Source organism: Mustela nivalis (assembly GCF_964662115.1).
Source record: "Mustela nivalis genome assembly, chromosome: 16".
Taxonomy (NCBI): domain Eukaryota; kingdom Metazoa; phylum Chordata; class Mammalia; order Carnivora; family Mustelidae; genus Mustela; species Mustela nivalis.
Window position 1 is genome coordinate 43,535,830 of NC_139035.1, and position 137,607 is coordinate 43,673,436.

Sequence of the window (137,607 nt, forward strand, 5' to 3'; positions counted from 1 at the left end):
CGTTTTTAAGGGCTCACGTAATTGGGTCAGGCCCATCGCGAATAAATTCCACTCCAATTAACTCAAGGTCAGCTGGGGCACCTGGGTGGCTCAGTCGGTTCAGCACCTGCCTCTGGCTCAGGGCATGATCCCAGGGTCCTGGGTTGGAGTCCCGCTTTGGGCTCTCTGAGCAGCAGGGAGCCTGCTTCTCCCTCTCCCTCTGCCTGCCGCTTCCCCTGTTTGTGCACCTGTACTCTTTCTGTCAAATAAATACATAAAATCTTACAAACAAAACAAAACAAACAAACAAACAAAAACAGAGGCACCTGGGTGGCTCAGCCATTAAGCTTCTGCCTTAGGCTCAGGTCGTGACCCCCAGGTCCTGAGATCAGGCCCTGAATCAGGCTCCCTGCTCAGCAGGAAGCCTGCTTCTCCCTCTCCCCCCTGCCCTGGCTTGTGTTCCCTCTCTGTCTCTTCTCTCTCTGTAAAATAAATAAATAAAATCTTTAAAAAAAAAAAAAAGATTTTATTTATTTATTTGGCAGAGATGACAAGTAGGCAGAGGGAGAGGGAGAAGCGGGCTCACCGCTGAGCAGGGAGACTGATATGGGGCTCGATCCCAGGACCCTGGGACCATGACCAGAGCCCAAGGCAGAGGTTTTAACCCATTGAGCCACCCAGGTGCCCCAATAAATAAAATCTTAAAAAAAAAAAAATTAAAAACAAAACCAAAAACCCAAAAACTCAGAGTTAACTGATCTGGAATCTTTTTTTTTTTCTTTAGATTTTATTTATTTATTTGACAGAGAGAGAAAGAGCACAAGCCGGCGGAGCAGCAGGGAGAGCAAGAGGGAGAAGCAGGTTCTCCGCCGAGCTGAGATCCCAACGGGGCTCGATGCCAGGACCCTGGGGTCATGACCTGAGCCGAAGGCAGACACTTAACCGACTGAGCCACCCAGGCATCCTCTAATTCTGGAACCTTAAATACATCTGCAGAATCCCTTCACATTGTCAGATAAATAATAACCTCATCTGGGGAGTGAAATCCATCCAACGCACAATCCCACCGCACTCACGCACAGGGGACTGATTACAGGGTTCCATATTCTGGGGATGGGACTCTCAGGGGCCATCACAACTTGATCTTGTGGGGAACTTCTGGATGGTGGGTCTTCTGTATTAATCAGGTTAAAGTTGTTGGAGTCAGGAAGGGATGTGGTATTCTTAAAGGGAGCTGGGGAAGTAAAGGAGAGGGAAGAACCCTCCAGCTTCCTTAGTTCGCTTCTGGTGTGGGTCTCGTAGAGCGCGGCTCACCCTAGCACTGTGCTTATGACTCCCAGTCAGTAAGCTAACAGAAAAGAAGTTATTTTTTAAAAAGCAATTAATAAAAAGATAAAGAAAAAAAATCAAAATAAATGGAAAATTGAAACTGTAAAAAAACACGATAAAAAAGGCAACTATAAAGTTAAAAGTGCTAAAGAGAAATGAAAAATATGATTGAGAACAAGCACTTTATTTATTTATTTATTTGACAGAGAGAGAGAGAGAGAGGGAGAGAGAGGCAGCGAGAGAGTGAACACAAGCAGGGGGAGTGGGAGAGGTTGAACAGGCTTCCCAGGGAGCAGGGAGCCTGACGTGGGGCTCGTGGGACTGTGACCCGAAGCACCCCAAGAATGAGCACTTTATTTTTTTTTTTTTAAGATTTTATTTATTTATTTGACAGAGCTAGACACAGTGAGAGAGGAACACAGCAGAGGGAGTGGGAGAGGGAGAAGCAGGCTCCCTACAGGATCCCGGCATTACTACCCTAGCCGAAGGCAGACACTGAGCCACTCAGTGAGACCACTGAGCCACCCAGGCATCCCAAGAACAAGCACTTTATTTTTTTTTAAAGATTTTATTTATTTATTTGACAGAGATCACAAGTAGGCAGAGAGGCAGGCAGAGAGAGAGAGAGAGAGGAGGAAGCAGGCTCCCTGCTGAGCAGAGAGCCCGATACAGGACTCGATCCCAGGACCCCGAGATCATGACCCGAGCCGAAGGCAGTGGCTTAACCCACTGAGCCACCCAGGCGCCCAGAACAAGCACTTTATTATTATTTTTTTTAAGATTTTATTTATTTATTTGAGAGAGAGAGAGACAGTGAGAGAGAGAATGAGCGAGGAGAAGGTCAGAGGGAGAAGCAGACTCCCCATGGAGCTGGGAGCCCGATGCGGGACTCGATCCAGGGACTCCTGGATCATGACCTGAGCGGAAGGCAGTCGTCCAACCAACTGAGCCACCCAGGCGTCCCCAGAACAAGCACTTTAAATGGAATAAAGGAAAGAGGTATAAAATAGCAAGAAAGACAAAGCATACTAAGAACAATTAAACTGGGGATGCCTGGGTGGCTCAGTCATTTAAATGCCTGCCTCTGGCTGAGGTGTGGTCTCAGGGTCCCGGGATCAAGCCCCGCATTGAGCTCCCTGCTCAGCACCAAGTCTGCTTCTCCACCTGTGATCGCTCTCGCTTTCACGGTCTCTCAAATAAATAAATAAAATCTTTTTCCTTTCTTAAAGAACAATTAAACTGTGCCAATGATTAAAAGGACCCAATCACTTTTAAAAGCTAAAATAATAAAAGTAGATGAAACGTAAGAACCAAGGAGGTAAGGAGCCATAGTAAATGTGTCTAAAGACGGAGCAACAAATTCAAAAGCCTAGCGACTTCATGCTAAGCTAGCCAGAATTCGTCGAGCAGAAGCAACCTTAAAATCCAACACTCGTATGTAATTCTCAACCAGGGCTCCTGATCCAAACCACAGAACACAGGCAAATTACTGGAGTGACTGTTTTCTCCATGCTTCCCCCAAATGGTACATAGTGCACAGAAAAGAAGTTAATTCCTGTACACAGTGGATGCCTGGAGAATTAGGCTTCATTCTCTCACCAAACTAGCTGATCTATGTCCAAAAGTATGCAGCCGAGACAGGATTGGTCAATCTGGCACACAGTTCTGTGATGTTTCTGAGAGACAAGTTGTAGGTGAGATGTGGAAACTGAAGTCAGACTCCTGGGACGTTTTCTTCCTCAAGAGTTGCACAGTCACGTGGTAACTGAATGAAGCACAGAAGTCACTCTGGGTCATTTACTGAAAATAATAAGGCCATCAACAGATGTCTTGACTTCACCCAGAGGAATTCAGAGAGGTAGCAGAGGACATTCGTTTATTTGCTTCTACTCCATAAGCCTCCTGGCCAAAGGCCCAGGGAGGACTTGTGATTGGTACCTTTTTTTTGGGGGGGGGGGGTACCTTTAAAAAAAAATAAAATAAATAAGACTTTTCCAAATTCACATTGGGAAGGGCCAAAACTATCTTGTAAGGGAGGACTAATGCCAGGGCAGCTCCCAGATGCTTCTTTCTTTTCTTCCCCTCCAGCATTGTATAAGTGATAAAACAAAAGGCTTGCCTGTTTCACCCAGTTGTCCTCATCCTGGCCAAGGGACTCCTACAGTCCCACAGGCAGGACACCCCAGAAGGTAACTAGGGGCACAGCCTGCTAAGTTCTGCTTGACTTCTAAGCTGAATGGACATTGATAGTGCTTTCCTTAAAACACTTATTTTTCCTTGTGTATTAGTTACCTGTACTGTAACAAATTATACCAAAACGTTAGTCACCTAAAACAAGAAGTAGTTATCAGCTCAAGCTTTCTGACCTTCGGCTCAGGTCATGATCCCAGAGTCCTGGGATCGGGTCCTGCATCGGGCTCCCTGCTCAACAGTGTCTGTTTCTCCCTCTTCCTCTGCTGTTCTTTGTCAAGTAAATAAATACAATCTTAAAAATATACATATTCCAGAGCATCTGAGCTGAGTAGGTTTAGTTCAGAATCTCCCATGAAGCTGTAGTCAGAATGTTGGTCAAGGCCACCGTCATCTGAAGGGTTGCATTGTGCTGGGGATTTACCGAGTGGCTCATTCACATTCATACGGTGTTTGGCAGGTGGCCACAGCTGGAAGCCTCAGGCACTCATCATGTGGATATCTCCATAGGCTGTTTGTGTCCCCGTGATCTGGCATAACTTCCAGGGGAGGAACGGGGAGTCCTTTTATGACCTAGTCTCCAAATTTACACATTACCATTTTTGCTCAATTTTATTTCCGATAAGTGAATCATTATATCTAGCCAACCACGAAGAGTGGGAGAACCAGACTCCATCTTTTATTTTTATTACTTTTTTTTTTTTTTTAAAGATTTACTTATTTTAGAGAAAGCACACTTAACAGAAGGAGAGGAGCAGGGAGAGAATCTCAAGCAGACTCCCTGCTGAGCACAGGTCTCCTTGCGGGGCTCCTTGGTGCTCCACGGTGCGGGGCTCCGTGGGGGGGCTCCCTCTCACTATCCTGAGATCATGACCAGAGCCAAAATCAAGAGTCCCACACCCAGCTGGCTGAGCCACCTAGATGCCTCTAGACTCCATCTTTTCAAGGAAGAAGTATTGTAGAGGAGGGGGAAACAAACAAACCCCTTTCCCTCTACCCTCTTAGGTTCATTACAGGGGCCCTGCAAATTAGACTGACAAAAGACAGATTAACAAGAGAAAAACAGCTTATTAACCCGTGTAGAGCTCATACATGAGGGAGAAACAGTGAACAGTGATGAATTCAGGCTTCTAGCATCTTAACAAAGACCAGTAAATTTATAGAGAAATGGGAAGCCAAAGGAAAAGGGTTTTAGGCTTCCAAGAGCGGCAGACTGCGGGAAGGAACATATACCGGGACAGCGCCTGGAAGATAAGGGTTATTTCAGTGCGGGTTTGTTATGTAGATTCCTCTCTGGGCTGTCTCTGGGCTGATAAGAGTCTCTGGTGATTAGGAGCCTAAGCCTGCTTCTAGGCAAATAGTGGGGGAGGGCAGGGAGCTTTTTTTTTTTTTTTTTTTTTTCCCCTGGTGTTTGCTGTTTCTCAGTTGTCTTCTGCTCAAAATATTCCTTATGCCAAAACGGCATATTTGGGGATGGCATATTCTGATCCCCTACAGTATCAAAGAACCTGTGGACGTATTTTAAAGTGCTTGTCTTCTGCTGCAAGAAGAACAGGCCGGCTCTGGTTTTCTCTCTCTGCCTCTAACCACCCACCCTCAATGTGCGTCTATGGCTCTTTGTATTATTCCTGTTTTTTGAATACTGGGTTTCCCGGGCCTTTCTGTTCTTCTCCCTCCGCGTGTTTGATCTGGGCCACTCGATGCTCACATGCACCACCTTCCGGGCGGGTGATTCTCCAACCCGGGGTTGCCATGCGTTTCATGGGAGGGCCCTATGGTTTAGTGGTAAATGTTCTCTATTGCAAGTCTGCAGCTGTGTAGCTATCATGCAAAAAGCAACTGGGGACAATGTGTAAATGAATGGGCCTGACTGTGTTCCAATAATACTTTATTTGTACAGCTGGCTGTCAGTCTGCGGGCCATAATTTGCTGACCCTTTTTCTAACTTCTCTTGCCCTCGAAGACTCTTCTCCTGGGCTCCAGATAGATGCCCGCCTGGCCTTGCGGTGTTTCTTCTTGGATGCCTCTGAGGTAGCTCAGACCCCTCTCTTCCTGTACTGTACCCTCCATATGGAACCCTGTTTTCTCTTGTGTTCTCTATCTTGAAAGTGACCTTGCCATTTGGTCAGTTGCTGGAGTCTGAGAGTAGAGGGGATTCCGGCTCATCCTTCTCCCTCATCTCCCACAGCCTGTCAGTCAACTTTTAGTCCCCTTCCTAAAGTTAGCCCTTGGCTCCTCCTGCACTGCTCCCACTCACTTCAAGTTCTCATTGTGTCCTTCCCGAAGTACCACAAGAGCTTCCGTGAACCATGGCCTGCAAAGATGTCCACATCCTAATCCCCAGAGCCTGTGAATATGTCGCCTTGCATGGCATAAGGGACTTTGCAGAAGTGAGTCAGTTAGGGCTCTTGAGATGGGAAGATTATCCCGGATTATCCAAGTTGACCTGATAGACTGACGAGGTTCCTTATAAGAGGAAGGCAAGAAGGTCAGACATGGACAGAATGTGCCGATGGAAGCAGACATTGGCAAGGTGCCCTTTGAAGGAGGGGGAAGGGGCTACGACCCCAAGGATGCAGGTGGCTTCTGGAAGCTGGAAAAGACAAGGAAATGGATTTTGCACTCCAGCCTCCAGAAGGTACCAGCCCTGCCAGCGTCTTAGCTTCAGCCCGCAAGCCTGACTTTGGTCTTCCGGTCTCCAGAACTGTAGGATGATGCAGCTGTGTTGTTTTAGGCACCAGATGTGTGGTCACTTGTTACGGCAGCAATAGGAAATGAAGACACCTCTTCACCCTTCCTCCAATCTTGCTCTACTCTCCACCCCGCCCCAAACACAAAATCTCATCTGACAGGTCCCTGTTCAAAACACTTCCTGCATCCTTAGGATAAATTCCCAGCTCCTTGCTGGACTCCTGCACGGGGTCCACAGCAGTTTCTGCCCCATAAATTCATATAATGAACTTCCGATCATGTTGTCCCTCCATTGGACAAAATGTTTTGTCTGTTTAGGACCTGTGTATCTTCCCTCTCCCCCCTGACTAAGGTCATCACTGAGTTCAGGTCCTCCGTTAGAGACGTGAAAGTCATTTTCCGATCACACTCCTCCCTGACCCACTTGATTGCTATGACTTGTGAACTCAGAGACCGCACATCTGTCTTGTTCAGCACTCTGCGCCCAGCACCTTCCAGGACGGCCGGCTTACATCAGTGGACAGTGATGACATCCGTGGATGAGTGGTGGGTCTAGGGAGACTTGCTGGAGGCGGTGGTGAGGGGCTCCAGCACTGTGTCGTCTCCCCTTGAGAACAATGGAGAAGAAGAGCCCACTTTTCTTCTGCACCGCAGAGAGACCCAGAGCCGGAGCCGACTCAGGAGCAGGTGGGAGTCTCAATTGCCCTCATTTCGCTTCCTGCTCGGCCTGGTGGGGAAGACGCCGGGAAGGGGAATGGGGCGTCACTGCCCTCCCGCTACAATTAGCTGAGGCTTTCATTCTTCTTCTACAAAGAGGAGAGCGCAAATCAAAGGGAGATAAAAGTGCAGGTCCCACAAAGGACATCGAGATGAGGGGGAAGGAAGGGAGGGTGGTGGGACAGAGAGGCAGAGGCAGAGAGAAAGCCCTGCGGCCCAAACAAAAGCCCAAAGCCCGCTGATCCCAAGGATCAGACAGTGGAGACGCAGGGACAGGAAGAGAGCAGACCGCGTGGGGATCAGCAGCCCCGTCAGCCAAGGAGGAGAGGGAGCGAAGGAAGATGAAACACCGGTGTGAATGGCCAGGGAAGAGGGTGGAGAGGGACCCCAAATGGAGTTGGGACAAAAGCATGAAAAGACAAAATTGCCACCATCCCACGGGCACTCCCCCCAGGGAAAGCAAAGAGGGGCTGGAGACAAAGGCAGGGAGAGGAAGGCAGAAAGGGAGGGGACCCAGCCAACGGGCCTGTGCTGGGGACAGGGCCATGAGCTTGGGCCACTCAGCGGTGCGTTCTCCATGGGGCCAGCCGAGGCTCCGAGGGGGAAGCGGGAATCGGGGACTGGCCTATATTTGATGAGAGAATCCTACCTGAGCAGCTTCCTTGTATTTGAACTTCCTACAAATAGAATTGAAGAGATGAAGACACAAGAATCCTGTGGTCAGTGAGCCTTCCAACACGCATGCTCTTGTGTCTGGCTTCCTTCTCTCAACATCGTGCTGCCTGTGGTGTAGATGTCATTGTCGTTGCTGTATACTATTCCACGGTGTGAATAATATATGTATGTATACATAGCCATTCTTGTGCCTAGTGGAGGCTTTTCATCAGGTCTACAATCTCTTATCTGAACCCTTAGGACCAGATGTGTTTCAGAATTTTGGAAAGATGGTAAACAAAGATGTGAGGCACAAATACTGTGTTACACAACTCCATGTGCCGGGTGTGCAGAAGTCCCCTCTGATCAGATGCACGAATGTTTCTACAAGGAAATGTATGAAGGCTCATCTTAGAAATAGCTTCATGTTAGGGTGGGTTTTGCCACCCTGATGAGTTCTGGCCAGATTGGGTTATGCCTCCAAATAAAAGATGGCATTTTTGGTTTTCAGGGCTTTTGTTGTTTCAGAATTCAGAACATGGTGTGGCAGACCCATCGGGTACTCATTCCCAATAAAATTAGCTTTAGGAAACCCTGGCAGAACGAGGGGTTCAATACCATGATATGGGGATCAGCGAAAATCAGAAACAAAGGTCCAACAGTGTGTAAGCCATGAGACGCTATCCAGAAGGATGTTGAAGTCGGCTGAATTCAGGCTCAAACCCTGCTGTGTGAGAAAGGGGAGACTCCTGTGTACTTCTGGAAGATTTACTCCCTGATTGCCCCGTCCCATCCGAACACTGTAAACCTTTTTTGTTTTTATAACCTCAGCTCCTAATCTTAAAATTGTTGATTATATTTTTTGTATCATTTTAAAGCTCATTTATTTCTTTCATCCTTTTCATCCGTGGGTCCTCTAGTTCTGTTTTAGTTATCTTGATTATTCCTTATCTCTCTTTTGTCCTTTATAATTTTATATTGCATTCTTTTAGCTCATCTTATCTTCCTGTTTTTATTGTTATTGTGCAGTTTTGTAGTGACTGACAAAAGACCGGGTAGTTTGGAGGAAGAAGCGGTCTTCGGTTCCTCCACCTCGCCCCCCCCCCCCCCCAGGCCATCCCTCCCTCCAAGCCTGACTGCTCAGTGCTCCGGAGAGTTTCTTTCCCTGAGGAGATTTCTGGGTGGGTGGGGAGCCCCCAAATTTAAGCTCAAGCCTTAACCAAGAATTGGTCCTGGGGCTCTTAAAGCCTTGGAAAACACTGAGTCTCAAAGCAGCAGGCTCTTCTAAGTGGTGGGGATTTATTACTGGTTAAATATTCCTTTGTTCAGGGAGACCAGACCCTCAGCATCCTTAACCTGCCCAGAGCCCTTCCCTGATCCCACCTGCGGGTAGGTTCCCCTCATTCTTTTACAGCCTCAAGAATGCTCCGTGCTGAGGATGTCGGGAGGTGTTTAAGCTTTCCACCAGCTGCAGAGATCTCTCTTCTAAAGGGATGGAGAAGGCATTGTTCCCAGAGACGAGTGAGGACGTGGCCCTGTGCTGGCTGTGGCTGCGTGGGGACGCAGAGAGCAAGCAGGCCTTCTACACCCCTCCCACCCAACCCACCCCCAGCGAGAAGCCTCTAACAGCCACGCTGACATCACCTTAGACCCAGCTGGGGGGAAAGTTGATGTCTCCTCATAGGATTTGGCCAGATAGAAGAACCCCAACTTTGGGAGATTCACTGAACGGGGAGAGTGGCTGGTTACAGCCCCCCACTCAGAGCCAGGCTGAGTCCTAGACTCGCCCTTTTGTTTTAAAGGGGTGCACATTTGGTCAGTTGCCCTAGGAAGGGGCAGACTCCCAGGGGAAACGGAGACCTGGGAGTAGTAGGCTTAAGAGTGTTTCGGGGCTCTCAGGATCCCCTGGAAGAAGACTTGGGTACCCCCTTCTTTGAGGAAGAGAGAGGCAGGCAGGCCTGGGAAGCAGGAAGCAGGCAAGAATGGAGCTTTGGGGGACTCAGAGGTTGGAGCTCATTTCAAGTCCTGTTTTTCCACATCCCAGTGTTCCCTCCCCAACACCAAGGGTCCCAAGCCTTTCCATAGGTTCTGTCTGAACAGTGCCAGCCTGGCCCAGCCCCCCACACTGTAGCACAGAGGAACAGATAGGGGGGCTGCCCACTCCTGCTGCCCTCCCAGCTCGGTGAAGTTGGGACACCGCAGCCCCCGTCCCAGGGGACCAGGACGCCACAACCTCAGAGCTGTTCAGCTGCCAGAGAGCCGTGGGCTGAGCTGGGGCTTATTTTAGTCCCTTTCATCAGTTAGCTGCGCACTGCTTTTTATATCATTTTAATTATCTTTTTATTTCTTTTAATTTACTTTATCTTTTTTTATGGGTGGCTATATATATATATTTTCTCTTCCCACTTGCTATTTCTTTACCTTAATAAACTGGGTGCTGGGGGGCCTGGGCTCAGGGGAGAGCCCGGAGGCAGCCCAAGCAGAAAAGGCTGGACACTACCCTTTCTGTCTGATTCCCCAAGTCCCCTTGCCAGTCGCATCTTGTCCTCAGGGGCCCTCAGGATTCTGAGAAACTCCTACCTGTGGAACTCAGGAGCCCCCAGGCCAGAATTCTCTCCCAGGGTCATGATGTGTTTACCTATCCTGATAACACATTTGAACTAGGGAGAGGGTGGTAACGCTATTTCCATAATTAGAAAGGTGACACCTGCTTGGCAGCAAGAAGCGCAAACACAGAGGGGCATGATATAAAAAGTGTTTGTCCCTTGGGGTGCCTGGGTGGCTCAGTGGGTTAAAGCATCTACCTTTGGCTCAGGTCATGATCTCAGGGTCCTAGGATGGAGCCCCGCATCAGGCTCTCTGCTCAGCGGGGAGCCTGCTTCCCTTCCTTTCTCTGCCTGTCTCTCTGCCTACTTGTGATCTCTGTCTGTCAAATAAATAAATAAATCTTTAAAAGAAAAAAAAAAGAGTGTTTCCCAACTCCCCCAAATCCTGCTCTGGACTCAGAGTAGCCTTGTTACCATGATATGTCTGTGGAAATATTATCTGTAGCCTGCATATCACACAGGCACATTTAACATTTGGTAGGTGAGGCCAAACTGTCCACCAAAAACACTAGGCCCATGTTCATCCCTGCTACCCGCTCAGAAAAGGGCCCCTTCTCCCCTTTTGACTACACCCTCACTGCACGGCAGAGGGTCTAAAGCAGACCTTCCAAAATTCTTCCTGTATCAGCCAGCCTTGCCCTACACCCCCTCTCCACTCCCCATTCTGTGGCTGTTTGGATTCAGGAAATGGTGCTGATGTGAGTGACCTTTGTCCATTAATCACTAGGAGATGCAACGTCCTTGCGGGCAAAGCTCCCGCTCCGGCCCCACTTCCCGCCCGGCTGGATGCTGTCACTGCCGAGGTCCGGCTTCTGAAGCCTGTACCCAGGAGACCCCAGGCATGCTTGGCAATGGGCAGGTGCCTGTCTTTCTAGTCATGTGGGCAGACACCCACTGAGCACTGAGTGTGAGTCATGCCTGAAGGTCCCTCTGGATTTTTCCCAAATCCTCTCCCGGAGGGAGTGGGCCGAGATCCCTCCCCTCCCCACCCTCCCACCACATCTGACAGCTGCCTTTGCTCCCGGGAGGCTTCCCAGGATCCCGTGTGCGCCCGGCGAGGGGCTGTGGTCAGGAAGGTGGGTCTCCCTGCCAGCCCGCTGCAGTGGGGGTGGGCAGTGTGTGGGTGGGCGGGCCAGAGGTGGGTGTCAACAGAACTTCTGAGATAGTCCTTCTGCAGGTGAGAGAGACAAAGGGGAGAGCGGCCCAAACTCAGGGTAAACAGCTGAGACCTGGTGTAAACAAGGTCGGGGTGAAGGAAGCAGGCAGGAGGCCGACCTGGCTGCCAGGTGTGGACCCCCTCCTGTCTCTCCCCGCCCTGTCTCACCAAGGCCTAGCAGCTGGTCGGAAGGTGAGAGTTAGTCACCATCCAAGACAATTGCTCTGACTGCTTCCTCTTTGAGTTAACAGAACAGGTATCTTTGACCTCAAAAATAACAGCCCTAAGTGTTTCATGACTTGGAAGTGAAGACAGACACCAACCTCCTTCTCTTTCAGTGGTGGTTGTAGAATAGGACACCCCATCCGCACCCCGAGAAAGAGGGGTGCATGGACTGCAGCCTATGGAGACCAATGCCCGGCTGCCTGGGGTCTGCCTGGTGGCGGCGGGTATGGGGTCCCTTATACTCCAGCTACCCTCAAATGGAAAAAAAAATAAACCCCAACATCTCCTTTAAGCAGGGGCAACTGGAGTCCATGAGCACCCCGTTCTTTCAGAACAGTTTGCCCCACACCCACTCCCAACCCCCCTTCCCTTAGCAGTCTCCACTCTAGAGCCCGGCAACACGAAAACCATCCATCTTCTGCAGCTGGAGGTGACTTTTGACAATGTCCTAACCAGATAGACATAAGCAAAATCCTGTTTGGCTTTTGGGAAACCCTTCATTTCTTTTAATAACTGGAACAGATGTATCTGGCACCGTCCCTTCCTCCTGTTGCCCACCTGGAATGGGGATGTGATACCTGGGGCGGCGGCATCCATAGTGTGACTCTGGGAGAAAGGCCAAGGTAAATACAAGATGTTATCGCTACTATTACAGTGCCCTAAGCCATCCAGCTACTGACAGCCTCCAGACTTCTTGTTATGGAAAGAAAATAAATCCCAACTCATGTAAGTCCTTGTTAGTTGGCTTTTCTGTTTCTTGTCATTGAAAAGCATTCCTTAGTGATAAACTTGTTTATGGATGTCTTCAAAGCAAGAAGGCTTAAAGGGGCCCCTTGGCCTTTCCAGTTGAACAGGGGAGCTGCGTCACCAAGGCCCTCCGTTTAGGAACGGAACGGAAGTTCCCGGGAGGACCTCTCTCCTTCCCCAGCATGACCTGGGCCTCCCTGCTTTGCGCACATTGCCCCCCACGGTGGCCTCATCTGGCCTCCACACAAAGTGTCCCGTATTGTTCCCTCAGTTCAGGATAAATCTAGGCCCCTGGGCTGAGTGCCAAGCAAGTCAAAAAGACGGCTTTGCTCTGATGGTCCCCGCTGCCCCTCTATTCCCTGACGACCCCGAAACGTGCTCCCGAGACACAAGCCAGGCCTTGGGCCTCGCTCCCAGGACGACGGTACAGCAGCTGCCAGAGAGGGCGTTCGCCTGCGCTCCCCCCATCCTTCCTCCCTGGGATCCTGGGAGCCAAGAGACCCCATCTCATGAGGTTTTCCAGACATACTCGGCTGATTCAGACAACACAGAAAATAAAGAGCTGACCCCAGGGAAAAAGCAGAAAGAAACTCGAGCCTTCTCTAGTTATCCCTTGACCACCTTGTCAGGGGATGCTAATCCCCTTGCTAATCCTTGCTAAGTGCTCCTTCTCTTTCTCCTTCAAGGGCTCCCCCACCCCTTGGCCTGCCCTCCAGGCATCCTCTGTCCTCCGCCTCTTCCCCTCATCCTTCATTCATTTTGATGGCTTCCATATCTCCTGAAACCTCAAATACCAGCCTCTCTCCAGCCTCAAATACCCCAGCTGTTCCTTGCCCATCTGCTCCTGGGCTCTAACAGCTCAACATGTCCCTAACTTAAATCTTTCGCCCCAATCTGTCCCCACCCCTTCATACCTGCACGGCGCCATTGCCCCCTCTGTGAGTTGCCCGCTGCTGCCGAAACAAATTACCGCCCCGTGGCTTCTAACATCCCAAATTTATTGTGTTACAATTCTGGAGACCGGAAATCCAAAACAGCTCTTCCTAGGCTAACATCAAGATGTTGGCAGGGCTGCATTCCTTCTGGAAGCTCTAGGGAAAATCCATTTCCTTGTCTTTTCCCACCTCCCAGGGGCACCTACGTTCCTTGGCTTATGGCCCCTCGTGGGGAGCTAGCAGTCCCATCGCTCAAGCTCTGCAGGGGCCTCGCATCTCCTTCTCTAAACATCCTGCCTTCTTCTTTCTTTTTCTTTTTTACAATTATTTCTTTACTGAAGGAATCTCTATGCCCCATGTGGGAATTGGACTCATGATCCAGAGATCAAGAGTCACATGCTTTTCTGACTGAGCCAGCCAGGTGCCCCCTCCTCCTTTCACTTATAAGAATTCCTTTTTTTTTTTTTAAAGATTTTATTTATTTATTTGACAGAGAGAGACACAGTGAGAGAGGGAACACAAGCAGGGGCAGTGGGAGAGGGAGAAGCAGGCTCCCTGCCAAGCAGGGGGCCCAACATGGGCCTCGATCCCAGGACTCTGGGATCATGACCTGAGTCGAAGGCAGATGCTTAACCACTGAGCCACCCAGGCGCCCCCACTCACAAGAATTCCTGTGATTACATTGGGCCCACATGGATAATCCAAGATTCTCTCCCCATCCCAAGATCCTTACTTCAGTCACATCTGCAAAGTCCCTTTGGCCATGTAGGAAACCTATTCAGAGTTTCCAGAGCTTAGGACACGGCATCCTTAGGGACCATTGTTCTGTGTACCATACCTCCCGTTAGTAATAATTGCTGCTGTTACTGAACATGTTTTGTAGTCTAGGCTCTGGGCTGATGTTTTTTCCTAAGTGTTCTCATGCACTTTTGAGACAATGCAAAATTAAAAGAGCCTTCTGGAGTCTCAAAATTCTATTGGTAGGAGGCAAGCTGAGAAAACACAGGCTAACTTTCATGAAGAGGAAGAACACAGAGGTCAGAAGCAAGAGCTCAGAGGGGAGAGCCAAGAAGAGCCTTGGAGAATTATTCCATCTGCTGGGCTGGATTTCAGAATTGTTATGGACCACGTTCCCCCTTTAGAACAGGAATGAATTCAGTGGCTATCTTGTGCCTTCCCTACATTGACGACAGAGTGTAGTGGGAGCAAGTAACTCATCTCGGTTTAGCTGATCAAGAGGAACTTTTCGTGGGAGTCTACTTAAGAGACAACGCCTGGGGGCACCTGAGTGGCTCAGTGGGTTACAACCTCTGCCTTCGGCTCAGGTCATGATCCCAGGGTCCTAGGATCAAGCCCCACATCAGGCTCTCTGCTCCATGGGGAGCCTGCTTCCTCTTCTCTCTCTGCCTGCCTCTCTGCCTACTTGTGATCTCTGTCAAATAGATAAATAAAATATTAAAAAAAAAAAAAAGAGAGAGAGAGAGACTACTACACCTGTGGGCACATGCGTGGCTTCAGCCATTAAGAATCTGACCATTGGGGGGTGCCTGGGTGGCTCAGTGGGTTAAAGCCTCTGCCTTCAGCTCAGGTCATGATCCCAGGGTCCCGGGATCGAGCCCCGCATCGGGCTCTCTGCTCCGCAGACAGCCTGCTTCCTCCACTCTCTCTCTCTCTGCCTGCTTCTCTGCCTGCTTGTGATCTCTGTCTTTCAAATAAATAAATAAAATTTTAAAAAAATAAATAAATAAAAGAATCTGACCATTGGTTTCTGCTCGGGTTGTGATCTCAGGGTCGGGGGATTGAGCCCCAAGTTGGGCTCCTGGCTTGGTGCATAGTCTGCTTGAGATTCTCTCTCTGCTCCTCCTGTTTGTGTAATCTCTTTCTAAAATAAATAAGTTAAAAAGAAAGAAAGAAAGAAACTACCCCTGAGAAGCCTTCTCTACACTTGTACTTGATTTAGATGATGAGATACAGCTGGTGCTGCCATGAGGCGAGACTTCTGGGTCTTGCGGGCTGGGGGCAGGAGAATATTTTGCCTGCCAGCCAGAGGGACGTAAACCTCAGGGGCCGTAGGGCAGAGATGGCCAGCTTCCAAAATGGTCCCCGCAGCTCCCGACTTCTGAGAATCACACCTCTGCATGGTCCCTTGCACATCGCTCCGGGAGCGCCCAGCCAAGGTAGATCCCACACCACTGTGGGGCTTCTCATCGAAGACCATGGCCACTGTCTGGGGTATGTTATCTCCTGGCTCTCTCTGGGGGGAAGCAAGCTGCTGTGTCGTGAGTAACCCTATGGAGAAGCTCACGTGGGGACGGGAGACCCAGAGCCAGAAACACCCCGAGACACCACCTCCAGAATCTTGACCCTCAGAAACTTACGAGATATGTTCGTTGTTGGATTTGACTGTTTGGGGTAATTTGTTCGGCCACAGTAGCTATCTCAAGAGGCTGGAGAGGCATGGCCAAGGGCATTTCTTAAAGCAATCTCAGTGTTCAAATGTCCTCAAACAGCTCTGCTGACCGGAGCGGTTTTTTATAGCCATTCCCTCTGCCCTGGATGTCTGATTTTCTCACATGGCCAACTTCCTTATCCACCTCCCGCCAAAAAGTTTCTTCTGGCCGCCGAGCCCGAAGCAGTGCCTCTGTGACTCATTTTTCATGCCTTCCTGCGGTAGTTCTCTGCTTAGCATTTCTCACTCTGATATGTTTGTTTGGGTTTTGTTATCTGTCTCCCGCCTAGAACAGAAGCTCCGAGAGCTTGTCTCTTGCTCGGCACCTAAAACCCATGCTTGGCAGAAATGCACGAACCCAAAGAGCTCTCATTTCCTACCAGCGCATCTCAGCAGCTGTCCCCCCTATCTTACCCAGCTACTTGAAGTTTCTTTCCAGTCCCCCTGTTTCACACGTTGTTCCTTCCTAGAATGCTTTTTTTTCCCCCCTTCTTCCCCTTTCGGTGAAGACCTATACCTTCGTTGTTATTGTTGTTAAGATGTATTTCTTTATTTGAGAGAGAGTGTGCGTGAGTGCGTGAGGGGGTGCAAAGCAAGAGAGAGACTCTTAAGCAGACTCCGCACTGAGCCTGGACTCTGACTTGGGGCCCCCTCTCACGACCCTGAGATCATGACCTGAGCTGATGTCAAGAGTCGAGTGCTCGACTGACTCAGCCATTCTAGGGCCCCGAAACCTACTCATCTTGTAAGCATCCAGAGCTGCTCCCATCGTGACATTTGCCATCCACTGGCGTGACTGATCGTCTGAGTGTCTGTTCCCTGTTAGATATTGGACTCTGGAGGTCTTGGACTATGTTTCCTTCACTGTTGCATCCCCAGAACAACTCTGTTCATCTCAAGGTGGGATGCTGGAATGGATGAGTTCTCTGGAGCTTCCAGGGGTACTGGGACCTCTGCCCTCCTTTATTGGTCTATAATGCAGACTGAGGAACTACGTGACCGTCTGCCTTGCTCTCCTACCATATAGTGGCTGGAAGGCCAAGTCGTGGGGATAGGGGGTGGCATTGATGAGAAGAGGGAATATATGAATTAGGAGGCAGAAACAAAGTGGAGGAGAAGAGAAAGCAGAGGTGCTACCACGTGCTTGTATGATTTAAGACTCTCCTACTTTGAAATTCCCAACACAGCTCCCTGGGTATGCAACAGCCCCCTACCCCCAGCATAAAAAGCCCTTTCTCAGAACAAAAGCCCTGTCACCGAAAGCACTTATTTAACAACAATGACAGCAAAATACACTAGGTACAAAAACATTTTTCTCAAAAATTTTTCTACTTCAATTCAACAAATATTTATTTTCCTGAAAAAGCGGAGATATATAAAGAAATAGAAACATGTGGCTTTTTTTTGTTTGTTTTTGATTGAAAAAACTATCGGCACAACCAGGAGAACGGCATTGCCCCAGTGAGCCAACGCACAATGGGAAAGCATTTTTAAAATAGAAAAGAACACTAATATATAAATATACCAAGGTGATTTTAAAACACAGTAGCGCCTCAGCGCTGGAGTGGGGGATGGGCCTCATGCTCACAGGCAACTTGTGTTCTGTCTTTCCTGCCCAGGTGGCTGCTTAGGTGCACAGGTTAACCCAGGCTGAGCCTTCATCATCATGTTAATAAACCAGAGGACTTGGGTGCACATGTAAAACTATCATTAATAAAGATATGCCCAACTAACAAAAAAACAGCGTGAAAAGTCGTTTAGAAAGCAAATGGGAGTCTGGAGAGCCCGCTTTGGATGGGGAAAGAAAACTCACTTTCCCCATCTGTAAAATGGGTTTGATGGCTTCTACTGTTCTTTCAGTTGCTAATAGACTGTGTTTCCAAAGAAGTTGCTCAGGAATCCAGGGCAAACATACTGGAAGAGATATGTGGGTCGCCTGTGGGACCTTATGGGTACCTCTGTTAGAAACAAAGAGCCAGGCCAAAAGAATCCCAACCCGAAAACTCCTCTAGGGAAAACCGGTAGGCCTGTCCCAAGTCCCTGCAGGAGCATGTAACCTGTCTACCATGATTGCTTCCCCGGTTTCCATCATGTGTGAAATTGATCCTTGCCCCCCACCCTCCACTGCTGTGTCTATGTACATTTCAGTGATATGTGTCTGGCGGAATGTGGAGCTGGGCATGTGTGTGAGATGGCTCCAAGCAGGGGACAACTCTGTCGCCAGGTAGAACTTGGCCCGGCTGGTGTCAGATAGAGATAACCGTACTTTAAGGGTGACAAATCAGGGCAAGTGGGACGCGAAGACAGGTGCTTTCTGGTCTCTGCGCCTGTGTGCTGCAGTGGCCAATGTAGCCGGTAATCACTCTGGTTTGCTTAGTGCTGTTCGGAATTCTTTTGGTCCCTCCCAAGATACTGCCAATCTTTCCAGTGTTTGCAAAGGTGTCACAAACACGGAAGGGAACTCCTGGGTGAGAATGGTCCTCAGGTGGCAGCTTCCCCATGTGTCTGCCTTCCCCGAGCAGAGGATGGCTCTTGGGGCTCACTCCGGTATCCTTCCTGACCACAGAGTTCTTGTACACCTCAGCTGTCTCCCTTCCTCTGCTCCTGTCCTCTGTCCCCGCCCAGCCCACACAGATGCACCAAGGGGGGACCTGTCACAGCCTCTGCCCCCTGCCCCACGCCTACAGATACTTCTTTGGTGAAGGCCATTCCCTGGCTTAATTATTTCCCTTTTGGGTCTCCCAAAGTCCAAAGACTCTTCAGATGATTAAACCTGGAGGGACGGGCAGAAAGACCCAACCCCTGGGCCTTTGGAATCAGGCTGGGCGATTAGGTCATAATTGATCTTTATTGTTGCAGCTGAAGATTATTTATCCCACTCCCAGCAGAGCCTGTGTCACCTGCCTGCCCCACCCCCAGCTCGACGAAACAGAAGCTGACAGGCCCTGGAACCTGGGGCCCTGGAGCCCCGAGCCCTTCAGCCCCATCCAAGGTGTACCTGGGGATGGACGGTGGCTGGGCTGTTTACTCTCTTTTTCGTTTGGGGGCCTCAACAGTTGTGTCCCTCCCTCCCCATCCAAGCGATGACTTAATTCCATTTCTTACCCTCCTGGTCACTGCCACACCTTTCTTCTCTCTGGGCCATCTCAGCCCCTGGGCCTCCCCACTGCCATCAGTCCTCCTGGGGACCAGAGCCCAGGGTCAGAGAGGAAGGCTCAGGCACATCCTTACTGCAGCCTTCGGTCCCAAGTTCTGAGAGCTTTCCCAGGCATGCCCTGGAAAGGAAACCGGGGTGGGAGGAATGAGGTTCCCTAAAAATATATTTAGATTTCCCAGTGGAGGGACGAGTGGGAGGGTGGAAGACAGGACTGTGAGCTACACTGGACATTCAGCCCCACTCTGTCCCCAAGGCACAGAGGCTTTTGCTGGGGGAAAGAAAAAAACAAACAAACAAAAAACCCCTCCCTGGAAAAGAATGGGAAAAAGAAAATTCTTCTACCCACAAAGAAATCCCTCAGGGCTGTCCAGGGCCATGGAGATTAATTATATTATTATTTGCAATAATAATACATTTTATGGCAATAATACATTTTATGGCAAAAAATTTTATGGCTAAAACATTTTTACTGATTTCATTTTGCTCATCAGCATGACCTCATTTGTACGAAGCGATGAGGGAGACCAGAGATAAGCAACATGTCATTAACAAGGGAGCTGAGGACAAGTCAAAACCAGAAACCTGCCCCTCCACCTCCGATCAGTCATGCTTGTGACAATACGGGGGTCTCCTCTGGGAGCTTGTGACTTTCACTTGCTGACTTGAGATACCCTAGTAAGATTGTAGGGCACTACCCAGGTACCCCAACAGGGGATTCAAGGTCTTCTACCTCTTTTAAGTGGCAGGTCCCTCCCAGGCCCACCAGGGTCCTGCTCCAGAGGGCAATACCCCCTCCGAGGAAAGGGCCGACCTCAGCTACCATTCTTCCATGCATGCTGTGTCCCAGGGTCTGTACCAAGAGTTTACATGCAGGGGTGCCTGGGTGGCTCAGAGGGTTAAAGCCTCTGCCTTCAGCTCAGGTCATGATCCCAGGGTGCTGGGATCAAGTCCCTCATCGGGCTCTCTGCTCAGCGGGGAGCCTGCTTCCTCCTCTCTCTCTGCCTGCCTCTCTGCCTACTTGTGATCTCTGTCAAATAAATAAATAAAATCTTAAAAAAAAAAAAAGAGTTTACACGCATCACCCCATTTAATTCCGCCAGTAAGTCTGAATAGAGGGTTCTCTGATCAGTCTTACCTCTTGGAAGAGGTGGTAGGATCAGAGGAGAGCCCTGAGGTCACACAGCCAGTGAGAGGTGAGAGCCAAGATTTCAGCCCAGAACTGGGATGGAGTCTGGAGCAAATACCTAACACTGTAATAGTCGTGTGATGGCACAAGGAGCTCTTCACTGAATGGGAGCACATCTAGAGGTTACTTGCCACCCGTTTACAGACACTGGTAAGAGAAACTGAAGGGCCGCAGAGAAGAATTGAGGTCAGAGGATGTGAGTGCCACCAGGGCCCCTCCAGATGGCCTGCAGGCGAGGAAAGGGTGGCCCCCAGGGACCGGGTGCTGTGCCCCAGACCGAATGGCAGAGCCAGAACTGGAGCCCAGGTATTGTGGCCTTCAGGCCCTGAGCTGTGCCCTTGACCCTTCCCAGGTCACTAGCTGCTTCCTTCCCCCGCTTCATAGCTTTTTTTTTTTTTTTTTAAAGATTTTATTTATTTATTTGACAGAGAGAGATCAGAAGCAGGCAGAGAGGCAGGCAGAGAGAGAGAGGAGGAAGCAGGCTCCCGGCTGAGCAGAGAGCCCGATGCGGGGCTTGATCCCAGGACCCTGCGATCATGACCTGAGCCGAAGGCAGCGGCTTAACCCACTGAGCCACCCAGGCGTCCCCCGCTTCATAGCTTTACTCCCCACTGCCTGCCATGACCAAGGCCATTGAGGAATCCATGGCCATCGCCCCCTTTCAGCCTCTAAAGAAACTTCTTGGATTAAAATAAGGTCCCAAAGCACAAGCCAGAAAGCAAACAACTCTTCAAATAATTAATGAGGTTCACTTTTGCTCCCCTGCGTGTCCTCATAAATGTCCGAGATGTAAGGCTCATGTGGTCTCCACCCCACCCCTGCCCCCGTCGTGTTTGAACAAGGGCAAGGGATCCTGCTAGAGCTTCGGTGTGGCTCCCAGACCCTGAGATCTCAGGATGGGACAGGAGAGACGACGGTCCTAGCTGTAGCACCAGAGTCCAGACCCCTCTGTCTCACTGGTCACCCGTGCCCCACTGCTGCCTGGCCCGGGGCCATTTTTGTACCTGCTTAGGCCTCCAGTGCCTGATTGTGGGGGGGAAGGGGGTCTGTGTCTCCAGAGCAAATGAGCTGCACCTGCTTGGTGAGACCAGGGTAGGAGTTTAGTGGGGTCACGGCAGCCCCGAGCAGGCCTTTTGCAGACTCTAGCTGGAAAACTAGCTCTTAAGAGAAAAAAAAAAAAGGCCCTGATTCTAGAGACCACTAATTTTGATGGGGTAAAAACTCCTACAGTGGCCGATCACAAGCTACCAACAGATTTAACATTCCCGAACATTTAGTGCTTGGCTCTTGCGAGCCAGTCCAGGCTGGCCCCAGCACAGCGTCGCCCCTTCCTATGCTGCCTACCTGTGGCTCCCAGATGTCCTTGATCCAGGGGCAGGTTTTAATTTTGTCTCAGTCCCTGGCAGGTGTCTGAAAAACAGTCTAGGAAAACCAAGTCCCAGACAGTACATCTCCCCAAGCTCCCAGGTTCCAGCCACAGGGGAAAGAAGCAAACAGTGTAAAGCCTTGATGTCTAAAAGGGTTTTTCTTCCAAGAAGTTCAAAGCAGTTGCTGTGTCTGATCTTACCTTATCCTCCCAACACCCTGGGAAAGTGGGGAGACAGCAGGCATGATCTGGGTATCCTTTCCTGAAAGATGGGAACACTGAGGCCCAGGAAGCTTGGACAGTTTGGTCAAGGTCACCAGCAGTTTGGAGCGGAGGCTGGAATGGAAAGCTCCATCAAGCCTTCCATTCTCAAGCCCATGGCTCCTTCCCCCACTCTGCCTTCTCATGACCCCGCGGAGGAGGCCGATGGGGATGGAGAAGCAGAAGATCTCGCTGTGGTTTTCCCAGACAGATCCCAGGCCTCCCTTCCCAGCTCTCCCAGTCTCAGACCACACACCCTTAGCGCCTCCAGGGGAGCTGGCCCGACAGGCTTCCCTTGGGGCTGTGCCAGCTCCGTCTCCGCTCATTAGCAGGTCTGTTTCCAGGTGGATCCACCATGGGGTCATTAAAGCAATAAACAAGTTCCCGATTGTCGGTGGGCTGGACCTGGCACCCACCGCTCCTTGCATTGTGCGGAGTTCCAGCGGGCCCACACAACCCCTGAAACAATGCCTCACTTCCTCCCAGGAAGCCGCAGACCCGAGCCAGTCTCCTGGGCTCGCCCACGTGCTCTAGCCAAGCCATTGTGTCCAAGACGGCCGGGTCTAGCCATTCCCATGACCAGGGAAACAGCATCCTCTCCGCCGTCTAAGAGTAGGAGGGCAAGGGACCAGGGGCCAAAGAGCCACAGTTCCCAGTTGCTCCCAATCCCCCTAGTCCCTGGCCAGGAGGCCTATGGTCCCCAAGGACCACTTGGATCCCATACCCCAACCTCTCCCTAGATCAGGAGTACAGAGACGATTCTAGAAACAAATGCAGGCTGGAACCCTAACCGAGCTTCTCGGGCTTCCTGGCACCCTTTTCTCTCTCTGGTACGCTTGCTCCCTGTGTCCCCAAAGTGTTCTTGTGTGTATCCCCAGGAGGGGCTGAGCGGTGGCACAAAATAGGGCCCATCGAGGCGAGCAACAAGGTCCTCTAGCCTTGCAGAGAGTCACTGGCCTGGTGGAGAGGAGCCCCGGCCAGCTCAGGGTGCCCTTTCCCCAGGGGCCCCCATGGGTCCTCAGTGGGTCCTAGGCTCTAATTCCGGTGTCTTTCTTTTAAACGGCTTTGCTGGGGAATGATATCTTAGGGACAGGAAAGGACCTGGGCCAGAGGGAACTAGGATCTGAAAGAAAGATGAGACTCAGGGTGGGGACACCATCAAGAAGCCTAGGATGGGTCTGTGAAACCTCACGCAGCAGACCAGACAGCCTGGCCCTGGGGTTCCACAGGATAAGAAGCGTGGAGGTCTGATGGCAAAGGTGCCAGAGATTCTGCGTGCAGTCTCGGGCCTTCGCCAAGACCCAGCAGGAGCTGGTGAGGCTGATGTGTTTAGTCGAGGGCCAACTCGGCATCTGCGGAACACAGTCTGCTCCTGCGGCTCGGCTTTGGCCTGGGGCCCTTACCTGGGATGGCACGGACAGCCCATCCGCAGGACCGGCTGGTGGCGGGTTCAATGGGGCTCTGGCTGCTGGAGGCTGATGGACCAAAGTCCTGGCTGGGGGTAGCAGGGGGGAAGGACATGCTGGGCAAGAGACTTGTCGCAGAGAAAGGAGGCCCTGCTGGAGGATGGCTTTGGGGTAGAGATGTTGGGAATACACTGAGGGCAGTGGAAAGGTGGAGATTGAGCCCAGCTTTCAGTGGAGCACAGAGCAATATAGCCATTTTGGTTTCTTCTTCTTCTTCTTCTTCTTTTTTTTTTTTTTTGAAGTTAACTTTATTGAGATATAACTTACTTAAACTATTTCTAAGGGTACAGTTCAGTAATGTTTGACAAATATTTAAACCCATGTAACCACCACCACAATCCAAGAGAGAGAACATTTTCATCCCTCCCCAAAAGTTCCCCTGGGCCCTTGCAGCCAGTCCCCCTCCAGCACCTGGCCCCAGGCAGCCAATGCTCTGGTTTCTGTCACTGTAGAAGAGTTTTGCAAGTTCAAGGTGTTCATAGAAACAAAACTGTAGACTTGGACCCTTCCGCAGGTGTTCTAAGCGTAAGGAGTTTGTTTCTTGTCTTTGCTGAGTACTACTCCATTGGCGGGGGGCTTCCCCACACTGTGTTGGTCCATTCATTTATTGATGGACGTATGGAATATTTCCAGCTTGGGGCTGTGATAAGTGAGACTTCCATTAACGTGAATGTAAAAGTCTTTATGGATCTATTTTTCATTTCTCTTGGGTATTTTACTTAGTAGGGGAATTGTTGGGTTATAGGCGGGTGTATGTTAGCCCTGTAAGAACTTGCCAAACTATCTTCCAAAGGGGTTGTAACATTTTACACACCCACCCGTGATACAGGGGCGTTCTGTGCTCACACTGTCCATCTTTGCCCCTTTTAGCCACTGGGAGAGGAGCGTGGTAACCACTCCTTGTGGTTCTACTTTGCATTTCCCTGGTAACGAATGATGTTGAACGTGCTTATTAGCCATTTATATGTTGTCTGGGTGAAGAAATCGTTCAAATCTTTTGTCCATTTAAAAAAATATATTGGGTTGGGGTGCCTGGGTGGCTCAGTGGGCTAAGCCTCTGCCTTTGCCTCAGGTCATGGTCTCACGGTTCTGGGATCAAGCTCCACATCGGGCTCTCTGCTCGGTGGGAAGCCTGCTTTCCCCTCTCTCTGCCTACTTGTGATCTCTCTCTGTCAAATAAATAAAATCTTTGAAAAAAATATATTGGTTTTTTTGTCTTATTATTGAATTGCAAGAAAAATATATATATGCTATACCTTAATTTTTTAAAAAATTTTATTTATCTATTTGACAGAGAGAGACAGTGAGAGAGGGAACACAAGCAGGGGGAGTGGGAAAGGGAGAAGCAGGCTTCCTGCTGAGCAGGGAGCCAGATGCAGGGCTCAATCCCAGGACCCTGGGATCATGACCTGAGCTGAAGACAGATGTTTAACCAACTAAGCCCCCCAGGTGCCCCTATTAATTATATATTCTGGGGGTGCCTGACTGGCTCAGTCAGTGAAGCATGCGACTCAATCTCGGGTTGTGGGTTCAAGCCCCATGCTGGGTATGGAGATTACTTAGAAATAAAATCTTTAAAAAACTGTATCTTCTGAATGTATCTATATATATTCTGAATATATTTTTATATGTTCTGGATACAAGTCCTTCGTCAGGTACATGTTTGTAAGTACTTCCTTCCAGGCTATGACCAGTGACTTCTTTTTTCATTTTCCAAAAGGGTCCTTTGAAGAGCAGAGGTTTCTAATTTCAGTGGAGTAAAAGTCATTGTTTCTTTTTTGGTGTCTTTAGAAATCTTTCTTATCCCAAGGGCACGAGGACTTTTCTCCTATGTTTTCTTTTAGAATTTTATCATTTTAGTTGTTATGTTCAGGTCTATGATCCATTTCTAGTTTATTTTGGTTTGTATTATGAGGTTGGGGTCAAGATGTATTTTTTTTTTTCTGTAAGACTGTACAGTTGTTCTAGCACCATCTGTTGCAAAGATATCCTTTCCTCTTTAAATTACTGTGGCACCCTTGTCAACAATCAATTGACAAGGCGTGTGTAGGTCTATTTCTGGGTTTGCTATTTTGTTTCACTGATGTATATGTCCATCCTTACACTGATGGCACACTGACTTGCTTACTACAGCTTTATAATAGCAGGACTTGAAGTCAAATAATATAAATCTTCCCTTGTTCTTCTTTCTCAAGATGGCTATTCTAGGTCCTTCGAATTTCCATATAAATTTTAGAACAGGTTTGTCAATTTCTGCAAAAATTACTGGATGATTGTCTTAATCTGTTTGGGCTGCTGGAAGAGAATTCCATAGACTTACCATTGGCTTAAACAACAGAAATTTATTTCTCACAGTTCTGGAGGCTGGGAAATCCAAGATTAGGGGACTGGCAGATTTGGTGTGTGGTAGGAACCTACATCCTGGTTCACAGATGGCTGTCTTCTTGCTGTGTCTTCACATGGTGGAAAGTATAAGAGGTCTTTCTGGGGACTTTGGGGGCACCTGGGTGGCTCAGTGGGTTAAAGCCTCTGCCTTCAGCTCAGGTCGTGATCTCAGGGTCCTGGGATTGAGGCCCGCATTGGGCTCTCTGCTCAGCGGGGAGCCTGCTTCCTCCTTTCTCTCTGCCTGCCTCTCTGCCTGCTTGTGATCTCTGTCTGTCAAATAAATCAATAAAATCTTAAAAAAAAAAAAAGATTTTATTGATTTATTTGAGAGAGAGAGAGAGAAAGCACACAAGTGTGGGCAGGGGGCGGGCAGAGAGAGAGGGAGAAGCAGACTCCCTGCCAAGCAGGGAGCCCAACTTGGGGATGGATCCCAGGACCCCAGGATCATGACCTGAGCTGAAGGCAGATGCTTAACGAACTGGTCCCAGGCACCCATGGGACTTTTTATAAGGGTAATAATCCTACTTGTGACGGCTCTGTCTCCATGACCTAATCACCCTCCAAAAGTCCCATTTCTTTATCCTTTTTCTTCTTCTTTTTTTTTTTTTAAGAGACAGAGAGACAGCATGTAAGCAGAGGTAGGAGGCTGGGAGGGGAGAGGGAGAGAGAATCTCAAGCAGGCTCACAGCACAGAGCCTGATGTAGGGCTCCATGCAGAGCTCAATCTCAGAACCCGGAGGTCATGACCTAAGCCAAAATCAAGAGTCTGGTGCTTAACTGACTGAGCTCCCCAGATGCCCCAAAGGCCCCATCTCCTAATATAATCACACTGGAATTAGGGTTTCAGCATATGAATTTGGATGTGGGGGGGTGAGGCACAATCATTCAGTCTATAGCCGTGATTTAAAAAAAAAAAACAAAACTTTATTTATTTATTTGAGAGAGAGACAGTGAGAGAGAGCATGAGAGGGGAGAAGGTCAGAGGGAGAAGCAGACTCCCCGTGGATCTGGGAGCCCAATGCGGGACTCGATGCCAGGACTCCGGGGGTCATAACCTTAGCTAAAGCCAGTTGCTTAACCAACTGAGCCACCAGTCACCCTATAGCAGTGATTATGACTGGGATTGCATTAAATCTGTAGATCCGTTTGAGGAAAACTAACCTTTTAACAATATTGAGTCTCCTCATCCATGAACATGGCATATCTCCTTATTCATTTAGCTTTTTAATTTCTCTTAGCAACGTTTTGAAGTTTTCCATGTAAATGTCTCACATATCTTTCATTGAATTGATCACTAAATATTTCATGTTTGTTGATGCTACTGTAAAGACACCTTTTCATTCCATTTTCCAATAGTTTATTACAAGTACATACAAATACATGTGATTTTTTTTTTTTTTTGGATTTTGATCTTGTATTCTACAACCTTGCTCAATTGATTTATTAGTTATCGTAGTTTTTTGGTAAATTGGTTAGAGACTTCTGCATACATATCATTATAGCCACAAATAAAGACAGTTTAGTTTCTTCCTTTGCTTTCCGTATGCCCTGCATTCCTGAATTATCCTACTTTGTATATTTTTGGGTTCTATTTGTAAAGATTTTGTTAAGGCTTCGTGTCTATTGTTCAGGAGGGATAAGAATCTGTAGGTTTTTTTCCCTTGGAACATCTTTGACTGTGGCATGCGGGTAATGCTGGATTCATAAAATGAGTTGGGAAATCTTCCTTCTTCTTCTGTGTTCTGAAACAATTAATGTAAATAATGGTTAGTATTATTTCATCCTTAAACAACTGATAGGATTTTGCCAGTTTTTAAAAAATTATGAATTCGTGTCTTTAATAGATAGAGAGCTTTTCAGATTCTCTATTTCTTCTTGGGCCAGTTTTTCTAATATGTGTCTTCAAGTAATTTGTCCATTTCATGTAAGTTGCCAAATGTATTCTATTAAGTTGTTAATGATACTCCCTTCTTCTCCTTTTAATGTCTGTAGGATCTGAAGTGATGCTCCCTCCCTTTCATTCTTGATATTGGTAATTTGTATCTGCTCTCTTTGGTTGTTGATCAATCTAGCTAGAGGTTTATCAGTTGTATTGATCTTTTCAAAGAACCAGTCTTTGCTTTCATTGATTTTCTTCATTGTTATTCTGTTTCCTATTTCATTGATTTCTAGTCTTACCTTTATTATGTTCTTCCTAACATTGTCTTTTGAAGGTTGTAGAAGGGCATGGGTTCCCACTCCCACCTTCAATCATAAATCTTGGAAGTTCTAAATGGAAGGGGGTCTTAGAAGAAATCTTGCCAACCCCTTCATTTTATAGGTGAACAGAAATCCAAGGGGGAAAATCTTTTCCTCAGGCCACTTAGTTTTCTTTCAAAGCCAACCCATTTATTAATTTATTTATTCCTTCCTTCATTAATATAGCTTATTAATTATTAATATAGTTTATATTCATTATAAAAATTATATATAGTTTATAAACTATGTAATAACTTAGTTTATAAATTACATTTATGTAAGGCATATGTGTTGAACTTATATTACGGGCCAGAGCCTGTGCTCTGTTCTAAGAACAAAGATGAATAAATCATAGTCTCCCCCTTCAAAAATCTCCCAGCTGAATGAGGGAGATAGCGAGTCATCAGTGCCAAGTGCCATCACAGAAGTGTTCTCAAAGTGCCATGAGTGCACGGAGGAAAGAATGACCAATTTGAATCACTGGTGTGAGGATGGAGATGGAGGTTGGTCATGGAAGCCTCCAGAAAAAACTTTTACAATGGATTTTTCAGGCAAAATAACTCTTCTACACTCCAGAAGGAGCTCTGTGAATCTACTATTTGTTTATTAATTATTTAGTTATTAAATATTAAAAATATTAATTAAAAATAAAAATAAATTAAATATTTAAAATTATTTAATTATAAAATATTTAATTTAAAAATTAAATATTTATTAATTATAAGGCAAATAGAAAGCAATGCAAGTTTCAGTAAGAAGTCCTCAATTAATCCATTAGCTAATTTTGTGTCCAGGATCATGCTAAGAGGTTTGGGAGAATACAGATTATGCAGATGATTCACTCATGCTTTCTAGAGAAGAAATGCTCTCTCAGATTCCCACTTACTAATCTTCTTTTTTGCAGGTGGCCGAGCCCAACCATAGAAGGCAAATGCATTTAGAAGTTGTGGAATTATCTTATTCATCTTGACATCCCAATCTATTATCTGCTTACCTATTGCTGCAAAACAAATTACCCCCAAACTTGGCAACTTAAACAATAAGCATTTCTCATCTCACACAGTTTCTGAGGGTTGGCGGTCCAGGAGTAGATTATCTGAGTACTTCTGGCTCAGGGTCTCTTAGAAGGACTTCTCTCTAACTAACTACCTCTCTAGAGGAAGTTAGCTGCTGGGCTGCAGTGTTCGAAGCCTGGGGCTGGAGACTGTGCTTCCAAGCTCGCTCACCCAGCTGTGGGCAGGAGGCGTCAGCACGTGGACCCTCACACAAACACCACTTGACATCCAGGCGTCTTCCCCCGGAGCAAATAATCCAGATGCCGCTCTGCCTTTTATGAGCCGGTTTCCAAATCACACACTGTCTGCTACCTTTGCCTCCAATTCACACAGTGTTACTAGGGGCCCCTGGCTGGCTCAGTCAGTAGAGCATGCAACGCTTGATCTAGGGGTCATAAGTTCGAGCCCCATCTTGAGTGTGGAGATGACTTAAAAATAAAATCTTTTTAAAAAGGTGTCACTAAGTTTGGGAATGCCTGACTCACTTAGTCAGAAGAACACGCAACCCTTGATCTTGGGGTCAGGAATTCAAGCCCCACATTGGGTGTAGAGATTACTTAAAAAAAAAAAAAGTATCACTAAGTCTAGCCCATACTCAGGGCAAGGGCATGTGCACCAAAAAGTGGGGATCGTGGGGGGCCATCTTGGAAACTTACTACCACAGATACCCTTACGCACTGACTATGATATTAACAATCTGAAAGCTGAGTGGCACTGAGACTGAAATGGCCAATTCACCTTTGCCTCATATGTCACATGGAATTTCAAAGATTTATTTATTATTTGAGAAAGAGAGCTTATGTGCACGTGCAGAGAGGGGTAGAGGAAGAGAATCTCAAATAGACTCGATCGCTGGGCTCGATCACACGACCCTGAGATCATGACCTGAGCCGAAACCAAGAGTTGGGTGCTTAACTGACTGAGCTATCCAGGTGCCCTCCCCATGGAACTTTAAAGAAAAGGACCTAATTCTTAGACATGAAATTATTTAAAGATTTTATTTATTTACTCGACAGACAGAGATCACAAGCAGGCAGAGAGACAGGCAGAGAGAGACAAGGGAGCAGACTCCCTGCTGAGCAGAGAGCCCGATGTGGGGCTCCATCCCAGGACCCTGGGATCATGACCTGAGCCAAAGGCAGAGGCTTAACCCAATGAGCCAACCAGGTGCCCCTAGACATGAAATTATTATGTAGAATCTAGTCCTCTTTATGATTATTATACTATGACATCCCAAAATAAAATGTTATAGTATTACTGTGAACTGCATTCAGCTCCATACTGGGAGAAATGCCTTAGATATCAGGAGGTAACTTCTGTGAATCTCCTAGGATGTCATCATTATCCTTCAGCAGTTTAGAATTATGCAGGATTCTGACTATTTATCCTAGGGACTGAGGATACAGCAGTTAATAAGAGAGGGGAGTGGGGATGATGTTACAGATTGAATGTGTACCCCCCAAATTCATGTGTTGAAGCCTGAATCCCCAACCTGATGTGTTTGGAGATAGAGCCATTGGTAGTTGATCGGATAAAGTCTTGAGTATGGAAACCCCACGATTAGGATTAGTTTCTTACAAGAAGGGGAAGAGAAATGAGAGCACTCTCTCTTCACCAAGTGAGGATACAGGGAGATGGTGGCCATCTATAAGCTAGGAAGAGAGTTGTCATCAGGCACCCAGATGGCTGGCACCTTGATCTTAGACTTCCACTCTCTAGAACTGTGGGAAATGAATTTCTGTTGTGCAAGACACCCAGTCTGTAGTATCCTGTCACAGCAGCTTGAGCAGACTAACATTAGGGGCTATTGTTCCCTGAGTAGAAGCAGGACTAAACTCACAGTGTGAGGGTTCTACAGGGTGGTCAGGGCTAGAGGAATCTGCAGGTTTCATACCAGTGTCTCTCTGCAGAGGAGCAGGGCTCATAAACGGGAACTCCCTGCAGCTGAAGAAGTTACTGAAAATGTGACCAGGGAGCACGGAAGTAAACATTTAGAGGGCCAGAGTACTAAGCCAATAGTATAATATTTAGAGAGGAATCACACTGTTGACAGAGGGGTAGGGTCACTCTGGTCATTGGTAGAGATTGCGCTGATGAAATATTGTTTTTAACAGAATATTCTTCCGTTTGCATATGGTTTGTCATGAAAAAGATATTTAAAGTGGGCATGAGTGCTAAGACCTAGTTTACTTTTCTGAGACTCAAGAGAGAGCCTTACATAGAAGCTTGTATAGAATCAGAGTCGAGCCACAAAATGCGACAGGTTGGCAACCCTCATGCATCCTGGTGACAAGAAAGGTCTCTTTCTTGCATACAGGAGTGACCTCGCTGAGATAGATCTAATTTTCCTCTAAGAGTGCTTGGAAACAGATGATTCTAGGCTTGAGTCAAAATCAGGGAAAGTTTTAGGGGAGACCTACATGCTAAAGAGAACTGATTCCGCTACCATGACGAAGGTCTATGTCACCGTGGCTTATACCAGACACGGATTTATTAGTCTCCCCTATAATTGTCCAAGAAGAGGCAGAACAGATCTTTATGGGGCCTCCGTGGTATCAGACATCCATACTCCTTTTTCAATGTCCTTCGTTCATCTTAATGGCTTTCCAGACTCTTCCATAACTAGAGGAGGTACTGCTACCCTACCCACATTCCAGCCAACAGAGGGAAAAAGAATGGAAAGATAACCACTCTTTATTGATAGGGAGATGACCAGGAAGTTGCCTGTATCTCTCCGTGTCCGTCCTGTGGGGTAGAACCAGGAAGGTGTATATTTCACTTCTGCTGAGGTTCTATCCAGCAGAACCTAGGAACCTGGTTAGATTTCACTGCAAAGGAGCCTGGGACTGGCATTTATTTTCTCAGCTAAAACTTGTATTTCTCTAGAAAGGGAGAAATATACTGGGGAAACAATGAGCACTCTCAGACATTCCAACCTCCTGTAATCTTGTCTGCAAGGAAGGCAAATCAGATCAGTCATCGCCAGGAAAATATCATATCTTTTCGTAAGACTATAAACTGTACGACAGCAAGGACCCAACTCCTTTTGCTCTTCAATTTATCCTCATTTCTTAACCTAATTCCTGGTACATAGTAGCTTCTTGATACAAGTTTATGAAATAAATAGATGTAGGAGGCAGCTAGATGTCAAAATTCTCAATGATCTTTCATTGTGCTTTTTCCCAAAAACTTTTTGCAAGGATCATGACCACTTGGTTTCTTATTAAAATTAAACCTGAGGTTGGGGCATCTGGGTGGCTCAGTGGGTTAAGCCTCTGCCTTTGGCTCAGGTCATGGTCTCGGGGTCCTGGGATAGAGCCCCGCATTGGATTCTCTGCTCAGCAGGGAGCCTGCTTCCCCCTTTCTCTCTGCCTGCCTCTCTGCCTACTTGTGATCTCTCTCTCAGTCAAATAAATAAATAAAATCTTAAAAAAAAAATTAAACGTGAGGTAGTCTGTTGAGAGTTTTTCACAAAGTGAAATTTCCTGCCTTCTATACCCACCTTGCCGGGTGATGTAGTTTCTTTATACCCTTGGTCCGATGTCTGCTGATGGTGCACTTGAGATGATGTCGTGCTCCGAGAGCCGTTGGATGGCATGTGGTATGAGAAAGCTGGGCTCCTCCACAGCTCTCATGTGTTATTACTGTAGGCAAATCGGGTATCTTCCTGAGAGAATTTTATCCTAAGGTCTCCTCTCTTACACAGATTAATTCTTACAGATGGGGGGGGCCACTTTGGAGCAAAGGGGGGGCATTTGCTGGGGGCTGTTGAGTGGACCCGCTCCCTGCCGCAGAACATCCAGCCTCCTCGGCTTGAGGCCTGGGTTAGCCTGGCAGCTCTCCCCTGAGGGCTGTGTTTCCAGCCCCCGCATTTAATAAGCGGGGAGAATTGAAAACAGTAAAATATGGAAGATAATACACCAGTCAATAAAGAGATAAAGTAAACTAAGAAGAAATAAAAAGATGGTAAAAACAGTAAAAAAAAAAAAAAAAAAGAAGGCGGCAGTGGGCAAAGTGATAATATGAACTAAAAATAAACCAAATAAACTAAAAAGAAATGAAAAGCTAGAACAAAGACATGATAAGGCAAAGGTTAGAAATAAAAAATGGAGAATAAAAAGATAATACAATAACAATAAATCGAGAAGATAAGATGAGATAAAAGCAAGTAGTATGAAATAGCTAGAACAAAGACGAAACAGAGATTAAAAATGACAGAGATAAGTAAAATCATTAAAACCAGAAAAATAAAAGACTAAAGGGATTAAAACAATAAAATGTGTTAAACCAATACCAGAAGAAATAAAAAATTTAAAAGACTAGCTATGGGGGAAGAGAGTAATAGATCAATTTTGTTTCAAATTAAAATAATACAGCAGTGCTAGTACAAAAGCCTACCCCCTTATGCAGACACATTCTCGGCGTCTGGGCAGCCCCAAGCTTGGGCAGACCTCCCAACCTCTAAGCCTCTCTATTCCATTTGCTAGAGCTTCCCTTAAAAAGCACCATGGATGGGGGGCTTAGACAGCAGAACCGTAGCTTCTCGCGTGTCTGGAGGCTACAAGTCCACGAAGGGAGGCTTCTTCCGAGGGCTCTGAGGGAAGGATAGGCCCAAGGCCTCTCTCTCTCTCCTTGGCTTGCCGACGGCCATCTTCTCTCCCCGTGTGTCTTCGCTCTGTCTTTCCCCTCTGTGTCTATATCAGATTTTCTTTTTTTTTTTTTTTAAGATTTTATTTATTTATTTGACAGACAGAGATCACAAGTAGGGGGAGCAGCAGGCAGAGAGAGAGTGGGAGAAGCAGGCTCCCTGCTGAGCAGAGAGCCCGATGCGGGGCTTGATCCCAGGACCCCAAGATCATGACCTGAGCCGAAGGCAGAGGCTTTAACCCACTGAGCCACCCAGGAGCCCCTCAGATTTTCTTTTTCTTATAAGGATGCCAGTCATGTTGGATTATGGCCCACCCTAATGACTTCTTTTTAACAAGATGACCTCTTAAAGACCCTGTTTCCAAGTACAGTCACCCTGTGACGCACTGGGGGTTAGAACATATGAATTTGGAGACACAGTTTGGCCTATAATAGCATCCCTGCAAGGACTCCCTGGCAGGAGACCCTCCCGGCAGAGAGATGAAGGCAGAGAGCAGATGTAGTTTCTTTATTCCCTTTGACCCTTGACCTTTTGACCTCTTGTCTGGTTTAGGGCCTCTGACAGAGCTGATTTTTCTTTTCTCTTTGATTTTCGTTTCTGATTAATATTCTTCATTTCCCTTGGACCCACAGCACAATGAGGCTGAGTCCTAGAAGGATAATATTCTGGAGTCCCTAATCCATACTCTCTCACAATGTTAAGGCCGCTGAGAGCAAGACATGTCCTGACAGACAGTCTCCTACGGCTAATGCAGAGGCCCCTATGGAAGGCGGGTCTGGGGCTCCTGGCCTCTTATGCCAAGAAACTTCTGCTCTGGCTGGAAGCATCTGCGAGATGGCAGGTGCCTTCCAGTTCCCCCCGCAACCAACAGCATGGTCTCTAGCAGGGTTTAGAGTCTGTATTTCATTGTCTTCTGCCTTTTCCAAACAGGGAAGCCTGGGAGAGCTGGACCAGAACACTTGGGAATGAGTTCTCCATATTTGGTTTCTGCTCTGCTCCTCGCGGTGGAGTTCAGAACTGTGTGCAGTAGAGAAAAGCCTGGAAAATCCTCCTCTCGTCCTGGAGAAGAGGAAATGCAGACCCATAGGAGAGGCAAGCCAAAGATCACCAGTTCAATGTCCTCGATAACAGCTGAGGAAACAGAAATCCAGGCGGAAAAATTTGCCCAGAAGTGTTCTCTCTCTCTCCCTCTTGTGCGCACCACCCCCCCACGTGCACTTGAGCAGGCCAACAGAGCCCAGGCCCCAAGCTGCCCTCTGTCCCGGCTGGCATCCCAGGCTTTCAACGTGCACTGCTGGCATAGGGTGCCCTGCTCAGAAGAGCCCTGCCCTTGACTTCATGCTCTGCCGCCACCATCTTGAATTCCTACTAACTTTGCGCCCAGGGTGCTGTACCACTTCGCAGTGGGTCCTGCAGGCTGCGGGGGGCCAGTCCACCCCCTGGCTTTGACCAGAAAGCACCAGCCTCTCAAGCTCCTTTTGACCACAAGCCAGCCAGCGCAGAGGCTTGCTTACAGTTCTTGGCACAAGATAAGGCCCTCAGAAAAGAAGAAGGGGACCCCGAGGCGCTCTGTCGAGCCTTAATTCCCCCGTGAGTTCTTAGCTAGGGTGTGAACCTCACAGTCACCCACCTCGAATCCCAGTCCTGCAGACTGGACCTGTCCCAGTCCTGTGTTCTCCAATGTTCTCCAAGATCCCCTGTCTCCCTGGCAGAAACCCAAGGGGGCGGGACAGGGGAGGGATGAAAGGAAAGTGAAAGTATCAGCCTCCCTGGATGGCCTCTCCTCCTCCTCCTCCTCCTCCTCCTCCTCCTCCTTCCCCCCCCCAGTTGCCATGGAGACCAGAACAAAGCCTCTCTTTCCCCTCTTTTCTGGATTGTTAATTGTCTTTACTCCATGGTGCCTTTGTTAATTGTCGCCAGTCCCTCCCAGGATGAGGATCTAGGTCTCCTCAAGTCAGGAAAGAGGGTTAAAAAAAAAAGTTAGGTGGTGGGGGCGGGGCACTATAAACCAGGTGGTGGGGGGTGGGGGGCAGGAGGAGGCCACTTCAGGATTTCCCAAGTTCCTGGGGCTGCTGGGAAGGGAACAACCCTCTGATCTTTCCTTCCCTCCCTCCCTCCATCAGCTGCCAGTTCAGGTGGGGCCCTAGGTCCCCCTAGGTGGGAAGGACCAGGAGAGGAGGAAGGAAGAGAGAAGAAAACACCCATTGCGCAGGGCCATACTGTGTGTGGGCGCCCTCAGAGGGAGGGAACCATGACTTTGCACCCATTCCAAACCGATCAGTAAAACCTGAGGCCCAATTTTTGCCCCCAGGGTTTAGGACTACAAATAGGTAAATTTGTGGGGAGAGAAGTTTCCTAGGTCTGGAGGTGACACCTGATACTCCTGCCCTCTTCCCCAAACTAAGTTCCCCATGGTAGCTAGACATGGGAAGAACAATGGGGTGAAGTTTTGGAAGAGTGTGTGTGTGTGATGTGTGTGTGTGTGTCTAGAAAGGACTCATGTCACAGCATTAGGGGAGCACAGGCCCTCATTGAGGTCCCGGTATGTGTGCATGCAAGTGTGTTGGGCATGGGGGGATGGGTCCAGTCGTCCGTCTGTCCTTGGGAGACTGTCCTTCAGCAGGACAGGTGGCTAGCTGTCACATTAGAAGCAGAGAGCTGTTTCTTCCTTTCTATTTATTTATTTTTTACAAGTAGGTTCCGTGTCCAGCATGGAGCTCAAGGTGGGGCTTGAACTCACAACCCTGAGATCAAGACCCAAGCTGAGATCAAGAGGCAACACCCAACCGATTGAGCCACCCAGGTGCCCTGGGCTGCTTCTAGTTCTGGGGCCTAGGCTAGCATGTGGGCTGTTGAATAATAGCCAGTGCTACTTTAGATGGTTTTGACTCTAAGGACCATAAAACCCCATATGGGGCAACACAGGGTGCTGCAGCAGAAAAACCATGGACTTGAGGGCCAGGAAACCTGGGTTCAGACATCAGCCCTTCCCCCTTCACCACGCAGTCTTGGAAATTTTGTTCCAATCTTGGAGTATGATTTCCCTCCTCTGTGAAAAGGAACAGTTCCCTTCTTCACGAACTGATAGACTGAAAGAGGGCATGTGTGTTAAGAGTCAGCCGTGGGTAAGATTCCTCTCCTGTCTGTGCACAAAGAGAGGAGATGGAGGAGATGGTTCTGGAACGCTGATGGCTTACCAGATCTTATACTTTCAGATTCTGATAGAGGCCAATGAAACATTCTGTGAATCAACATGTTATCTTCTTGATTCGCCTCCACACCCAAGTGGGACTCTCAGGAGAAACTCAAGTAGAACTGAGGAGAGGCCCATCAAGCTCAGTCTGAAGGGAGAGCCTGACTCTGGAAGGGGGCTCCTGTGGTATCCTCCACAGTGTGACCATCTGAGCTCAGCTCTCCTGCCTGGCAAGTCTGGTGGTAGGTATCCAGAAAAGCACGTCCTTAGTCAGCAGGATGAAGAGTTGGTACCCAGGCAAACTCCACTAGGCTGGGCCTACCCTGACCTGATCCAAATGGCAAGCAGCTCCTCTAAGCTTCAGAGAGAAAATGGCCCTTCGCTGGGTCCTGAGGCCTAGGGAAAGGCAGGAAAGACCTGAGGCAAAGCAGGACAGGGATTTCACTGCTCTTTCCTCCTCCCAGATTCTGGAGGTTCACTTTCTGGAAGTTCACTTTCTGGAACTTTCTCCCTCTCACCTGTTCCTGTAACACTGAAGAAAGTGATTCACACCAATCTGTGAATTGAATCCTTTTACTACTTCTCCCACTCGCCCCTTTGTCTCTAGCCTTGAAGGTTGAAGGGAGAGCCCCGGGCACCCATGGGGGTCTCAGGAACAGGCAGCCACGTGAAGTGCCCTGGAGGCCACCTCATTGGAACCAAAGTCTTTCCTTCAGCAAATATTTTTTGAGCATCTGCAAGGGGCTCTGGAAATTAAGTGGAAAATACAGTAGACAAGGTTGTCTCCTCACGGAGTCCACAGTCTAAAGGGAAAACAGGGAAAACCCCCCCAAAAAACAAAAACAAGTAAACAGATAAAGTAAGTACCAATCCCATGAGTGCTGTGAAGCAGGAGAATAAGGTGTGGAGGGTGGTCTCAGGGGTGGGGTAGGGGAGTTGGGGAAGGGAAGGTAAAGAAAGGAACATCTACATCCAGACCAGAGGACGAAAGGGAGCCTGCTCTGGGAAGAACGGGCTTTGCAGAAGTGCTTTCAGGTACAGAGATATTTATAGGGCTTGAAGTCTGGTTAGAGGCAGGTCTTTCAAGATGGAGATTCCCATTGGGATTGGGCAGTTTGTAAGATAACAGTTCTGGACTGGAGGCGACAGCGAGGGGAGGATCTTGAAAAATAAACAATTGTTTGATAAATTAGTGGTTTGCCAGGTTACGCCAACTATTGTCCCCAGAAGGGGGCCATTCGAGCCTTCTATTGTTCAGATAAATTGATTTTCAGGAAGTTCCTGGAGCAAATAATGAAATTATTTACTAGTTTATAGGCTTACCTTCCTGGGCAAGAAATTTCTGGAACAAATGTTATAAGTCATGGCGATGTAAGTAGCCTTAGTGAAATGATGGGACTGTGGGTGGTCTTGGTTCTCGGAAGCAGTGAGGCTGTGGTGGTCTAGCTGACAGATAATGACCTGGGCCAGCGTGGGGATGGTGAGGACAGAGAAGAGGAGGAGGGGGGACACATCAGTGGACAAAGACCAACAGCACTCATTAATTTGGGTCTATGGAAAGGAAGAATCGAGGATGACTCCTAAGGTCTTTGGCTCCAACCTCCCGGTAGTATTGTTTTCTGAGACGGGAAAGACGGTACAGGGTGTATGTACACAAGCTTGGGGGTGGTGGTTAAAGTTCCATCTTGGAACATGTGAGATCCTCAGGTAGAAATGTCAAGTGTGTGGTTGGATACATGAGTCTGAAGTGCACTAAGCAGTCCTGGAGAGTTACAGAAGAAGTTGGGAGAATCATCAGCACATGTTGGTTTATTTATTTATTTGAGGGAGATGGGCTGGGAGGGGCAAAAGGAGAGAGAGTCTTAAGCAGGCTTCCCACAGAGCCTGATGCGGGGCTCAATCTCTTGACCCTGAGATCATGACTTGATGGTCAAAATCAAGAGTTGGATGATTTACTGTGCCACCCACGCACCCCAATAGTTGGTATTTAAAGCTATGGAAACGGGGTGCCTGGGTGCTGAGTCAGTTAAGCATCTGCCTTCGGCTCTGATCATGATCTCTGGGTCCTGGGATTGAGACACCCATCAGGTCTCCTCCGCTCAGCAGGGAGTCTGCTTCTCTCTCTCTCTCCCCCTCCGTCACTCCCCACAGCTCGTTCTCTCTCTTTCTCTCAAATAAATAAATAAAATCTTTAAAAAAACAAATAAAGCTTTGGAAACATAACATCTCATGTATGGCGAGAAGGGAGAGAGGAAAATGGGGTGCAGAAGGTTTCCCATGGGAAACACCCCCCTGGAGACAAGTGGAGGAAGGACTATAAATAAGGGAGGCTGAGGAAGGACAACCAGTGAGGTCAGAAGAAACTCGGGGGTGTGGAGTCATGAACATTTCGAGGCGGGAGTAGTCCACTATGTTAAATGGTGTCATTTTGATGGGTATTCCCAGGAAACGGTGTGGTAGTATAGAAAGACCTAGAATCTTCAGTCAAACAACTTCCTCCGGTCACTTACTGGCCATGACCTTGAGCTTCATTCTTCTTACCCCTAAAATGGAGATGATGGTACCAGCCTTCACAGAACTGGGATAAGGTACAAATGGATATTGTATTTGAAAATAGAATCATATATGTATATTGTCTTACTGTGTGTAAGACATAGTAGGCAGATACTTAAACATTTTTCAGGGGCACCTGGCTGGCCCAGAAGAGCAGAGAGTCTTGATCTGGGGGTTATGAGTTGGAGTCCCACGTTGAGTATAGAGATTACTAAAAACAAAAACAAAACAAAAAACTATTTCAACGTAGTAGGGTGGAAGGGTGGTCTCTAGTGAGTGCGATATATAGTGGACGGGGACTGTTGGAAAGAGGAGAGCCTGTGTCCCATCTCTCTGTTCCTCCTGTCTCACTCTGCTGTGACTGAAGACAGTGACGGGGAGGGACTGACCCATAGGTGGTGGCATTGAAGCTGATCAGGGGCCAGAGAAAAATAATCCAGCTATATGGAAAACACAGGCATGCTGGCCAGGACTGGGAAAGGCTTGGTGGCACTTGGGTAGCTCCTCCATGATTTCTGAATTGGCTTCATTCAGTCATCCAAAAGCCATTCGCTGGAGAGCTGATACAGACTTGTCCCACCTCCATCCCCCTGCTTCCTTCTTTCCATCTTCCCTATCCCTAGTTTACCTTAGGCCTGTGTCACTTTTACCCTGGTGACTGTCCCTGTCTGGTCACGGTCTCCCTGCCTCCAGCTAGACTGACCGCATCAGAGGCCCTCCTTAGAATCCCTCAGGGACTCCCTATTCCCTTCAATCAACCCACAAATCCACAAATATTTGTCAAGGGCCTGCTCTCTGTAAGATTGGGGAGACATCCCTGCTCTCAGGGAGCTTGCATTCCAGTGGGGGTGGGGGGCAAGCCATACAAATATCTACCCCCCTGCCCCCCCCTTCCCCAGGCAGGGAGGGGTGTGTAGGCGGGGTGGGGGAGGGCTTCTGGAGCCCGCCCCAGTAGATGGGGCACCTAACCCAGATTGGGCTGTCAAGACCTACTTCTGGAAGAATTGATATCTGGGCTGAGAACTAAAATATAAATAAAAGGAGTTGGATAAGGAAGGCCACGGGGAATGATGAAATCCAAAGCCCCCAGAAGGTCCTAGAAGCCTGGCTGACCATCACCTGCTGAGAGGATGGGCCATCTATGCTGTCTGTGTCTTATCCTCAGCTTCACCATTGCCCCTCCTTTCACGGCTCTACTTCCTGAGACCCAGTTCAGATAACACCACCCTCCCCCAGAAGACTCTGATCCCTGTCCTCACACCGAGTGCCCTCCATGGCCTTTAAGGAACATCCCGAATTAAAGGAACCCACCCCTTCATCTAGAACAGGCTCAGGGAAACAACAAACACCCGAGAGAGTGGTGTGAGGCACTAGGAAGCGGTCTAGCTTCAGGTAGGATGAGGTTCTGGTAGGGTCGGAAACTCTCAATCCTGCCCGTCTGGAGGGTCCGGAGGTCGGGAGCTAGACGGATAACTTCTTGGGTCTTGCTCCAAGGAGCGGAGATTCTCGGCAGCGACCCTCATACCTGGGCGGTGGGAGTGGGCAGAATCCACCTCTTTCTTCTCTTCCCACCCGCCCCCCGCCGCTCTCCCCTTCCCATTCCCAACCGAGGTTTCCAGCTGTGGATGCCGGGATGGACCTGGCTGCAGGGAGGAGGAGGGAACTCTCTGTCCCTCCCTCCTTTTCCATCTCCCCACCCTTCCTCCTTCCTCCTCCCCCTGCCCGCTCTCTGTCTCCCTCCCTCTTTCTCCTCTGAGGCTGTGGAGTCGCCTCGCAGCACCGAGCTGCGAGCGCCCTGCTCCCGGTCCCGGCTCGAACTGAACTGTGCAAGTGGCGGGTCCTGGAGCCCCGGCCCAGGAGCGGCGAGCCCAGGTCTGAGCCCGGGGCGCAGCGGCCAGCCGCCGAGGCCCTGGTTCGGGACCGAGCCGAGGCGCGGAACGGGAGAGCCGGGCGGGCGGGCCGGCGCCGCGTCCGGGCGAGTCAGGGAGCAGGACCGCGGAAGGCAGGGAGACGGCCGCAAGCAGAGGGCAGAGGGCAGAGTGCAGAGAGCGGCCTGGCTCGGCGGAGGGCGCCGCCCGGCCGGAACCGAGCTCTACGCCCGGGACTGCGGCCGGCGGTGGGGCGCGGACCCAGGGTGGCCACGAGTCCCGAGCGACTCCCCGGCCCACGGCGGGGGGCGTGCCTGCTCCCAACCCAGCCGCCCCAGCCCTGCGCGCCGGTCAGCCGCGTTGCCGCCGGGGCATGTGAGCGGGAAGCCCGGGCTGCCAGCCGCGAGGACCCGTACGGAGGAAGAGCCGGAGCAGGAGCGCGGAGCCCGGAGCCCAGCGCCTGGCTGAGTAGTAAGTGCTCCCCTCGGCTCCCGCAGCACGCCTCTGCGCCCCTCTCCCCAGCCCTGCGAAGTTTGACATTCCCGCCCCGGTGTTTCTGGGCACACACCGGCTCTCATCTCTGCGAGTTTTCGTCCTTTGCAAAGTTTTTTGAGAAGAAACGGACCCCCTACATGCCCCCCCCCCCCAACGACGCCGGCCAGTGGCGGCTCCTCGCGGGCCGACCCGGGTCCTTGTGCAGAGGGGTGGCAGCCAAGGCCGTGGGGTGGCGTGTGTGTGTGTGTGCGCACCACGCTAGCCGGCCTTGGGGTGCTCGCACCCCCTCCACCCCTCGCCGGCGGGCCGGGGGCACGAGGGCTTTCTCATCAGTCTATCTAGGCGCCCAGTTCTAGGATTTCCCAACGGGAAGCTGGGGCGACCCGTGCGCGCCCCGCGTGCGGCTCGGGTGCCGGCGCCCAGACGCAGATGGACACCCCCCCCCCCCCATCCCGGGCTGGTGCGGTGCCGGGGGCCGGCCACGCAGTCCTTTCCACCCTGCCAGGTTCGCACCCCAGCGGACCCGCCGGGCGCTGCATCCTGTTTGTTTTCTGCTCCGGCCGCTCCTGTTTCACCCCTCCCACCTCCCACCCTATCCTCCTCCTTACCACCCCCACCTCCCGCCTTTGCAGTCGGAGGTGAATCTCTGCATCCTGATTTCGCTGCAAAGCAAATCTTGCCTAGGGGTAGGGAGGCGGGGAGGTGGGGAGGGGGCCGGTCGCTCGGTTCCCAGAGGCTCGCCATTGTTTTCCCACCCCGCGCGTTCTGTACGTAAACACACACACACACACACACACACACACACACACACACACACGTACATGTACACACGTGTGCGCGCCGGCTTCTGTGACACGCACACGCGCGCGCGCACACACGTGTGTGTGTGTGTGTGTGTGTGTGTGTGTGTGCACGCGCGCTCGCGCTTCGGCTACTGCGAGTCCCCAGACGCGCAAGGATCGCCCGCGGGATTTTCCCGGCTGCCGGGCTGGCCTTCCAGGCGGCAGGGGCTCCATTACTTATCTGGGGTTGGGGAGGGCGAGAGCGTGGGGGCTGCGGGAGAGCCCCGGGCGGGGCCGCGAGCCGGGCCTGGGCGGGAAGTGAATTTTGAACTTCAGCCCTGGACCTTTCCGGGAGGACCCCGAGCGCACGAGCGGCGGCTCCCGCCCTGGAGCGGCGGCAGCTGCAAGGACTCCAGCGGCGCTCTTGGCAGCTGCCCCCGTGACTGGGGCTAGGAGGAAGCCGAGGAGTTTTCCTGGGAAGTTCGCAGTGACTCTGTGGGAATTTCCGGGCAGGGCGCCTTGGCGCTGGCTCTGGCGCAGGGGTCTGGTCAGAGCCAGAGGAGATGCTGCTGCTCTGGGCGGAGTTTGGAGATCCGGGTGTACATCGTGCTCCCTTAGGAAGTGGTGCTCCACAAGCTGAGGTTCCGCACATTTTGGTTCTGATTCTCCTCCCGCGGGCAGCATCAGCTTGGGCGAGCACCGTAACTCTCCCAGATTTTCCCGTATGCAGAACTGGCAGAATTGTGTGCATATCCTTGAAACTGACATCGAATGATCAATTAAGGGGAACAAGGGGAAATGGTTCGGGATCCCTCCCTCTCCCCCGCCCTGGGGCCACTGAAAGCCACATAAAGCTTTGTGGTTAAGAGTCAGGGCTCTGAAGGTAGATCCTAGATTCTGCCACTGGCGACATGATCTTGAGCAATTGGGCCTTACTGCTCGGTGTCTCAGTTTGCTCATAGAATTGTGCCTGGCACATAGTAAGTGCTGGAGAAATGTTCGCTGTTATTGCCATTATTAACTGACCAGAAGGACACTCAGGAGTGTCCTTTAATCAGTTGTAACAATTGTCCACTTCTGGCAAGATAGAAACCTCACACTTCTTACCACCCTTTCCTGATTTTGGCTCCTCAGATCTCCCTACTCCTTGCGAAGATCCATCTTGGGAAATCTTTCATTACTGCCCCCCCCCCCCATTATTTCACAGTTTTTGTGAAAGGCACTTTACTCCCTCCTTTCCCTCATTCTTAAAAATCAATCTTGGCCCACCTGCAGTCTTCTCTCAGTGGAAATCAGGCCCCAGGAAGGAAGCCTCTCTAGGAGTGTTTCCCCCGAGTGTCCTGGCTGGGGCTGCTGGCTCAGGATTGGATGCGCATTTGTGTCTCTGGGGCTGGGTGAATTTCTGGAGAGAGGAGCCCAGGTGTCTGCTGCCCCTTGGGGAAGGAGTAGGTGGGGGTGGGGGCACCAGGTGGGACCGGCTGAGGCAGTTCCTTAAGGGAGCTCTGCTCCCTCGGTGCCCTCCATGTCACCTGCTGCTGGCGCTCACTTGGGAACCTGGAAAATCCAGGCCGCCTGGGGAGATGGGAAGCGAAAAACTTCAACTTCCCACTTGCAGTTCGAGTATTTTCTAGGAAATTGGGTTTGTCACAAGCTCCTTCTGTGTTTCCAGACTCGGCAAAGGCAGCGATTAGGGATGAGCTGGGTGACAGTGGGGAAGAACAGGTGGGTATTGCCTCCAACCGTGGGTTCCTCTTTCCTTTCTTGATTCTCTGGCTCCCACCCTGGGCACTGGGGAGGGTGGCCAGGAGATTGGTGCTTGGAGTTCCTGCTCCTGGGCTGTTTTCAGTGATGAGAACCAGCATTGCAGACACACACACCCCACCCCCCCATTCGTGTCTTTCACGGAAATGTGTTGGCACATTTATTATGTGCCAGGCCCCGTGCTAGGTAGCATGATTTTAGGGGCGAACAAGACAGGTAGCGTGCCCGCCCTCAGGGAGCCTTCTTTCTAGTGGAATAAATAACTTGAAATGAGTAACCATAGGTTATGTGGCAGAAATACAGCATGGTGCTGTGACACAGGGTGGGGGCATGGAGGCAGGCAGAGATGATTGGAGACAGGCGGCCGGTGGAGGCCTGGACTAGGAGAAGGAGCCTGCTGCACAAAGCCTGGAAAAAAGGATTCCACGCGGGGGGGGGGGGGGGGAATGAAAAATCCCTGAGGCTAGTTTGGGGTTTGGTAACAGCAGTGTGCCTAGAGGAAATCCGGAGGGGAGGGCCCAAGCCTGGGGACCCGGGGCCTGGGAGCAGTGTTCAGGAGCTTGATTAGATGGCCAGTGTGATGGGGAAACCACTGGAGAATTTTACGGAGGGGAGTGACGTGATCTGATGGATGATTTTAAAAGATGATTTAGTATATAAGAAACAGGTAATCAGAGTTGCCCCAGGGGAGGGCATGGGTTGGGATGGAGGAAATATGGTGTTTTCACTCTGCATCCTTTTGTCCTGCCGAACGGAGTGCCTTGTACATCTTTGAACTATGTATGCCGAAACAAACAAACAAAAAAACCCACCGGACCCCAAAAAGTGTAGGTAAAGAAAGAATAGCTTATAATTTGGAATATGAATACGATAAAGGGAGTAAAACCCTAGATGAAGTTCTATGCTGTGGTACTAATTTTGTACAGATGATCGTGCGTGTGCATGTGCGTGTGCCCCCGTGCATGCATACATGAAGAGAAGACCTAGGCTGCCTGGAAATGTTTACAGAGCTGATTCCAGATGCTGGGCAATGGGTGATTTTTATTTCCTTCTTCTTTTGATTCTTCCAGTCTTCTACAATGGTCATGAATGGCTTTAATAAGTGGGAAAAAGTGGGAAAAAGAGAGGTCACTTTGGCTGCTAATAGAGGGTACTTTGAGGGGCAGCAGGAACGGAAGAGCTAGCCGGGAGGCCCATTGGATTCAGAATGGAGGTAGGGTGGGCCGAAGGGAGATTGTTCTGGAAATGGAGCCAGAGGGTCTCACTATTCACTCTTTGCTCTTGCCTAGAGAGGGCATTCTATCCCCAACTTGGATTTTGTTACCAAGAATGTTGGGGGTCAGTACAGGTGAAGGGCGATTTCAGTGCTTCCTTGGCTTTGAAAGCATCTTGTGGTTCAGCTTCATCCGTACCCCCTCTTTCCTTAGGTCGGGGAGGGGGTTGCTGCCTGAACATTTTGTTGCTCTGATAATTAGCAGATAGAGGACAACATGATGTATCCAGTAAGGAGTTAGAGCTGGGAGAGGTGTTCATCACTTAACAGCTCTGAGCCTCTGTTTTCCCATCTGTGAAATGGGAAACAGCAACAGTACTTAACCTCAACCTCTTACAGCTGAGGAGACTCACATCCGATTAAGTCCACAGCGGTGCCCAGTGAATGGCGTGGGTCTGGGTGTGCTGTTGCCAGAGAAGCATTGCCTTAAGAGGCCTGTTCCTGCCCTTGAGCGGTTGATGCTCTCCATAGGTTTCCTCCTCTGTGGGAATGCTTTGAGATTGACCTTACTGGGTAGCTCCCAGTAGGTCACCAGGAAGCCTCTGGAAGAAGTGGAATTCAAATGCCACTGGGCCTGCGGGCCCCTCCCCCAGCCACATTCAGAGGTGAAGGGGAGCCTTTGAAAAGGACTTTGCTGGGAAGGCCCAGCCAGGCCCACAGCAGATCGTGCTTTGAATGGGAATTATTTTTTGTGCTCAGTGTTTGCTTAAGAGGGCTCGCTCCTGTCCAAACTCGCTGCAGTCCTCACCCTTTGCTAGCCTCCTTTCTGGAACCTGGCTGTGTTAGCCAGGAAGGCTGTCATAGTGCCAGGCAGGGGACCCAGACTCATGGAAGATGGCTTTCAGTGGTTGTCAACTCCCTGTCTCCCTGCTCCCAGGCAGGAGGGCATGTCCTGGATGGGGTGTTTTCGTGGCCACCTCCATTTTGGCTGCCTCTTCCTTGGAGTCCTCCTTCCAGCTCCTTGGGAAGCCTTGCTTAGGAAATCTGTTGCAGGCAGGCTTGGCAGGGCCACCTTCAGCCTCTGCTTGCTTCTCTGGTCGGATGGGACTCTGTTCCTTTACAAAATTCAAATAGTCTCCGAGCAGTGCTGACATGGTGACTTCCTCCTAAGAGTGGCTGCAGTGGGATAGTGTGTCCGGTCAGGCCATTCCTGCTCAAGCTTCATGGTGGTTAAGGCCCCTGGGACTTGCCTAGGACCAGGGTTTTGTCTGCCCTGCCTGGCCTACAGCATAGAACCTGGCAGTTACCCCTGCTACTCCAGGCATGTTCTTGGCTCTCCTGCCCCTGCTTTATTTAGGAAGACCCTCTGCTCCTGTGACCCACCCACCTCATTTGGGAGGAACCTGGGCCCCTGTGGCCCTGGCCTTGCCCAGCGCCGTCCCCTGACTGGGTGTTGTCGGTAAGGATCTAGGTGGACCCAGACATGGGACAGGGACAATGGTCAGACCTCCAAGAGGCTGTGAGGTGAGGAGGAAGTGGCTGGGGTTTCCCCATCTCCTCACAGGGTTATCGGCAGGCAGATCCAAGGCCTGGGCTTGGCCCAGGACGTGCTGTGTGTGTGGCCTGGCATCTTACAGCCAATGCACATGGGGATGGGGACGGGGTTGAGCTGGGGGAGCAGGCAGCTGGGGCTGAGATGTGTGCCAAAAGGTTGAGGTGTCCCATAGTGTGTGTGTGTGTGTGTGTGTGTGTGTTTAAGATTTTATTTATTTATTTAACAGAGATCACAAGTAGTCAGAGAGGCAGGCAGAGAGAGAGGGGGAAGCAGGCTCCCCGTTGAGCAGAGAGCCCGATGTGGGGCTCCATCCCAGGACCCTGGGATCATGACCTGAGCTGAAAGCGGAGGCCTTAACCCACTGAGCTGCGCAGGGGCCCCCCGTAGTGTGTTTTGAGGAGAGAGGTGTGTTTGGGGTGGTAGAGGAGGAAGTGGGAACGAACTATACAGCTTCCCCCTATTTTCCTAAAATAGCATCCGTTACTCAGATAGTAGCGGATGCTACTATCTAGACTACTAAACTGCTTGGTGACTGTGGGAAGCCGTACAAGTACCATCAAACCTGAATTCAGTTCTCCACCTTAGCATATAAATGGCTTTGGCCTGAAGCCCCAGAAGCATCCCTGGGAATTGTGGCCAGGTTGGGAGTTGGGGAGAGGTTTAGTGTTACTCCACATTGTCCCCTGTACCTTTTGGGGACATGTCCAAGGCAGGGTTTCGGTGTTTTGGTGTGAGGAGAGGAGAACGGGAAGGAACCACAGAATGGGCCAGAATCCTTGGGCTCCCCCCCCCCCCCCCTGGTGGTTTAGGTCTGATCCCTGCCAGGCCTGGAGCTCCCTGGGGGATCCGCCCCAGAGGAGGCCAGACTGTTCTCCTCCCCTCGGCCTCACCTCCCCCAGTCCCCGCCCCCTACTTGACTCAGAATGGAATGTGCAGCCTGTGGGACAGGATGGGGTGAGAACCCGTTCCCAGAGGCCCTTGGTCCAGGCCGCCTCCCTTCCCCCCACAAAGGGAGGGGGTGCACCTAAGGGCCAGGTCCTGCTTCTTGGCACTGGAGATGAGCCTCGCTGCCCATTCGGGGGGTTCAGGTCCTGCCGTTTGAAAGAGCAGCCAGGGTGGGGGGATTTCCTTAGAAGTCCAAGATGGGGGGGCATTAGAAGCCAGTGGGAGCAGGCCAGACAGCTCTGGTAGCCAGGGGCCCGGGGGGGGGGGGTGGCGGGTGGCGGTAAAGATTGACACCCTTTGTTGACTTTTTTCCCTCTCTCTCTTTAAAGATTTATTTATTTATTTATTTATTTATTTGACAGAGATCACAAATAGGCAGAGAGGCAGGCAGAGGTGGAAGCAGGCTCCCTGCTGAGCAGAGAGCCCTGATTGGGGCAATCCCAGGACCCTGGGATCATGACCTGAGCTGAAGGCAGAGGCTTAATCCACTGAGCCACCCAAGCGCCTCCACTCTCTTCTTTTTTAAATTATGGCTCGTATTTCTGTTGTTATTTCTGTGTTTCTGTCGTTCCCCAAAGTAGTACAACAATGTGCATTACTTTTGTAAGCAGAACGGAAAGTATTTACAACATATCTAGAACTGCCACGCAGAGCAACAGAAAGCTCAGTGTTTGTCTGGCAGGGAGGAATGGGGACCTATGCTAGAATATTCTGCAGAGAGAGGGGTCCCTGGCAGGAGGAGGAGTAGTGGGAGTATGAGGAGACTCCCACGAGGCCTACAGTCGGTGGGCCAGGGCTCCCTGGCCCAGGTCTTCCTGTTCACGCTGGCACCTGGCAGGAGGCAGCAAAGGGAGTAAATCCTGCCTTGAGCTGCCCTCACCCTGACTCCAAAGAGTTAACTCTTGCCTGGCCACACAGGTTACACAAGGCAGGCCCTGTGCCCTCTTCAGAATGGAGGGAGAGGAGCTTTCTGCCTGTGGGGTGCCAAGCTTTGGAAACCACCCCCAGCCCCACTGAAGGAGCTAAAGTCGTTCCTATCTCCCCATGAGGCTTTGGTTCCAGGCCTGTCCCTGAAGGTTCCGTGGGGAAGGACAGGCAAGGAGGGGCCAAGAAAACATGTGGAGGGGCTGAAAGGAGGCCTGAGTACAGGTACAGCCTGGCTCTCAGAGGCAGGTGGGGTGAGGGGATTGGAGAATGAATAGGGAGGTATTGAAAGCAGAGGGAGTGGCCCCTCCGGCCCCTGCAGTTCCTCCTGTTGGCCCGGCTCCCCTTTCCCTGGCTGGTTGGCAAGTGTCGGCCGTGCTGATGTGCGTGTGTATGTGCGCATGCGTGCCTTTGTTCGTCAGCAGCTGGGCTGGGGGTGCTGCGTTCTAGAGACCTTGGTCAGCCCTTCGAGCCTCTGAGAACCTCAGGAAGATCCAGGACATGAGACTAACATCAAGAAGGAAAGGAGAGAATGGACTGGAAAGCCCAGGAGAGCAAGAGGAAGGCCCTTCTCTCTCTCCTCCTCCATGACCTCCAATTCTGCAGAGCCTCAGGTGCCGACAAGATTGGGGTTTCAATTCCATTCTACCTGGGGAAGGGACAGGCCAGTGGGTAGTGACTCCCCTTCCGTCCTTTTGCTCTCTGTAAACTCCATTGCCTGCTGCTGTGTCTCTGGGAGCATGGGCCTGCAGCCATACCCTCTCCCTGGGAGTGGGTGATGCTGGGGAGTCTAGCCAGGGCGAGGGGCTGGAGAAAGAGCAAAGTGGGAAGGGAAAGAGTGGTAGAGTCAGGGGGTCCTCTCGCTGGGGCCAGTGGGGCAGGGAGAGGGAGGCCTCTTCTCTTAGTTGGGGTGATGGACTCAGCCTTCACTCACAGGTACCTTAGCCAAGCCAAGAAACACGTCAGAGAACAGGAAGGAAATCTGTGTCCCTTCTTGCCGGGAGTAGAGGAGGGTAGCAGAACTTTCTCTTCGGTATGTGAGGAAGTCAAGGGATGATCTTAACGGCCATCTGAGTTGTGATAAGTATACAAGTCTGGATGAATGGGGCTCTTAGTGTTGTGCAGTGTACAGTCTGCACAGCTGTACATGGTGACCCTGTTGGAACTGGGTCTGTGGAAACTATGGTTTCCATAGTATGTAAGTTACCTTCTGTATACCAGCTCTTTCTGGCCTGAGATCCATTCTCCTCAACATGACACCCCAAATTTGGAAGTGATTGGGCTCTTTGTTACCCCTTTCTGGGCATTGATTGACTTGGAGTTTGGGGAAACAGAATTGAGGGGAGGGTGTGGGTGTGCGTGTGGTGGTCGGTTTAGTGAAGGTGTGTGGAGCTCAACTGCTATCACCCATGTCCTGTTGGGACAGGTGGCCACAGATGTGAGGGACCTCCTGATGGGCTTAGGAGCTCCAGAAGGGAAGGCTGCCTGGGGAGGAGGCAGGGGAGTTCCTACCTGGCCTAACAGCAGCCGGCAGGGTCTTCCTTGCACCCTTGCCCTCCTCTCTCCCCCTTTCAGGTGCAAAACTTACCCAGATCCATTCTTTGATCTCTAAGGAGCTCACTGGTGAAGCAGATTTGCTAGTCTAAGTTCACAGGCTTGTGGATCATTCCCAAAGCCTTTTAACCAGCCACAGGGCCTTGTTCATGTAGGAGGTGACTGTCTGATGGGGAGCTTGGGGTGAAGGTGGAGTGGATGTTCGGGCCTGTGGGGACCATGCACTGGGTCTGTAGGGAGCACCTGCCTCACAGATGGGCCCTGCTAAGTGCGCTCTGCTAACGTGGGGGCTGAGACCAGCCCAACCCCGCAACACAGCAGTGAGAAAGGTGAAGGGAAGTAAGTCATCAGTCCATCCTGACGGAAGTGGAGATGGGGAGGTGCCTGGTGTAGTGTGTATTGCTTTGAGAAGACCAAGGAGGATACTGCATCCAGAGTTGGGCAGTTAGGGAGGGCTCCCTGTAAGAGTAAACCTAAAGATCCAGAGGGTGAGGAGGAGATGTTCCTCGAGAACAAGTCAGAGAGTTATAAGGGCAGATTCCGTTACGTCTTCCTGGGGCCCTCCCTGGGTCTCCAAAGGCTTGTCAGACAGTCCTGCCCCTCGCCAAGGACTGAGGGGGCCTCATGACTTTGGAGGCAGGGGGAGTGGTAGGCCCTTGAAGACAGAGGGGCTGGGGGCTCTGGCACCCAAAGGCCTTGCCCAGCTTTGAGTCGAGTGTGCCAGTGTGGGGGTATGCTGACGCGCATGGAGGGAGTGCAGAGCTGCCTGCGGTGTGGTCCTGCGGGGTCGAGTGGGACTCTGACACACTGTGGTGTGTGGTCCAGGCAGCCCCGGGGTTGGAGGCCCAAGCCTCTCCCAGGCAGCTGGAGACAGGATTGCTAGGACCAACTGCAAATTAGCCAGGCCGGCGTTAAATGCCTTTGCTGCTTCTCCCCTCCTCTCCCGGCCTTCCCTGCCCTCCTGAAAATCAACAACTGTGTCAACAGCAGGGGGATTGTGCTTGGCCCGCAGCCCCCGGGGCTGCCAGGACCGGGCAGGTGCTGGCAGGGGCTGCCGGAGCCCCACGCTGGGAGCGGGCTGGGCCTGGCTGCCAGGCCCGTAGGATAAACAAGGCCGCACACAGGCTGGCCAGGAGGGAGGGAGGCCACAGGCAGGCAGGAGGGAGAACAGGTGTCTCAGGAGCTCTGCAGACACAAAGGGCCCCTTGTCTCCTCCTCTCTAGCCCCAGGGGAACAGCCCCCCCTCCTCGCCTCTCAGGCCCAGCCAGAGACCAAGTGGCCAGGTCAGCGGGGGTGTGGGGGGGTGCTGGCACGCAGGGAAGGGCAGGTGCTGACCTCCAAACCCTTCCCTCCCCCGCCACCCTTGCAACTTGGTGCTTGTTTTTTCTTGCTTGAGGCAGAGGTAAAACCAGTCCACACAAGGCACCAGCCCCGTAGGCAAGAGACCTGCCTCTGAACAGATCCCCTGGCCAGGAGGCCTCTGTGGGTCTCAGTTTCCCACTGGAAAGACAGCAAGACGCCTCGCCCCTGCTGAGGCACTCAGGAAATGGATGCGAAACAGGAAAAGCACCTGGAGGTTTCTGGAAGAAAGAAGCGCTGAATGTTAGAGTGATGGAAGGTGGGGCTGGAAATAGGGAGACCTGGACCCAAGAATTCTGGGCGAGGTGGGGGGCTCCTGGGCAGCTCAGTCTGTTGGGCACCCGACTCTGGATTTTGGTGTAGCTCATGATCTCAGGGTTGTAGGATCGAGCCCCACGTTGGGCTCTACACTGGGCAGGGAGCCTGTTGGGATTCTCTCTCGCCCTCTCTCCCTCCCTCCCCACCTTCCGTGCTCGAGTTCCCTCTCTTTCTCCCTCTCTTTTTTTAACATTTTATTTTATTTGACACAGAGAGAGATCACAAGTAGGCAGAGAGGCAGATAGAGAGAGAGAGGGAAGCAGGCTCCCCGCCAAGCAGAGAGCCCGATGCAGGGCTTGATCCCAGGACCCCAGGATTGGACCTGAGCTGAAGGCAGAGGCTTCCCCCCCCTTAAAAAAGAATTCCAGGTGGGTTTTGGGGCTGGAAGGAGGGTGGGAACCCTCCTCCCTGCACACCTTTTGATGAAATAAACCTTTACTGAGCACATACCACAATACCAGGCACTGCACTAGGGATGGGGAGGCAGGGAGGAGTCCTACAGGACCAGCACGGGCAGGCAGACCCTGGAGCCAGACTGCTTGTGTGGTCTGGGGCAGGTAACTTAGCCTGTCTGAGGCTCAGTCCTGATCTGTGTGGTGAGGGTGATAAGAGTTGCTGCCTGGTGGGACTATGTGATCATCAGGTGTGTGAAGAGATGCCTAGTGTGTTCTAGGGAGGGCTAGGGTTGTCTAGGGAGGGCTGTTTTAGAAAGGCTATTACTGTCCCTGTCCCAGCCCAAGGCTGAGGAATTGGGAGTCCAATCAAGGATCAGAGACCAGGGATGTCCAAAAACTGACATTCCCCGGAGGAGCAGTTGACTCTTCTAGGATGATCAGGGAGTAAGTTTTAGAGAAAGGGCAATATTGGAGTGGGGCTTAGAGGGAGGTGTAGGAGTTCTCTGGTCAAGAATGTAGGAAGGACCTTCTAGCCGGAGAGCCCAGCGGTATGAAAGCGCATGTCTGGGCCTGCATTATAGGTGTGTGGGGATGGCAGCTGGTGGGGAGGGAGTGGCCTGGGCCAGGCAGAGTGTGGCCTACATGGCAGGCAAAGGAGTTTGGGCTCATCCATTCCCAGCTTGTTGCAGGATCAGGTGCCAGTTCTGGTCATCACTTTATCTCCTCCTTCCTCCTCCTCCCCATACCAATATGTCATGAATAACTTCAGTCTCACTCTAGAACATTCTTCAGTTTGGAAGCAGGATAGTGTTCAGTGAAAGTACCAGGGAGTCGTATAGTCAGAAGGGTCTAGAATTGAAGTTTTGGGATTTTGAGTCTCGATATCAGGCCGTTTGCCCAATTTCTTAGAGCTGCATTCTTCTTATCTGTAAAATGGGGTAATGGTGTGTCCCCTATGGTTGGTTACCTGTTGTGAGGATTCCAGAAAAAGGTGTGCCACGTGCTGAGGCCCATCAGTTGCATAGTAAAGGGAACGGTTAGGATCACTCTCTGTCTTGCCCAGGTCATAAGCTTTTTTGGACTTTGGTTTCTGTATCTGTCATGTGGAAATGTCAGTCTGTCATCTTCCTTTTATGATTGTCAAGTTGGACATGGCCTGGCTGCCTCTTTCCCGGGCAGATCAGTCAGGCCCAAAGGCCTAGGACCCCAAGCGCTTGGGGTAGGCTTCCCGGGGCCCCATCCAGGCCTGCTGGGCTGGAGGGGTTACCCAGCTGCACAGGGGCTGTGGCTCCCCGCGGATCAGGCAGTGGGGCCCTTGTCCTGCCTTTCTGTCGGGGACAAGCCCTCCGAGGCCCCACTCACTTCTCCCTCCGACGCCCACGCCGATGTTTGAGGTTTGAGGGTGGGTGGGCAGGCAGCAAGGCTCTCCTTGCTCCTGCCCTTGTGCCCTCGGGCCTGTCACTTCATCTCAGAACCTCACTTCTCCTGTCTGCAACTTGGGAAGGCGTGTGTTGACCCCTCCTGGGAGAAGGTGAGGAAGAGTCAGATGAGGACAATGACAGCCACCCTGGGATCCTGTGGTGAGGTTTCAGAATCCACATGTGGAGTCAGACGCTGTGTCCCAGCCCGCCCTCTGTGTCTCTTTGCGGGTGGCTTACCTTCGGGTGCCTGAGGAACCTTTTTTGTGGATGAGGAATCTGAACTTTAGGGACGGGGACTCATCCAAGTGGTGGGGTATCCTAGCCCCACTCTGGATGTGGGCTGTGGGGACAAGGCTGGTCTGTGTGGCATGTCGGACCCGGTACAGACTCAAGTGGAAACCCACTCTGGGATCTTGCCGTGGAGCCTCCTGGCCTCCTGGCACTGGTTTTGAGGAACGGGAGGGGAGGCATCGATCAATGTCTGGAGCCGATGGTGTCTCCTGACGTCACAGGGAACCCATCCCAAGACCAGATCTGGAAGGATGTCAGCCTTGGCAGAGGCTATCAGGCTCCACCTGGCCTCCCTCACCTGCCACTTGGGCTGTGGGGCATTCCGCCCCCGCCTTGTCGCCTCCTCAGCACTCCTGCTGCTGCTCAGGTGAGGGGAGGCTAGGAGCGAAGGCGGTGCAGAGGAAGGTGCCGGGGAGATGGGATTGGGGACAAAGGTCTGAGATGCCCTTGGCGAGGTGATCAGGTAACCTGGAGACTGCCTGGGTCAGAGCAGAGGCCGAAAGAGCAGCAGACACGTGGGTCTGTCCAGGGACCATGTACGTATTTACATGCGGTTTGCATGTAACCTCTGCCCTGACCACAAGTTTATAATCTCTCCCTGGGAACATTCAGATTTGTCTTCTACTACTGTTCTTTCCAAAGATGGCAGCTTCTGGCTTTTGTTGTTGTCTTCGCCTCCCCAGCCCTGTCCCATGTCCCCCCAGACGGCTCTCAGGCAGAGGAGAATGGGAACAGAGTCAGCCTTCCTGGTCTGGCTGGGGGTCTCCCTGGGGTGAGCCCAGAGGGCTGGGCCACTCTCAACACCACTGCTTGTAGCACAGCCCAGATGCCCCAGCATCACCCCTCATCTGCGGATAGGGTACCTTCCTACCTGGTCACAGTGCTTACCACTTAGCAGGTGCTCAGCTAATCGAAGGATAAAAGTTAGAGACAAAAGTGGACGTTGGGAAACAGGCATTCCCAGAACAGGCTCCTTCAGGCCTGGCTTTTGTACCCCAGAAGGGCGAGGCAGATGAGGAGACTGATCCCCCTGGGGGTCCCGGGGAGGGGAAGAATTGATTCCCACTCTGTGGCGAGAGAAGGCGTTTCTTTCTCTTCTTGGCCTTGCAGGAGGATGAGAGGAGCAGAAAGGAAGGGCCAGGCCTTCTGTGATTTTGTTTTTCAGATTGAGAATCTGTTATTAGCAATTTATGACACCCAGGTCTCCAGCCAAGCACATTCTGTTCTCCGGCGTCGGGGGGAGAGTCTTCAGGGCCACGGCGCGAGGCCGGACAGGAAAGAGGGGCAGGTCAACAATTTATGGCTGACTGTGTGGCGTCCTGGCCTGTGCTGGGGGGTGGCTTCAGCATGGGGCCAACTTGAGCCCAGTCCTGCGTGGGGAGAAGCCCTTCCGGACGGCATGGCAGCCCCACGGGGCCCACATGGCTCTTGGAAGCGGGGCGGGTGGGCTCGCCTCCCGCGCGCATGCTCACTGGGCCTCGGGCTCCAGATTTCTCTGGGACGCAGGGTCAGGGCTGTGAGCTGTGATGCTCAGGACAGAGCCACAGTTGAGTTTCTCAAGAGGTGTTTGAGACGACACAGGCCCCAAAAGGAAAACAGGAGGAGAGAGGACCCCGGAAGAGGGGGAGTGGGCATGATGACCTGTGGAAAGAGGTGCGTAAGCAGAACAACCCCCTTTCTGCAGAAGTGCTGAGCTGATGGAATTGAGCTTGGTGGCCACGAGATCGGGCCGTAGATAGAGCTCTGTGGGTGCCTGGGCTTTGTGCCGCAGGGGGTCCCGGAAGACGATGCGGAGGGCAGGAGCAGCACCGGCGGCGCCTTCTCCCCCAGGCTGGCCTCCACGCCCCCCTGGACTCAACACTGGTCCCCATTCCTGGAAGCAAGTCCCCTTCCTCCCCACATGCACGTAAGTTGGTCTCCTTCTTCCATCGGCCTCCCCTCATTCTCCTTTGCAGCTGTTGGGCTTTTATAAGAATGGAGCTGCATTGGCCATTCTTCAAAGGGTCATTGTCCCCCAGAGGTCCTGGGGGTGGGCAGGGAGCTTCTCAGGTTCAGGGACGGCTGGGTTCCCGCCTCTGGCCTCTGCCTCATGGCCGGGAGGGGCCCAGGCTGCTTTGGGGAGAGCGAGCGAACCACACAGGCGAGTTCCTTGCCTCCCAGCCAGGTGCTCAGTTGGTACCACTGGACGGTTGCTGAAGGGCAGATTTTCTGGAAGGCGAGAAGCTTCCGTGGGACTCTAGAAAGAGCCAGGGTCAAGATGGTGCTCATGGGGCGGTGAGAGAACAGGCCTGCTTTCCAGCTGTGAGGTCTGGACGATTATCTTACTATTTTCCTCGCACAGCTGACGACCAGGCGGCTCATTCCCGGGACGGGTGACTTGTCGTCTGTTCTCTGACTCGGTAGCCCTCCTCCCCAGCTAGCTCCAGGCTCTTTTTAGGGGTTCCTGAAAGGGTAAACGACAAGTTTGAATTTTGTGCGGGAAGTTTGGGCAGTGAGTCTGGAGCACAGACTCTGGGCCCAGCACCGGACTTGGGGTTCATTGGCCACCCCATGTCCTGCTGAGACGACCGTTTGTCGGGCACCTCAGTGCTGGGGACTGTAAGGAGCAACGTGGCCAGAGCTTCCCGCCCTGAGCCTTCTGGCGTGGAAAGGCAGGGGCATCAGCTTAGATCACAGTTAGGCAAAGCCCACCGAGGTCCAAGGTCAGAGCAGGTCAGGGAGCTAGGACTTTGTTGACAGTGAGGAACCAGAGAATGTTTCAGACAACTTTGAGAATGGCTAGCTCATTCATTCAGACTGAAACTTCTCTCCCATTGTTCTGTGAAAAATTCCAACAGAACCCTGTTCTTTTGCTTTCCATTCAAGGACATTTTTGCTGCCTCAAATCATGCTGAACCATCTGGTAATTGAGACAACTTTCCATTTCCCTGCCAGGCCTAGTGGGCTCCCAGGGTGTGGGGCTGAGGCTGGTGGCCCTGGGTGGGGGCAGGTGAGGGGGGAGGGGTATTCCTTTTCGCTGGCTGTCCAGACCCATGCTGTGGCCCTCAGCTTTGGCCCTGCCAGGGTCCAAGTAAATAAGTGTAGCCAACGTTGCTGGGAAAGCCAGCATGTGCATTTCTTGAGAAATGGGCAAATTTGCATTGTTCAGGATCGAGAATTACTTTTTTAAAAGATTTTATTTATTTATTTGGGGGAGAGAGAGAGAGAGAGAGAGAGTGTGCAGGGGGAGGAGCAGAGGGAGAGGGAGAAGCAGACTGCCCGCTGAGCAGGGAGCCCACATGGGACTTGATCCCAGGACTCCAGGATTTACCACCTGAGCCAAAGGCGGACACTTAACTGACTGAGCCCCCTAGGCGCCCCAGGATTGAGAATTATTAATCTCTAGAGATCTTTTTTAAAAAGCAGTGGTCTGATACATTTTTGAACAGATGTGATCCTCAGGGAATCGATAAGAGTGAACAGATTGGATGAAGTAGGGGGATGCGGGGGAAGAGGAGACCAGACCCTGTCCCGGGGAAGCTAAACTCCGTCTGGGGAGGTGAGGCAGGGAACCCTAGGAACCAGAGCGACTCCGTGAGGCAGGGAACCCCAGGAGCCAGAACGACACTGCGGGAATAATACTTCTCCGCTGAGTTGGCCACAGCGTCAGGACTGATGGACCCATTTCTGCCTCCACAGCCTTGGGTTAGAAGGGTGCAGGTAGTGGCACATAGACGCAGATTGGAGTGCTGACTCTGATTCTTCTGAGCCGCGTGATTTCCGGTGAATACTAGAACTTTCTCAGAGCCATGTTTTCTCGCCCAGAAAGCAGGAAGAGCATAAAATGCCTACTTCACTAGGTTAAAAGGGTTAAATCAAGTGATGTAGCTGTCACAGGCCTTGGTACAGGGCAGGGAGTGTGGAAGGCTCCAGGAAGTGGGAGCTGGACCGAGGATGGTGGACCTTGTGGTGGTGCTTTCTGGGGCTCGTGCTGGGGTGGGAGAGGCACGGCTCACCTGGCCTGCTTGGATGTGCGGACAGCCCTCTCCTGAGTCTTGAGCATGGCCTCTGGGATCTGGGAAAGGGGGAGGGCTCCCCCTCCGCAGGACTGATGAGGTGGCCAGTGCGCGTGGAAATCTTACCCCGGGGTTTGGCTCTTCTCATCACCGTGATTATCCTGTTACTCCTGGGAGGCGTTCAGTCCAAGAAGCAAGGGTGAGAACTGCTGCGGTGGGTGTTCCAGAAGTTTGGAGCAGGGGAGGGGCGTGAACCCCACCAGGCTGGTGCAGAGGAGTAGCCCAGGGAAGGGAATGAACGGTCTATCACCTGCTAGTGTAGGTGCGGCGTTGCTGGGCGGAACAGAAGTGACCACCCTGCTCAGAGCCCACGGCTCTTTGTCCTTGGCCCAGTGCCCTCCCTTAGACTGGTCACTAAGCAGGGGGGACAGTTCTACCCCAAGGAGGATGGATTTTTTTGAACCCGTGAAATTCACATGTAGTTGGGATTCCCTCGAGGCACGAAACCAGCACGTTCCCAAAAACCAACTGCTGGTGAGTTGTAATGATTCACAGTAATAAGCAACCGTCAACCAACCTTTGGACTCGGGGCCGTTCAGGAGCTGCCTGCAAGGCCCTGGCCCAAAGTGAAGGCTGTCTTCTCGGCCCCCAGTCCTCCTGCTGCAGAGGGTTCACTGGGCTCAGCTGGCCCGTAGGTTCCTCGTGCGATGGTTTTGGACCGGGAGCCAAGCAGATCTTAAACAGGGTTCTTCAGCTGCCTCACCTATCAAGTGGGTCCTGTTGCTGCCGAAAAGATCTGTGAAGTGCTGAGCTCCTTGTGGTCACTCTGTGGTTATCTTTTTGCTGATCCGGGCAGCCGCTGGTGAGTGGAAACCAGGGGCTTAGCAGCTCTAGTATTTCCATGGCGTGAAAGACCTTGGAGCCCTCCCCCATTAATTTTGTCTCTGGAAGAAGAAGTAATAATTCACTCCATGTGCGAATGGAAGAACTGAGACCGTGGGGAGTTGGGTGGTGTGTCCGGGCCCCACGGTGAAGGAAAAGCTTCCGGATCCCTTTCTCTTGCGTGGGGCTTTATAATATAAACACCCCGGAGTATGAAGCGCTTTGACAGTTTCAGAAAGTCACTGTGCTGCGGTTCCTCGCAGTCCGGGGGTGTGTATTTTGACTCCCGGTTTACAGAAAGGAAAACTGAGGCTCAGAGAAGGAGGACTTGCCCAGGACTGCATCCTGAGTTTGCGTCCGAGCTGGGGCTCCAACTCAAGACCGTCGGCCGCCAAGTCCAGTTCCGTTCCCGTGTGCACTCAGAATTCTCACCTGGGCCTGTCTGACCCCCTCTGCAGTTATGTTTCCCCTCCCTGCAGGTAGATCAGCCCAGGGCTGGGTAGTCATGAGCTGGGAAGGAGAGGGTTAAATTCTTCCTAAGCGCTAGAGCTGGTTTTGAGCTGGGGGCCTCCAGTGACCCCATCATTGACCCCCACCTCCTGGGTCAGGGCAGCGGGCTGTGGGGGATGGGAAACAGTGGCTCTGATAGTCCAATGGGGGCCGAGGGAGGGACTGAGGAGGCCAGGGCAGGGAGGGGAAAGCTCATCTCTCTTCCTCTCTTGGACAAAGATGCCGGGCGGCCTTTTGGTGGTTTCCATAGGAAGTCCCCAAGGGTCCCTTGTGGTGGGCTGCTGTCCGTATGGCCACAGAGCACAGGCAGCTCTGGGAGACGCTGGGACCCTGGGATGTGTTCTTGATGAAGTGGGAACTCAGATCTATTTTTACCGGGAAAGGCACCAGTAACAGGAAATGGAAATAGCAAATCCATCTTGGCGCTGGTTGGGACTTCGGTCCCCGTCTGTCCCTCATCAAGGAGGAAAGGACAGCGTGGCCCGCATCCACGGAGTCCCCGCTCATTTCCCTCCTCTCCCAGGTCCGGCTGTCCCGTCCGTGCCCCAGTCCCCTGTAGCTCAGACCTTCTGGTGTAGAGCTTCTATTTGGACCACTGTCACCGTGTCCTCTCCACATGGCTGTTGAGAGAGGCCCGGAGCAGTAGAATGAGGTGCCCAGGTATGGACGGCAGGTCGGGGCAGATCTGTTTGGGAAACCAGGTGTCGGCCCAGTGCTTTTCTTGAAACGGCCACCCTGAGAAGAACACTGGAGGAAAGGGTTTCCGGGAAGGCCAAGGACCCGACTCGAAGGAAGCCTAATCTCTTTCCACTTTCCTCCTTCCTTGCCCCCAGTTCCCTTTCCCTCCTTGCTGAGGGGTCCTTCATCCACCTGTGTCTGCCTGGCAGGGAGAGAAGCCTTTGGTTGGTCTGGAGGCGAGGGAGGCGTAGAGGGGAAGGCCTTCTTGCCGGCGGGGCAGGTCTGGCACTGTCTGGCTCTGGCCTTTTCTAGACACTTCAATTAGTGTTGTTAATTACGGCTTTGTGAGTATGGGGTTCTCCAAAGGCAGCCGGTCTCCAGCCCGCCGCTCCCCGACGCCCAGTCTGACATTCGTCCCCAGTCTCTGAGGCTGTGTTTATGCTCTTCCTCTGCCCCTCTGCGCAAATAAAGGTGCCAGGAAAGTGCAAATTATTAGCAGCTTCATCTTCTCCATCTTCTGTGTGTGTGTGCGCGCGCGCGCGCGCGTGTGTGTGGTAAAAGATGGAATACAACATTTATCATTTTAACCATTTCTAATTGGATGGTTTCGGGGCAGTGGGTATGTTCACGTTGTATGGCCTTCCCACCATCCCTCTCCAGAATTTTGTATCATCCCAAACGGAAATTCTGTCCCCGTTCGACAACAGCTCCCCAGTCCCCTTCTCCCTGCCCCTGGTAACCTCTATTCTACTTTCTGTGTCTATGAATTTGACTTTCCACGTACCTCCTATAAGCAGAATCAATTCCTAGTCCTTTTCTGTCAGACTTACTTGCCTTAGCATCATGTTTTCCAGGTTTATCCACGGTACAGCGTGTGTCAGAATTTGCTTCCTTTTAAGGCTGATAACAGTTCTACATCTGTATACATAATACGTGAAATACATATTCTATCCACACACATCCCACTCTTTATCCGTTGGTCCTTCCGCAGACATTTGGGTGATTCCCACCTTTGAGCTGTTGTGAATAACGCTTATGGGCGTGGGTGTCTAATAGTCCTTCGAGACCCTGCTTTCAAGTTCCTTTCAGTATATTCCAGAAGTGGAATAGCTGGGTGATAAGGTTATTGTGTTTTTTTTTTTTTTTTTAAGATTTTATTTATTTGTTAGAGAGAGAGATACAGAGCGCAAGCACAGGCAGACAGAGTGGCAGGCTAGAGGCAGAGGGAGAAGCAGGCTCCCTCCCTGCCGAGCAAGGAGCCCAATGCGGGACTCGATCCCAGGACACCGGGATCATGACCTGAGCCGAAGGCAGCCGCTTAACCTACTGAGCCACCCAGGCGTCCCTGATAAGGTTATTGTATGTTTAATTCTGGGTGGGGCTGCTATATTGTTACTCACGGTGTTTCTCCCCTATCACCGATTGCCCACATCCCTGCCAATACTTCTTTAAAAAAACAAAAACAAAAAAAGAAAAAAAAAAGGAAACAACTGGGGGGAAAAAAATCAGGGCACATGGGTGGCTCAGTTGGTTAAGCATCTGCCTTGGGCTCAGGTCATGGTCCTAGGGTCCTGGGATCGGGTTCCACATCTGGCTCTCTGCTCAGCAGGGAGCACTTCTCCCTCTGCTGCTCCCCCTGCTTGTGTGCTTTCTCTCTCTCTGTCATATAAATAGATAAAATCTTAAAAAAAATAAAAAAATTCATCATGGCAGGTGCGAAGTGTTATCTCATTGTAGTTCTCCCATCTTTTTATGGAAAGTCAAGGCCCTGAGAAATGCAGAGACAGGCCCTATCCGTAGCGGGAGCAGTCAGACTCTGGACCCAAGCTTCCGGGGCCCCATTTGGCCTCCACCCTCTATCTTGTACTTCCTTTGCTACTCTGTCCTCGGCCGGTGAAGAGGAGGCAGGTGAAGCCCTTGTGCTTTGCTCTTTTCACGGGTTGTCAGGGTTCTTACCTTCTCATCTGTCACAGGAATGGAATGGCTGTGACCCACCGGAGGTGTCTGGAGGGTGCATGACCTTGAGGGTGAAGAGGTTTCAGTAATAACTCCTCAATTGCCTCTCTGCCTACTTGTCTGTCAAATAAATAAATAAAATCTTAAAAAAAACCCAAAAAACCAAAACAAAACAACAACAACAGCAAAAAGAAACTCCTCAAGAACTGGACCATTTCAATCCTGTGCACTGAGCGCAAAGATGATGGTGCCGTCACGGAGGGGATGTGCAGACATTACAGCTGACCTTGTAAAGCGTTTCCAATAATTTCTGATGTTTAGGAACATGAAAACTCCCTCGGATAGACTATTAAGTAGGGGGTGAGAGTAGTATAAAACTTGCTTATGAGCTCAATGGGGGAAAAGAAAACTATGCATAGAAAAAAGATTTGATGGAAATCTGCGGAATTCTCATCAGTGGCCACCTCCGGGTTGATGGGAAACGGGTGGCTTTCACATTTTTCTGTGTTATCCTCAGTTTTGCGGATGTCCTACAATGAGCACACATTACTTTTACATTCAGGGAAACATGATAAGAAAGTAATAATAATGAATGCAGCCACTCACTCGGCGGATGTGTTGCGGGACCGCGGAGCACACAGTTCTGCTCCATGCCGCGGAGTCAGGCATGAATGGGAAGCGAAGGGAGCAGGTGTGGAGGCGTGGGGATAGGTGGCCGGGAGAGATGGCCGGCGAACAAAGAAGCGGTGACTGTAAGGGAGCTCAGGCTGGAGCGGCCCCGTGACTTCCCGAGTGCTGCCACCCGTTCCCTTGGAAGATACCTGGTAGGACGCTGGCTTTGAATTGTTTTAGTCTGCAAGTGGTTTGGGGAGGCTGTACTGGGCGGCCCCGCTGGTGCAGCTGGCAGGAGGGGGGGAGGCCTGCAAACCCGTGAAACCGGGGCTTCATCAGCCCCAGGTTTGCCTTCGACTTCTCTCCCATCAGCTGAACTAGAAATTGCCTGCGTCCCTTGGCCCCCGTCTTGGAAACAGCGGAAGTTGGGACTGGAGGTCTGGCAGTTCCGGCTCCAGGAGATGACTTTCGGGGGCTCCTGAAACCTCAGGACAGCAGCAGAGAAGACTCATTGCTCGGGCAGTTGCTTAAAACTCCTTAAGCCTCTGTCGCCTCATCAGTAAAACAGATTATAATAGTAACTCTCTCACAGGAGTGTTGGAAGAGTTAGAAGGGCTCATCCCCAAAGATGACACTTACTTAGCATGTTGTCTGCTCGCTTCCTGTTGTCTGAGAGCTGGTTTCTGACACCAGACTGCTGAGTGCAGATCACCTCTGTCTCTCAGTTTCTCCATCTGTAAAATGGGTATACCCCAGATGGTTACTGTAAAGACTTAATGAATTCATGTAAGTGAAGGTGTCTGCAGCAGGGCCGGGCACACAGCAGCGGCTCAGTAAGCGGTAGCTAGGATCGGAGGGGCTCTCGAGCAGATTACACCAGCATGTCAGCCGGTTGATGGTGGCTGGCATCTGCCAGCTCCCCTGATTGCCCCCAGAGTCCCATCTAATGGGTCAGTGCCCGTCACTTACCAGATATTTTGAATATCCCCCTTATTATTTTATTGTTCGCATCGTGAGCTCCAGACGTCAGTATCCTTCCCAGAATCCCACCTCTTCCCATCCCTTGGCCAGCTCTGACTCTTTGGTCGGGGTGGTTCTGCTTCAGTTTCCAAAGGCAGACTGGGATGCAGGCTGCTGTGTGGGGGATCATTTGATGAGAATTTTAGATGAAACCAGAGACTCACTATCCTACCCCTCACCTCCCCTTGCTTCCCTGCCCTTTTGAAAAGGAGCCAAAGCTGAGAAAGGACAGCCACCGAAAAAGGAAGGGGACCACGAAAGTAACAAAAAGAAAGAAGAAATCTTGCCTTTGTGGCAGGCTTGGCTGCCGATGGGGTAGATAATGGGAGAGGAAACAGGGCCTTTGCAGAGAAAAAGAACGAAACACTTTGTTGCCTGCAGAATGAATGCTGCTTGAGCAGGCGCTGCTGAATTGGGGTTTCTGATGAGTGAGCTTGTCTTGGGGGAGATGATGGTGATTAGGTTTACCCCAGGCACAGGTGGCTTCCCACCCGAAGCCTGGAGTGGGGGAAGGGGAGGCAGTGGGGGAAGCTGCAGACCTGAGCCAGTGCACAAAGGTGAGGCTGGTGTGTCGGGGTCCAGCTTGCGGGCCTTCTTCCTGACCACTGCAGGGCTGCGGGCGCCTTATTGCTCCATTGTCTGCTCGAGCTGGGGAGCTCGATGCTTGAGCTGCCCTGGAAGCCCCCAGACCTTCTCTCGGGGTGTACATTCTGTGGAGCCTTGCTTGAGGCCCATCCCAGGGAGGAGAGGCTGAGGCTGAAGTAGATTGGCTGGTTATTTGCATGCGGGCCTCTGGGTTCACGGCTGCCTCCCTGTCAACACTGCCCGGTGGCCTTCCTGGTGACCGGTGTTGACGGAATCCTCTTTCTTGCTCCAACTGTCGGTCTCGATCACGGACCCATTTCCCTGCCCTGCAGTGAGTGACTGAGGCAGGAAGAAGGAAGAGGATCAGTTATCTTTCCTGAGCCCTTGGGGATCCCAGGAGGCAATGTGCGGGTGCCCACTTGGAGAGGGGGCGCTGGGTTTATGGCCATGTGGAAGCTGATACTTGAAATGCTTTTAAGAAGTGTGCTTGAGACCTGTGCTGGTTTGGGCTGAGCACTGTGCCTGGCAGAGGTTTCCTGGGCGCTCGCTCATTCATTCATTCATTCATTCAGCCAGGAGCAGGATGAAATATTTTGTATCCTGCTGAGTATTTTGTATTCACGACTTATTTTTTTTTAAGACTTCATTTTTTAAGTCATCTCGACACCCATCGTGGGGCTCGAACGCATGACCTCAAGATCAAGAGTTGTATGCTCTTCCGAGTGAGCCTGCTGGGGGCCGCTCCTGTCTGTGACTTACTAATTCTCCAGCAGCCATGGGGGCTGGGAATTGCTGGCGCTCTTGACAGATGGAGAATCCTAGGTGTGAAGAGGTTAGGTCTCGGGTATGCTGGGTGCCTCCGTGGAGCCGCGGGAGCTGGGTGCGTCCAGCCCTGGCTCCAGCTGCAGATCCAGCTGCAGACCCCGATGAGGCTGCTCAGGCAGTGGTTAGCCTTGCTGTCCCCGTATCCCCTCCTTACCCCTTGCCAGCACGCTAGGGGTTACATACTCCTAGTCCACTCTCCTAATAAGCAAAGTAGTGGGCTTTGAGAGTGGAGTGATTGGCCTGATTTGGCCACAAGTGAGAGGGATGCTAGGGTTTGAACCGACTGCCTGGGGCTCCAAGCCTTCAGGCCACCATGTACCATGGTTCTTGTCCATGTGGCTTAGACTCAACATCAAGCAAGAGCTGAGAGCTGCGCAGCCCAGCCCAGCCCGGCGCCGGTAGGGGGAATTCCTGGCCCAGATGAGACTCCATCCAGCCTGGTGGGTGAGCCCGGTTGTGTTCCGGCTGGTGCCACTTGCCCCTGTGCCCCTCCTGGGGTTGGCAGGGGACTGCAGGGGTGCATGGGAACAACCCTTCCCCTGCCTGGGCTCCGGAGGAAATGAGGGAGCTCTTCAGTGCTGCAGAGCTGCTGGGTCGTAGGCTGGGGAAGGGCGGGGACATGGGGTTTCCTTGGCAAATGTGGGACTCTTTCAGCTTGTCTGCACCGTGTGGGGCCTGGATGCTGACTCAGGGCAGGCATCAGCCAGGAGAGACTCCAGGGTAGCTAGGGACAGCTCTGGTGGGGTGGTGAGATGGGGCCGAAGGGAGGGAGACCTATAGGGGGCAGATGGAGGGGGAGGAGGGTGACACGCTGCACTGTCCTTTCGGGTGGCGGGTCTTCTGCATGTTTGGCTACGCACAGGTGGGGGCGGCTTCCCCAAAGGGTGATGGAGAGTGTTCAGGTAGCAAACCTTTTTTTTTCTTTTTACAAACATCACATTGGGTCCTCTGAATAATTCTGTAAGATAGTTATGTCCCAGTTCAGAGATGCAGAAACGGACACCTCCCGTGGTCCCACAGCTAGCAGCCAGGAGTACGCAGTAGAGCCAGGCTTCAGACAGGTCCGGGTGGCCACAAAGACTCTTTTCTTTTGGCTGTGCTAGTCCACTTCCCAGCAACGCCAGAGGGGCGCCCCCGCTGTCCTGTGTCCTGGAGAGCTGGGGACCCGAGAGCCTGGGACCTGCCAGGCCGGCCAGGGAGGGAGGCAGCGTGGTGGGGGACGGGGGGAATGCTTTTCTGCTTTAGGCCTCTCCCTCCTGCCTTTGCTGAGCTTCTGTTCTGTGCCAGGTTCTCTTGAGTATCTGCTGGCTTCTAATCAAAGTAGGTATTGGGATCTCCGTTTACACATGAAGAAACGAAGTTTCTGAGAGGTCGAGTCATTTCTCCCAAGTCCTCAAAGGAGCCCTGATTTCTTTGGGTAATTCTTCTTGGCCACGACTCGAGTCAAAACCAACTAGAATCCTGTGAGTGGGGAGGGCAGCATATCTGTCTGTACTGGACTGGGTCCTGGTGTCTGGGGCAGAGGGAGACTGATGGCCTACTGGCCTGTGTGAAAAGGCCTCGCTTTGGGCATCACGGAGGCCTGGCTTCAGGTGCCCCTCCGCACAGCCTCGGGGAGGATGGAGGAAATGCACGGTGAGCCCCCTCACTCGGTGCCCATCAGCCAAGCGAGTGCTCTGCCCTTGAATGCTCTTTTGGCCCCCTCTTCCTTTGGTTCACATTCGGGGTTATCCCCAAAGGGAGGCCTCTGACAAGCCAGTCCGCCTCGGCTGCATTTCTGCTGTCTGCTGGCCCTGGGTGGGACCTGGCTGGTGCAGAAGATCAGACACATTCCCCTGTCCAGGACATGGGCTTCGACCTGGTCACTGGGAGACAAGAACAGCACTGCAGGGGTCCCCTATCCCTGTGGGTGGGCTGGAGACAACACGCAGCCCTAAAGGCAGGAGGGCCCCCAGAGAAGGGACTCCAGGAAACACCTGGTAAACTTTCTCTGTTTTCCCCAGGACGGTGGGGCAGGCAAGCATCCCACTGGGAGCCCCAGCAGCACTTGCATTCTGTCCCCTCTTGTCTTTTCCTGGAAGTTCCTGGCCTGGGACAAGACTCAGGTGCTTCAGAGACCTAGGACGACCACATGGGGCCATGGATAGGACCATCCCAGCTCCAGTCTCTCCCTGGCTCCTTCAGTCCGCTGTGCCCTTGGCCTGGGGTGCAGCGCAGACTGGCAGTCGGTGGAACTCAGGCCGGATCTGGGCTTCTGGGCCAGGGGTTACAGGGGAAGCTGCCGGCTCTCACAGGCTCGAGGGCAGGCGCTCGGGAGCTCATGGAGTTTTTGCACTGGTCGGTATCTGCTGCCTGCTGGGTGAATACCACCTTGGCCTGCCCAGCACAGGTGAGGGGTATTGGCCATGGCCGTCTCCTGAATTGGGCTAGACCAGACCAGTGCATGCCCCGGATCGGGTACGTCTGGGACCCGCAGAGGCTGGAGAGGGTGAAAGGGGCCTCCCGGAAAGCTTTTCCCCAAGCCTGTAGCCGGCCCAGCTCCCAGCACTGAGTAAACATCAGAGATAGGATCGGGCGTAGCCAGGAAGGGTGGCAGGGTGCGGCCTGGGAGAAGAATGGCAGGATGTGGCACTGGGGGCACCATTCTGGGCACCCACGCCTCGGGCTATTGTTCAGGGCTGCCTGAGGCTCACCACTCTCGGGGGCTTTGAGAGGAAGTGACATTCCCCTGGGACTCGGGCCCTGCCCCACCCCTGCCGTGGGCTCGCTCTCTCCCTGGCGGTGCCCTTTGGCACCACCCACTCAGCGAGCCGGGGAGTGGGAGCCTGCAGTAGAGTCTAGGCTTGGTGTGGGCGCCGTGGGGAAGTGTGGTCATGGCCCTTCTCGGGGGGTCTGCCTGTGTGTTCAGGCTGTCTTCCTGTACCCCTGGGTCTGAGTCACCCGTCATGCTCTGATGACTAGAATTTATCTCCATCTTTATCTGCATCTAGATATTTTGGCGGGGAGGGGGCTGTCGTTATGGAAGGAGGAAGGGCTAAAGGGTGAAAACTCCTTTGATTCCAGTCCAGCTGGGCCAGGTCGTTGGCGGATTGGGAGAGGAAGCGGCTGGTGATTTGTTTTGGATAGAAGGGGGCCTGTGCGCGTGCGCCTGTGGGTGGGGGTCCGAGGGCCCAGGAGAGGAGAGGGGAGGAGAAAAAGAGAGAGGACTGGCACCTGCTGTCAGCTTTGCCTTATAAGAGTCTTGCTCCAAGCCGCTGGCCCTGTGGAGCATTGGGCCCTGGGTTTGGGGGGAGGGGGACCTCTCTGCCACCAGCTCACAGACTCAAGGCTGTGTCTGCCCCCTTGGGTTGAGGATGGCCTGAACCATCTCCCCCTGTGAGGCCTTCACCTCTTACAGATACTCAGGTGAGAGAGAAGGCCAAGAGGGAAGGTGGCGGGGGGCCTGGGGAGTGGGTGCCCTAGAAGGGAAGGGTGGGCAGAGCAGGAGTGCTGATCTGTACCCCAGTCCCCTGTGCTCTGCTGCTAGCTCTGAAGAAGGATGGTTGAAACTGGTCCTCCCTGTGCCTCAGTCTCTCCATTTATAAAATGCAGGTAAGGCTGGGGAGGGGGAGGGGACTGGGTTCCCAGGAGCACTTCTGCCTGGCTGGGCGGCTGACCCCAGTGTGACCACACATGTGGGCTTGTGGCCTCTGGGGCCTCTGGGGGAACCTGGTAACTCAGAGCTCCTGTGTGCCCGGGATCCTTGGGTTTCTAGGCCTCTGGAGAGAGGGGCAGGTGTAGCTGCTGATCTAAAAACCTCCTGAGAAACCACGTGGGTAAGGGAAGCATGGAGTGTGCTTTTTGAGGAAGGGGTAAAGGAATGGGAGGGTTTTTTTAGTCTCTGGAAAAGAAGAGACTTCAGGGAGAAACTCCAGTAGGCTCCAAAAGGTGTGAGAAGTGGTTCTCCCCTGTCCCAAGGTAGAGGCAAAGGGAATTGGACTGGCTTTGGTGCTGGGGGGGTTTAAGTCGCTCCCGGGAAGCCGTCAGATGGAGGAGGCAGCTGAGGAGAGCCGGGGGTGGGCACTGCACCGCAGAGAGCAGCTTCTGGTGCATAGTAACCCAGACGGTCTGACGGATGGTGCTTCAACGTACAGTTTTTCGACTCTACGATGATTAGGAAGCCATACGCGTTCCGTAGAAACCATACTTGGAGTTTTGATCTTTTCCGGCGCTGGTGGGTTACGATGCTCCCGCAACGGTGGCCTCCCGGGCAACCACGAGACACACTCACAGTGCTTCTGGGCCTGTCGTCTGCGTTCAGTACAGTATCAGTAAGCTACACGAGATACTCAGCATTTTATTATACAGTAGGTTTGGTATAGCTGATCTTGCCAACTGTAGGCTAGCTATAAGTGTTCGCGTTCGGGGTGGGCTAGGCGAAAGCCCGCGCCGTTCACTGGGTTAGGTGGAGTACAAGCAGGTTTGACTTAACGATATTTTCAACTCACGATGGGTTTACTGGGACTTAACCTCATCATACGTTGGGGAAGACTTGTGATCGTGTGTTCACATCTGCCTTGTGCTGTTTTGCTGAACTGGATTCTACTCTGATTGTGTATGACTGTTGGGCACCTTCTGTGCTAGACTCGGGGGGCCACTGTGATGAGCCGAAACAGTGCCCGGGGGTGGGGGGTGGGAGGCGGGTTCTCCTGCTACTGGGCCAGGCAGAAATGAACGAAGCATGTAAAGGTCTCTTACCACTGTGCTAAGTACCCCAAAGGCCAAGTTTAGGGTATCCTAAGAAGGTAAAACAGACACATCTTATAAAGTCTGGAGTGTTAGGGAGAGGCTCATTTCTTCAGATTGGGTATTATTTTTCTGAGGAGGAAATGAGTTCAGAGAGGTGAAGTCACTTGCTCAAGATGGCACAGCAATTTGGGCAGAGTTGGCTTTTAGATGTGTGCAGGTCTGTTTCAGCCCTTTTCTCTCAACCACCTGATTCTAGGAGCATCCTGGACTCTATGACAACTTGATGGCTACCCTCTGTTAATCTTCATGGGCACTAGTGAGAAAGGGGTTTCTTATATCCATTACACAAATAAGGAGATAGGAGAAGCTCAGTTAAGTGACTTGCTTAAGGTCACACACGTCAGCTGGTGGCAGAACCCCAGGTTGGGGAGCTCCAAAGCCTGTTCCACTGACCACCCACCATCCCCCAAGTCCCCTTGTCCTACAGCTAGAGCCTGTTCCTCTCAGCTGTCGAGTAGCAGAGGGACCGCACATCGACTCCATACCCGTCACCTGGTTTTTTCTCTCCTTATTTAGTTTTATCACCTACAGCTTTTGCTCTGCGCTGGGAGAAATGAGAGCGGGATGGTTTGGGTCCAGAGCTTGGCGCTGATCCTCTCCGAGGGCCTCTCGTGTCTGTGGGCTGGGAAAGGGACCACTCTTTGAGCAGGCCTGTGCTCCAGGAACTCCTCGAGAGGGAGGGAAGAAACTGCCCAAGGACCCTCTCCCCACAGAACACGAGACTCTGGGAGGAGCCAATCAGGTCTGGGCTGTTGATTCTCCATCAACAAATGGGTCCCGAGAGACCAGCGGAGAGCCAGTGCCCAGGGCCCAAAGTTGAGGCAGACACCTGTAGAAGTGGAAGGGACCTTGTCTGGGCAGTAGGACCTGGCAGGGTTACTTGGTGGGCACCACGTCCTGGTGAACAGATGGACGTCTCCAGGCCAGCTTGGCTGGTCACTGGGAGTCCTTTTCTTTGTTGGCAGCAGAGGCTGTGCCAGAGACCGGGATGAACCAAGCTCTCCAACATAAAGATAAAGCCCAGTATCCAGCTGGGGTACTCTTGGGGGCTAAGTGTGGGTTAAAAAGGCCATCGGCGCTCCAAGGGAGATGTCCTAATGCAGCACTTTCCAGTAGAAATAACAATTGAGCCTCGTGTGTAATTTTAAATTCTCCAGTAACCACATTAAGTGTAAAAAGAAACAAGTGAAAACAATTTCATTTAATTCCATGTATCCAAAACATAATAATTTCAACATAGAATCAATAGCCATTTATTCATGAGCTAGGTTACGTTCTGGTTTTCATCCTAAGCCTCGGAAACCGGCTGTAGGTTACACCCCCATTTGCACGGGTACTGGCCGGGTTGTGAGCGCTGTGGCCGCAGGTGGTGGGCAGTGCAGTCCTAGAGTTAATTAGGGCTGTTAATCACCTCTGCCTTCACCTTGGGCCCTGGGGGCATGGATGGCGGCCCAGCCTTTTGCTGTGGGGGGCGCGCAGTGCCAGAACCACCGAGGCCTCAAGGCCTGCAGACCACTCCTGTCCCCGTGTGCCCACGTGCCCAGCTGTGCCCCCCGGGGTCTCTGGGCTGCAGTGGGAGAAAGGCTTGGAGGTAGGAGCTGGTGGGACAGGATGGAGGCGAAACCCCCTTAGGACCCGAGTGGGGCACGAGGAGGTGACCTGGTGGCCTGCCCACGCCCGGCAGAGCGGTGGGTGTGGGACGAGGCCGCGGAGCTGCCAGGGATCACAAGCCCACAGGCCCGCATTGTTCGCCTGTCACACTTCCTTTGGCTTTATTGCCTTTGTCCAACACCCTATTGTCTGGTTTCCTTTTGTCCCCCTTTCAGCCCCGCTGCCTTTTATTTTCCAGCCGGCCTGGTTGTTTTCATTTCTTTTGTCTGAAGTTCCTGAGAGGAAGGTTTTATTTTCAGCGGTTTGATTAATTCACAGCTTGAGCCCGGGGTTTGTTTGTTATGTAATTGCTGCCCTCAGCTTCGGGATAATACCCCCCTCCCCGCCCGCCCCGCCCCCCACCCCCCTCACCTCTGCCCGGGCCCTGGGCCGAGCCGCCCGTTTCCTGGACACTGGCCAGGCCCCTGCGTGGTGACAGGGGACCCCGGGGCCGGACCGTGGAGCCGGATCCCGGAACCTTTTCTCCCAAGCCGGGGTTCTTAGGGTTGGGTCTGCCCAGCTCTGCTTCCCCTGGTCCTGGGTTCCATGTTGGTCCCCAGGGCACCCCGCCCTTTGAAAGTGGCTTGAGAAGTTTGCTCTGAGACGGCATCGAATCAAATACACCTTACTCAACTGTAATTGTTTAATATAAAACTATAAAACCCCACATGGGACGTCTGCATCCAGCATGTAGCCTCACGTCTCTGTTCCAGGAAACATTTTGTTTTACAGAGTTGACGCCCTATAGGGTTCTACACCTGCAATTCAGTTTGAAGGAATGTTTTGCTATATCGATCTGTGCCTTAACACTCACCTCCTAAAAATGTAATGCCCGTGCAGAAATTCTTAAAATTTCTATTTAACAGTGCTTCTCAAACTAGTGGGTATCGAATCACTGTAGGGTTGGTTACAGTAGTTTCCTGCTCTGCCCCCAGTTTCTGATTTGCGGGTGACCCATGACTAACTCCCACGCAGCCCCCGGGCCCGCGCAGACTGTGGGTCCCTTGTAGGGACTGCATTTCTGCGGTGCCTCAACACGGGGTGCTTAACAAGGGCCATGCAACGCCCCGAACGGATGCATTTTAGCATTGCCTAGTCCTCAGAACCACCCATTTTACAGATGAGGAAATGGGTGTGGTGAGGTTCAGTAACTTTCCCAAGGTCCCATAGAGAGTGTAGGACCTATGGGTACCTGGAACTTGCTGCTGCTGGGTGTCCCCACTGATCTTGTCACTGTGACCTTGGAGCAAGTGCACTGGGTGGCCTCTGCTGCTTTGGCTCTGAGCCTGGCATGACCACCGGCATCGCTCCCCGGGATCCTTCCATTGCTGAGCTGTTCCTGGTGTGTGTGGGGGGTAGGGGGTTAGCACAGGGGAGGCAGTGATGGGAGCAGTGGGTGCAGAGGCTGCTTATGGGACGCATTGCAGATGCCTACAGGGGCCCATGAGAGAGACTCTAAAGGAGAGACTCTGGCTAGAGAAAGGAAAGTATTTTTCTTCAAGCCTTACATCTCTAAGTTTGTTTATTTCCCCACTTTTGGTAGATATATGGATATAAAAATAGCTCACTTTTATCTTGAAAAAAAGGATAAATGTGTGTATGGGGTAGTTAACACTTGGTTCCTCTTTTGTGGGGGGCTATAGTAGGGAGTGGTAGGGACTGAGGAAAACTGGCCTGTCCATGGAGGGCACCTGCTACTTAATTCCAGCCCATCGTCGCCCTAGACCAACTTCAAAAGCCATTCAAATCCAGATTATGAGATGTCTTGTGACTTAAAAAAAATTTTGTCAGCTAATTAACACACACACACAGTTTTCACTTTGGTGGGCTCAGAAACTGCCAGTTGATCATCTCTCCCCTCCTTTGGTGGACCATCCCGCCAACCCGCTCCAACAAGGCAACAGGCAGGGCCTGCTGAGGGCTGGGCCCGATTGACTGCAGACCTTCCTATTTAAGAAAAGCGCAGGACTGAAGACTCTTTACTGATTTTTTTCCACTGTGGGTTCCAAACGGAAGCTTGCGCTGGGCGAGGCTGGAGTGGCTGAGTCCACCATCGGTTTCCCTCTGCTCCTCCTCCCTCAGGATGTCCATGAGGAGCCCGGGCTCTGCCCAGCTGGCCCCGGATGGCGTTGGCACCATGGTGAACTGTACCGTCAAGTCGGAAGGGAAGAAGGAGCCCTGCCATGAGGCCCTCCAGGGCTCGGCTGCCGCAGCTGAACCTCAGCCGGGAGACCCGGCCCGAGCTCCCCAGGATGCTGTTGACTCCCAAGCTCCAGCCCAGGTGCCTGGCACTTTCCCTGGGGCTCCTGGGTCAGTGTCCCTGCCTTGCCTTTGAGCCCAAACCCATGTGCCATCCCCAGCCTCTCCTTGAAGCAGGGTGGGCGCCCACTCCCCTAGCTGGGCAGACGGGAGGCAGAACATCTGTCGCTGGGGCAAGACTTCGGTGGGTGGGGAATGGCTGCTAAGTCAGGCCATCTGTCCCAGCGGTATGCTCTCTCGCCCTCGCTCCCCTGGTACTAACTGCTCACCCACGTGTGACCAGTCCTCACCTCTGAGGACTCATTGGAGAGACAGGATACATCTGCTCGAGGTTTACCTACCATATGATAGAAAATCAGCCTCATTACCTGAGCCTGAGATCAGCTGCCATTAAAGACCATCCAGTCCCCCATCCTTAAGATGAAGGCATTCTGAACTACATGAGCAGGGAGGGTTCTTGGAATCCTTAAAATTCCTGATTCTGTGCAAGAGCTATAAAAAGGGGGAATGTGTAATTAAAACCAAATGAATGAAAATGAGAATTTTAGGGCCCTGAGGAGGGATCCAGCCTGGAGGGGTCTGTGGGAGGAGTTGGGGGTCCGGGATAGTGCTGAGGAAGACTTCCTGGAGGAGTAGGGCCTCGAGGTGGGCCTTAAAGAACCGAGGGGACTCCGCCGAGCAGAGTTGGGGGTGGTGATGCCCTAAGGAGGGTGAGGTGGGGTCCCCCACCAGGCGCAGGTGTGGCTGTGTGCAAGGGAGTCAGGAGGACGAGCTCGCTGGCCACTCGGACTGCAGCAGTGAGCCTCGTTCACGTGCATTTGCGTCCTTGATCCCGCAACAGCCCTGACAGGGGAGGTATTTATAGTTCTGTTTTCAGAAGAGGGAAGTAAGTCAGGTTCAGAGAAGTTCAGAGTCTCATGTGGGATCAAGCGCCTCGTGAGTCACTGAGCCAGGCCTGAAAATCCTGATCTCTGGTCTGCAAACCTTTTCTGCCTTCACTATATGGGGCAAAGCCAGAGGGAGGGTTGGGAAGGTGGGGAGAGAGGGCCTGGCGGCGGGGGTGGGGGGGGTGGGGGTGGTGGTGGAGGAGAGGGAGTGCACGTCCCAGGGCTGCTCGGTTCCCCCTGCAGTCTGCCCCTTCTCTTGAGGGTGACAGTGACATTCAGTGTGTGTTGTAGGACTGCAGCTCCCCTGAGAGCAATGGGTCCCCGGAACCCAAGAGACCGGGAGCTTCTGAGGCTCCCTCTGGAAGCCAGGAGAAGCTGGACTTCAACCAACATTTAAAAGAAGGTAGGATGTCTAGGGGCACCTAGGTGGCTTGGTCTGTGAAGCATCTGACTTTGGCTCGGGTCATGATCTCGGCGGGGTCTTGGAATTGAGCCCTCATCAGGCTTCCTGCTCAGTAAGGAGTCTGCTTCTTCCTCTGCTGCCCCCCCTGCTCGTGCTCTCTCTCTCTCTCAAATAAAATCTTGGGAGGGTGGGGAATAAAGCAGGGTAAGACAGCTGCCCTGGTTGGAGGCGGGCATGGGCGTGGTGCTGGGAATGCTGTTCTTCATCCCTTTTGTATCTTCTAGTCGTGCCCGCTATTGAGAAGCTACTGTCCAGTGACTGGAAGGAGAGGTTTCTGGGAAGGAGCTCTGTGGAAACCAAAGATGTCAAAGGTGAAGGCCCATGTGGGTAGACAGGGGAGGGTATCTAAACCCTTTCCCTTCTCCCAGCCTGGCCATGCAATCTGGGCCTATAGGGCTATTCTGGGCGGGGGGGGTGGTCTCGGGGTCCCCTCCTGCCTGGCCTTGGGGGTCGGCACCATCCCTCCTCTGGGAACTGAGTATTCCATCTGGCCTCTCTGGCAGGCGAGGCCTGGTGGGAATCGTGGTCCTTGAGTATGGATTTGGACTCTTATAGGAACCCTTGTGACCCCCGGCAGGTCACTGCCACTTCCCGGATCAGATGAGCTGGACATGCCCTTTCACTGCTAAAAATTAATTCTGGGCCACCAGGACCTCACTAAGTAAATTCAAGGGCTGCTGCTTGGTTCCTGAGCATGGCTACTTTCCCCAGTGTGGTCGGTCACAACCCCAGGGGAGTTTGAAGAGCGTACGGATGCCCAGACTCCACTCCACCTGCTGAATGAGAACTATAGGGGCTGGGGACCTGGGCATGTGTATTTGTCGAAGGTTCCCTGAGTGATTCTGAGGCGAGTGGTCCGCAGCTTGGCCCGGTGGCATCCGTCATGAACTCAGCTGGAGGGCAGGAAGCAGTGGCCCTTACTGGGCAAGAACCATGTGCCAGATTCTGGACTAAGCCTTACCTTCATTATCCTAGCCCCACGGCACCCTTGTGAAGGGACCGTTCTTGTGCTCATCTGTAGATTAAAAAATCCAAAGCACAGAGAAGTCGGTTACTTGTCCAAGAGCCCCCAGACAGGATCAGTTCAAGTGGGAATTTGAACCCCGGGTTTCCGCGTGCCTCCTGCGTCTTATTCCAAGGCCTGAGTGGCAAGTCCCGCTGGCCCCTCCTGTGGGATAGTTACCCACACTGATCCTGCGGCTTGGGGCACTCGGGAACCGCCAAGAAGTGATGCGAGACTGAGAAGTTCCACGGCCGGCATTTCCAGGGGCTGGAAGCAGTGGCTGTGGGTGGGAACCTTCTGGGGCAGGTGGTTGTCTGACTGCAAGCAAGCCCCCTCCGGAGCAAGGATCGTGTCTCCGTCCTCTGTCACTTAGCCCCTAACAGGGACCCGGGAAGCAATTGCCCAGTGAACCTCAGGTGTGTGGGAGGGCGCTTGGGTGGGCAGATGGCCAGAAAAACAACATTTCTCACCAGTGGTTGTTTCCTCGTGGAGCAGGGACCCAGGAGAGCCTGGCTGAGAAGGAGCTCCAGCTCCTGGTCATGATCCACCAGCTGTCCACGCTGCGGGACCAGCTCCTGACGGCGCACTCCGAGCAGAAGAACATGGCCGCCATGCTGTTCGAGAAGCAGCAGCAGCAGATGGAGCTGGCCCGGCAGCAGCAGGAGCAGGTAGGTCCTGGGTGGTGTCTGGCTGGCTGGCTGGCTGGCTGGGGGAGGGGGAGGCTACCAGGGCCTGGAGGGAAGCACACTGGGGGCAACCCTGGCTAGTGCAGCCCGAGGCTGGGGGCAGGAGTCCCCTAGGAGTCCCAGAGCTGCCCTCTGGACCAGCCCTGTGGGGGCCCAGGGAGCAGAGGGGGCCGGCAGGGCTCTGTGTGAGGGCAGCTGGCTGCTTCCTGCCCCACCTCCCGCCGTGGCCTCTGAGGGAGGAGTGAGCTCGTGGAGAGGGGGAAGGCCTGTGAAGGGGGCTGCCTGCTGCCTGCCCTGTCCAGGGCACGGTACGTGCGGGGGTGCCGGGCGCCGGGCTGGTGCTGATGGCCCCCTGCTCTTTCCTGCTGTCAGATCGCCAAGCAGCAGCAGCAGCTGATTCAGCAGCAACATAAGATCAACCTCCTCCAGCAACAGATCCAGGTAAAGAAGGGGGTGGCCAGAGGGCGGGGAGGGGGGCGGTGATGCCAGCCGGGACATGCCAGGAACAGGGAGGGACGGGGCACAGATGAAGCGGAATCACTCAGACATGACCCTGAGGAGGGGGCTCATTGCTGCTCTGGCCCCGGACCCTCGTCACCTTCCTCTATTCTAAGGGAGTGGCCGGACGATCTTCGTCCCCAGCTGGGGCTGAGCTGAGGGCGGGTAGCAGGAGAGGATATGGGGTCCGCTGGAGCCTTTGGAAGACTGGCCCTGTACCGGATCCCGGGCCTCCAGTGTCTGGGGTCTCTGTGCCTCCCACATCAGGGGTCCCCCTGCCGGCACCATGTGCCCCCCTAGCCCCCGCGCCGTGTCCTGGGCTGAGCTGTGTGGGCCCGCAGGGACTCACACAGGGTTTCTTTGCCCTCAGCAGGTCAACATGCCTTACGTCATGATCCCGGCCTTCCCCCCGAGCCACCAGCCCCTGCCTGTCACTCCCGAGTCCCAGCTGGCCTTGCCTATTCAGCCCATCCCCTGCAAACCAGGTGAGTGGGGGTGGGGTGCGGTCGCTAGCAGAGGCTGTCCTGAGGTTCGGGAAGGAGCCCGGGACCGCCGTCATGCATTCCTTTGCCATGTGGCCTTCCCAGGATTCACTTTTGGATCTGTCTAGTGGAGGAAGAATCCCTTCTTTCTGAACTTCACTGCGAGAATGAAACACAGTAGCACTTCAACACTGAGAAGTACTTTGCAGACAGAAGGAGGTGTGGCCGGTCTGGGTGCAGTTTCCCCAACTCTGGTACCTTTACTGGACCAGAATAGTAACATCTCGGACATTCACTGAGGTGTCTGCATTTCCCAAACTCAGACTCTTTTTAAAGATTTGATTTATTTGACAGAGATTACAAGTAGGCAGAGAGGCAGGCAGGGTCGGGAGCAGGAAGCAGGTTCCCTGATGAGCAGAGAGCCCGATGCGGGGCTCGATCCCAGGACCCTGAGATCATGACCTGAGCCGAAGGCAGAGGCTTTAACCCACTGAGCCATCCTGGTGGCCCCCTAACTCACTCTTGTGTCTCCCCAACCGTGCCCCTTCTGCCCCACCACTGAAATCCGGTGAACACAAACTGAGCGCCAGCCACCTGTCAGACGCTGTGTTGTCCGGTGGCCATGGGGTGATCAGGGCGGACTTGGAGCTCCCGGAATATGCAGTCTGGGGAGGGAGGAAAGATGCTCGTAACCAGGCAGTCTGAGAAGGCTTTCTGAGGAGGTCAGAAATGAACTGGGGCCTGAGAGGTGGACTGTGGGTTTGAAGCTGGGAGCTGAGGGTCGAGGGCAGTCTGAGGTGGAGACCTTGGACCCTGAGGCCCAAAGCTGGCCAGGGTTGGAGTTGAGGGGAGCGCGTGATGGGGTGGTCATGGAACAGGCTGGCGAGGGAATTTTTTGTAGAACCAGATATGCTTGAACGATTGAATAGAGGGTGTGTTGTCACACCAACTGTGGGTGACGGGGAGCAGAGAGGGATGGGGGGTACCATCTGGAGCGTGAACCATTGTGGGGGGGCTGCTCAGGAAGTTCTAGGGGCAGCTGGACAGCCTGCTCGGGCGGAGGTGGTCGGACGGAGACACAGGGTATTCGTAGGCCATGATTATGGATTCCTTGCGAAAGGTGACAGGGCAGGGATATTGCCCATAGTTGCCCCAGGAGTCGAGTCCTTCGGGTCCACCCTCCCTGTTCTGTGTGCGAGACCAGGCCAGTGAGTTCCTGTGGTCCTGCCACCAAGGCCTGTGGACTAGGGGCACAGTTCGCTGGTCGCTGACTCTGCTGTTGCTTCATTCTACACCAGGCATGCCTGGAGGGTGGGGACACAGAGGACTGAAAAAGTTAGGCCCTGTCTTTCAGGAAGCTTCCAGCCGGGAAGGTAGGGAGACTAGGAAGGGGGAGCAGGCCAGCAGCATGGAACCCTGTTTGTAACTCCAGGGGACTAGAGCTGCCAGAGTGAGGAGGGCACGGCCTGGGGGCATTGGGGTGCACCTGTCCCCGTGCTTTCTGGACAAGGGAGGCAGGAAGTAAGCTGTGGAAGTCCTCAGTTGGCCAGACTGCCACCTGCTTTGTTGGTTCCAGAATCCTAGTAAGCAGAGGGCCCTTCTCCAAACCCAGTGTGGAGTGCCTTTCCCAAGCTCACGAGCCCTACACGGTCCAGGTCCGCAAACCCCCACGGTGGCCCATCCTGGGCCAGTCTCCTTTCCCCCAACTTGGCTTTCAGCCCGCTGCTCCCCTCTGCCTGGCCACCTGCAGCCACTAGCCCCAAGGAGCCTGCTCCGGCCACCCCGCTGGAACCCAGTTCTCTGGCATGCTACCCACGCGGGCGTATCCTCACCGGCCTTGGGCTTAGTGATTTGTGTACACAGCTCCGCTCTCCACCAGAATGGTCCGCTCCTTGACACGGGGCTGGGTTGAGGGCGAGTGAGGTGGGCCCAGTAGGATGAAGAGTTTGGGGGCTGCGTAAAGGGGAAAGGATGGGCTGTGGCGTCTTGAGGACCCAGATTCCCGGGTCTGTGTTCCCATTTCTGAGCTATGTGGGCAACCCGTCTTTTGTCTTCCCATCTCTGTTTCTCTGCACACTGGGGTGCTGGGCCGAGCGCCTGTTGTACGCCCCATGCCAGGGATTACCATGAGCCACTGCGGGAGACGGGCTAACATGGGGAGCGGCTTTTGTACCCCAAACATAGTGGGTACGGAACACAAGTACTCGTAGAGCAAGCACTGGTTTATACCCGTCCTCTGTCACCACTGGGTTGGAACCTGAGGTTCTGTGGGTTGGGAAGGGCAGGGCAACCAGGGATGAGTGCATGGGAGGCCTTCGGCACTCTGGGGGCTGGGGAGAGACTTGTCTGGAAGCAAACTGGGCCGGCTGTGAGCCTCTGTCCCCTTGGTACCGCTGGGACCTCGTCAAGCAGGCCGTCTGCTGTTCTGTGCTCATCCAGGACTTTTCTCCTTGCCGCCTTTTCCATAGTGGATTACCCCCTGCCGTTGCTGCACACGCCCCCTGCCCCGGTGGTGAAGAGGCCTGGGGCCATGGCTGCCCACCACCCCCTGCAGGTACTGTCCCCTCCACCCTGCCCCTGGCCTGGGGCAGCCTCCCTTGCCTGGGATGGCTGGGGTTGCCTCCTTAGGGGGTGGTGGGGGCCCTCCTCTGTCCTTGTTCACCTGTTCCTGCCATCTGCTTGTCTGTCCCCGGTATGCTTGTCTGTCCCCAGTATGCTTGTCTGTTTCGCTGTGACCACGTGTCCCCTCTGTCCCTCTGGATCTCCGTTAGTGTCTTTCTCAGCCTCTGATCTCTGGGGTCTCCCTCAGGAACCCTCCCAGCCCCTGAACCTCACGGCCAAACCCAAGGCCCCCGAGCTGCCCAGTGCCTCCAGCTCCCCCAGCCTGAAGATGAACAATTGTGGACCCCGCCCCCCGAGCCATGGGGCCCCCACACGGGACCTGCAGGCCAGCCCGCCCAGCCTGCCACTGGGTAAGCTTTCTGCCAGGAGGGCATCCTTTGGCCCTGGGCATGTCCTTCCCTTCTCTGGGTTATAGTTTCTGAAAAATGGGTTAGACCTGCCTTTGTTTCCATACTTAGCATCTCAGAAGCTCCCCTGCTTTCTGGCCCCCCACCAGATCTGACCAGGCATCCCCACATCAGGGATCCAGGCCACTGAATTGCACAATTTCAGGGAAAGCGGTTCTCTAGTCTTTGGCACACTGTGCAACAGCCAACGTAAACAGTGCCCCCTTGGAGATGTGCGGTGTAGGGGGCAAGAGGGGACCCCGAGCCAGGTGAATAACTTGCAGGAGTAGCTTGGTGTGGACAGGGTTGACCCCCTCTGCTGCCCTTTGTCCTCCCATAGGCTTCCTCGGTGAAGGGGACGCTGTCACCAAAGCCATTCAGGACGCTCGGCAGCTGCTGCATGGCCACAGTGGGGCGTTAGAGAGCTCTCCCAATGCTCCCTTCCGGAAGGTATGGCCCCCCACTCCCCTGCACCAGGGCTTAGGGATCTGACAGTAGACTTCGGCTGGGGCGGAAGACCCAAGTCTGAGGCCACCAGAGGAGGGGTGAGTGAGGAGGGCAGTGGGGTGATGCAGAGGGCAGTGGAGTGATGTGCCGATTTCCTCTGTCAACCCCAGGACCTCATCAGCCTGGACACATCCCCGGCCAAGGAGCGGCTGGAGGAGAGTTGCGTGCACCCCCTCGAAGAAGCCATGTTGGGCTGTGACATGGATGGTGAGGGCCTCAGGCAACGGGCTGGTGTGGAGGAGGGCCCTCCTCTGATTCCCACAGGGCCCAGGGAGGGTCAGATTGTCTCTGTCCCTGATGCCTTTTCTCCCATAGTCTGTCTCTGGAGTCCCCTTGTGTGTCTGTCCCTTCTCAGTCCCCAGTTTCTGGCTGGGCCTCTGATGAGGTCTTCTGCTGGTGTCCATGGTGGCTGTGGGCGCCCCACCATCGCCCCCTAGTGATAAAATTGGAGATGACTGCCGGCCTGGGAGGCCTCCTTACCCTAGAGGAGCTGCCCTGCTTGGCTGACTTCAGCCCTGTCCCCTAGGCTCCCGCCACTTTCCCGAGTCTCGCAACAGCAGCCACATCAAGAGGCCCATGAACGCCTTCATGGTGTGGGCCAAGGATGAGCGAAGGAAGATCCTCCAAGCCTTCCCAGACATGCACAACTCTAGCATCAGCAAGATCCTTGGTAAGGGGCAGTGAGTGGGGTGTCAGGGGGCTCCAGGAGACAGTGGTCTCCTTGCTGGGTGACAGTCCCCATTGCCCTGACTTTCAGAGGAGTCTGGAGTCACAGGGGTCAGGCAGGATGTTTAGAGGCTAGGTCCTGGGGTCTTGTATCGTCGTAGGGCTCTGCACCTAAGAAGTAGGGTGTGTGTGTATGTGTGTGTGTGTACGTGTGTGCGCACGCACATGTGTAGATACACATTTTTAAACACCTGGTCTCTCCCTAATCTGTTATGCTTGCCCAGACCCTTGGATCTCTGGCTCTGGCAGGAAACAGGAAGGACTGGTGTTTCTGGGCTATCATTAGAAAGGTCTTTTAATTTTATATAATCAATAATTTTTACAAAAGTTTTAATTAAACTCCCGAGAGTCAGATGCTCTCCTGACTGAGCCAGCCACTGCCCCAGGAGAAAGCTTTTTTAAAAATTCTAGGTCCTGACTGGAGGTCAGGGAGGGATGGAGGGCAGGTGGGGCTAGAAGTTGGCCGTTGTCTTCAAGACAGAGGCCCCCACGTCTTGTCAACCAAGACAGTTGACAAGGCGTTTTGCCTTAAGCAGGGGGCTGGGGGACTGTCTGTTGTTGGTGGCCTGGTGTTGGCTGTTTTTATGCAAATCATGCAGACCAGAGGCCTCCCAGAAGTTGCTGGGTGGTTGGAGACATGGGTGTTGGGTGTATAGACACCAGTACATGTGCCAGCTTCGTTCATTCATTCATTCGCTCCTCCGACTCCGAGGAGCACCCGTGTTGGGCCGAGTTCTTGCTAAATGCTGGCGCATAGATCCCCTTGTGGTCTCACTTGGGGACCCACGTCTCGGGGGGGCCCTGCAGGGGCTTGGGGAGGGTGGGCGGAGCCCCGCACTGACGCCCCCCCCCGGGGGGGCTGGGCCAGGCTCCCGCTGGAAGTCCATGACCAACCAGGAGAAGCAGCCGTACTACGAGGAGCAGGCAAGGCTGAGCCGCCAGCACCTGGAAAAGTACCCCGACTACAAGTACAAGCCGCGGCCCAAGCGCACGTGTATCGTGGAGGGCAAGCGGCTCCGGGTGGGCGAGTACAAGGCCTTGATGAGGACGCGGCGCCAGGACGCCCGCCAGAGCTACGTGACTCCGTGAGTCCCACGTCCCTGCGCTGCGAGGGCTGGTGTGGGGCTCCGGGGTGCTGTCTCTTGGCCTGGAACGCCCGTGTGTGTGTGGGCATTGTATGTGGGTCTCCCTGCGTCCACCCCCCCATGGGGCTGCAGGGGTGTAGGAGATAGGTTTGTGCCTGGCTGGGGGGGGACTGGCCATGTGTACCTGGAGGAAAATGCATGTGAATCACAAGCTCCATGAAAAAATTCAGGGCTCCTAAAAACAAAGGTGATACGGTACAGGGAGTGCCTGACTTGACAGAAGCAAGTACCTTCATGGAGTCTTGCAACTGGAAACACAACTCCCCCTCCACCCTCACCCCACGCCGGAGCATTTAACTTCCAAATGCTGGATTTGTACGTGATTCCCTGGGAGTATCTGGGGAGCACACTCAGGCCCTGAGACCGCAGGTGTGTGCTGGTCTGTGGCTGACTGTGAACATGACTGTGGGGAGGCCAGCCCTGGGGGTGAGAGAGAGAGCTGAAAGCACGGTGGTGGGGAGGGAGGGCATGCCCCAAAGTGGCTCAGGTGGTGGGGGCTGTTAGGGGGTACAAAGTGAGGGTCCCTTGAAACGTGCCTCTTCTCTGCCCTGTAGCCCCCAGGCCGGCCAGCTGCAGATGAGCTCCCCCGATGTCCTGTACCCGCGGGTGGCAGGTATGCCCCTGGCTCAGCCCCTGGTGGAGCACTACGTGCCCCGGAGCCTGGACCCCAACATGCCTGTCATCGTCAACACCTGCAGCCTCAGGGAGGAGGGTGAGGCCACGGAAGACAGGCACTCGGTGGCGGAGGGCGAGCTGTACCGGTACAGCGAGGACGAGGACTCGGAGGGCGAGGAGAAGAGCGACGGGGAGCTGGTGGTGCTCACAGACTGATCTAGCGGGATGGATGGGCCGGGCCTCCTCCCCCCGGGAAGACCTGGCCCTCAGCCCAGGGGTGCAGCCAGCCGGCCTGGACTCTGTTGGTACTTGGACTTGGGCCTGTCGGGGAGAGGGGCGCAGCTGTGCACTTGTAGATAGCCTCCTGGGGGGGAATGCCCTCCCCACCAACCCTGCGGCCGTGCCCAAGGAGCTGCTGGCCTTGCTGGGCAGGACCTGTAGGGTGCTCTGGGGCTGAGGGCCTTGTCCGGCGGGGCTCATGTCCGGTGGGGTTCATGGCCAGCGGACACTGTAGGACGCTCCCCTCCTGCGGGTCTCCTCACTCCAGGGGTGTGGCAGCTCCAGACCTGTCCCCCTGGGACCACATGCTTTGTTTCCATTCTCGTCCTGGCTGGACCAGCCCCTGTAGGACCAACACCCTCTTCCATCCCACACCCCGCCCCCCTTCCCAGATCGCTCCTCTATCCCAGGATCACTTTGTACTCCGTGCAAAAAGGTCTGGCTGTCCTTCGCTGTCTTGATCTTCTGCCAAGCCTGTGGTGCCTCTGGCTGCTGTGTTGATGCGGGCGCGTGTATGTGTAGGTGTGCGCACACGCATGTTTCCATCTGTTCACTTATTGCACAAGGGATTTACTGAGCGCCTGCTCCGTGCCAGGCACCGTTGCTAGGTTCCTGTGGGTGTGTCTCTCGATGCCACTCTTGCTTCTCTGGGGGCCTCTCCGTGCTTCACTGTCCCCAAATTGCTACCTCTTTGTCAGTCTGGGTGTCTCAGGTTGTGTGTGTCCTGTGTGTGTTTCTGTCCTCGTTTCTCTGCAGGGCTGTGCTTTTCTCCCTTTCTTGGGGTCTGCCTCTGCCCTTTTGGACACCGCTGGTCAGCCCCATGGCCCACCAGCCGCCCTGACCTCCCCCTGCCTTTCCCTTCATTCCCTCCCTGCCTCTCCTCTGCTGGCTGGTTCCCACAGAGCCATTTTTAGCTCCGAGCAACATGGGAATGTGCTCAGCCTCCAAGGGGGTCTTAGTGCCCCAGTCCCTGGTCCCAGCCTGAGTGCTGCGAGTTAAGGACAGGAGGATTGATGCCCCCGCCCCCTTCCTGACAGTTGATGGAAGCCCTGGAGAACCAGGGCTGCTCCTCATGGCCGCGGGTGAGTGGGCAGTGGGAGGGGGCTCCCCATTCTCGGTCTGGTGAGGGGAAGACTGCCCCTCCCGGTTCCTTTCCCCTCCCTCACTCACTGGGGAAGTTACCTCAGCTCCTGCTCACAGGGACAAGTTGTGTCCCTAAGAAGAACCCCACTGGCACCTGACTCCAAAGATCCAGAACAGCCCTTGGGTCAGGGTGGGAAGGGAACCCCAAGGTTCCACCGAGGCAGTTGTGGTGTCTGTGCCAATCCCCTCCCCCAGTCACTTTCTCTTCCCCCCCCTCCCTTCCCTTCCGCCCAACTTCTCTCCAGGCTGTTTCTTTTTTTATGACTGTAAACATAGATAGTGCTTTATTTTGTTAATAATAAGATAATGATGAGTAACTTAACCAGCACCTTTCTCCTGTTTACACTTGGGGAATTTTTTTTGTTTTCTGTTGGCATAATAAAGACAGACCATTTCAGAATCTGGTCCTTGTGAGTGGGGGACCTGGGAGGCTAGCCTGGAGCCTCGAGTCCTAACTGGCGCTAGCCCAGGCACCACTGCCCCCTTGTGGCAGCTCCCCAGAACTTCGGGTGTGGGTTCTGGGAACCAACCTCTGAGCCCGGGGAAGCCCAGGCCAAGTCTTTGGAGGGACAGAGGCCACCCAGAGAGCAGCCTGCACCCCGAAGAAGACACTGCCCCTGCCTCCAGGAGGTAAGCTAGACCTCCCCACACATTGGTCTACCCCGGTCCTAAGAAGGTAAGGCAGCAGGGAGAGCACCGTAAGCAGTCAGGAGGCCACTTCTGGCCTTGTGGCCTGGGCTGGTGTCAGGTCTCCCGTCTGGGCTTCATCTGTGGTTAAGCCTTATCTGTAGTCCTTACCTCCTTTTGGAGAAGGAGCCCCATGAAAACCTAATGAAAGCGGTGGACCCTCCTCCCAGGAAAGGGCTCCCATGGATGCCCCAGTCCCATTTAGGAGCCCTCCAGGATACTGAGTAATGAAGCAGGGGCGCCAGTGATGTGCTTCAGGGCGCTGTGACCTTTGTTTTGAATGAGGATTTCAAACACGTAAGGCACTGAGAAGTAACAGCCCCTTAGACTTAAAAGGGCTGATGACAAACCAAAACTTCCAAAATGCTTAACAACCATCAATAAAAAGACCAACTCTTTATCAGATATCAGTCCCGTTGTATGGAGTGGGGGCAGCAAAGCTGAAGGGTAATTCTAGTGGAAGAGTGAGACCTGCGTCAGATTAATAGAGGTGGTGTGTTCACAACCGGGGAGATAGGAGAGAGTGGTGATGAGAGAAGTTAGGTGTGCTTCATTCCAGGGTCTTTAACTTGGGAATGAAGACTCCCCCAGGAATTACTAGGTCCTGGCTACTGGCCTTTGCGAGTTTTTCCTGGCCCACACTCCCAGAGCTTCTCCTCTTAGCTCAGGTGGAATTAACAAGCACAACCCAGCCTCCCTGGCCCCCCAGGGAAAGATGGAAGTGGTCCTTGGGAAGATGAGCAAGGGTTCCCTCTAGTGGTCATGGGGAGAATTGCTCATTTTAACTTGGCACTGACATCTCCCATCAGACTCCACTACCTCCCACACTGTGTTTCTAACCAAATCAGGGCCGTCTGTCAGGACACTCCCAGCCAGGCTCACCCTCATCCTCTGCCAGTCCTGAGTTCCTCTCACTTCCCCATTCCCAGGTCCTCTGTGGCCTCGCTGACTGGGGCCAAAACCATCCTCCTCCCACTACAGGAACCCTTGTCCTGCCCTCATGGAATCACATGCTCTGGATCCTTCCAGGATGGACAGTGCCCTCCATGAGGCCTGTTGGTTGGTGCCCTGGAGCCCTACCCCTTCTGCCCTGGGAGAGGCAGCATAGGGTCAGGCAGGCGATGAGGCCAGGAACAGAAGGTTCTAGTCCTTTCTGGGAAGCCTAGGGCATTCTCTGCCCTCTCTGTGCCTCCTGCAAAGGCTGAGGGTCAGAGCCCAGCAGAGATGAACCTCTGCCCTGGTGTGCTTTGGCTAGAGCTCCTGTAGAGCCCACGCACTCTCCGTTCTGCCCCCTCCCCATCCCTGGGGAGTTGCTGAGGCCTGGTGCTTGGAGCAGGGGCAAGGGGAGCTGGTTAGTCTGGGGTCTGGGGTGGCAGTGAAAGGCGAGAGAGGTCTCCAAGCTTTGAGGGGGAGGGGTGTCCTAAACTACCCCTACCCCCCAACCCTACCCCCCACCTGTCTCCTCCTCCTGGAGCTCTGGAGAAATGAGGATGTTTTCTCAAAGGCAGTGGGGTGGTGCCTGCAGGTTCGCTCCTTTGGTGCAGGTGGTGGCGGGGGGCCGTAGGGGCACAGGATGGTACCTGGGGGGCCCTGTCCCAGCCATTCCCTGCTCACCACTGCAACACCGTCTCCAACGCTGTGACATCAAGGCCCCAGGAGGCTGGAAACGAAGCTGCCTTCACAGTGGTTATTTCTGCCCTCAGCTCCAGAGGTGGATCTGAGAGGAACAAGGAGGGTGGGCACTGCCCTTTAGTCCACGAGAAGACCCTGCCCACGAACACCTGACCCCATGGTACCCTTGAGGGGCCCTGCCTGCCCAGCCCTGGCACATCAAGGCCCCCCCGAACCACATCCTCTCCCATACCCTTCCTGGGCTTGGTACAGCTACCCCCCCCCCCCCCCCCCCCGCTACACTGGATCACCGTGACCTTGAAGGCCCCAGCTGCTGGGTCTAGCTCTGCTCCAGTGGTTGCCATGGCATCCGGTACTTTCGCCGGCAAAAGCCAAACAGCCAGAGTCTACCTGGCAGGCGGCCACTGCTCTCCCCGCTCTTCAGGGTACTGGGTACCTTCCGGCGGGCCCTGGAGGCAGTGCAGTGGTAGCAGCCCAGGCTGCCGACGGGGGTACCCTGGCTCTGCTTTCAGCTTCTGGTCTCCCTTCCCTCTGGCCTTCTGAGAAAGTAACAGATTTATTCCAGAAATCATCCTTGCCTTCCCTGCAGCAGAACAGCACCCCCTCAACAGCTAGGAGCTAGGCCGGGGGGCAGGAAGGAATCCTGAGTACCCTCCCCACTGGGTCTCTTGTCTGGTTACCACCTGGCGGAGCCCCAATTCTAGCAGGACGGTCAGAGGCAGAAGAGTGACAGCACTAGCTGTGCCCAGGCCTACCCCGGACCAGGAGCACAGGCCTCCTGAGCCAGGTGCTCAGAGGGTAGGGGAGAAAGGGGGCAGCCCCAGGGAACCCTGGAGAAGCGGGTGCAGCCACCCGTACCCACCACTGTGGGAGAACTAGTCCATTATACCCTCTATGTCAAAGTCAAATCCTCACCATTGGCACTCAGACACAGAGTGGTCCAGAAATGGCCATTTTAATGCAGAAAACCATGATAATTTACAAATGAATCACTTTTCTAGGCCAGAGCCTGGAGGCTGTGAGGGCAGAGAGGAGGTGGAGGCCGTCGAGAGAGTCGGGGACCAGGACCGGCAGATCCGCACCTTCACGACCCATCCCACCCAGGCTCTTGGCTGCCTGGTGAACCCCAAAGTCCCTAGCCCCGCCCCCTTGACTCCCACTACTCATTTCCTAGTGGGAAGTCTTTGGGCCAACTTCAGGACAAAAGGTGAAGAGGGAGAGATAAATCCTTGGAAGCGAGGGCCTGGGGGGCAGGGAAGGGAACAAGGTGGGAAGCTGCTGGCCATGGTGGCCACCCTACTCTGGCCAAGCACAAAGCAGAGCTGGGCTCTGGAGGCCCAGGAGGGCACCACTCCCTTGCCTTCCCTCCCAGCAGGTGGCAGAGGGACAGAACACAAGCACAGAGCCAAAAGGGGAGGGGAGGGGGAACACAGGTCCTGGGGCAGAGGAGTGGGAAGGGGTGGTTTGATTGGATCTGGCTTGGAGAAAGGAAGGGGATCTCGGAGGAGGCGGCTTTAGGGGAGCCGTTAACCCTAGTTCTAGATCATTCCCCCCAGCTATATACATCCATCTGTCAGAGTTGGCATGATGCTGGTTTGGGCTCATCAGCACCTCCCACGTGGGGTGTGCAGGGGGAGATGGGCTGGAGGCTCAGGGCACTGGAGGTAGAAAGGAGCCCTCCCACCTCCCCCTTTCCCCAAGCCAGGAAGGTCGAAGACACATCTAAGGCAGCCCCGATTCCAGCGTGGCCTGAGGCCAGGAATACCGGACTTCCCAGGGGTGGTTGTGGTCCAGGCCCTGGCTGACTGCAGGCACTTCCCCACCCCCAAATCTGGCATGGTGAAGGGGACCCCCAGAGCTGGGTCCTATCAGCCCCTCCGAACAAAAGAACGTGGTCTCCAGCAATATCCATGGGGTGAGGGCGGGGACTGGCAGCAGGGGTGGGGCCTTCTCCCTGGACACCCACCTGTCCCCTCTCCCACCTTGTCCAAGGGGGCAGACCCCAGAGCAGGACTGAGCCCCGGAGAACGGGTCTGGCCGGGCAGGTGGGTAAGGGAGAGATGGGGAAGCTGGTCACTTTGGCATCTCCAAGGCTGACACTTGAGGCTTCACCTTGAAGTACTGATGGAACCGGATCACTGCGTACCTGCAGGAGGGAGAGCAGGGGAGCCCGGCTGAGAAGGCCGGCCAGGTGGGGGAACTGGGGGAACTCAAACCCTGAGCAATTCTCACCAGCTCCACCCCCAGGGCAGGGGAATTTTTTTTTTTTTCTTCCAACTATTTTATTTTTCTTAGACTGGAGCAACCCTTCCCTAAATGCCCCCCCCCCCCGCCCCAGTTAAGCAGTGTAAAGTACACTTACATCTTTATAAACAGCCCTCCAGGACTTTTTCAGTTGGCAAAACTGAAACTCTACACCCATTAAACAGCAACTTATATCCACCCCCCCCCCCCGGCCCCCAGCGCTTGGCAAAAGCCACTCTAGTTTTATTTTAAAAATTAAGTAACCACACCACATGTGGGGCTCAAACTCCTAACCCCGAGGTCAGGAGTCATGCTGTACTGACCGAGCCAACCAGGTGCCCCCCTGCTCTGGTTCTGTGAACTTGACTAACTCAGTTACGTAAGTGGAATCCTACAGTGATGGTCTGTTTGTGACTGGCTTTCGCTTAGCAGGTCCTCAGAGGTCCTACGTTCTAGCATGTGACCTGGTTTTCTCTCTTTAAAAGGCTAAGTAATACTCCCCTGTGTGTGGAGACCACCTTTATGTCCTTAGTCAGCCGTCATGGACATGGGGTTGCTCCCGCCTCTGGTCTCTTATGAATAAGGCTACCGACACGGGTTCGCACATCTCTCTCTGACCCCCTGCTTTCGACTCTGGCTGTGCACCCAGCGGTGAGAATGCTGGATGGCCCAGGCATTCTATTTTTAAATTTTTGAGGGAGCTCGGTATTGTTTTCCCCAGCAGCTGTGCCCTTTTATGTTCCCGCCAGCAGTGGCCAGGGGTTCCGATTGTCTGCATCCTTCCCAATGCTGGGTTTCTGTTTCTTTGATAAACAGCCATCCTAAGTGTGAGGGGGAGATCTCAGCTGTGTCTTTGGCCTTTTCACCAGTCACTGTGAACACTGTGAAGTCGGGGTAGTGTCTCCTTCCCAGCTGAGGGTGGGTGAGTTAGGGGCGGGCAGGGCAACAAGACCAGACCAGAATGGAGAAAGGCTAGACCACACGATTCCTGGTCCTTGAGGCCATGTGTATCTGAGATGATGGAGCCAGGAGTCAGTACTCCAATACGGACCCCGGGTCGGCCCTAGTACCTCACTGGGAGGAGCTGAGCCTAATACCCCCGGCGGTAAGCGTTAAAACCGCCCCAGTGGCCTCAGAGAGTCACTTCTGCACTCTGGAAGAACTCTGCTCCCTCTGCCATAAAATGAACACTTCCTTTCGCCACCAGGCTCTGTGGCTAAGAACAGTGGCTGCAGAATGGGGTGTAGTGAACTAGGTCGTTAAGATGTAGGAGGGAAAGCCAATCTGCTATAAGGCATGATGGGAAGGTTCGAGAACTTCTGACTACTTTCAGCGTGGTGCGCTGGGCTCAGGTGTTTCCCCTAGAGTGGTGACCCCACTGGATATGGGGTGACTGGATTGGGGACAAGTTAGCAGAGCAGAAGAAGGGACTTTGGGTATTGTCTCTGGACTGTCTTTGCCCTCACACCCTTGGCTCGAGCTACTCCTTTCTCCCACTCCCCATTGCCCCAACTCGCCCTCTGTACTCACCTGAGGAAGTCAAAGTCGATGGTGGAGAACTGGTTCTGGATGAGGGCCCAGAGTGCCCAGAAGAAGTGAGATGCCTGGAAAGGGACCAGAGTAAGTCAGCAAGGCAACCACGCCTGCCTGTCAGGAACCCCACAGAGCCAGGCGCTGGTCAAGTCACTGGTCAGCATTTTGGAGGCTTCACTCCCTTGAGAAAAAGGCAGAGCTCTACCTGCCCCAGGTAGGGGTCCACCGGATGGAGCTTCTAATGCTAAGCATAGCTTCATTCCTGGCATCTCCCCTGCCCAGGGGAGTCTCCTGGGTCCTTCAAGGCCAAGGCACCAGGATGAGATGAACCCCTCCCCCAGAGCACAGGCCCAGTCCCATCAGGGGGACCCCCTTAACTGACGTCCTCCAGCCCCTTTCCCTCTTCTGTCTGGATGTGGGCTGGGTTGGAAAAGGAGTGTGGGTGTGATAGCACGAGGCCCTGAGTCTGCCTTCAACTGCTTCCCGCCTTGACCAGAGGAGCCCTCAGGACCAGACCACCCCAGGCTCAAGAAGCCAGAGCCTGCTCCCAGCTGTCCCTGAGCAAACAGTGGTGACATCATGACTAGCCCGAGCCAGGGCCCCCTACCCCACCCCACATCCTGCTCAGTCGGGGCTTGGCTGCATAGCACCTACCTCCACTTTTCAGGACTTCAAGGGGCATATAGACCAATTAGCAAAGCGTCAGTAATGATGTGAAAACATTTAGCAAGAGGCCTAAGCGCAACAGTTAAGAAGAAGAACCTGATGGGAAATCAGTTCTGTGCCAATGAGGAAAACAGGAGCGGTAATCCAAAATGACAGGTAAGTCAAGATTCTACGTGAGCGCCACGCTGTATTGTGAAATTCAGGGCAGTGGACCTGTCCTCCTGCTTCTGCGAGGCTGACGTTAATAAGACTAGTTAGCAATCCCCTGGGCACACACTGGAGGAGTCCGGCCCTGAACCAGGTACCCTGGATGAATGACACTCCAAATAGAGAACTGACAGCTCGGTAATTTGAGCAGGAAGAGCGTGGTGGGAGAAACTTCTATGCAGTTGAGTCAGAGGCGGTCGTTAACAAGGAGGATTGGAACGGACATGCTTTATCTCCTCCAACGGCTTAAAAAAAATGAGATGCATTTAACGGCAGCATGAAAGGCTCAAGTTAGATACTAGAGAGAATTACTGGTCCAAAGGAGAGAACTGCTTTAACAGGAAGCTGGGCTCTTTTTTGAAAGTCTTTCCCTAGGAAAGAGAGACTTGGATAGGGAATTGCAGGCAAGAGGGCACCTCCGAATTCTGGGGATGCCCAAGAGGGCTCTTCCCAGACCTCACTTCCAGGGTGGGGGCTGGGGCCTCAGGACCTCACTTCTTACCCTGACCTCTGCTTCCTTTGCCCTGGGCTGTTGGAGGAGCTGGGGGTGCCCCCCACCACCACCCCTGCGAAGGCACTTACCAAGGCGAACTTGTTGACTTGCACGTAGAGCCTCTCCACCTCCCTGGGGGTCACAGCCATGCCCTTCTGTGCCTGTAGGTAGTAGTGCAGCCACTGCAGCTGGGTCTCCCGGCCGGGGTAGCGGCAGTAATCCACCTCGTTCACACCTGAGGGGGAAGTGGCCATGAGGCAGTGCCTGAGAGGCGGGCCCACCTGGGGCGGGGGGTCGGGGAGTGGGGGGACTCCTCCAGCCCACCAGTATCCCCTGCTCCCCTAGAAACCTTTGTGTACATCCTGTGGGGCTGTGCCTAGGAATACAGCCTCTCGACCACCGAACTTATCCAGTGTGGGGAGCCGGGGGTGCTGCTTTCCATGGGATGGAGGAAAGCTGAGGCAGACTGGTTGCAGGGCGAGGCACGGTTTTGGGTGTGACAGGGACCCCTAAGACAGCATCGCTGTACCCCTTTGCCTTTCAGAGCAACTACGGCCCACAGGAGGTGCTTGGCCACAGCACCCCACCCAAGGCCGCCTCTTTGGTGGGATGCAGACCAGTGAGCCCCACACAAGGCCTTCCCGCCCACGGGCCAGGGTCTCCCATCTGGAAGTGTGGGTCTCTGACTGCCTCCTGGACCAGTGTTGAGCTGGCTCCTTCAAAACATCACCCAGGGAGCTTGGTAAGAAGTTCCCAGGCACCTCTAGCCCCGTGTCCAAATCTCCAGATAACTCAGAAATGCAGCCAGGCTTGGAACCCTGGACCAGGCGGCTTCCATTGCTTCTGGTCCTGCCCTCAAGTCCTCGAGCTGCTGCCCGCCCAACGCACCCCAGCCACATCCCTGACCCGGTGGCAGAGCCTGGCCTTCGAGCTGGGACGGAGAGCTGCAGTTCACTTAAGACAGGAGCAGGGCCACCCTGCCCATGGTTTCTTCCTCTCTTTTCCTCCCTGTCCTTCCCAAGCTCCCCTCACTCCTGGAGAAACACACTCCATCTCCTGGGGTCCCAAGAGGATGGCTGAGAAAGAATCCTCTGGTGCAGGTGTAGAAACCCCCAGAGTAGAAGCTGCTCCCAGGCAGCCAGGGAGAGGGGAGGTTAGGGATGGAACGCTCACTTTCTGCCTCCCAGGACTGGGTCTTCCTGCTCCCAAGAACCCAGGAGTGCTCCCTGTCTCCTTCCCTGCCTTCCTCCTTCCTTCATAACCTGAGAGCACAACGCAATCTGCCCCTTGGGAGAAATTCCAGCTGGATCTTGCTCCATGTGGGGCAGGAAGACTTAAGATGCTTCAGAATGATCCCTTCTGGAAAGGCCAGCAGGTCTGGCAGCAGAGCACCCACAGGCCCAGGGCCCTGCCCAGCTGAGGCCCCACTGTCCTGTAGGTTCTTAGATGCCGCTGGTGGCCATCCTGGGAAGTCACACTCTCAGGTACAATGAGTGCTTGACAGACCCCGTCACCAGGGCTTCTCAAAGGGACACAATTGGGCAGGCTTAGGCTGGGGAACGGCCGAGGCTGGACCAGGTACGCGGTGGCTTGACAGCTGGCCTGGGTGTGCCTCACCTGTCCTGCGCCCCAGGGGCTGGCCCCATTCCCCTGAGCACCCCACACTACCTGATTGTCACTCCAGCCCCAGTGTCCAACTCCATCCCCGAGTCACCTCTCTGGTCCCATCAGATCCTTTAACAATGAAGCTCTCAAGCTGGAAAAACCTGCCCAGCTTCTTTCACACAAATGCTGCTATTGTACAGTCTGGGCCTTTCCTCAACTGGCCAGCACAGCCAGACACCTCTCATCCAATTGCATCCGTTCCGGTGCCGGCCTCCTTAGCTACCAGAAAGCTAGCTACCCTGCCTAGTACCAGTGAACACCAGTAGGAGGCTTAGCATGTGCTCCTCTTGTGTGTGGAGCTCACGCTGATGAGAAGTAGGTACAGTTAATACCTCCACTTTCCAGAGGCCCAGAGAAGGTAAGTAACCAGCCCCAGGGTCACACAGCTAGTAAGCCTCAAAAGCCAGGGTTTGAACATGGACAGTAAAGTTGCAGAGTATATGCTTTTAATGAGTTCCACCTAGATTCTCCTCAGGGCACCAGCTTAGCTTGTTCTGCTCCTTCTCTGCAGGCAGGATCCTTATGATCGTGCAGGCAGTGCTGGGCAGAAGGCAGCCTGAGCAAAGGGACAGGCAGAGGCTGTGCCTGGCCCATCTACCAGGGGTAGAGGAAAGGGGGCTTTTTCTTAATATTTTTTACTTTTCTAAAGTAATCACCGATGTGGGGCTTGAACTCATAATCCCAAGATCAAGAGCCACATGTTCCGCTGACTGAGCCAGCCAGGCCCCCAGGGGTCTTTTTCTAACTCTCATGCCAAGCCCAGGATCCTAGGGAGGGGACACTGTCCCCATGAGTACCCAACTGCCCGATGGGCTGGCGGGGGTCTGCTCTGTGTGCGGGTCTGGCCTCACCCATGAGCCTTGGAGCCCCCTCAAGGCAGGCTGTGCCTCCCCTCCCTGAGCTGTGAGATTTTGGAGGATGGGCTGTCACGCCTCCCCCCCCAGGGAGGGCAGAGCCCCGCCCCCATCCTCACCCCGGACCTGGCCCTCCATCACGAGGAAAGTATCTTGGACTGAGACAAACAATACCCTTCTCACCTGCAAACTCGTTGAAATGGTTGCCAATGTCAAAAGCTTGGTAGTTGTAACCGGCGTACTCATAGTCAATGAACCGTACGTGGCCTGTGAGGGAAGACAGCGGCCATGAGGGTGGGTCCCGGGAGAGGGAGACGGAGCCCGTCAAGTCCCCACAGACCGGAATGCCCCTGTGGCGGCAACCCAGCCCAACCCACCCTCCCTGGGGGTGCCCTCGAGGCTGTTCCTTTGTCCCCCTGCCCCTGAGCTGTCCGCACACAGGTGGGTACTCAAGACATCTGTCCTCCACGTGGCTGAGGACCAGAGGTAAAGGTCGGGGCTCCCCGGGGGTGGAGCTCTCATGGGGCACACAGAAAGGTTCTGTCCCTAGGAGGGCCCAGGCCAGACGTCCTCAGAAACCCAGAATATTGCGGCAGGGGGAATGGCTCAGGTAGCCTCACACGGAGGACCTCCACAGACCACAGCATAGATTTTTTCCAAGTGGAAATTTATTTCCTTCTCCCTTTTCTTAAGTCAACTTGAGACCTAAACCGGAAGGCCGCCTTTTGCTCATCCCAGGGCCGGTCTGAGCAAGGGCAGCCGGAAGGCCGCCGATCACCAGGGTACCGCCCAGCTGTGGCCCAGCCAGAGCCGGGGAAGGCATACCTTGGGTGCTGTCGTAGATGATGTTCTTGCAAAGCAGGTCATTGTGACAGAACACCACCGGGGAGTCCAGCTGCGACAGGTGTTCCTTCAGCCAGGACAGCTCCTGCTCCAATACCTCCACCTTGGGGACATCTACGGAAAGGCTGGGCGGCGGCAAGAAAGGAGGCCGGTGAGGGGGAGGGCTGACAGCAAGATAGGCGCTGGGCCTCCGGAGTCCTGAGTGCTGGCCCCATCGCTACCTGTTCCTGCAGGGGACCCTGGCCAAATGGGCCGCCCTTTAGACCCTCACTTTTGTTGTCTGGCGCTAAGACGTCCTGATCTCCTGACTTCCTGCAGTTACTCTAAGCAGCTTATTAAAACACGGTGTAAGAGCCTTTTGCAAAGCACATCTGTCCCTGATCCAACAGTGTCCCTGCCACTTCGTGAGAGGGCGGGGAAGGTAAGGAAGGAGGCACAGGAGGACAGGAGGGGACAATGCGTGTCTGCACTCAGTTGTTCCACACGAGAACGAGCGCAGAGGTCTGCTCTCTAAAACAAGACTGGGGAGGCCTCACAGTGCCCTGCGGAGGGGCTGGAGAGCACAGACACTCCTGATCCGTCCCTCTCCTCCTCCAGGAACTGGTGTTGCAGGAGGAAAGGCCCAGGGAGCTCATAAAGGCTAACTTCTCATTCCCAGAGAGGCCCCTCAGGACCACTGAAGGAAGCAAATAAACTGCTTCTTGGGCTCACTCCTCCAAGACCAAAGGAATATTAAGGGCTTTCAGTCGAGCACTTGCTCTGTAGCTCCCCAGTGACTTGTCCCCTGCACCCTGAACTAGGAGCATGTGTGTCCTTGTCCCAGACCACACCTACGTGCGCAACTTGCATGCAGGAGCACAGATGACAGAGGCCACCACTCTTTCTGCCCTACCCCTTCTCGTGGTACCTAAGGTCTCGCTGCTGAAAGAAACCTGTGTTGAGGAACAAATGAATGAATGAATGAATGGGTCCCTTGGTGCCGGGAGCAGAGGTCATGGGGAGGCTGTTGAGAGCACACTGTTCTGGGACGCTCTGAACTTTGGTCCCCAGGAAGCACACAGGTCTGTGTACACTGAAAAGCCAAACAGTTAGCACAGCCCTTAAAATCCAGAACCACCAGTGGGTGGAGGGGAGTTGGCTGGGGTTTTATCTCCTGTTCTGTCTCCATGTAGCTCCTGTTTGCTCTCTTACCCGGGGCAGCCCGAGTATGTGCGGGAGGATGAGTGGGAGATCCGTCCGTCCTCCCCACCCTCCCAAAGGATGCCCCGTCCCCCCCGACACGCGGCCCGGAGGCCAAAATGTGGCAAAGAGCATTCAGTGACTAAGGCGTCCCCCTGTCCCCCCGGGAAAGGCTAAGCGGCAGGCTCCCTCCCAGGCTTTGAGACCCGTCAAAGCTGAAGAGGATCTGAGGTCCCTCGTCCAAGTTGTCAAGGAAATGGAGGCTCAAGGAAGAGCAGAGTCCTTCCAGCTTCCAGAGGTTTCTTGCACAGCTGAACCCTCTTCCCCCTCACCTAAGGAAGGCAGTCCTCAGCCTATTCACGGATGCAAAATCAAGCCAGACCTCCTAATGGTGAGGGTCCCGGTGCCCCTCAGAGGCTCTGCACAGGCCACTCTGAGCTCGGGGGGAGCCTGCCGGGGATGATCAGGGGAGGCCTTCCTTTATCCTCACTGGAGTTTATCTGGGATGCCCGGTCTACATAAAAGCATTTCAGTCTTGGCTCTCCTTAAGACAATATACTTCAAGATTTTTTTTTTTTCTTGCTCCAAGACCATCTAAAGATAAGAATTAGGAGGCCTCCTTTGGTTTGCCCAGGTCTCAGCCTGAAAACCACGTCTTTGACATCTAAGATACGTGCTGCCCAGGCCCTGACCGCCGCCTGACCCCACCTTACCCAACCCCAAGGCCACGCAGATGGTTACTAGAGGAGCCATCCAGGGCTTCTATCTCCCTGAGCAGCCTCCCTCTGCTGCCCCGCTTCCCACCCCGGGCCACTTGAAAGCCCGCCAGCTTTGCTACCTCAGCCCTGACACCACTAGACTTTCTCAAGGCTGTGGGGTTGGCAAAATAGTAACAGCCACCGCGTCACAGAAACTGTCACACCCCAGGCAGCCTGCTGCTCCTAGTCCCCGGTCCCTCAGAGGCAGCAGGATGAGGGTGCAGGGTCCCTGCACCCCATCCCAGGGAAGCCTGGGGGTTCCTGATGAAAACACTGCTGCTTGGGGTTCAGTTAGTTATCTCAGGGTCATGATCCCAGGGTCCTGGGATGGAGCCCCATGCTGAGCTCCCTGCTCAGTGGAGAATCTGCTTCTTCCTCTCCTTCTGACCCTCCTCCCCACTCATGCTCTTTCTCTCTCAAATAGATAAATAAAATCTTAAAAAAAAAAAAAAAACGAAACAAAAAGAAAAAAAACAAAACAAAACACTGCTGCCTGCCAAATGTCCCCACAGCTCTCCGGATATGGGCGGACGGAAGTACCTTCTCTCACAGCAGACTAAGTGTCCCAGCTTCCTGGCGTATCTCCTTTGCCCTGATACCACACAACCCATCTGCATCTCCTTCTGGTCCCCCAGAGCAGGGACCACCCCCACCCTCTATGCCCAACCAAACACCAAGGCCACCAAATCTATTCCCACAGGGTCCCCAATACACCTGCCACTCTCCACCCCACTCTCCCCCCCCACATCACCATGACGCTGCCCAAGGATCTTGCTCATTCTTCCTGAGCGGGTCGCCCTATCTCCAATCCCTACCCCCACTTCCCCAAATCCCGCCCGACTCTGTCCCTTACAACACCAGAGAGCCTTCGTCCTAAACCACAGTCATGGTCCCTGCCTGGCGCAGAGGCCCCTGCAGTGACTTCCCACTGTCTGCTAAACAAAATGTTGGCTCCCTAACCTGGCTTCAAAGGGTCCTCCCCGTCTCATTCCGCCCCACCACCCACAGCCCTTCCCAATCTCTCCAGAAGGCCCATTCCAGCCACCCTCATCCACTTGCCACCCATGAGCCAAGTGAGTTCACACCGTCTCTGCCAGCCCGAGCGGCCTCACTTCCCAGCTCTGCCCCTCCTGCCTCTGCCAGGAAGACCAGCCCTGGTTCTCCCACCCTACATGCCTTCTTTTGTCACTGTGCAAAGGCAGGTCCTGTTTACCCAGATGGTTCCTAAGCTCCTTGAGGGCAGGACCAATGTCACGTCCATATTTTTCATTGTTTTAAATCCCTGTTGATGTTTGTGAAATGCAGGATTGACTAAATCAGGGGTATTAGACTGTAACTCGAGCTCGCGAGTTGCATCTCGTCCCGGTGACTGCTCACCACTGCCCCACTTGGGGCAGCTTAGGTCATTTACGACACACACTGTCCCTTAAAGAGGCTCTGAGAAGTTAAACAGCTCAATTTGCCAAGGTCAAAGGTATGACAAGAGCAAAGGTGGTCAGTTCTTCAAGGACCACTCCACTCCCAACGAGGTCACCCCTGAAGGTTACATGGAAATAGTACAGAAGTCTAGGCCTGGAGCTACCACTGACCTTGGGCAAGACCCATCCCCTCTCTGGACCTCAGTTCGTCCATCTATCAAATGAAAGTGGTGGGCTGCACGATTGAAGGGCCCTGTTGACTCAGACACCCCAGGGTCCTGCTCTCCATGTGCTGTTTTAGCCCTAGGGGATAAGCAGTCCTTGTCCCAGAGATAACATTTGGCATCGAAGGTCTGAATGTGGGCCATCCTGGACAAATAGTCCGAAAGACCGGCTTGATAATCATTAAGTGCAAGGATCCAGATAAAGTCACGTGTGTGTGCGTGCGTGTGTGTGATAGAGACACATGATTGGGATAGAGTTAATTATTGTCTTGTCATCTTGGAGGAGAGAAGGAGATACCCCGTCTCCCATGAACCTTTGGAACAAGGGAGATGTTCAACCCAGCAGGGTACCTGGAGGGATCAGAGACTCACTACTGCCTTTCCCTGCAGGGGTGACACATTCTTCTCTCAACTCTCCATGCCTCCTCCAGCACTCAAGCTGGGGACAGCCAGGCAGCCAAAGGCTAGAAGAACTTTCAGGTTGCCGGCTGGAGAGCCCGCTGTCTGGGAGCCCCGTCTTCCCTGGGGAAAGGCACAGTCGGGATGGGTGGAGTACCAATCCTTGGAAAGGGCAGTGAGGAAATGGTAAGCTGTCAGTGTGAACAAGGTGAGAAGCAGGGTCCCCAGGGGCATGTGGGGACAAGAGGCGTCCAGGCAAGTAGCAAGAGTCTTGATGTCTCAAGGGCTTGTCAACTGACAAGCTGAGTTTTGACTGACTGTGAACTCGGCCTCACCCCATTCTCAGGGGCCAGGCTCTCCCTTCTGGTTGCTCAGAAAGCAGCTTAGGTAGAAAGGGCTCTGGGCTAGGAAACGGATCCCTGCCCCCCCCCAATGAGCCCCACATCCTGGGTCAAGGCTAGTCTCTGAGCTTCAGTCTCCTTTAAGGAAAGGGAGAGGCACAGTCCCCAACCCTCATCTCTACTACAACCAGAGACTCAATGAGACACAAGCACACAGGCGTAAAGCTGTGGACCCAAGATCCTGAGATTTAGTCTATCAGCCCAGCTCTGCTTGGAGACACAGACTCAGCAGTCAGGACCTAAGCCCCTCAGCCTCCAGGGGCTGGGGGTGGGATGGAGCCTGAAGAGTGAGGGGTGGAGGGATCCCATGAAGGCAGCAGACACAGGGGCAGCCTTGAACCCTCCCAGATCTCTGTACCTGGGGTTGATCTCGTTCTTCACAAGGGTGAAATAATTGTGCATCTTGTGCCAGAGGGTGGGCTTGGGCAGGCTGCCGTTGGCGTGGATGGTGTGAATCTTTGCCATTTCTAGGGCGATTAGCCTACACAGAAAACAGGAAGGGGAGAGGGATCAGCGTGGGGGCAGGCCCATCCCAGCTCAGCCCCTCCTGACCAGAAGGGGCTCGAACAGGGGGACGACTGGGACGAGCCAGAGGGCTGGGTGTGGGACAGCTCTCTGAGGGACTCTCGTTCCTGCGGGAGGAGGGTCTGAAAATGACATCAGGCCTTTAGTCCAGCAGCAACTTTTCCAGAAGTTAGGGCTGGGGCTGCTTCAGGGAGCAGGAAGGCAAAGCTGCGGGCCGCTGGCCACGGGTCAGTGACCCTGCCCCACCCCAAGGTCGTGTACCCACAGCAACCTGTGAGGACAGAAGGATCACCTAGGGATGGGGGCAGTGGCCCGCCTCCCTCCGGGGACTCTGATCCATGCCCACAGCGGGGGAATGAGGGGGGTGGTGATGCCTGGCTGGGAAGAAATGCCTGCCTCTTATCAGCCAGGCCAAGGTGGGGAGGGAAGCAGGCCGGCCCAGGGCAGCCCTTTCCTCAGCAGCAGGGAGTTGATGCTGGCGGCCGGGTGCCAAGGACGCAAAACAAACCAGCGTTCTATTTTCAAGTTCTCCTGTGGACATTATCCAAGGTCCCGGGAGAGAAGGAGGGGGCGGTGGGGAAGGGGGCTGGGAGAGGGCGGGGGCGGATGGAGGGCTGACCGGTCAGAGAGGGAGGGCCTTGATAAGGACCCCAGCATCTGAGGCCCTGCGTCCCAGCTGGGCTCCCCCAGTCCTCTGCCAGCTCTCCCTTCTGGAGCCCCACCCCCAACCCGGCTGCCAAGCCTCCAACATTCAAGCTTCCTTCGCCTCTGCCTGTTGCTCGAATAATAATCACTAGGAAAGACAACAAAGGCATTGGCTGTTTGAAACCTTGTTACTGAGCTGTTCCAGGGACACCCCTCCCCTTGCCAGGTCCTGGGAAGGGGCAGGCTGTCACCTAACAGGATAGCAGGGCAGGCTAAGGTCTCCTCCAGAAGCCCCCCAGGCTCCCACCTCCCGAAGGGCGGAGGGGGCAGGAGGCGTGGCAGCCACGAGAGGGTGAGCGAGAGGGTGAGCATAGAAGGCTGTGCTTTCAGAGGCTAGAGGCCCCGGGGGCAGGAGGGAGCCCGCTGGGGTTTCAGGCGAGGCAGGGAAAGAGACCTGAGACCCAGGCCTTTCCTTCCAGAAGGAAGATTCCGACTAGAGCATGAACAGAGCGTTTCCTTGAATATCAATAGGGCTGTTGTCTGAAAAAGCAATGGAAGTAACCTCAACACTCAGCATTTTTGTGCTGCAAAGCCTCGTAGAGGTTGGGAGGTGGGGTTCAGGGGAACATGAGGCCGTGGCTCCCCAAGGCCTCCTCCTCGCCTTTCCCTCAGAGATCCACCTTCCCCTGAGAAAGATAACGGGCTCTCCTTGGAAAATCATCAGGGAAGAGCCTACTTCCTACACCTACCCCAGCTTCTGGCTCTCCCCCAAGTGTGAAGTTGCTATCGAACCTACATCCATCTTCAATCTTCCTGATGGTAACTGTTCCCACGAGAGCACGAGGAACGGCACCACCTTCCCAGAGGTGGCTGCGAGAGACCCAGGGACAACGTGCCAGTCTACGAGCTTATTTACACAAGACTGAAGGAGCGCCAGCAGCGTGGCGTGGGAGAAGCCAACCCATGGTTCCCCGGGCCCCCACCCTGCTCTGACCGTCTGCTTCCAGGCAGGACACTCAGCAGGAGCCAGAGAAGACCACTGGACAGGTTTGTACGTCCCCCTAACTCCAGACAAAGACACACACACACACACACAGATACGACATACAACTCGACATATGACATAAATACCCCAGAGCCTGACCAGCCGCAGAGGGAGCACTAGAGCAAAGGCATCTCAAAGTCCCTTCTAAGTCCCTGGGGGGCCCATCTGTCTCCACAAATAGGGCCAGGTGCACTTACTTGGGGTTAACTAGGTAGCAGGTGAGGAAGCAAAAACTTCTTGGTCTGCTCCCTAGATGACCTTTTACTGTTTCACCTGGGTTATCTGGAAAGTGCCTTCTCCTTGGCAGGGATGGGACTGAACCCGAGGATCCCAGGCTGCCCCCAGGATCAGAAGTCAACCTCAGCCTGCCTGGGGACCTCGCTTGGCCAGAGGGCCCCGCATGCAGCGGTAGCATGGGAGGGAGGGCCTGACCTCCATACCCACAATGGTTAGAGGAGAGAAAAGGCACTAAGGGCTCCTCTTTAGTTCTCCCCCTTCCAGACCTCACAGAGGCAACCACGGTGCTTAAAGGTAAAGTCGGCTTCCTGGGTGCTACACATCCAGGCATTGGGAGGGGCTCCCAGGGGATCATGGGTTCTGGTGAGCCTCGGGAAGGAAGCCTTGGCAGCTTCCCAAACCTGGGCTCCCACTTTGTCGGGGAACCTGGACGGAGCTCAGACTGGGGGAGGGCTGGTGTCTCTCTGGGCTGCTAAACCCAGGCTCCCCCTGGATAGGGCCCATTCTCCTAGCATGCCTGAGCTCCTGGCAGGAGGGGAGGGGCAGGAAATCCTGGGCGCTCTGCGGATTTGGCTCAGATTTCATTTCCAAGGTTTCAAGATGTTTCCAGGTCAGACGTGGGGTGGGCAAAGGGCGGAGACATGAAGCCAGGAAGCAGAGCCCTGCTGCATTTAGGGAAAGCAGATCCTTTGGTCCCAGGTTCACCAAATTCTCACTTGCCTAAGAAGCAGATCACCTTTCCAGCGGATGCCACTGAAAATCCATACAGACCGACGGCCCCTCTCTGCAGAGCCACGCGTGTGCACACACAAACACACATTTTCATGCAATTTCAGGAAGTTCACAGACCTTATGACTCTTTCACGGACTCCACTCTATGCCAAGGAAGTTGGCCAAGGCTTGAGGAATCGTGGAAATGAATGGTAACCCGGGTCACCTTCTCACCTGAAGAGCCGGGGCTCCCGGATGTGCTCGGGTCCCAGGGCCATGCCCCTCATGTACTCATAGCACAGCCCATTCTGAAAGGTGCAGTAGAGTTTGGGGGCGCAGCCATGTGCTCGCAGCAGCTGGAAGTTCCTGACCTCATTCTCCCGGTCCACCAGCAGCTCAGTACGCTCCCCGTACACCCGGACCAGCACGCAGTCCCGCATGTCCTCCTCCACGTAGCAGGCCACCAGCTTGTTGGTGATGCCATCAGTGAAGCGCTGTCATGGGGAGGAGGAGCACAAGGGCGTGTGGGGCAGGGTCTCTGTTCAGGCCCATGCCCATGGCTTCCCCACCTCTAGCAAGGGGTGCTCATTTGCATGCCCAGCACAACCATGCAGAACCCTGCCCCGCCATCCTTCAGGAGCTCAGCACTGTTCCTAATGCTTTACCCTCCTCAGTGCTTGGGAGAGCCTGAGTTCTAGAAGAAAACCTCAGCCCAGGCACCCTCATGTCTCCTGGGTCCACTTCTAGCAGATGGGATTTGGCAGTAGAGGAATTTCCACACTCCTTGGTGGGAGAAACCCCCTCCTCGCTTCTTACCCCTCCATCCCTGAAAGAAAACTCTATGGACCAGATTGTGGCCAGGGAGGATCGGGAGTTGCCCAGGACAAGTACATCCTGACCCAGCTAGCTCTCACCCTCTGCCCGGCCCAGGACTCTTTGCTACACCCCAGACCCCATCCAGCCAGGGCGGTGCGGAGTTTACGGAGACTGGAACTCAGCCGAGGGTTTTAGGGGTCAGAGCTCCTTAGGGCCTCGAAGTTCCAAACCAGAAGAGACAAGAGGACATGGGCTGGGGTTGGGGGAAACAGACTAGACTTTCTGGGTACGGTGACAAGGAGGACTGAACCATGGAATTGACGGGGCACAGTGTGACAGAGCCAGTAGGGGCTTTAGAGGACATCCGAACCAATTCTAGGTGGGGAAACTGAGGCCCAGAGAGGGGAAGGACTGGCACATAGCATGTTCCATCAGTGCTGAAATTAACCTCAGACCTGCTCAATGCCTTGTGGGTATTACAACTGAAGTGTGTCTTTTATTTCGAAAATGCTACCCACCCATCTGTCCCCCAAGAGGTGTCTGTCAGCCTCTGCACTGGGGTGGGGGAACCTGGCCTCTCCCCACCCTGAAGACCCAGCAGCAGGGAGCCCCTGCCACTCCAGAACTAGCTGCAGGTGCCCAGCTCCGGACTTCTTCCTCCACAAGAAGCTCCCAGAGGGGCTGGCGGGGGAGGGTGAGCAGTTGAAGACCCTTTAGAGGATGCAGATCAGCTGGGAGGTCTGCCTGAGGCTCCTCAGTGGGAGGCTCTGCCCACATCTGTGTCCCGGAGAATGTACCCAGCTGGGGATGAGGAGGCCCCCTGTGTGGGGGTGCAGAGCCTGAGCCTGGGGCGACGGGGAGGGTTTTCATCCGGAGCAGGGGCCCTGGGCTAAACCGAAATTCCACACGGTGGCTCTTGGGACCGGCTCAGAGCCCGGAGACTTTGCTCCCACCACGGGGCAGAGAAGGCAGGGATGTGTGTGTGTGTGTGTGTGTGTGTGTGTGTGTGTAGGTGGGGGGCTCCCTTAAAAGTTCCTGCCTCGTCAGGTTTCAGCGCCGGCCGCGCGCTCCTCGGGCGGCGAGGGGCACCGGCGCGCGGCGACAGGGGGTGGGGCCCGCGCGCGCAGCATGCTGACGGTGGGCAGGTGGACCTCCGGGCTGCCCACGAGCCCCGGGGAGGAGGGGGGTGTGGAGCCCCGGGGAGGGGGTGGGTGGCGGAGGAAGGTGGGAGCCTGGCTCTGCTTGGGGACCAGAACAGATGGAGCAAAATACACACCCAAACCACCATTGCAACCCTGCCCTGCACAGCGGCCGCGCACCCCTGGGACAGCCACCCGGACGGATGCACGGACAGACGTTCACGCATCCCGCTCCAGCCCCGAAAGGGCCCCGGCACGGCCCCGCGCCCCCTCGGCTACCTTGGTCCGAACTTGCTCGGGCTTCCAATGCGGCCGCAGCTCCTGGATGAGGCGCAGGGCTCCCGGGAGGATGTCGTCCTGGTCCACGGATATGCCGAAGCAAGGGACGGCGGCGGCCCTCGGGGCGCCTGGCGGCTCCCGGCAGCCCGCGCTGGCCGCCGCCTTCTCCTCCATGCCCCATGAGCACTGCGGGCACGGCGCCTGCCGCCGCAGGTAAAAGGGCGAGCACGGCAGAGGAGCCGAAGGGGGCACAGCCATTCCCAGCAGCCCCACCCCCTCGGAGCCGCCGCGCGAGCGCTAGCCCCTGCGGGGGGGCCCGGCGCGGCGGTGGGAGTGGTAGAGGAGGGGCCAGGGGAAGTCCATGACTCAGGAGCCCGCTGCCCGCTCCGATCGGCGCCCGAAGCCGACCCGGGAACGCCGTGGCCCGCCGCGATTGTGACATCATCACGGGCGGCGGGCCGCGGGGCGGGGGCCCGGGAACGCCCCCGCCCCGCCCCCGCCCCGGCCCGCGGGCCGCCGCGGACTCAGCGGCCGCCGCTACCTGGAGCTCGGGGCGGGGGTGACGCCCTCGGGGAGGCCGTGACGCCAGGGGCGGGGCCTGGGAGCGCCCCGCCCCGCCCCGCCCCGCCCCCACCCGGGTCCCAGGACCAGCAGCGCGGGGATAGCTCCCCGGCCTCTGAGCCCGCGCGATGGCCAGCCTCCTTCCCCTTGCATCGGCGCGGACCGCTCTCCCTGGGCGGCCTGGGGCAGGGCCGGGGGAGGCCTCTTCCTGCGCCCCGGTTCCAGCCTAGTGGATGGAGATCTGGCTGCCACCAAGAGGTCGGCTTGGACTCGCCCACCTGTGCCCCAGGTCCCCGCTGAAAAGGAGTCCCCCGCTGCATCTCAGAGGCCCTTGGCCCTTCTCTGCAGGGAGCTCCCCAGACAAATCCTAACCCACCCTCCCATCCCCCGTCCAATGCATGTATTAGGTGGCGAGGTGACATTGGGTGGTGGATGTGGAGGGTGTGTGTACGAGTGGGAACTAAGATCGCTTGTCTTCAGCCCGGGTGGGAGAGCTCTCGCAGCCCCATCCAGAAACGTGCCTACAGAGAAGGGGCCTTCTTCTGTTTCTCCGAGTTGTTCCTTTGGCCTCTTCAGGAACCTCTCAACCACAAGGCCCTATCATTATTGCTGCCCAGAATCCAGCTCTGCCCAGCGGAACTTCCGCCGTAGTGGAAACGTTCTATATCCGTGCTGTCCAGCACAGTGGCCACTAGCTAGCTACATGTGACTGCCCAGCACTTGAAATATGGCTAGTGTGACGTTCGACTTAATTTTAATTTTAATGTACATCGCCCTATGACGCTATCGTTTTGGACAGCTCAGGAGACGGAGAAGCCTGCCTATTTCAAGGTCATGGAGCCCCAGGATATAGAGCTGGAAAGGATACTGACTCCAACTCTGCCTTTTGGCAATGAGGAAATAAAGGCAGGCTGGCAAGAGATCTTAGAGAATGGGGCAGGGGGTCCCAGGCTGGGATCCAGGATCCTGAACACAGACTCAGGCTCTTGGCTTGGGGCGGGGACCCTGCAGACAGCTCCTGCCTTCCGGCATCTGCTCTAGAGGAGCCCCAGGGTCCCACACAGTCCCAAGGGGTTGCAATTCTGGAGCTATGAGGTTTGCCAGGGGCCTGGTTGGGCCACCCTGTGCTTCACCCTTTTTGGTCAAAAGAGGGGTGAACAGCTACCGCGAAGGGGGCCAGTATCCACGACTTTAGGTCGGTGCTGCTTCTCATTCCCCAGCATACCCACCCCATGCTGGTCGCCCGAGGAGTAGGAGTGGGAGAGGACCTCAGCCTGTCGCGTTCCATGTCTGTGAGAGGGGGCACAGCTGTGTGTGTGGTTTTGGGCTTGTGCATGTGGGCCCCTCTCCAGGGCACGTGCGACTCTGTATCTGTGAAGGTACACCTGCATGGGTTAAGGGGCCCCCGACACCTGAGTCATACAGGCTGGCTTCTAATCTTGACATGTATCGACGAGTCGTCTTGGTCCCATGCCTTCCGTTCTCTGAGCCTCAGTTTCCCCGCATGTACAAAGGAGTATCAGTCAGATCTCTGGTGTTCCATATTGCCAGGCGATGGTGTCTTAGACTGCATGTGTCAATGGTGACGTGGGCCAGGGGACTAAGGCGTGTGCCGTGCACAAGGGGCCGGGTGGAGCCTGAGTTTGAGGCTGGCTTCTGCCAGCTGGGAGCACCTTTCTGACCCACAGTCTCGCACGGAGCTGGCCTTGTGTGTCAGCAGCCCCACCTGAGCGAGGATGAATGGCATCACCCCTGCACGCAGGAACCTGTGTGTGTGGGTGAGTGTATAGTTTGTCATTCTATGTCACATTCCTGTCTGCACATGATCCCTGGCTACGTCTCTCATCTCAGACCCCAGTGAACCCAGGTGCAACCCAGGGCTGTGAACATGAAGTCTTTATTCTGTTTGTTCTCCAAGCAGGGAAGCGCTGGTGCTGGAGGCAAGCATCCGGAAGGAGCTCCACACCCCAGGCCCCTGCGTGAGGGGTTGGGCAGGGGTGCGTCCCGGAGTGCTCTAGCTCCGGGCTAGGGCTGGAGGAAGGGCCCACTTGGGCAGCAGAGGGCCTCTCAGCGGGCCAAGGCAAAGCCGATGCGATTGTTATGCCGGTCAAACTCCGTGTAGAACTTGCGGATGAAGCTGGCGCCCAGGACCCAGACAGGCCCGGTGGGCGGTGGGACATCCAGACCGTGGAGGGCCAAAGTGCACAAGTCATCATTACCATAGGAATCCTGGCAGGAAGCGAGAGGGTCTCCACCACTGCCTGGCACACGACCTTTCTCCTTTCCCCTTGCCTGACCCCAGCAGCTGTCCTCAGCAACATTCACCCCTTCCTTTCCCATCGACTCCAGCCTCTCTTGCCCTTTCAACCCAACATGCATCCTCCTGGATGTGGGTACTGAGCTGGACACCGGGAAAACAATGCATCTCTAAGAGCTTACATTCTGGCAGAACTCCTGATCCTATGCAAGTTATTTAGCTGCCCTAAGTCCGTTGGGCATAAAAGGGGTTAAAAGTATAGTCACATAGCATTACTGGGGGCAGCTGCCGAGAAGGTGGAGACAAGGGGATGAGCACAGTGATTCCCAAACTTGTCTGTACATTGGAATCACCTGGGGAATTTTGAAAAACACGGATGCCCAGGCTTCAGCCCCAGAGGTTCTAATTTAATAGGTATGGGCTGTGGTCCATTACTGGGATTTTTCAAAGATTTGTTTGCTTCTTTATTTGTGAAACAGAGAGCACCGGCCTGAGGGGCAGAGGGAGAGGGAATCTCAAGCAGACTCCGTGCTCAGTGCGGAGCCCAAGGCAGGGCTCGATCTCACAACCCCAAGATCACGAGCCTGAGGTCATGACCCTGAGATCATGACCCCAAGCAGAAACCAAGAGTCGGACACATAACAGACTGCACCACCCAGGGGCCCCTTGTTAGTGGGATTTGTAAAGTTTCCAGGTGACTCTAACTTGTAGCTTAGTTTGAGAACCACTGGTGGGGCATAAGACCTGGTCTCTTTTAGAGGCCCCTGCACACACCCATGCTGAGGGGCAACTTGGACCCTCACCTGTAACACATAGTCTGAGCTGGTGAGGGTGTAGGCTCTTCCTCCAAGGTGGAAGGAGATGTCGGGGAGCATCGGCACCTGGTTGCAGTTCACGACATACTGAGGGGAAGGTAAAGGGAACCCGCTGAGTGTGGGAAGTCCCCCAGCAGACACAGCCCCATGCCTGTGGCTGGGCCCCTCTGCTGGAGGAGTGAGAGGAGAGGAGGGAAGCCCCAGAATGGCCCCACTTGGAACCTACTGCTTCTGGGGTAATTCTGGGGCCCAGGTTGTGCTCCCAGCAGCCTCTGGTGCCCCCACTCCCCCAACTTACTTCATTTGTGCTCAGTTCCTTGGCCCCCAGGGTGTCCATGAGCAGCCTCAGGGAGCTTGTGGGACCCGAGATGTACGATGCACCAGTATCGACCACCACCATGCAGCCCTCCTCGCAGACCACGGTGGCTGACCTCACAGACACCCTGGGGGAGGCCAGTTGGAGCATCAGACAGACATCAGGCTGATGGGACCCTGCCAGGCTGCATAGTTTCTCTGAGTGAGGCCAGTAGCGGGGGCGGGGGCCCATGCTGGTGGTCCCGGGAAGCACTGGAGGATGGGAAGGCATGCACTGGAGGAGGAAAGGTGCCATCCCCGTTCCCAGCATACTGCCTGGTGACCCGCCGCCTCCTCTCAGTGCACCCCCTCCCCTCTGCTCATCATAACTCCGTGTTCCCCAGCCCTGGGCAGAGCGCCCAGAGAGCAAATGTAGGCTGTGCCTTAAGAAGGTACTGCATTTTAGGACAGAGGACAAGATGGTAAGGCTGCCCCTTCCCTCCCCTACCGCCCCCCCCCCCCGCAGCAACAGCAGCAGCAGTTCTGGAGAGCAGGAGGGTGGAGGGTTCCTGACCCTTTCATCTTGATCTGCCAGGAGCCAGTCTGGCTGACGCTCACATAGTGGAAATTCCCTTGGTAATACTGGGGGTCGCTGCCTCCCAAGACAAGCTCTCCTCCGAGCAAGTGGGAATCCCTAGAGGAAAGATCAGAGCACCTGGAGACCCGGCACCCCAGCAACCAGGGCAGTTGGGCAAGGAGACAGGGGTGGGGGTGGGAGGGAGAGGGCAGAGGACGATGGGAAGGGTGGCATGGCCGGGAAGCTGCAGGAACACCACTTCTCCACCTTCGTTGCACCCGCTCAAGCATCCCCCCAGGGAAGGAGCCGGTGCAAGGACTGTGAGCAGAAGGCAAGGGGACAGTTGGCTGCAGCCTCACTTGGGTTTGGGGAGCTGCAGGTTGAGCAGGTGTGTGGGTTGGGGAGCTCTCGGGGACCGGTGGGGTCAGAGCGGGTAAGGGGCAGGAGGCGAACAGGAAGGATGGGTGGACAACTTCGGCATCGGCAGAGCCGGGGCCTGCAGAGGTGAGTTGGGCTGGGTGGCCGCTGTGAATCTGACCCTGGTGTTCAGGAGGGTCAGGGTCAGGGCCAGGGGTTGGGGGTAGGGCTCAGCTCCTTACTTGGAGTTTCTGCAGAGAAAGAGACCAGCAGAGAGGGGGCCTAGGTTTCAGCTGAGCCTCACCAGTCTCTCTGCTGGGCAGGGTGGGTACCATGCCCGCTTTTCACCCTTTAGATGGAGTCACGCAGCAGGGGGGAGTGGAGTGAGCAGAATCAGGCTCCTGGTGCCCCGTCCACAGCTAACCCCTTGCCTTCCTCTCCTCCCGGCTGCACGGCACCTCCCACAGCTCAGGGCCTACCCCAGGGGGCTGGTTTCCCATGTGCATGTGGGGGTTGGGGGTTTTCCAATGGGCGCCTGGGAGGTTTGGCACATGCTCTGTGGGCACGTGTACCTCACTGCCCTTGTACAATGTGCATGTGCAAACACCAGCCACCTCGGCCCCACTCCCAACACTTCAAGATCCTTCCGAGGTTCCCTCCTCCCTGTCCCAGGGTCAAGGAAGAAGCAGGCCCTCTTCTCCACAAGGCCCTTCTTCTTCCTGCCTGCTGGATTCTCCTCCCTCCCGTGGCCTCCAGGCTCCGCGCCCTCCATGTTCCTCTCCTTTCTTCCAGTTTCCATCTCTCACTTTCCATTGGCTTCTTCCTCCACCTGCAAGCAGGCTCCGACCTCCCCCAGCATTTCCAAACACCCACCCGTCTCTCTGCTCCTCACCTGTACCCCCTTCCTGACATTTCCTTCCCTGTCGAACCTCTCGGGGCATTCTTCATCTGCCCTCGCATCTGCCTCCCAACTGCTGGCCGCCTGGCCACGCCCCATCTCCGAGCCAGCTCTGCCTGGGACTGCCCCCCTGGCTACAGGGCCCGTTGGTGGCCTTTGTGTTTCCTGGTCTCCCTTTCACCTGTGGGATTTCTCTGGGCCCCGAGCCTCCCCTGCACTCGCCTTGTGTTCTTCCCCTGAGGACCCCTCGTGTCCAGCTCTTACTGTCTTTCCAGACCCAGCTGCCAGCCCAACAGCTGGCAACGGCTTCCCCGAGGCTGGCTGAACGCCACATAAGCTCAGCCCAGAGTGGAAAGGCACCTGTGGGTTTCAGCCCCTCGCTCCCTGTTGCTGCACATTACGTCCTGCTCTTTCTTGTCTTCCTTCCAGACCGTAAGCTCTGTGAGGGCAAGGACTCTCTCCTGTGTAATGTGTTCATGGCTGCACCCCAAGACTTCTCATGGCGTTTGGCACTTGAGCACTCAATATTTGTTGAATCAATGAAGGGGCAAATAAATGAAAGAATTAATGAATGAAGTCCTCTTTCTGTGTGAGTGGGGTCGTGGGCCCTTCACAGTAATGCTTTACTTTCCATCTCCCCCAGTTTGCATTTTCCTCTTGTTCTAGAGCAATGCTAATAGAACTTTCTATAATGATGGAAATGTTCTCTATCTCTACCTCCCAGTATGTAGCCACTAGTCACCGCGGCTGCTGAACACTTGAAATGGGGCTGTGTGACTCAGGAACTTTTTAAAAATTTTAATTAATTTAAATTTAAGTGGCGGCTTCCAACCTGGATAGTGGTTTTCTGTATATGAACTGAATGTCTCCTAGTCATAAACATGTTAGAATTCCAGTCCTGGGGTGCCTGGGTGGCTCAGTGGGTTGAGCCTCTGCCTTCAGCTCAGGTCAGGATCTCTGGGTCCTGGGATCGAGCCCCACATCCAGCTCTCTGCTCAGCGGGGAGCCTGCTTCCCCATCTCTCTCTGCCTGCTGCTCTGCCTACTTGTGATCTCTCTCTGTCAAATAAATAAATAAAATCTTAAAAAAAAATAATTCCAGTTCTGACTCTCTCCAACCTCCCTCCCTCCCTCCCTCCCTCCCCCTGCCTCAGCCCCTGAAGCCCCAGGCTCACCTGCTGTAGTAGACGGAGAAGACATCTTCCTTTAGCACCCCCTGGGAGAGGATGTGGTCAAAGACAGGGGTGACGCCGCCAACAGCCTGCGCTGGGAAGCCCATGCCCAGAACCCCATCAAACTTAGCCAGCATGAAGGGGATCAGGGGCAGCTCTGTGACCTCTCCAAACGTCTGTGTCACGGTGATGCCGCCCACCTGTGGGAGAAAGGACCAGAGGAGACCAAGCCTACTGTCCTGTTCCTGCCCAGGGTCTAGTCTAGGGGTCACATGCCCTAGGGTGGAGAAATTTGGGATGAGACCATTTCATCAATCACCCCCACACCGGCCCCCCCCATATCCTCTCTTCTAATACTTGTGCAGGCTGTGGGGATCCAGAGAGAACGGGGCTTGCCCCAAGGGCTGGGAGGGGCAGAGGCTGAGAAGATGGTTCTGCCAGAAAGTACCAGAAAAATGCACCAGGAGCTCCCACACCCCTTCCCCAGCTTCCACACTGGCAGAATTGGGCCTCAGTTCCCCACCCCCACTGTGGGTAAGGGTTTCTTCAGCCCAGTCAGGCTTCCTCCCCTGGTTTCACAGACAAGGGGAGGGTAAAGAGCTAATCCTACTGATTAGCTCTCACATTCCACGTGTACCCCTCCCATAACTGACAGCAGCAGCTGGAGAAACCCCAGAATGGAGAGGGTCAGATGCAAACCAAATGAAAAAGAAAACCAAGCCCTGACCATAACCCAAACTTTAACCTCGGCTGTGAACTTAACACCTATGCCCCAACCTAAAACAAATTCTGACCCTAACCTCACCAGTACCACTGACCCTGACTCGGACCCTGATTTCAGTCCGGGGTCTGGTTAAGAAGAGCACAGTCAGAGCTGGGTGAGCTCAAGGTCAAAGGCTCCATAAAAGTCCCCTCGTGCAGCCAGAAGCTCAGGTTTGCTGGGTCCCAGATCCTGTTGCTTTGCCTCCCTGGCCCCTGGCAGGTGGCGGGTCAGGGTTCCTCCCCTCCCCAGGCTCCAAGGTAGACTGAACTGTACCCTCCCCAAGTATGGGCCCTCAGGCAGTAGGAGATGTCTGGGGACCAAAAAGGGCAGGTGTCAAGTGACCTGGGGCACTCCCACTTACAGTCACCATGTCCTGACTTAAGAAGCCTTTGACCTTCCCGGATCCGTAGTGGATGGTGAATGCCGTTCCGTTCTCCATGTAGCTGGAGGATTCCGAGGAGTCATAGAGGCTGTGAATCTCTGTCAGGGAGACGTAGGCTCAGGGCTCTCCGATGGAGGCCTGGCCAGGGGGGGGCAGGGAGGCAGGTGCCCTCGGCGAATGGTCCCTGTGGTTGAGAACTTAGGAGCAGGGGTGGAGTGGCCCTGCGGTTGGAGGCTTGAAAATGTGTTTCATCCATCAAGGACTATGTTGTTTCTTGGGCCCCTGTCAGGTGCCCAGATCTGTGAGAATTTTGTCTCTAATGAAGCATTTCTAATGCAGGGGTGTGGAAAAGATTCTGGTCCCAGTGAGCATTAACTAAGAGGTTGTTGACTAAGGAAAAGTCAGTCCTCTCCCAGTCTCAGGAAAGGGGAGAAATGGCCTTGTGGGCAGGCTGGGGACTCCTCTGGCTTGCCATTTTACCTTGGTGGTCCTATCGGGAAAATGGGGGGCATTTTTATCTCTCCTCTCGGGGGCGGTGAGAGCAGGGACAGAGAGGAGATGGATCTGATGGTGGCAGAGGGTGTGAGGTAGGACTGGCCAGGTGTAGTGGGGGCTTGGGAGAGGAACCTCAGGTCTTGCAGGGACGGGCAGGGGTAGGGCGGGGGGCTCACCACAGGCCGTGTAGAGAGGGCTGCACTTGGTGGAGGGCACCCAGAGGTTGGCTGAACCCGTGTCAAAGATGACTTTGAAGGTCTGGGGTGGGGTGCCGATGCCAATCTCCCCATAGTACTGGGTCTGTGGGGGTGAAAGGAGGCAGCTGGGGGGTGGGGAGGCTCGGGAGCCTTGGACCTTGGGCTTTTGCCCGATACCCCTTCTGGCACGTGAGGTGAGATGAGGTAGCTCACACAGCCTCTCTGGGTTTCCATGTTCTGGCAGGGCCTCGGTGTAAGGCTGAGTACCATCTTAGGACTTCCCAGGAAGTGAGACAAGAGAGCAAAATAAAAATATTGAAAATGAAGCAGGAAGGTGTCCCACATCTGGGGGGATACTAATGCAATCAGTAGTCATGATGTACAGAGCCTGTCACAGAGACCTGCCCCTGAGGTCATGTACCCGTCCTGTCCACCAGGGACACCTGGGCTCGAGGCCCAGAGCCTGGATTCCTGCGTTCCCAACCTAACTCTGCTTCTGGGCTCCTTTCGGCCCTCTGTACCTCAGCCTTCCCAGCTCTGAAATGGGAATTTTATAGGCTGCCCAGTGTGGTTCAACAGCTCCATCAGAGACAGCGTGGAAAGAGCACAGAAAGCCTTGGGTCCGAGAGAGAAAGGAGACGGAGGAACAAGGCCCCAGCCGGGCACTCACGTCCAGATAGTTGGTGAGGACCACGGGGGAGGTGCCGTTGCCGAAGGAGAGTCTCTTGGTAAAAAGGCTCCAGTCAGCACCAAGCCTGGCCACATCCACGCCTCTCTCCTTCAGGCTTTCCCGGATGGAGGGCATTTTCTTGAGGAAGATCCTGGTCCAGGGGGAAGGAGGGAAAAACCAGAAGAGCTCTGCACTCCCCCATGATAATGGTGGGGTCCCCAAAGCTTCTAGTATAATTCTCCCTAACCGAGCCCAGACACTGAAGCATGGCTCCTGTGCTCTAAGGCGTCTGAAAGAGAATTTGCAGGCCTCCTTGAGTCAACTGCACTGGAATTAAATAATCCTCCGTGCACTTCCTTCTGCTGTCGAATTTTGATCCCTATCACGACAAAGGCATTTGTTCATTCTTTCTTTCATTCCATAATTACATGCTGAACACTTACTCTGTGCCCGCACTGCACTGGATACTAGAGATAGAAAGATAAAGATCATCGCTGTCTTCAGGGAGCTCCAGCAGGCGAGAGGCGGGAGGAGGAAGAGGAGGAAACCCAACAATGACATCCCCTCTAAGATGACGACTGGCGTGCTCCCCTCAAGGCTGGACAGGAGGATGCAGTGCCTCGGGAGGCCTGTAGGTGGCGGCAGGCACCCGCAGCAGCCTGCAGGGGCTCTGGGATGCCACACCGGGTAGACACCCAGCCAGGGCTGTGGGCTGGAGCAGGAGGAGTGATCCGGTGGGGTGGGGAAAGCAGCCAGCATCTCCAGAGTGCCTGTGCCCTCTGTCCTTGGAAAGAGATGCCTTCTTGAGTCCGAGTCCCAGTCCTTCAGTTTCTTTCCCTGACGCCTGCCTCTTGCCTTTGGGAGGTGGAATTAAAGACACTGGGGATGGGGGGTAAAGCATACCGAGCTGCCGCTTGGTGAGCACCAAACACTACCCTTCGCCCCCACGTAGCCCTCATGAGGCCATCGTCATCGTCCTCATTCTATGACCAGGAAGCAGAGGCTCCCGGGGTTGGGGGACTCAGAAAGGACAGAGCAGGGATTCGAAGCAGTGTGTTAGTCATGTTCTCCAGAGGGCAATCCCAGGGCTTCCACGTGACGGCTCTTTGTGGAAGCCTGAGGGGTGTGTGTGTGTGTGTGTGTGTCTCTAGCTGTTGGCCGGGGGGGGGGGGGGGGTCCTGGGAATGCAGCCCAATTTATGGGGAACCTGTCTTTTCTAGCTGCTCATCTATTTATACTGCCCTTTCCTGCTCCTATCCGGCGTTGCCAGACCCCATCATGCCCACGGACCCCAGTGCAGCTTTCCTGCCAGCCAGTGTCCTATCTTAAGGGACATGACTTATCATAGTCATGTCACCGTTTACTGTTCACAGAGAAGTTTCACAGTGACGATCTTATTCTCCGCCATCCCTTGGGGGGGGGTGATTATTCCCACTTCACAGACGGGGAAATGGAGTGGCAGAGAAAGCCTGATCCTAAAGAGGGTGCATTTTCTACCACTTACCCTGAACAGCCTCTGCTCTGGACCTTTACTCTTACCATTCTCCTTTCAGAAAGTCCCTTCCCCCACACCCCACCTCTGCTTGGGCTCCAGCTTCAATTTCCCTCGGGCGCTCACAGCCAGCACTGCAAGCACAGCCTCGGGCTTGTGCACACAGTGGTGTCTGGTGGTGAGGATGCAGCAGTCGTGGGTTCATGCTTAAATCCCTTATTAATGTTATTTGGATCAACTTACCTAACCTCTCTGGTCCTTTTTGTGCGTCCAAAATGCCCTCCCCTATGAGATCACGGTGCAGATCAAATGCGCTGCCCACTGCTCAATAAATGGAAAATGTGTGTGCAAGAGCTGGCAGAATGCCCTAAGAACTGGGTCCTGTGTTCAGATCTCCCGGAGTGCCCTGTATGACGCTGCGCACACAGCAGGGGGAAACACTGTGTGTTTCAAAAGCCTCTTTCTTCATTTCTGGCCCAAACCCTTCTTCTCTTTTTAAAGAGAACCAGGAGAGGGGGTGGACGCCTGTGTGGCTCAGTTGGTTAAGTGACTGCCTCCGGCTTAGGTCATGATTCTAGAGTCCTGGGATCGAGCCCTGCATCGGGCTCCCTGCTCCGCTAAGAATCTGCGTCTCCCACTGACCCTCCCCCTCCCCCATGCTCCATCTCATTCTCTGTCTCAAATAAATAGAATCTTTAAAAAAATAAAGCGAACAAGGGAGAATGTTTTTTTATCTTGTTCTGCCCTTACCCTGGGTGCAGGGGCTGCACCCAGGCATGGTCTGACCCCACACCCCTGACCTAGCAGTTACCCTCTGGGAGCCTCGGAGTGAGGGAAGAGGCTTTGGAAACAAAAGACCCCGTAGGTGTTGAGTCTCAGCCTCTCCCATGTGATCTCCCTGAGCGTCGGTGTCCTCACCTGTGAAATGGAACTGCTGGGTTGTCGGCAAGAGGATTTGAGATACGCGGAAGGATCCTGTGAAATCCTAGGCATTTTACAGGCTTAGTAACTATGACCATTGTTGAAACCTATCCTCTTAGGGGCCTGGGGCTGGCTCAGTCTGTAGCACGTGACACTTGGTCTCAGAGTTATGAGTTCAAGCCCCACGCGGAGTGTAGAGATTCCTTAAAAGTGAGATTTAAAAAAAACAAAGCACCTCACCCTGCCTTTTTACCTTGAGATCTTCTGGTCCCTCCTGCCCTCCCTACCCTGAAGCCCTTTCTCCTTGACGTCCTCATTGTTCTGCTTCTCCCCCTTCTGCAGGCTTAATGACCCTTGTGAACTTAATGGGCCCGGTTCCCACGGGTCTGGCCCTGGGTGCGGTGCAAGCTCGGTCCTCCTCCCTCCCTCCTCTGGGCTATCTTAAGCCTTTCTTTTAACACCGGTGACAATCCTGCCTGTAGGACTAGCACCAGCTGGTTTCTGCCGCTTGTCAGTATCACGCTGAGGGCTCTACGTACGTTATCTCATTAAATCTTCAAATCTGTGAAGTAGGTACTGTTATGATCTCTGGTTTTAAACAGTTAAACTGCGCCCTTGAGAGGTTAAGTAACTTGCCCAGGCTCCCTGAACTAGTTAGGTCAGCCGCTGGGGCAGGATTTAACCCAAGACAACGAAACTCTGGAAGGCTGGTGTTCAACCACTGTATTCTTCCTTGGTGGGCTTCTCCATAGCACCCCCTTCTTCATCATTAGGCTGTGAGCTCCTTGAGAACAAGAGGTAGGTCTTAATCATCCCCACAGTGTCTTGCATGGTGATTCATGCAGGAGCAAAAAAGCTTTGGGCAGAGATCAAAGGACGTGGCTTATTGGACTGAGTCGTGTGCCCCTATTGGCCATAGGATACCGGCGAGTCACCTCTCTGAATGGGACCGCACCTCCCTGCCCAGCTGGTCGTGAGGACTGGGGGACGCCCCCTGTCTGGAAGCCAGGAGCCCCGGTGCCCCGGCCCCCACCTGCACAGCCCATTACCTTCCGAAGGCGCCGGTGTCTGCGGGGAGGCCGCAGGTGCAGACACCCCAGACCACCAGTAGGAGTCCCCAGCGAGGCATTCTGCTCCATTGGTCCATGCTTGGCCCAGGTGCCTGACTCCCTCAGGGATCCCCTGAAGCCTTGTGGCTCCCAGAGCCCTTCTTTTATGCGCTCCACATTTGGGAGGTTGTGATTTTGCTCTGCCTTGATTTATGATCGTGGGGCAGATGGAGGACGGCCAGTAATAAATCCCCCCAGGGGACTAGCGGGGGTGAAGGGTGACCAGGTTTCGACGCAGAGCTGGGGAACCAGGGGAAGAACCAGGGCTGTGGGAAAGCAATGCCATGCCCCATGACGCCAGCGGCCCCATCTCAGCCTGGCCCTGCGGCCCCCGACCGGGCAGAGGCTGATGAGAAACAGCAGTGTTCAGGAACACGGTCAGGGCCAAGAGAGGCGCACAGCCTAGGTTTCCCACCTCCCGGCCAGACTCGCCCCTCCGTACCCTTCAAACTCCATCCTCTGCATTACCCCTAGCTGTGTCCCTGACTGGCTTCTCCCACGCTGTGTCCCAGTTTTCTTCTGGAACATGGGCAGCTCTTCCCGGCTTGTTCATGACTAGAGCCAGACCCAGGGTCTCTGGGCCCCTGTTAGCAGCAGCCATTCATGGGGAAGTACACCACAGTGCCTTGTGGGGCCCCCGGGAAGCAGGGAGCTGGGGGAAGGGGTGTGTGTCCCCCTTCAGTGGACCTGGTGTTAATGGGAGGTAAGGGCAGCTCTCAGAAGAAGAGGTGGGATGCTGGTCTCCGAACCCCTCCTTCCCTTCCAGCTTCGCCCTGAGCCCTTTCTGGGCCCTGTCTCTGCTGCCTTCCCTTTTCCTTGTAGTTTACAGTCCAGGCCAGCCCTCCGGACAGACACCTGGCCCCCGAATCCCAGGATGGGTGCTATTTATTCAGCCTCCAATGTCCTCTCCCGGCCTTTCCCCGATCATTCCTCCACGTGCATTTCAAATATCACCACCTGTGCTGGGCAACAGGCCCCCCCCCGATTCAGCCTGGAGCTGACTGCCTTCTGCTGTGGGTTTCTACAGAGTGATGTGAGCTCTTCCAGGAGAGTGCGGACCTCAGCTGTCCCTTATCAGAGTTACCTGTGTGGCTATGTGTCTGCCTCCTGCCCAAAGGGTGGCTTAGCACTTATCAAATGAGTGAACTGGGGACCAGGGTTCTGGCTTTGACTCTACCACGAACTTGCTATGTGACATTAGGCCCCTCCCTTCCCCTCTCTTGGTCCTAGTGCTTAAATCTGTAGCACAAGGCAGGTGCCGGATAGCCTCGAGGCTGCCAGACACTCTAGTGTTCTGTTCTTTGCCTCCAGGATGCTGCTCTCTGCACCAGCTGGGAGCAGTAAAGACTTAGAGGAGATGGGGCACCTGTGTGGCTCGGCTGGTAGAGTGTCTGACCCTTGATTTCAGGGTGATGAGTTCAAGCCCTGCCGTGGTCATGGAGCCTACTTAAAAGAAAAAAAAGACCCAGAGGAGCTCATCTCTGTTACTAATGTGTTGGCTAATGAATGTTTGGTCCTCTGAGATTTTAACACCCTCACTGAATGATGGGGGGACCTGCTGCTTCCTGGTGTAAACTCTTATTGGAGAATTTTCAGGCACTGTTGTTGGTGGTGAGGGAAGGCTCTGAAGGCAGGGGAAAAGTCTAAAACTCCTCAGAGCTGGGGACCTTTTTTGTCAGATTGAAAGAATGTTTAGGAAGCATTCCTATAGGCCTCTGCTCTTCATTCATGAGACAATATTCACCGAACATTTATTATTTGTCAGATACTTTTCTAGACGCCGGGATTATGAAAGTGACAAGAATAAATACCATTTCTGCTCTTGTGGATCCCGTAGTCTGTAGGAGAGATAGATTATCATCACAACATAAAAAACATAAAATAGGGGCACCTGGGTGGCTCAGTGGGTTAAGCTGCTGCCTTCGGCTCAGGTCATGATCTCAGGGTCCTGGGATCGAGTCCCACATTGGGCTCTCCACTCAGCGGGGAGCCTGCTTCCCTCTCTCTCTCTCTGCCTACTTGTGATCTTTCTCTGTCAAATAAATAAATAAAATCTTAAAAAAAAAAAACATAAAATAATGATGGTGACTGGTAAGTCAGGGGCCTCCAGGAAGTTGTCTCTATGGAAACGACACTTGGGTTGTGATTTGAAGGCCACATAGGCAGGCAATGGAGAGCTGAAGAGGGAAAGAAATAGAGTCTGGATGGCAGGAGCATATGCAAAGGCCCTGTGGAGAGAAGAAGCACGATGAAGAGTAAGGGCCAAAAGAAAGCCAGTGTGTGGCTAGACGAAGGGCAGAGGAAATGGCGTGAGAGATGATGGGATGGGAAGGGCAAGTGCTTGCTGAATGTTCATTATGTGCCAGGAGCCATTCTAAATGCCTAATGCATTCAACTCTTATGAACATCTGTGGGAGGTGGTTGCCTTATTATTCCATTTTATAAATGAAGAAACAGATACAGGAGGATTCAGAAAGGAACTTGCCCAAGATTACACTAACAATACAGATGTTGTCAGCTTGTAAGCTTAGACGGTATGTCCCCAAACTCATCACACAGCCGACTCAAGGGTCAAACCATGACAAGTTCTTGAGGTTGGTGCTGTGCTTACCTGAAGGGAACAAGTGGCAAGCCGGTGAAGATGGGAATGATGATGTAACCAGATGTGTTTTGCAAAGACATGGTGGCTACAGTGTGGCTTAGCAGGGACTTTAGAATGGTCCCGAATCATGTGGCATATGCCCATTAGACAACCACAGCCACAGAACTGGGTTGGACCAGGAGAGGTGGGCATGGTAGAGAGAGATAAGATTGGATGGCTTAGAGAAAAATTCAGGAAATGAAATTGGGTGATGGATGGGATATGGAGAGTGAAGGAGCCAGAGGTTTCTGGACTCCTGGTGATGCCAAGGGTGCAGGGAAGAGGAGTGGGATCCCAGAGAGAAAGGGGCCTGGGGAGACCATGAATTTGAGGATCTTTTGAGGTCTTGCTGAGAGTGGGGTTCCTTTGAAATATCCCAGGTGGAAGGGAGGTGGGGAGAAAAAAAAAAAATGAAATGTCCCAGGTATGACATGAAATGGCAGGTGCACACGTGGACCTGGGTGAAAGATTAATGTGTTGTTTGCAATTGCTCGTTAATATCACAGATGTAAATAAAATTAGTCAGGGGGACAGCAAAGAACCAGAAGCCTCAGATTCCAGCTTTCATGGGTCAGCGATGGAGAAAGAGCCAGCACTAGGAGACCACAAAAAGGAGGACAGAGAGGCAGGAGGAGAGCATCAGGTGGCCCCAAAACCGAAGGAGGAGAGCAATTAAGGAGGGAGAGTGAGCAGGGGCAGGTAATGCTCCAAGGTCAGGCAAGACATGGGTTAAAATGCAGAGAGGTGGCCATAGGGGCTGTTAGTGGGAGCTGTTTTGGTGATGCGGAGGGTTGGGAGCCCAGGCAGAGAGTGATGGGGAGGAGGGAGATGAAGGTGATATGGTCCAGCAGCTACTTTGAGAAGCTGGGGATAATGAAGGAGGAAGTGCTGGTTGGAGAATGAGGACCAAGTGAGCAGTTGCTCTCCGTTCCCCTGCCTGCCCCTCTCCCTCCTTTCTTTCTTTCTTTCTTTTTTTTTTTTTTAATATTTATTTATTTGACAGACAAAGATCACAAGCAGGCAGAGAGGCAGGCGGGGCTCGATCCCAGGACCCTGAGATCATGACCTGAGCTGAAGGCGGAGGCTTAACCCACTGAGCCACCCAGGTGCTCCCCTCCTTTCTTTCTAATGGTGGGAGGGAGTGGAAGATATTTAAGTGCGTAGAAGGGACTCGATGGAGAGGTGGGATGACCACCCCTGCAAGACTCCTGAGCAGGAGAAAGGAAGACGAGCGTGCAGGGGAGCTGCCCGGAGTCGTCTACCTGCCAGGCCCGGAAGCCAAGGACCTTCCTCTGTGGCGACTGTTAGCTTCTCAGACAAGTTGGGAGCAAGGACTTCTGCTGAGACTTGGGGATGGATGGGGTCTGGAGGCGTGAGTGCCGTGGAGGAGGCTTGAGATAGGGAAAGTGAGAAGGAGCTGACTAGGGAAACGGAGAGGGTTTCTGGGAGGAAGGTGGACATTGAATGGCTGGAGACCACACCTTCGTTGGAAGCCAATCTGCCCTGTCCTCTGCCTCCCTGCTCCCACCACAGTGCTTGGGTGCTGGGGCACGGGCCCCAGGACAATGTGTGGTTGGCTTCACCCAAGGCCGGGGTGGTGCCAGGTGTGGTGATCAAAGAGGAGGGACTTAGGGTTCCCCAAAGGGATTTAGGGTCCTGGCAAAAATAGTATAGAATGATAGACCGTGGCCTAGAAGGGGGATGTGGGAAAGAAGAACAGCATAGAGCATGATGGACAAACGGGACAGGAAGCGGAGGACCATGAGCAAAGGAAGAGCAGGGGGTTGGGAACAGAGGAAGCCTAAAGCTGGCAGACGACAAAGGGCTGGTCAAGAGTGGGACGTTTGAGAGAGTCTTTTTCCAGGTAGAGCAGTGACAAGCGATGGCAAAGCCAGAGCAGGATGTGGGGGTGAGGTCCTTGGCCGGAGGGCACTCAAGGAGCCGAGAGGCCAGGGTGCTGGCCAGGTCACCGTCTGCGTGGATGGTGATGTCATCTAGAAGGATCACAGAGGGCATAGGGTAGAGGAAGGCTGTAAGTCAGAAGCCAGAGTCTTTGATAAAGGAGGGGGTGGGACCGGCACATCCGGAAATGACAGCAGTGAGTGGGGGAGGGGAAGGTTCCACACAAAGAGCAAGGGCCTGGGAGAAGGGTCTCCTCCCAAGGTCCACGTCAGCCCTGGGAGGCAAGTGGATCAGTATTCCTCTAACACAGGAAGAAACCGAGACCTAGCGGGGGCTCTATGTAACGGGTCCTAATTCATAGCAGGTGCGTGGCCCTGGATTTCCCCTGCTGCAGCCATATCCAGTGGGGGGGAGGGGCAGCTGCCAAAGGGTGGATGTCCTGCCCCAGAATCGCACTTGTCCCTTGAGGCTCTCTGCTGATGGAGAATCAGTCAGGAATCTCAGGAGGGGGACTGAAGGTGAGATGGTCTCCTTTCCCATCTGAGACCCTGACAAGCTTGTGACCTATCCTGGCCAGTGCAGGGCACTAACCACTCCCCTCCCTACACCCCTCTCCAAGGCCCAGAGCAGAAGGAACAGCAGGGGCAGAGAGAGCAAGTGGGGATATAGAGTCAGCCTGGAGGCTGCCTCTGAATGCGAAGGACCCCCTTCCACTTTACAGAGCCCCTGTCCTGCCCCATGGAGTGTTCTCTATTCTCTCGGCAGCCCGAGGAAGGAGGTGCTCTGGTGCCCACTGTTCAGACGAGGAAGCTGGGGCTTCAGAGAGCTCAGTGAGGGATGAGCTGAGCACTCGCCCTGTGACCCCAGCCCCTCTGTGGCTCTAGGTGTCAGATATGCCTGGCAGAGCCATGGGATTCAAAAGAGGGATGCTCAGCTACAGCCCGTAGCTTTCTAGAGTGGGGGAGCTCTTTGAAGGCCAGCATCCAGCACCCAGCTGCTGCTTAGACACCCAGTAGCAGTGGCGGTGGTTCAGGGAGGCAGGGTCCTGAGATACATTCTAGGTTGATAAGGCTCTTCTGGGACAAAGACAGGGCTGGGGATTCCAGCCCACAGACGTGGGTGCCCTGTGACCCTAGGCACTCTCTAACCAAACGCCACCAGCTGTGGGACACAGGTGTGAGTCAGGAGTGAGGACAACCCACAGGAGAGCAGCTGTGAGATGGAGGAGGGGCCCCCCAGGAGGTGGGCAGACAGGCCAGGCGAGGAATCAGCTCCCAAGGGGTGACAGTGCCCAGAAGTAACTATCTCCGGTGCCCCCTCTGTCCCTGTCACTACGGCTCAGAGGCTGGGAGAGAGGCAGCTGTTCCTTGCTCTTTACCCAGCTCCCCTCAGGCCTCCTTCTGAACTCCTCGACCAGGAAGCCTGAGACCAGAGACCAGGTCCTCCATCCAAGCAGGCGGTTTGTGGTCTGGAGTGGGAATGAGCAAGGATCCTGAGGTTTCCTGGAGGGCTTTCCATGCCCAGAGGCTAAGCCAGGAGAGAAAGCTCTAGAAGGATCTTCCCAGGGGAGCAGAGCCAGACCTGTTGGTACAGCCCCATGGTACAGAAGAGAGGTCCTGGGGGAGGAGTGGCAGGGAGAAAGAGCCCGGATTTAGCTGGCTTCCAGAGAAGAATGGGTTAGCATTCGGCACTGCCCAATGAGAGCGAGTACCCTGCCGGGAGGTATGCCCTGATCCTGGGACAGTCCGCCCTGGGATCTGGGATTCCGTGGGTCCCGACTTCCTGCCAGGTGGCCCGACATGTGATTCTACCATTTCCATTGTCTTGAGGATAATCCAGAGGGAGATAGATGGCTTTACCACGGGAGTCTCTCCTCTCTGCCCTATGGCTGTGCGGGGCTGTGGGCCCCTTATCGGGCTATCTCCCAAGCCCCCACCCACCCAGGTCTATTTTTTCTCATGGAGGCTCCCCAGGATCCCACATCTAGGCCCCAGGCTGCGTCACCTCAAGCTCGGGGGTCGTGGAGCCGGTGGAGGCCAGGGGAAGGGTTGTGTTACACCTGCCCTTTCCCAGTGCGGGCAGAGCCCGGACATGAGAACCTGACAGGGAAAGCATAAATCCTGCCCGAGCCTGGCCCTCTGGTCAGATCCCACGGCCGCGTGTGCGCGGTGGGGTTGGGGCTTCCGGAGCCCGGGTCTCTCTCAGGAGACAAGGGGTACCCACGGTTTCTCTAAAAATGGCCCCAAATCCCACTCTGCTCCAGGATACTGATCCCAAGGAGATTCGGGTTTTGTGACCAAGGCTGGGAGTGCTGAGTGGAGGCCGAGGAGGGAGGGAGAGAAGGCTAGCTGCTCCCAGAGCCTGATTTATGCTGTTGAGAGCAGGGCATGGATTTATTCTGGCCATCGTTAATTTAGTGGGAAACTCTTGCCATGACCGCCGCCCTGGGGAAGGGGTAAGAAGGTGGAAATTGACCTTACGGGTTAAGGAGATAAACATCTTCTGGCTGGTTCTGCATCTGTCCATAAAGAGTGAACAGGGAAGTAGGAGAAAAGATAAAAAACCAGACATGTCTTTCTTCTCCCTGACCTCCTGCCCACATCACGCTGAAGTCCCCAGCCCTGGAGGGCCCCAGCTGGCTGCTTGGAGGGATTTCTCTTTCTTTCTTTTTTTTTTTGGAGGAATTTTTCAATCAGCTGCGAGAACTGAGCTCAGCAGCGATGAGCAGCTGGGGCCTTGAGAGGGAAAGACCCAGAATGGAGTTTAATAATCAGCCCAGGCTGCTGTGTGTGTGGGTGGTCCTCCAGCAGTAATTACTTGGAGAGCTCTGGAGGAGGCACCGGGGCTGGGACCAGAGCCTCAGAACTCGTGGCAGGGGCCGAGAGGATCAAGTGTCCTTATCGGCTTGTTCTGGGAACCTTGGAGGAACAGGAACTCAGCCATGGGGTTGGGGTGATCCCAACCGAAGGCCTGTTCAGGTGATGATGCAGGAAAACGGAAGGCAGGTCACACAGGTCTTGGGAGCTTTGGGGGCCTGAGGGGGAGAGAGGACTGGCAGGGGCTGGTGGGAGATTCTGGTCAGTGGGTGTTCCTGAGATGAGATGAGCCCAGGATCCTGGGACCAGACGCCAAACCCTGAGGCATGAAAACGAGAAGCTTCATAAACTGCTTTCCCCCAAATGGTGACGGAGTTCTGTTTCATTATCCAAAAAAGCTTAAACTGGAAAGATCCCTTTGCCAGAGGATGGCGTGCAAATAAAGGAGCTCTCAGTGGAGGGAGAGAGAGAGAGAGAGAGTGAGTGTGTGTGTGTGTGTGTGGTGGTGGTGGGGACAGTCGTGGTGATGCAGGCTGAGTGTCTGATGGAAGGTGCTTAGGGGTTTAGGTGCTAATGTGTCACAGGCAGGAGGATAGCTCGGGTGGGGCAGGGTTGTTAGGGAAAAAATACCCCAAGAACACCATCCTAGAAAATGGACCTCTTCCTTTCTCCCTCCTTTCCTCCCTCCCTTCTGTTTTTCCTACCTTCCATCTATTTTTTTTTTTTTTAAAGTAAGCTCTACACCCAATGTGGGACTTGAATTCACAGCCCCAAGATCAAGAGTCACATGCTCTACGGACTGAGCCAGCCATCTCTTACAGAAGAATAAACACTCTAGTTAAAAAACAACAAACAAACAAACAAACAAACAAACCAGGGGCGCCTGTGTGGCTCAGTGGGTTAAAGCCTCTGCCTTCCGCTCAGGTCATGATCCCAGGGTCCAGGGATCGAGCCCCAAGTGGGGCACTCTGCTCAGCAGGGAGCCTGCTTCCTCCTCTCTCTCAGCCTGCATCTCCGCTGACTTGTGATATCTTTCTTTGTCTAATAAATAAATAAAATCTTAAAAAAAAAACAATAGAACTAAAAGGCTGATAATGAAACCTAGCAGTCATGAGTCCTGCCCCAGCCCCCAGCCCCCTTCTGTCCCCTCACTGCCCACCCGCCAGCCCTCAGTCCTGCTACACAGAGGCACCACCTTTTTTTCCCCTAAGATTTTATATATTTATTCGAGAGAGAGCACCAGTGGGGGTGGAAGGTGGGGAGAAGCAGACTCCTTGCCAAGCAGGGAGCCTAAAGCAAGGGCTCTATCCCAGGACCCCAGGACGGGGAGATCATGACCAGAGCGGAAAGCAGACCCTTCACCGACTGAGCCTCCTGAGACAACTCCACCTTTGGACTCGCCGGGCTATTGGCTATTGTCGGTCTTTTATACTTCCCAAGGTTATGCTCCTCCTTCCATTTCTTAATTTTTTCTATCTCATACACTATTTATTGATCACCTTTCATGGCACATGAAGATTTCTCTCTCTCATACTCCACCCCTCCAATTTTGACAAAATCAAAAGTCAGGATTTACATTATTATATTTCAATTATTGTTCACAGAGTATAATGCAATTCCTTCCCCCATGTAATTTTTTGCTTTTCCTTAAGTTCATCACTGAAAACCCCTTCATCTTCTTCCCACTCCTTGTTTTCCTATGAGCCTGTGAATTCCGCCTGGGTCCTCCAAACTCCAAACCTTCTCCCTGCCTCGTGCCATGTTCATGGACTCATCCGTGGGATTTTCTCCTGGAAGCTCCCAGTTCCCAGGCTGGCGGCACACTTTTTTTTTTTTTTTTTTTTTTGAGAGGCGGGGAGAGAGGGAGAAGGGGCAGAAGGAGAGAGAGAATCTCAAGCTGACCTCAGCTGGAACCAAGAGTGGGCCCACTAAACCGCCTGAGCCACCGAGGCGCCCCCTGGCGGCACACCGTGGCCTGGGGCGCTCTTGGCGGCTCCCCACTGCATCCAGGCTGGGGGTGGGGGATGCTCCTGTCCTCAGGCTGCACTTCTGCCAACTGAGCATGCGCTTAGAGCTTTCCGAGAGAGCCTGCCAGACAAGACAACGCTTCCAGGCCTGGCTCATCTACAAATGTTTCCGTTCCACGCTTCCTCTTTCTAGTTTGGGTGTGAATAGAATTCTAGGTTGAAATATATTTTCCCTCTGAAATTGGAAGTTGTTTTTCAGATTTTCACAAGTCTGGTGCCACTCTTGAGTCTAGTCGCTCCCGTGGCTTTATCTCGGGGGGCGTGGGGCACCGATCCCGGGTCCCTGGTGTGGGTCTCTTCCAGGGCTCAGCGCGTGCCCTCAATCTGGAAATCCATGTGCTTCCGTTCGTTCTGGAAAACTGTCTTGCATTTGATTCCTTGATCATTTCTTCCTTCCTATGTTCTCTTCTCTCTTCTGGAACTCGCATTAGTAGCATACTGCAAGTTGTTTGTTTTCTAAGTATTGTATATTTTATCTCCTGAGTTCTCTCTCTCTCTCTTTTTTAAAGATTTTATTTTTAAGGCATCGCAACCGACTGAGCCAGCCAGGCGCTCCTTTTCTGTTTTTTTTTTTTTTTTAATTTACTTTCTAGGAGATTTCCTTAACTTTAGGTTCCCAACTCCTCAATTTTTCTATGCATATTTTTCTCCTATATTTTATATTTCCGAGGGCCTTTTCTAATTCTTGACTATTCTTCGTTTATTGCATCCACTACTTGTTTTATGGATGTAGAATTATCTCTTATGCCCCCTGAGGATATTAATTACAGACCAGTTTGTTTGTTTTTTTTGTTGTTGTTGTTTGTTTTAAATGATGTCTCTGTGTTCTTTGTGTTTCTTTGGTTTGGTCTCCGCCCAGATGAGGTTTTTTGCAAATCCCCAGGACTCTGTGGCTCTCGGTTCATGGCTGAGAGTCAGGTGGCATGGCCTAGAAATTCAGTGTCACAGCAGGCTTATGCCAGGTCACTACACTTTAGATGGGGATTCTGAGCTGGCTTTTCTTTGGAGCACTACTGTAGACCTAATGCTTGTGTCTTCTCAAAGTCGTATGTTGAAATCCTACCTCCCAAAGTGATGGGAGGTGATAGGGTCATGAGGGTAGAGCCTTCCTGAGTGGGATCAGTCCCCTAAGATAAGAGACCACCTCAGAGAGGTCTCTCCTTCCTGCCATGCGTTGACACAGCAAAAAGACAGTCATCATGAACGAGGTAGTGGACCCTTACCAAACAGTGAATCTGGGCCCCCTTGATCTTGGACTTCCAGCCTCCAGAACTGTGAGAAATACATTTCTGTTGTTGTTGTTTTGGGAGATTTTATTTAATTATTTGAGAGTGAGTGAGAGAGAGCACAAGAGGGGTGGGGTCAGAGGGAGAAGCAGACTCTCCACTGGGCAGGGAGCCTCGTGCAGGGTTCGATCCTGGGACCCTGGGATCATGACCGGAGTCAAAGGCAAACGCTTAACTGACTGAGCCCCCTTGGCATCCCCAAATTTCTGTTGTTTCTAAGCCACCCAGTCTATACTATTTTGTTAGAGCAGCCCAGATGGATGAAGACAGGCACCTCCCATGCCCATACCCGAGGTCTTCTCTCTGGGGCCTTCTCTCTGGCAAGGTAACACTTTGCTACCTACATCTGGGAACAGAGATTTGGGATGGGGCTGGACAGACATCCTCAGGCTTTCACACTGTCTTTTTAGCCACCCTCTTCAGCTCCAACCTCATGGTGGCTGTGTCCCCATGACTCAAGGTCTCCACTGTGTCCTCAAGGGACGAAGCTCTAGCCTCTTCCCGGGGCGTAGCCTGGCTGTTTGGACTGGAGAGGGGGGATGCAGAAGTCTGAGCGTTCTGTGTTCAGATTTCCAGCCAGCAACCCCCCCAATGCTGCCTCTGCCATTTTCAGTCCAGAATTCAGCCCAGCACCTCCCAGTCCTGAGACTGTCCTGGCGTGCTTCAGGAACCTCCTTTGCTGGCGTGAAGGTGGCAGCTTTCCTCATTCTGCCAAGCCCTTTGTCTACTTGCCATCTTCAAAATCTGCTCGTTATTTTTCATTTGCTGCGGCCTCCTGTCCCTTCTCTTTGACCTTGAGAATTCATACCTCCCTGTTCCTTTGGTGTCTTTTGTAAGGGGCTTTGGGAGGGAACAGACAGTCATATGTCCAAAGTGGTACTTTTTAAAGGTTTTGTGGAGGTAACACACTGAAAGGACAGTAGTTAAGACTATATTGGACAGGGGCGCCTGGGTGTCTCAGTGGGTTAAAGCCTCTGCCTTTAACTCAGGTCATGATCCCAGGGTCCTGGGATGGAGCCCCACATTGGGCTGTCTGCTCAGCAGGGAGCCTGCTTCCCTTTCTCTCTCTCTGCCTGCCTCTCTGCCTACTTGTGATCTCTCTCTCTCTGTGTCAAATAAATAAATAAAATCTTAAAAAAAAAAAAAAAGAGAGAGAGAGAGAGAGAGAGACTATATTGGACAGCTTTCGAGAAAACAGAAGCAAACAGAACCTGAGAAGGTGGTGAAGCGGAGGGCTGTGTGTCCTGTCCCGGGGCTCCCAGCTCTGAGGCAAGCACGGAGATGCACTGGGCTCTGACGGCTGTAGACTGGCAGCCAGCACTGAAGGTGAGGAAGGCCGGGCTGGCTCTTCCTGGACTTGCCTCCCGTCATGCCCTGTGACGAAGTCATGCCAAGACTGCAGAGGCCGCTTCCAGAGAGAGAAGGAGAACAAAAGGGCAAAATTCAGATACCTGGCCCTTGACAGGAGCTTGGAGAGGAGGAGGCCTGCTCTGATCTTCAGTGACCTTGACGGTGTTGTTATCAAAGCTGAAGAGGTGAGGTCCCTGGGTGGCTCAGTCAGTTAAGCGGGTGCCTTCGGCTCAGGTCATGATCCCAGGGTCCTGGGATTGAGCCCCAGCTCAGCAGAGAGCCTGCTTCTCCCTCTCTCTGCCTGACGCTCTGCCTACTTGTATTCTCTCTCCATCTCTCTAATAAAAAATAATAATAATAATAATAATAATAAAAAATCTTATTTAAAAAGCTGGAGAAGGATCAGTTCGGTGTCACACTGGCTGCCAGCCCTGCTCTCCAAGACAAATCATGCAGGGAAAAAGGTGGCCCCACGCACAACAGGGCTGGAGAGAAAGGGACCGTAGCGGTGTGTAGGGAGACTGTGGTGTTTGGAGTGAGAAGGTGGGGGACCGAGCTCTCAGCTCTGGAGCTTTTCTGCTATGTAACTTTGGGCATGCCCCTTACCCTCCCCCAGCCTCAGTTTCTCTTTTGTCCAAGGGAATGACATTGCACACCTCATGAGGTTGCTGTGAGGGCGAAGGGGGCAGCCTAGCACATTGCACGTACTTGCCCTGTCCTTGTCAATATAGGACGAGTGATACTCAAGGCAGTAACATGACTGCCTATGCCTTTCCACGGGGATAGGAGACCAGCTCCCTGCTATTCTAACAGGCTTCCCAAAAGGGGTGGAACTTGGGAAGAGACCCTGCCTCCTTCCCTTCCTCCAGCCCAGACCCTCCTGATTATTGGTCCCTTGGGGACTGTCCAGAGATCCCAGGAAGGAATGGGTGTGAGTGCCCTAGGCAGGCTTACCTCCATGCCACGGGCTCCCGTGCTCTAGCCATCCCGGCTCACCCAGAAAGTCTGGAGAGGCTGATGGGAGCCGCTGGGGCCAGGAGTGTGTATAGCCCCTCACAGCCTCCAACCTGCATTGAACCTTCTTTCCGATTTAGGGAGCAGAGTCAGGCTGGGAACCCTATGAAACCGAAGATCCCTTTGTCCCAAGATACGGGGCAAAGAACTGGAAAGCCCAGAGTCTTCCAGGCTGCAGTCCTGGGGCAAGAAGCAGGGGACCAGCTCCCTCCTGCTGAAGCTGGGTTCTAACTCACCTAGAACAGGCATCCTGGGGGGCACTCGATAAAGCCTGGAATGTAGTTAGAGGGGCCCACAGCACACACAGGGTCACACAGACACGTGTGTATGCACGTGCATGTGGCTCTCATGGTTACTCCTTCCACATGCCCTTTTCACACAGACAGGCTTGCTTCTCTTACGAGAGCCTCTCCCTGAAGCAGCGCGCGTGTGCCTGCACAGGCACACACGTGTGCACACACATGTGCACACACACACGTGCGTGCTCTTATCTCCTATCTGCCTAAACCTAAGGCTGTGAGGAAGGACGAGGGGGGCTCCGCAGGGACTTTTGTAAAGCGGGGATGCCTAACAGCATGTTTGAGACCCCTCAGCCTATTCCCACCCACAGTCTTCCTCAGAGAGAGGCCTGGGTCAGAGAGAATAGGATAACTCACTTCTCAGATCGGTGTTGATAAGACTCCTCTCCCAGAGGCACAGAGAGGCACCCTAAGGCTGTTTGGGGGAGGAAGGGCCTTGGAAACACCAACCACGTGGCCCTGTCCTGCGGTGCTAGGACGGAGCTCACCGCAGCAGGGATAATTTGAAAGATCCTGGAAGATGGTTTCAGGGTAGAGATGGGGGTGGGGCAAGTTGTCCTGTTCCCATGGCAGCCTATCTCATTGCTATAGCAACGCATCCGCCTTCATTCAGTGGAGTCCTGGTTTCTGTAATGGGTGGAACACTGGGGTGCTTCACGGGATGCCGGTGGCCCCATAATCCTTCTGGGAAAGAACAGTTCCATCCCAGACCAAGCAGGGTAGGAGTAGGTGCGGGCTGCCTAATAGGGCTGGGTTTTCCTGTGGGCGGAGGGGTGGATTTCCTCTCAGTTTCCCTACTGACCAGCCTCTACTTCTTACTGCAGCAACCCACGCCCCAGCTCTCCTGGGGGGCCTCCAAGAACGTCCCCACGAGGCAGACTGACCTTTCCGATGTAGGGCCTGGCTGGCTCAGATGGAGTCTCAGGGCTGACTGTAAAGCGGGGGAGCCAGGTGCTGGTGTTGGGAGCCTGATGAGGCTGGCTGGTCAGGGGCTGTGTGTCTTCAGGGAGTTAGGTATCTTTCAGACCCTCAGGGTTCTCGCCTGAGAAAATGGGGCTACCACATGCCCAGCCCTCTGGGTGAATCCAAGGGTGCAGAAAAGAGATACACATAAAGAACTGGACCCAACCGCGGCTTTCCCTGAGGGAGGGGCATGGACAGCCCGGCCATTTCTGACACCCCCTTGCATGCGGAGTGGGGCATCAGGGCCTCCGTCTGAGCGCCCCAGCGGTGCTCTGGACTGTGGGGCTTTGGACAGGGCAGTGGTTGGCATCATCTTCCAGATCAAGCTGTCCCGCTGGCTGTATACAGACGCCGTCTCCCCCAGGCCTAGATCAGTGCTGCTCAGAGTGAGGGCCAAGGCTCATGGCCCTCTGCAAAATGTTGTAACCTGTGGGCAATCAGAGAAGCCTAGGCATGAAGAAGACAGCTTCAGAAATTTTAACAGAAACCCGATATTGCCGAAACACTGAAACAGCATCCAGTTCGGGTTTCTCTTCAATTATTTTTAAAAATTTTTCAGTTTTTTAGTGATTCGCTGTGTGTGTTTGTTAAGTATCGCTCTGCCCCAGACTGGGGAAAAAAAACAATCTGGTCCTTTGAGTCTCTAGTTCGAAAAGCACTGTTATCTGTGCTTGATAACGCGAAAAGCTATCTTACAATCAGCAAAAGATCCAAGTGAGGAGAGAAGGAAAACAATCTCATCTGCGCTGCTCGCAGGAATTAACCACAAATCACTCGGTGTGTCGGCAGTTTTCCCTTTATTACTTCCGGACGGAAACTCCAGTCCCCTTCCCACTGCTCTACCCGCCCACCAACCCCGCAAGCCCGGTTCCTTAGGCCGGGTTTGAAGTTCACGGCCCCTCCACCTGCACCCCGCGCTCAGCCACGCCAGGCGCCCCCGCCCAGTTTCGCGGGGGGCGCAGTCTGCCGCTTGCCGTAGCGCAGGCCGAAGGAGTTCCAGTTGTAGGCGGACAGATCCTTTTCCCGCTGCACCAGCACTGAGCCCCGGGGGGCGGGGATCAGGCGGCTGCGGGGGGCGCACAGGCCCCGCCGCTGGGGCCCCGCGGGGCTCTCGGGAGGCGGGCACAGCGAAGCCGCCCGCAGGCTGGACTGAGCCCTGGCTGCCTTCCTCTCCGCGCACCGCTGGCTCTGCTCCCACGGGGCCAGGAGGGCCTGGGGTCCGAGCCGATGGCCTAGGACAGAGCCACAGAGAGAGAATGCAGTGAGGCCAGCGCCCGGGTGAGACGGCTTTAGAACACCGGCTCACGTCCCTAACTTGTGCTTGCCTTTCTTTCCTTGACCTCTAGGAACCCAGAGCGCAAGGCGAGGCAGGGCCCTGCCGTCTCAGCTCGGATGGCTCCTCTCTCTTTCTACACAGCTTCGGTTTCAAAGGTTTTCCAGGATGATCTTAAACATCTTTTATATTAAATTATTTCCTTTTTGGAAGCAAACGCGGTAGAGCTTGGAAATAAGGCTGCAGTATTTGCTGGACACTCAGCATTGCCGCTCTCGGCTCCCTGCCGGGGCCACGTGCCTGCAGTAGGGCCTCAGATGCTTATTAAATATATAAAAGTGAATGAACAGCTTGTAGTTACAGAAATGAGAGCAGAACTAGGACCACTGTGCCCCATAGCCCTCCCCAATTACTCTGACCCCTATTAAGCTCCAGGAAGATTCCCTGAAGAATGGGAAATGATTTGGGTCACCTTGACCTGCTCACCTCTCCCACTGTCTGTATAATCTCTCCCCTTCACGCTGAGGGCTAACAAGGCTAATTTGGAACCCACTTCACATGCAAAAGGCTTGTTAAGTTCACTCTAATTTTTGGCAGGAAAATAGTGCCGCTAGCTCTGAGCAGACAAGAACCCCAGCCAATAGTGGCACGAGATTAGTGGAAATGAGGCTTGGTGTGTGAGTGGGTGTGTGTTGGGGGGGGGGGGTTCATTGGCTTTGGGCCCTGCTCCTCAATGCCTTGGCATACTTTGGAGAAGAGGAGTGTGGGCGTGGTTCAGAGTTAATGCTTGTCTTTCTAGAAAGCCCCTCCTGACTTGCTTCAGGCCTGGCTGAGGCCCGGGAGGGATGATGGCTTCCTTCCTGGTTAAGCCCCTGCGGTAGGATTACTGCTCAGGCTCTACTGTTTCTGGCCTCACCTAAAGCCATTTGCCGAAAAGAGCCAACAGGTCAACGTCCCTGGGGCTGTGGGAGGATTATTCTGTGGGGGACCCTCGCTCAGCCAGAAAGAATACCTGATCCCGGAGAAAAGACACTGTTGGCCAAGGACCCCCTCCTCCCCTGCACAGGGCCATACCCTCTTTGCTCTGGGCTATCTTCCAGGCTGGATGGTATCTGCTGTGTAGAGGGTACGCTCCGAGTTCCACAGCAGAACTGTGGGCCAGAGAGGCTAAGCCCCGTGCTAGTTTGCCCAGGAAATTGTCCCCCAAGTGGTGTTAAACCCACAACTTCTGTCTCGGGGACTGGCTTGTGCCCCTCAGAAACACTGTTGGCAGCTCTTGCACCTGCTGGGATACTGCGGCATTTGGTTGACTTTGGGGAGGCTTCTTTATCTTTGGGCCTCAGTTTCTCCAGCTAATCAGCTGCACATGGACTCATAAGGTTGACAGGTAGTAAGGATCTGTCCTTTTGTTTAAGTCTCCCCACCCCCAACTCCCCACAAAGGGCCCGAGATCACTGATAAAAGAAACTTGCCTAGTAAATTCCTCCCCAATGGATCTGCTCAGACAGGTGGCTGGTGTAGAGCAGAGCACACAGTGGGAGAAGACCACGAAGGAGCTCAGTGGTTAACAAGCACCTGAACCTAGGGGGGCCCACGGATGCCCAGAGTAGTAAGCCATCCCTTACTTGCAAGATTAATGGGGTCCCCAAATACGTTGCATGGGTTAGTCTTAGGTTCCCATTAAATGCAGTGTGAAACTCACATCAATAGACTAGCCTCCCTCTCCTTTGCAACAACTCCTCCCTTTCCTCCCAGACAATGCATACCTGTCAGTCCAGGGTTCTCCATGGGTGCCTCCTTTTCAAATGTTTCTCTGAAGACAGTGGCACAGAGGAAAAGCATCAGCTGCCAAGAGACCAGTGAGTTCATCGTGGTGAGGAGGCCCAGGTCCTGTCAGTGTCCTGAGGCTGAGACAGAGGAAGGGGGAGGGGACTAAGCCAGGTGCATGATTTTGTGGGCTGGGTGTTGGGGACAGAGTCCAACGTGAAGCGAAGAGGAGAGCCCGAGAGTGAGGGGGCAGTGTGTAGGGGTGAGGAGGGAGCGATGAAGTCAAGCAGGGCAAGGAGCTCCACTGAGTGGAGCGCGCTGAGGTCCAGACATTTTCTGGAGACTGGGAGCTCTGTGCAGGGCTCTGGATACATCCTGGACTTCCTGTGCCCAACTCTCCTGTGAGATTGCACTTTCCAGAACCTGGCCCAGCTCCCTCCTGCTGCAAGAGGCTCCATTTCTTTCATTTTTCAAGAAAAAAGGAAGAAAGAGGAAATCATCTTGTTCTCCCTCCTAGCCCTTCACATAAGCCTTGAGGACTGTCACTAAATTGTCTTATTGTCCATAATACAAGGAAGAGAAAAAACTTTCCCTGATTCAGCAGGTCAATTGTCTTCTTATTCTATTCTTCATGGGCTCCAAGATGATAGGAATTGAACTGACCTCGTGATTTTGGCCGCTCAGATGGGAGCTGCGAACCCAGCCCTCACTAGGTCCCTTTTACCTTCCCTCTCAGGCCCCACCCCCACCCCAGCCCTTCCAGCTCTCAGGTTGAGCTGCCTTTGAAAAAGTCATCCGGGGGCGCCTGGGTGGCTCAGTGGGTTAAAGCCTCTGCCTTCGGCTCAGGTCATGATCCCAGGGTCCTGGGATCGAGCCCCGCATCGGTCTCTCTGCTCAGTGGGGAGCCTGCTTCCTTCTCTCTCTCTCTGCCTGCCTCTCTGCCTACTTGTAATCTCTGTCTGTCAAATAAAATAAATAAAATATTTAAAAAAAAAAAAAAAGAAAAAGTCATCCGGCACTGAGATTGTCCAACAAACATGAGTAAAGACAAACTGATGGGGAGGCAGGTCCAAAGGCTGGACAAAAAGGGTGTTGCCTGGAGCCTCAGTGGTCTGGGGGGCGTGGCGAGTGGGAGGGGAGGTACTATCACAGGTGCCCAGGGCTGCTAATGGTCTGCTCAGCCCTGTCCATACTTTTGATCTTGCCCCACCCCCCATTCCTCTCCAGGACCTGGGCACCGGGCAGAGAGGAAGACTGCTGAAGTGGGATCTAGAATATGAAGCCTGGCCCCAGCTCTGCCCCACTCCCTGTGGGGCGTGAGCAAGTTACTCCCATCTCTGGACCATACTGCTTCTCTGTGAAAAAGAGCATTGCATCAGGCTGGTCACCGACTATCCCTTCGGTTGCCTTTCCTTACAGACTTTGATTCTGGGATGCTCTG

The 137,607-nt window shown here is 53.8% G+C and overlaps 4 protein-coding genes and 2 long non-coding RNA genes across 15 annotated transcripts in view; 2 read left to right on the forward strand and 4 right to left on the reverse strand.

Moving 5' to 3' along the window:
• Window positions 1–8,070, forward strand: part of LOC309849472 — an 18,137-nt gene extending 10,067 nt beyond the window's left edge. Inside the window, exons 2-3 of the long non-coding RNA XR_014303712.1 lie at window positions 6,664–6,876; window positions 7,594–8,070. This is a non-coding gene — a long non-coding RNA (uncharacterized lncRNA). The remainder of the gene's footprint in view (window positions 1–6,663; window positions 6,877–7,593) is intronic.
• A 26,253-nt stretch (window positions 8,071–34,323) lies between these two features.
• LOC309849481 lies at window positions 34,324–35,205 on the reverse strand. 2 transcript variants are annotated; one of them, XR_014303718.1, is made up of 2 exons: window positions 35,071–35,205; window positions 34,324–34,571 (listed from the first exon to the last, which is right to left on the reverse strand). It is a non-coding gene; the product is annotated as an uncharacterized lncRNA (long non-coding RNA). The 2 variants fall into 2 exon arrangements; XR_014303719.1 differs by having other exon boundaries at window positions 34,324–34,499; window positions 35,071–35,121.
• A 5,719-nt stretch (window positions 35,206–40,924) lies between these two features.
• Window positions 40,925–85,669, forward strand: SOX13 (SRY-box transcription factor 13). 5 transcript variants are annotated; one of them, XM_082702089.1, is made up of 16 exons: window positions 40,925–41,525; window positions 55,233–55,720; window positions 55,839–55,973; window positions 73,651–73,849; window positions 75,006–75,117; window positions 75,402–75,488; window positions 76,676–76,848; window positions 77,239–77,307; window positions 77,735–77,849; window positions 80,315–80,400; window positions 80,656–80,818; window positions 81,195–81,304; window positions 81,472–81,568; window positions 81,888–82,031; window positions 82,956–83,172; window positions 83,787–85,669. In XM_082702089.1, the coding sequence occupies exons 2-16, from the start codon at window positions 55,467–55,469 to the stop codon at window positions 84,061–84,063; spliced, it is 2,238 nt and encodes a 745-aa protein (XP_082558215.1). In that variant the 5' UTR covers window positions 40,925–41,525; window positions 55,233–55,466; the 3' UTR covers window positions 84,064–85,669. The 5 variants fall into 5 exon arrangements, with proteins under 5 accessions (XP_082558215.1, XP_082558216.1, XP_082558218.1 ...); XM_082702088.1 differs by lacking the exon at window positions 40,925–41,525 and having other exon boundaries at window positions 55,255–55,720; window positions 77,738–77,849; XM_082702090.1 differs by lacking the exons at window positions 55,233–55,720; window positions 55,839–55,973.
• A 664-nt stretch (window positions 85,670–86,333) lies between these two features.
• ETNK2 (ethanolamine kinase 2) lies at window positions 86,334–106,291 on the reverse strand. Of its 3 annotated transcripts, XR_014303714.1 has the most exons (10): window positions 105,870–106,291; window positions 103,870–104,129; window positions 100,831–100,953; window positions 96,076–96,218; window positions 95,434–95,517; window positions 92,821–92,966; window positions 91,363–91,436; window positions 89,555–89,734; window positions 87,571–87,673; window positions 86,334–87,148 (listed from the first exon to the last, which is right to left on the reverse strand). XR_014303714.1 is itself a non-coding variant. In XM_082702094.1 (8 exons), exons 1-8 carry the CDS (start codon window positions 106,125–106,127, stop codon window positions 89,662–89,664), a joined length of 1,161 nt encoding a protein of 386 aa, XP_082558220.1. In that variant the 5' UTR covers window positions 106,128–106,291; the 3' UTR covers window positions 88,528–89,661. The 3 variants fall into 3 exon arrangements, 1 of the variants encoding a protein (XP_082558220.1); XR_014303715.1 differs by having other exon boundaries at window positions 86,334–87,673; XM_082702094.1 differs by lacking the exons at window positions 86,334–87,148; window positions 87,571–87,673 and having other exon boundaries at window positions 88,528–89,734.
• Window positions 106,168–118,923, reverse strand: REN (renin). Its single transcript, XM_082702093.1, has 9 exons — window positions 118,769–118,923; window positions 115,307–115,457; window positions 114,616–114,739; window positions 113,924–114,042; window positions 112,803–112,999; window positions 110,371–110,490; window positions 109,801–109,945; window positions 109,491–109,589; window positions 106,168–108,659 (listed from the first exon to the last, which is right to left on the reverse strand). The coding sequence occupies exons 1-9, from the start codon at window positions 118,864–118,866 to the stop codon at window positions 108,498–108,500; spliced, it is 1,215 nt and encodes a 404-aa protein (XP_082558219.1). The 5' UTR covers window positions 118,867–118,923; the 3' UTR covers window positions 106,168–108,497.
• A 14,994-nt stretch (window positions 118,924–133,917) lies between these two features.
• KISS1 (KiSS-1 metastasis suppressor) overlaps window positions 133,918–137,607 on the reverse strand; it is a 6,135-nt gene continuing 2,445 nt past the window's right edge. For all 3 annotated transcript variants that reach the window (XM_082702095.1, XM_082702096.1, XM_082702097.1), the window contains exons 3-4: window positions 136,166–136,306; window positions 133,918–134,358 (exon numbers count right to left, since the gene is read on the reverse strand). In XM_082702095.1, the coding sequence (XP_082558221.1) occupies window positions 134,045–134,358; window positions 136,166–136,268 (417 nt within the window). In that variant the 5' untranslated portion in view covers window positions 136,269–136,306 and the 3' untranslated portion in view covers window positions 133,918–134,044. The remainder of the gene's footprint in view (window positions 134,359–136,165; window positions 136,307–137,607) is intronic.

Bases quoted from the DNA above. Each gene is read 5' to 3' on its own strand.
- ETNK2 (XM_082702094.1), bottom strand. From the start codon at position 106,127: ATGGCTGTGCCCCCTTCGGCTCCTCTGCCGTGCTCGCCCTTTTACCTG. The intron at 92,967-95,433 runs GTGAGAAGGGTA...CTTCCCCCTCAG, and splicing joins CCATTTCAACGAGTTTGCAG to GTGTGAACGAGGTGGATTAC. The intron at 89,735-91,362 runs GTGAGTACAGAG...TCCCTCCTGCAG, and splicing joins ATCGACTTTGACTTCCTCAG to GTACGCAGTGATCCGGTTCC.
- REN (XM_082702093.1), bottom strand. From the start codon at position 118,866: ATGGACCAATGGAGCAGAATGCCTCGCTGGGGACTCCTACTGGTGGTC. The intron at 113,000-113,923 runs GTAAGTGGGAGT...TTTCTCCCACAG, and splicing joins TAAGTCAGGACATGGTGACT to GTGGGCGGCATCACCGTGAC. The intron at 110,491-112,802 runs GTGAGCCTGGGG...TCTTTCCTCTAG, and splicing joins TTCTCCGTCTACTACAGCAG to GGATTCCCACTTGCTCGGAG.
- SOX13 (XM_082702089.1), top strand. From the start codon at position 55,467: ATGGCAGCCCCACGGGGCCCACATGGCTCTTGGAAGCGGGGCGGGTGG. The intron at 80,401-80,655 runs GTACTGTCCCCT...GGTCTCCCTCAG, and splicing joins CTGCCCACCACCCCCTGCAG to GAACCCTCCCAGCCCCTGAA. The intron at 80,819-81,194 runs GTAAGCTTTCTG...GTCCTCCCATAG, and splicing joins CCCGCCCAGCCTGCCACTGG to GCTTCCTCGGTGAAGGGGAC.